We start from the raw sequence: 114,649 nt of genomic DNA, 5'->3' as shown, positions 1-114,649 counted from the left end.
ATTCGGTAATTTATCAAAAATGTAATTCAAACAACCCGACAATGTCTAAAGGTTTGATAAACTAACTCATAAATTTATCAAAGAGTATTTGAAAAAAAAACAAAATAAAAATTAATCGTAAAATTATTTTCAAATAAATAAGAAATTAATAAATATTCATACGCTATTTCTTAATACATTTAACTCCTTACTCTTACTGCATGGATTTTTTTCGCTGCGAGAAATATGTATTTTGTAAAGCATTGATATAATATTAACATGTCCCAAAAAAATCATCGATATGCTTACATTGTTTTAAAAGATACACACATTTAGGTAAGAAATGTTTAATTCGCGCATATTTGCGAAAAAGTTCATGTATTTGGCATACAAAATATACATTAAAATATGTTTAATTCTGGGTATAATTTTTGTATTTTTTTATTTTGTACTTTGAATGGTCGTCTGTGTCGATTCAACGAAAGCTTTCCTAATATTTAAATTGCACGTGTTTAGATCGATTACCATATTTTTTAAATAATAATTATCACAACTACATATGAGAGAATTAAATATACATACAATAAATAAAATTGAGCAACACTGGGCGCGGTTGTTCTTTGAAACAGGGTGTTATTAGAAAATATCATGTCGCTGGTCAGATAACAAGATCTTACATTGATAATGTCTCGGGGCTATCATAAATGTTATATAAAATAAAAATATTATGAGTTGCGTCCGATCCATACATATGTACATACAAAACATATGTAATACGTACTATATTTATGACGTACTGATATTTTCTCAAAACATGTGGAAAGTTTTAACTCTAAATTATATCTTAACAATTAAAATTGCATTAATCAATGTCTCTATTTATCAGAATGGTTAATATGCATATAATCTAATCAATCTATCTGTGACCAAATTATAGTCAAGGCACAAGTGTGAAATTTCAAATGCATTGTTGAGAAACAATGAAAATTTTGAATTAAAAAATCGACTGTTTATAGACGTTGATATAATAACATCAAAATAAGTATAACGAAATTTTCTGTTATTGTTTCGTGAGAAAAATTTCCACGTCTGCGATCGGACGCGAATTGGAATTTTGCTACAATTATGTAACTTTTGTATAGATTTTACACTATTGTTGAATTAAATGGATCGACAATTCACTACAAATTTGATGTTAATCACATCATTAAAATTGTTTCTGAAATAGTTTATAATTTATGATGATTCATTAAATTCTACATACCTATTGAATCATTGTACAAGGTTAATCATACTGTCGACTACTATATAATTCTGTTAATCGATTTAGGAATATAATATAATTTCATTTTAATCAAAATATAATCTCATTTTAATTAGACCAAGCTATTGTATACGTTAGTGCTACCCATTTTATATATGTATAATATGTGAATCTTTGCATTATTTTAATTACTCTCCGATGCATTGAAAGAATATTTCTTTATTGCGAAACGGGCACGAAAACAATATACCAGCTGACGACAAAAATCACAGTAAAGTCACATTATTCCTGTTGCACCATTCGATCTCGGAAGGATGTCCTCAAGCAAATGTGTTTCTAGAGGCGTGGGCATACTTCGTCGGTCGAAGAAAAGAGTGCAACAATTGGCTGAATGGTCGCTGCATGGTTTTGATTTGTCAACGAACCTTGATAATTAAAGGTGGTCTGAAACGAACCTATTACACCGTCGCTATCACAACTACAAGACTTCTGAGGACCATCTACTGGATATCATCCCTCCACCAGCTTTTCCACCACTGCTTGGATGAGAACGATACTCGCCCACTATAATTTTTCACATTATATGTAATATGAATAAATAAATTATTACTAGTTTCCATCAGCTTCTTCCTGGCTGCGTAGTCACGCCCCTTAGAGTTAGAAACCTTAAATAGTATTAATAATAAATATTTTAGCTTAACTTTTTTTCTAAAAATGTGTATTTTATTATACAATTATTTTTTTAATTGTTTAAAATATATTTATGGATATTTGGAGAAAAATAATAAACAGAAAAAAAAATGGGATTGTTAACAGATAATTTTGAATAACTTCTCTAATAATAATTATACATAAAATAAAGTTTGGATTAGTTTTAAAAAATATTTTAATAAGTAATTTAGAGTAAATTAAGTATATGTACACTAGTTTTATTTGTAATGCGGCTAATTATTATTTGTAAAGCTTTTCAGCAAAATAATAATTAAAAAAATTAAATAGAACTTTCTTTACAGCTGAGATTTAGGCGTGTAAAAGAAAGTTTTCAAGCGTCTGCCTTGATTTTTATGCGAAAAAACCGCTATCATTCATTGTTTTTTATGACCAAGCCAAAACTACTGAATTTTCTATTTATTTGATTAATTCAGAGATGTGTTTTGCGAATCAATTCAGCTATATATTATGAAACGTGCATCACCAAAACCTTATTTCTAAAGAACAATAAAATCTTAGCTCTCGTTAATGAGGCTAATCAGATTTCACGTCTAAACCCGCTAATTTTCCACACAAAGTATTCTTGTTACATAAATAATTGCTATTTAATAGTATGCTCGTTTCATTTTTTAGGTCGAGAAAGTGATGTTTGGCAACTGACTGGCAAAGATCCGCGGAGCAAAAAACAACACATAATGGCTCTTCTACAGGTAGCGATTTTTTCCTCTCGTGACGAAACGGTATAATATCGTAGGTATCACATAGAGTTTCGTCATTGATGTGATTCACGGTATCGGAAGAATTTACGATCTTGAAATACTCACCGAGTGTAAACACGCAGTTTCGCCACTAACCATGACTACTATATGTAGCATTGGGAAATCGATCCTTTTGGGCAAAAATCCGGCTTGAGTAATAATTAACGAGAAAATGCGACACATAGTATGGTGTATGTAGAACGAAAGCTCTTATGAATATTCATTACATTTACAACTTTGTATTTATCTATAGAAAATACTTACTATAGGTAATATATCAAAATTTAAACGGCTGGACCAAAAGGAAATGTCTTATGACACATAAAAAAACTATCAAGGAAAATTCGTATTTTTATAGATTAATTGTTAAAATATTCATAACTATGGGAATGAGCTGTTTTAAAATATTCTACTTATAATACATCTCTTGAATCGCTATGATGAAAATGTTGTTGGTGTATCTAAAAAAATTCACAAGAAGAGAATATTTTCGAAGTACAAGAATATTAACCATAATATTATTCTTGAAGAATTTTTATTTTATTATTAATTATAAAACATCTTTAAATAATTTTATATTGTTTTATAGCATACTAGTTTATTTTAAGAATTTCGTAAAACGCATTAAAATCTCTAAGAAAGTGTAATTAAAATAACAACTGCCACAACTAACATCAGTATTTACAATAACGTATTTTTTTTTAATCTTTCGCTATAACCTGAAAGCGTTATCGTGGTACAAAATCTAATAGTTATTTTTCCACAGACATATTCTTCAGATTTTCATCCGCAAATGGTGTGAAATTAAAAGGTAGTCATTCTTAAAAAAAACCTCCTAATGATAAAAATTCGTAATAGACTTTACTGTTTATTTAAAGATACGTCAGGAGAACCTTGACATTCGACCAAACTTGACGTGCTTGCTTGGTCTTGACTTTACAGGGCGCTTACCAATCCATTCATGAACTTCTTCAGCAATCTCTTTATTATTGATCCAGTGATTAACAAGTGCAATGTTATATTTTTTAATAGTTGTATCGATGGTTTAGAACGCCCAACTCTCTTATCATGTTTGAAAACGCTTGTACCACGTTATCCCATCTTAAAAAATTAGACTTATTTCTTCGAAATACGAAATTCAATAATTAGAGTGATAATCTAAATGCCTTTGACAACTTTACAACCTCTTAATAATAAGATTTTCATAAAGGAGGAATAATAGATAACATCTGATTTTTAAATATATGTAAAGGTCGAAATGGCGTAATCTTGAATCAATCGAATCAAATCTCGTTTAATTCACGCTGTAAAATTATGCTTACAGTAAATCGATTGTAACTGAAACTTTGAATTTACACAGACCAAACATTAAATAAGCCTCACCTTCATTTTGAATATGTTTTGTTAAAAGAGGATAGGACAGTCTAAATTAGAGTTTATTCTTACTAATTAATACTAATTTATGTTCATCTGTGTACGTAAGATATTACAACGATAAATTTATCTAAATGAGGTCTCTCGATAGTTTTCATAAATTTAACCGAAATGAACATTAATCTTTAGGAAAATCAGATCGCTATAACGAGAAACTATTCAGCTAGTCATTTCAGGTCACTATATTCATTCTCAATTCATAGATGTTAATGGATAGAGAAAGAACGAGAACACTTTATATTATACGATGTTAAATTACAAATCGATTAGAATACTGCTATGAAGAGAAAATATGGGAACTTTTGATCTCTAAGTATTAATTTTACTCGTGAAAGCTCTCTTTGGCTTGATTTTTCAAATTCTAAATATCCATATAGGCCTTGGATTTTTATCAAGTTTTTAGATTTGGAGAGCCTTTTTTTATTAAGCCCAAGCAATTATTTTTTTATCCAAATGTATGTGGATATTGTAATTAAGCAATGCACGTCTATTTTTAAGCTTATAATTTTAAAGTTGAAGAAATATTTTTATTTTATTAAAATTTACTAAGGCCGGAATAGCATAGTCAGTAAGATCTAGACTGGTAACCCAGAGGTCTCGGGTTCCATCCACGGCAACAAATGCGCCTACCTGCGCATTTTATTCTTTCTGCATTGAGACATCACAATGGTGAATCGGTTTGAAATAATTAAAATAATACTTTACTGCTTTCCGTCAAAATATATTTTTTTTCTATTAAATTAATAAGCCAGTAATACAAATTTATACAATATTTATTGCTTAAAATATGATATATTAACAATTTGAGCGAAACCTGGCGGTGCACGCGTTTATTTTTATAAGTTGAAAGTTTTAAATTATAAATTATAGAAATAAAAATAGTTCAAATTATATTTATATAAAGTTTTAAACCATATTCACAATATTTTTTTAATTCGCCAAACAATTTATGTAAAAATTATTATTTGTGTATGTTATTGTAGAAGTCTGCTTCACGTAATTTCCAAATTGTATCGAAGACTAAGTCGAATTCATATGACTGCTTAGCCTGGATAGACGATTTAAATTAAGCTAATAATTTTTCAGGCCTCTAAATGCAAGTGTGGCTAAATTCTCGTTTATTTTCATTCGGAAATGAAGTGGTAGTTCTAGATAAAGTTTTTAGCAAAAATATCTGAAGGAAGTCAGTGCGATAATGCTCTTTCTTACATATAGTTGCCCCTTTAGAATTGGGGAAGTACAACGCCCCTTTTAGTTCTCGGTGGTCTATCTAATGCGATGATTCAGCGCAGAACCATACTATTTGTTATTGTTTAATAAATATATTATTAGACTGCAAGTGTTCCCTAAAATGAGTAAATACAGCAACGTTTCGATTATTCAAAAAACATCTTAGGTTTGGTACCTATTTAAGGCACTTGTTCAGAGGAGATATTTACCGACTGTTGCAGTATACACCAACCCTCTTTATTCGTTGTGCATTGAAACTTAATAATGAATACCGTTTAATGGATGTCTGCTCAGATATGCAACCGTTCATTTTACGCTGTGGTAGCAAAACTTCAATGGATACAAATTAATCAATTAGTTATATGAAAATTTTAAGCAAGTCTTGGCGTATATTTTCGTCGCAACGATTACAGATAGTCCTGACAAAATGAATAAATATCAATATCACTTAAAATTAAATTAAAGTAATGTCAGTGCTAATGATATAGGCCAGCCAGATGCTGTTTCGCGCTATGCCCTAAAAATTTAACTCTTAACGCTCACAATTTCGCATTTTGTGCTCAAAAGATAAATAAAATATTGAATAAAATTTACACCAATTTCATACAGTTTAGTAATTTTATTATTATTTCATTTTTGTTAGTGTAATCTTTCAAAATTCTGATTCTGATCTGATTAACGTGACTTAACAGTTTTCCTTAATTCCTCATCACCTATGTATTGTATATGAAAAATATTTTTAACATTTGAAGGAATATTGCTCTTCATTTTTTCTATATACTATGTAAATCTTGACTAGTAAATAAATCTACAGCTGCTTACCGGTCTCACTGCCAAATCATCCCCACATTCGTCAAAATACAATATGTTTTTTAAAGAAATCACAATGTCCTTACACAAGTTTATTATTAACCGCTTTTAACACATCAAACAATAAAAAACCAATGGATTTAAGAAACATAAAACAACCATTTAATTTTATAATTCTATTAACATTCACTATTTTAATATTAACACATGCACTTAAGATAAATGAATTGAAAATATTTATCGAATGCTCCATTAAGAAATATAACCCAACTTCTCGGTAAAAAAAAAAGAAAAAATAATTCGTAGACGAAAAAATTAACATGTTGATTAAATATTTATGAATATAACCAAAGTAACTGTCAATAATTATTAAATTTTTTTTAATAAATTATACATTAAAAAAATATTTTTAATAATGGATTGTATGAATATTGTTTTATTTTCAATAATATAAATGTTAAACTAAACATGAACTAGATTTCAGCATAATGTAAAATTCACACGAAACATAAAATTCTTTGTAACATATAATTATGTGTAACATAAAATTCACGAAAAATAAAAAAAAATATACATAATATTATATAATATATGTTTTAACATATATATACATACATAAATAAAAGTAAAATCAATTATAACCTAAGTATAATTTGTGAGTTAAAATAACAATAAAAGGTTAGTTTTTATAAACATTATTATCAATAGAACAATCAATTGAATCATTTGGAAGCAATTCTAATGGCCAATCTATCGTTGGTAAAAGCCGTCTTTCGATAAGAAGCCACTCGTGAATATTGTCTGCTTTCCATTTTCCCAAGGACTCCATTACCCACTCGATATTTACTGGAATAACTTTAAATTTCACGCTCAACTCTGAAAAACAAACTTTGAATAAATACATACACTTTGAAATGTATGAAAAATCAGTAAGCACTTACGGTAAAATCTTTGTTCCTGTGTTTCCTGAGACTCTCCCACCAAAATCATTATGTCTTTGGGATTTTTAATCTCAACATCGCTTATGTTATCAGCGATCTTTCCACCTGCCTTTGCAAGGATATTCTAAATAATATACAATATTTTTATTAACATAAACATAATTTTTAAGAAAAAATCCAAGAACTTTTCAAACAATTTTATAAGTTAACTTACATTCAATTCTAAATCAGTAAGACCTAAAAATGGAGGTAAACAGAAGAAGGTCATTCCAGAGAATATTTTTAAGTTGCTCACTCTTGATAGATGTGGACCATTTTCTCCGGAGCTATCCAAGGCCTCATAAGCATCCTATTACAAATCAAGCACATAATATAACAAGAAAATATTGATAATGATGAGTAATATACAGTAGAAACAATTTTTAACCTCTTTCACATGGCTGTTTGTTTTGATACACTCTTTAATCCAATCCATTGATACGATCCAGCACCCCGAAGCGACTGCTTGAACGTATTTTAATGATCTAAAATAAAATAAATATTATAATGTACTAAAATTAAGATGAAGAATAAAAGGAAAAGGAATGCATTTTGATAAGGATTGTTATAATTCATATTCACACTGTCTTTATTAATAAATAGGATTTTGATTTTTTGACAGCATTCTTCGAATATTGCTTGAAGTAGATAGAAGTATTATAGATAATTACATTATATCATTCATTGCTGATAAATGACACAGTTTTTTTTTATTAAATTAGAATTACAATACACCGACACCGAAAATTGAGTATTTATCTACGTTGACTTTTAAAAAGAATCTATTATTAACCCTTTCCGGTCCTATGTCGAATGTCATTCGACATCGACTTTATTCCAGTGAGTCCTATGTCGAATGTCATTCGACATTTTTTCTTCATCAGTTTATTGTCAAAATACAAGCAAACATATTTTTTTCTCACTTGTATTTAGTGTAGCGGTATACTGGGATGAGGATTCAATGGTTTTTATGAGCATTTGAATGTATAACTTTCTACCTGAGAAGGATACAAAAGGTTTGTTTTAGTGGCTAGATCGGTACGCGTCACTCGGATCAGTTACGTTCGACCCATGCACGTGAAAACAATTTGATAATTATTATTACCGATACTTATAATTGTATTATTATTTTAATAATTCGAACCCCTCAAAAATGACTAGAATTCCAAAAAATAACGCGATAACATTGAAAGAAGTGAAGAATATATGAATGAAGTGAACAGTGACTGAACTATTTGTTGAAAGTGAAAATGAAGACGTTTATAAGGTAATAAAACAAACAAAACCGAAGAAGAAGATTATCTATAACTGATCCTGGACCATCTGTTTCCCCCGAGTGCTTGGAGTTCTAATTCTAGTAAAGAAATAAATAGTCGTACAACACCACGAGTCTACAGAGTCTTGAGCAGCAGTGATAACGATTCCGAATTTCGATCAATATTATTAGTTCCTGATTTTATATTTAGGCGATAGGGAGCAAAGACTGGACAAAAAGGGTCATTTCTTATACCTCAACCTTCAAGGGAAGCATAAAGATTGCCTGGTATGCTGCAACAAAAAAAATCCTGGGAGTAGGAAAGAAACGCGACACATTTGTGTAACTTGCGAGAGAAAGCCCGCCCTTTGCATCGGTGAATGTTTTCACCGATATCATACTTTGAATGTGTATAAAATGTAATAATTAGATCATTATCCTTACCTTCAAAAAAAAAATTGTAAACATAAATATAGTTTTATTAAAAAAAAAAAATGAGATGTATTGTGTTTTACCCTGTAATTCTCTAAATCTTTTGTGGACCTGGTAGAAAATTTTTTTTTTTTTTTGTGGACCGGAAAGGGTTAAAGGCTAATAATTCAAAAGGAATGTGGTAAGAAAATGCAAGATTATTAGCGCTTCCTGTAATATTTAGTATATTGAGGGTGCAACTTGTGTTGTTAATATATTCGCAAATATGTATTCAAAAAACCAAAAATTAAATCATTTACATTCTTATTTCATATTTTTAGTAACAAAATGATATATTTTTTTATTGCAAAATATAAAAAACACTTTCTTTATCTTGCAAAGGTTGTTAAGACTTATTCTTTTTTTATGCACATGGTTAAAATTAACAATATATACATCGTGACCCAAAAAATCAAACGAATTTTTAAACGAAATCCAGTTATTGCATGAAGCGGTAATGGTAATAATATTGAGTATTAGCTACGATAATAATTTTAAGTCGTAGTACAATTAATTGGCACAAGCTGTTTGAAAAATATGAATGATGAGATTGTTCAAGAACTTTTATTAGTAGATAAATAAAGGGTCTTTCATTCATAAATCATACATTAAGCCAAAACTCATTTTGAAATAAGCTTTCATGTAATTTTGCTTTTCTTATGTAACATTAAATTATCATTAATTATTTCAAAAGACCAGCTTTTTTCAAAGGGATGCTGCTGTACTTATTATAATGATGCTATGATTTAAAATTATACATCTATAAAAAATAATTGAATTATGATTTTTAAAATTAAATTTCATGAGACATCTGTTTGGTTTTTAGGGCCACTGTGTATTAATTTTGTTTATATAAATTAACAATAAATATATAAAAAAATCAATTAATCTTACTAAATGCTTCTACTTATACACTTATTTTTATTTAACATTAAAAATGTCAATCAGAACTTTTGCTATATATCAAACTCGCCTTTAAAACAATAATAATCAAATTAAAACTTTCTTTAAAGCTAAAGGATCACAATGAAAAATGACAATCCGTTATCAAAGATTTTTTTAATAAAATAATGTCATATAAAGGTAAATTTTATTTACCAAAAAATAAGAAAGTCATTTTTTAAATACTTGTAATACTTCTGCAAAAATAAATCTTGAGCACTATAATAACTAAAAAAATACATGTACATTTATATTTAAAGGCAAGTAATTTAAAATATCCAACAAATATACCTTAAATAAATATTAGTATAGCATTAAAAAACTTCAATATCCTACCTCTGACAACGATTAGCCACATCGACGTTTATAACAAGATGAGTTACATCATCGTTATATTTATCGACGAATTTCCATCCTTTTCTTTTTATCAGAAAATTGATACTATCCTTCTCCGTTGCTGACAAACATGAGCAAATCAGAGAGACATCTTTTGTATGTTTCTCGCTTCCCTTGACTTCGGTGCTTGCTTCCATCGCTTGCTCCATGAACTGTCTCTCCAAGCAGTTTTTGGTGTTAACCGGAGTGTTAGTAATCGAAACAATTTGACCCGTTTCAATATCGGTGAATGAAATTTCCGCTTCTTCGATCTTGTTGCAACTGTTTCCGTAAGTCAATGATCGTTTAGCCGAACTTTGGAGTGGAGTTGAATGCCGCTTTACGTTATTGATGAATTTGTTAATATCACTTGGAGTGTCCATCGTTTTGGGCGTTTCGTTTTTTTTTAGATTAGACAACGCTTTCTTTTTATTGTTTGAACGAGTTACTTTTACATTTTCACTACTAGTATTTTGATCGACATCTTTCGAGGAGGACTTTATTAATGAATCTTGTATTGGAGTGTCAGGAATGAATATTTCTTCAGCCAACGAAGCACTGGAAATTCTCGATCTTTTGACGACTTTCACATTGCTACAAAATAAATATTTTTAAATTTAAACTTGAATAAAAACTTTTCGGTATTTTCCCGTTATTGGTTAAGGGGGCCAAATTTATTCTAAGAAAATATTCATTTAACAAACTGCCCTGTACCTAAGCAGAAGCCGTACAATTTCTGCAAGAACCTGGTTTGTATTGTTCGTGGGGTGCTGTACTGACTGTACTGACTAACGCTCAATTGCTGCCGCTCATTCGCACCTAACCTGTTTAAATTTTAAAACGTATTTATGTAGCAAAACGTTTTGTTTTTTGATCAAAACAGTGAGCACCCTATGAATAAATATGCAACGAATTTTCTTAAAAAATGCTATTCATAATTGTATATAAATAAATAAAATGCATAAACAAATGAATACATATATTTTTAGAATAAATTTGATCCCTGATAACAGAAACATACCGAAAATCAACTTAATAATAATTTTATTTAAACCAAATTTTGGTACTTGTTGATTATCACAGTGCCATGCTTAAATTTGACAGTTGCAAAACGTCCACTTGTTGTTCAAACCCAAACCTAACCTAAACAAATTAACCATTATACCATTATTATATTCGTTCAGGATTTGGATTTGAACAGCAAATGAACGTTTCGCAACTGTTAAATTTGAGCGTGGCGCCGTGATAATAAACAAGTGCAAAACAAAATTGATGCATTTCGTCAACTAGTCTGCAAAATCAGCATTTTTTTTTAAAATTTATTTATATCAAAATATTCAGTTCGTTTGTAACTAGAAATAAAACAAAGAATGCAACACACAGATTGAAAACCACTGATAAAATAATTTTAACATATGTACAAATACAAGTCAAAACATTTGATAATTTGTTTTTTAATTTAAAAGTTAACATATTTTTTTTGTTATAACTGTGTTGCACAAAGTTTCCGCGAAATAACCTTTTTCACACATCACAAAATGAATAAACGACCCGTCGGTTAGCTCATATACGTGTACAAGCGCAGTGGTGGCCAGTATAAAATCAACCAGTACCATATATTTTCTATGTTATAATTATCAGTATATCTTGTTTATCTATCCCAATAAAAACTCGCGAATGGAACTCATTTCTAACTATTTTCTTTGATATGTTTTACGGAAGCTAATTTAAATATTTATTTAAGTATCTAAAACAGAACAATGAACTCAAAACAAACAATAAAAATAAATATACCTCAACTTTTGTGGTGTGTCCTCGACTACATCAGTAAAATCCATTTCATCGTCTTCAATCCCAGCCGCAGTAACTTTTGGAGTGTTACTTTTAAATACTTCATTGAAATCGATTCCCATTAACTCATCGGCAACTCTGACAGGATCTTGTGCATCTTCAGCTTGGGTCTGGTCGACGATAGGTTTACCGTACAGCGTAGTTATGCTATTTCTTCCGACATAAAGATCGACAGACTTCTTCAACTGCTTATACCGATCATCATCCTCAAAGTCAATAATATTAGTCTTTATACTTTTGTCTTGCACTGTCGGAATCTGAGATTCAATAACACAAATACTGCCTATTACACCATCATCATTTTCATTTGGAATCTCCGGCTGACGTTCAGTCGGAGTCTGTGATTCAAATTGAACGCAAATATTATCGTCGAAAACCACATTATCGACCATTTTCATCCTCTTTGAAATACAATGATCGTCATCAAGAATATTCTCAATTTCATCATTTTTTCTTTTCTGAATGTTCGGTGAGGGAATAGCATTATCAATAAATGAATTTGATCGATTACAAGGAGGTACATTACATAAAGTGTCTTCCATAGTTTGTATTTCATTTTCTACGCGTTTGTTAACAACGTTAACAGATTTAGATGAAACATTATTTTTATTGTTTAGTTTTAAAGAAATATTTAATTTGTCAATCGATTCTTCAGATTGGAACAAAGAAGAAATATTGATCTCCAAGTTTAAACCCTCTGATGTCTTATTCCATTTGTAAAGCCCTTGATTTTTTTCATTCTGATTTGGCAGTGAATTAAGTCTCTCTTTACCATAGCAAAAAACCTTATGTTCCATTTCCGTATATAATTTGCCTTTATAAATGAACGGAACTTTGGATTTTAAATTTTTACTTTTATCTAATGTTTGGAGCGTTGCTTTGATTGCCTCAAAATGTCCGGTAGATGTATTATCACTGAAATGAGTAAAGTTATCAGGACTTAAAATGTCAGGCGAGTTGTGTCTCATATTAGATTGTTTAGGGACTTCTTGTAACGCCAGGAAGTCCTTGTCGATGACTGTATTTGTGGTATTTATCTCAATTTGAGGTATTGATGTCTCTGAGGTTGTCGACTGACATTCTAAAACACATTCCGGTGTTTGCATAGTATCGATATTCATGCTTTTATTGCTAGAAACTATGGCATTTTTCTTAACAGGTGTTCGTTTAACTGATACATTTAGCTTCCTTTTTCCTTTACCTAAGACTCTCTTCATTCTTTTGACACGTTTCCAAGCATTTTCACTGTTTTCTTTCTGGTTTGGTCTGGCTTTAATGAGTGATCTAGCATCGTCCTTTTTTGGTAAAACGTTCACAAAAAACGTTTGCAAAACTTCATCTTTCTTAGCGTTCTGTGATTTTTCAGCAGGCACACTTAACGAATCATCGAAAAGGTTTTCCGGCGATGCCAACCATCCCTTAACTTTATTATCTTTTTGACTTTCGACTGACCTTTCATGATTGTCCACGATCAGTTCACCGGTGAATCTGATCGGCGATTCAAACTGACTAATCGATTGTAGTTTCGAGCCTGGTGACGAACTTTTCTTTTTCTTGTATGTCACCGTATTTAAATACTTTCTATCCTTTTCTATAAAACATTCTCCAGAATCTTTATCGCTTTCATTAGCTGGACTATCGTTAGACAATCTCGGCAAAACTGCAAAAAAAAATTTAAGCTGTAGTTTAAAGTAATAATTTGTCAAACATATGTACATATTTAGCATCTATCTGAAAAGTACTAATATTTTTATTAATATTTTTTTTGTGAATAGAGCTACTGGAAATGATCATTATTTTATATGTTGAAGACAGAAACGTGATTGGAGGGGGGGGGGGCAGGTTGAATTTGGCCAGAAGATGCATTTCATTTAATGAAATACAGTGAAATCTCATTGTAACGAATACCGAAATAACGAGATTCCCACTATAACCAGATCGCTCGTTATCAAAAAAATTCAGAAAGTATTTGCTTAGACTAATAATAAACTGAAAACATTTATTTTATAAAAATATAATAAAAATAAACTCACTTTAGGCGACCCATTCTCAATAATTTCGACGCGAAAAAAACATCACAACTTCAACAAATAGACAAACAACACCAAGACAACAAAATACCGGATTTGATTGTTTAGGATTATGAGTTCATTCACGTTTGACTTATGTTAAAAGTAATAAAAACGTTACAATCATAAATAAAAAAAAAGTGGCAGGAGTTTAGTGACCTACCCATGACAGTGGGCATATCTGGGTTCTAATAGGAATGCCAGACAACCAAGCGTTTTCACTGCGACTGTATGATTTTATTGCTTTTGACGAGGATTATTAACAGGGACTCTTTGAATTTAGTCAGAAAAAAGCAGTCGTTTAATGAAATACTAAAAATCTTAATAAAAACGAAACTTTAAAAAAATAACCACTAACTGGCAAGCTTTTGCCTCCCCTTGAAAACATCCCTGGTTGGAGAGAGATGTATATGATAATTTAATAGATAACATTTATGTCTGTGTCGCCAGCCATTTCACACATTTACTGTACCTTTAAAAAGTATCAATGTGATATTATTTATCTTGCATTTGTAAATAAAATAAAATAAATATTTAGCTGCAGGATAAACATGACAATCAGCTAAAATAAAAAGCTTTCACACATTGAGAAAAAGAAGGATAAAGCTTAAAATATATTAGTATTTTTAAATTAAAGAAAAGGAAAAAGAAGAGGGAATAAAATTAGTTCTTAAGTTTAGTATTATCTTATGAGTTTAAACCATAATGATATATGTGTTCTTCTACAATTAATAATGTTTCTTTTTTTAAATTTCAAATACAAATGCGTAATATAGTCAATGAATCAAACAATAGTATAAAAAATTATGAAGCAGGCAATCTAAGCAATTGATAAAGAAGGATTTTTAAAACAATTATAATATATGAAGTGTAATAAATACTATTTGGGATTTGTGGATTAAAATAAAAGTCAACGATGAAAGCTGATGACTGATTTTGTGGACTTAAAAATCTTTTGAAATTATCACAACTGTATTATTTAATATAAAGAACGTAAGGTTTAGTTTTTAAGTTTTTTTAAAGTTAAGGTTTCACCCAAAATCTTAAATGAAAAAAAGAAGCTTTAATGTCTTTAAAAAGTGTGATTTCAATGGAGACATATATTTAAATATATAAAGAGTATAATTGAAAATAAATTCCTGTATATACTACAATAATATGCATCATTGTACAATAAATATTTTCGAGTGTTCTACAAATTGTATGAACCAATTAAGTAAGTATAATGAATAATGCTGATAACGATCAAATACGTTTTGGAAAATTGTACTGATTTCTCCGAAGACAATGAATTAAAAACATATTAATTTATTTATTTATTAAAAATGTGACCATCGTGAGTTGACTATAGAGTATCTTGATAGCCATCATACATAATACGCACATATTATACAAATATTTAATGCACCATTTAACACTTAACAGGGTGCTGAAAAAGTGTTAAATTGTGCATTAAATCAAGATTTTTTGCAATGAACATTAAAATATGTTGTGTTTCAATTTTTTTTAATAATTACTATTTATCATTGTGTAGTATTAAAATAATGCTAAACATTACTCATTTGTATACTTATTATTATGAGAACATATAATTGTAATACCTTCTATTCCAGTGACGCTTTTAAAACATTCTATGAACGCTAACGTATCTTGGACAGCTTTAGCAAGTCCAGTGTCTGGTAATAAACGTCCTCCAGCTATTTTACCGCAGATTTTGCAAACTTTCCCCGAAGCACCCCAACATTTTGCACACGCGCTGTGGTTACATCTGCCTTTTTGCGGCTCCAATATTATTTTTAAACTGAAAAAATATAAATTGAAATTATCTTCAATATACATATATTAGTTCAATGAGTCATTGCTACATAAATGTGTATTAACATTCCACTCGTCATATATAAACAGACTTGACAATATAATCAAACAATTACAAAATTTCATATTTAATAAGTAGAGATTTAACGTTTATCATATTGTATACAAATATAATCCAAATAGGTTAAATAGTTAAACCTTTAGTATATGAAAACATCCTTCATTAGCGAAATAATTGAACAAACTTACCACACAGGACACATCAATAAACGTAAAAGTATTTGTTTCAATATTATTGCATGATTTACTTCGTTTCCACGATTCATAGTGGCGACGTTGACACAAATACCGGCCTCCCGCCGTTGTGCCACTTTGGCCGAAACAACTTCAATTCGCATCATTGACCAGTTTTGATATTGTCTATGGATTTTAGCTACCTAACTGGTTAATTTAAATAATATTATTTTTTAAATATAATAATATAAGCTTAAAACTAAGAATAAGCGAAGAAGCACAATTAACCATTATTCAATATATATATATATATATATATATATATATATATATATATATATATATATATATATATATATATATATACATATATATTTAATAAAATATTTTTTATGAAAAATAAGTTATTTTTATTCTAATACCACTACTAAAAACTAAAATATATTTAAGGCAACAAATTAAATGGTCTAAATTTAAATCAACTTTGTTTCTCAACAAAAATCAAATATCGGCCAGAATTTTATTAACAGCCTGGTCATAATTAAAATAGCATATGGTCTAAATAAAAAAATAATTAAAATCATGACTAGTTATAATTATATTATTTGGGCCAGAATAAATATTAAAAATTGCAAATGGTCAGAATAAAAGTATAAGACGATCATGTAAGTCAATAAAAATGTTATAAAATTTATAAATATGTGTGGGGCCCATTAAAATATAGATATATTTAGGTTTTATTATAACCAACACTTGGCAGCACTCTGGTAACACTGACGTGACGTGGATATTCTTTTAGAAAACTTTAGCAGTCTCGCAACGGCCGGTGTTGCTTTGTGCACCAGCCACCTATTTATTGTAATAACTATGTAAACCTTATACTTACCTTATAAAATATTACTGCAGTGGCTCAATTTGTGTCTTAATTTCCTCCCGTCACTATCGGTCGCCAAATAGGCAATAAATTATTTATTTTAGAAATATCTTAAAAATTTAAATATCTCACCCGCAACTAAACCATTAGACAACTTAGGTGCGTTGGACTCTACATTGAACGCCCTATGAATAACTCTAAACTAATCTGCAACTAATTTATTTAATTGTATGTGAAAACGCAACGATAGCCAGAGCAACAAACGAAGCTGGAATAATGACAGAGAGCATGCTTGGCTCGTTGTATTGATATCTGACAATGTTGCAAACAATTTGGCCCTAAAACATCTTGATAAGGATAACTGCCATAGAACCGTTCAAGTTGTTTCTTGATAACACTTTGACGAACAAATGGTAACGGGTAAAAATTAGATACAGATTGAGCCGCTGCAATATTATTTATTTTAAGAATATTAGCTTGCATGTTATTTGAAATATATGCCTTTGAATGGTGAACGAGAAAACATTGGCCGTTGTTTATCCGGCGAAGTCTACCAAAATAATGTGCCATCGTCACTTCAGTATTACCATAGTTCCACTAAGTTTTGGCTATAATAAAATAAATACATATATAATAGGCCCCCAGAACACTATTGCTAGCTGAAAAAAAAATTTTTTAACTATCTGTCTAACTAATTCTTACCGTTTATTATAAATTCTGACCTGTTCAGTTTAAATTCTAACCATTTATTATAAATTTCGACCATCTAATATTTATTCTGGCCGCTAATATTCTTACCGATGTATTCTGACATTTTAATATAGGTCCGCGCAAATTACAGTTTTTATTGTCCACTCACAGGTGTTTGCAAACACACGTAAATTTACTGTGGAATAAGAAAATTGCCGATGCTTAAAATTATGAATATTAAAACACTAATATTGCTGTTTCCAAAAATCATTCAAGATTTTACCAACCCAAGTTTTAGTAATGCGTTAATTTTTTACTAATAATATCATTATATATGACTTAGCAGCTGATTTAATAAACAAATAAATTAAATTTAGAACAGACATGGAATATAAGAATTAATTAAAATTGTCTATGGCCATATTTCCTGACATTTCATATTTGTCTATGGTATGCAGCTGTCATTGCTGACGTGAATTTTGTACTGTTAGTTTGGTTATTTTATTCTCCATTATGGAAACTATTCCTAAAGATCTCAAAAATTTAAGAGCTTGTTTAGTTTGCTCTTTAATTAAGGTACAAATTTGTATTATTTTATATTATTTTTACTACATACAAATATTTGTAAACTCGATTGATTCACATTTTCTCTCTAGGCATTCGATCAATTCGAACGCAACGGATGCGAAAATTGCGAAGAATTCCTTAGAATGAAAAGTAATAAGGATAACGTCTACGATTGCACAAGTAGTAATTTCGATGGGTAAATAGTCAATTTTTACATTAATATTTTTGTTATATTACTATATTGCTTGAATTTTAATACAGTATGATATCTGTAATGAGCCCTGAAGACAGTTGGGTGTGTAAATGGCAGAGAATTAGTAAGAACTTGTCTTATATTGCATTATATTTATTTATATCTAGTTCTATAGCTTTAAATGTTTGAAATATGATAATAATATGTACTATATATTACATTACAGATAGATTTCAAAAAGGAGTATATGCGATATCTGTATCTGGACGTTTACCTAATGGAATCATACGAGATATGAAGAGTCGTGGACTTGTTTATAGACCGCGTGATACTAGTCAACGTTAACTATTTATATAATTTATTGATAATTTTCATATGTTTTTGTTTCTTTAATCGTTATCGAATAATTTATAGTAATTGTAAAATCTTGGGTCATCCCGGAAGTTTTGGTTGTCATATTGGATTGCAAAATAAAACTATTTAACATTTTGTAACTAGTACAATAAAAACAACGAGAAATTTGGAATAATGGTTAAATAATAAAATATTAGGAAAATATAATTTTTTATATTGTACGTATATCAAAATGTGTATTAAAATGTTATAATTATTTAAATATCTAATTTTTATATATTGACAATATTATATAATATAATACATATAATATGAAGAAATTTTGTTTAATTCCTCACAAAATATTTCATTCTGCATATGAAAAAAATATTTTTTTTTACTTGTAATATAAAACATACGTTAAAATAAAAAAGAACCCGTAAAATCCATCTTCCACGCTAAATAAGTTGCACCATCTTAAATATGCAAAAGACCTGAAATCTCCATCGTGTCTAGACAATTATAAAAATAATTTAAAACTCTTATTTATTTCATAATGGCAAAATTTCAATACCTTGGAATTGTTCATAAAATATCATCGGCAATAACTACAAGTTATGAAGTTTCATCGATTTCTGATACTATATGACCCTAGCAAACCACTAACGTGCATTGTAACAATCCACTTGAAATACTTTTTAACGTTTCATTTAAACTCCGTTTTTTAAAGAATATGTGGCAATTATAGAAATAAAAGCGTTTTTTAGTCATTGATTAATATGGAGTTGATTACTTATCTGACATAAAATATTATTTTTCAAATACTTTTGATGTAAAAATTCTACTAACTTAGTAACTTATCAAATATGTACTATTCCCATTTAGTAGATTCTTACATTATGAAAAACAATGAGGAGATTTTTTAAGACATGATCGAAAATCATATTTTCATTTGGAAGATTGGTTTGAGAAATATACGATTGACAAATATAAACAAACATCAAGTATGTAAATAGGTAAGTAATTGTAATGTACATACATAACATAAATATATTTAGTGTTTCATATATCAAAGTAATAATAAAAACAATACATTCCGTGTCATTAAAAATGTGTTAATAGCCATTGGTGTAAGACTGTGAAATACAATAGTAAACAAATAACTAAATACAACTTACAAGCCATAGAGCGAAACATTCTTCGATATTTTTTTACCATGTAGTAGCCCCAACATCAGAAACGAGTAGAGTATTCACAAAATAAGTAATACATAAATAATAGGTGTAATTTAAAATTGGAAAAACTTTCTGATGAGGCACATTTCCACCTCTCTGGGTATATTAATAAGCAAAATTGCCGCATTTGGGGCGAGGAAAAGGCTCATTCGATCTACGAGACCACTACATGCCTAAAAAGTGACTATTTGGTACACATTTTATTCAGGCGACGTCATTATGCCTAGCTCTTTTGAAAACTAGAAAACTGAGAGAAGCTCGTTAATAAATAAAGATACATCAATATATGTATGTATATAGGATTGCCAAAACATATCTTTTAAAGAGAATCAGTCAAACCTGCATTTACCCAAAATTTTAGCTAGCGACGTTTTTTCTGTTTACAAGTGAAAATCTATCTTACAATTTATCCACAGGAATAGTATTAAATGGCCTTATACCGATGTAATATACAAAAATAATATTTTTATATAAAAATGAATACCTTAAAGGTGCGATAAAAATAAGAACACAACTTCATTCTTTTTTAAGTTGGCAGCAGTTTAGAATGACTGTGGCACTCGCAAAACATTACAATAATTATTGAAGCTAAACACGTGAATGGTTAAACGATATACTTTATTTTTAGACCACAGAGAAAGGGGGTTCATGTCAAAAAAAGAAAAGGTGTAACAAGCAGTGCATGAGTGGTTGCGAACTTAGACAAAATATTATTTATCATAGGTGTTCAGGTACTTTATAAATAATAAAACATTTTTATTGAACGCCATGGATAATACAAAGAATAATTATTATTACGTTTTACTTTGTACATCGGTTATTGACGATGTGGGGATATATTTATTTATTCATTATGGCCAAAACTTAGTGACATATGAGGGCACCACATATTTTTGGTGAATCTCGAAGGGAAGACAATGGCCGGTGGTGCCTCGTTTACCGTTCACTCGCATATATTTCATATTCCAACACGTAACTAAATTATATTTAAATAAATAATAATAATGCAGCGGCTCAATCTGTCTGTTATTGCCATCCGTCACCATCCGTCCATCAAAACGAGATAAAAATATTTATGATTTCAATTTTCTCCACCGCTTAACTTCTCCCCACGAGGAGAAGTCGCGATTTTTTTTTGACTTGTCACTAAGACTCGCAGGAAAGCCGTTTCATCGAGCTGCGTTTCAACCAGCAAAGACACTTTAGTTTGTTTTTAGTCTCTTTATTTTCGTATCACTAATTGCTTGACCACAAATAGGCTTACATTACGTACGTACATTTCGAACGCCAGCGGTTTATTTTACTCTGAAGCTTGTGTTTTTCAAGTGCGTATGGGGTTTTGTGACTTAATCATTATTATTACATTATATATTACATTATTATTTTATCTCTAAAAATAGATAAATATTATGCTTTATTTTTCAACAAATAAAATTGTCACGTAGTATTATATACTATTTCTTATAAAGTTTCAAACCGTATAAGATAATATATTTAGAGACATCTTTCTAAAAAGTATATTACTATATATTTATATTGAAACATATTTATAAATATGCATAGATCAAAACAATTCGTCATATTCGCCAAAAGTGACGTTCGAGAGCACGCACGATCAAAATGGCGGATTATGTCATGGAAACTAAGTTGGTCCTAATCGCTTAAATATCAAGCAATTGTTTTAAATAAAATTATTTATAAAATAAATATTTAGTCAAAAGAAAATATTATCTTTATTATATTTTCTCGAAGATTCTATTTCCATAAAAGCGGGATGGTAAAGGCGGTCGAAATGGGGATCAGAAAGGGGGGAGGGGGAAGTTAATCTATGGGAGGATTTTCCATGGAAATGACACGATGCGAGATGCGACTCATTTCACCATAGCAACGCTCGACGGGTTTTCAGTGCGTGCGTTTCAGTGAGCATGTCCTGCGCCATTGGCCCGACGCCCGACGCCCGAGAGCCTTTGCCGGTTTTCCGATATTCGCCCAGTGGCAACCGCTCGCTCGGGGAAGGCGCTCGCACCCTCACACCATACTCGTTTCGACACGAAAACACACAATAAATATAATACACGTCGCGTCGGTCGGCCGGCACGAACGAGACGAGTGACACTAAGAGCATTCCGTGAAGTGTAAATAAAATTAATTACGTAACGGCCGCGGTGCATTTTCCCCCTGCTTTTTTGGGGCACATCTGCACCGGTTTTGTCTTAATGACAGCTCTCTGTGTGGTATAAAATTTTTTTGTGATTTTTTGTGAAAAATTATATAAATATTTATTTTCTTTATTTAGAAGAAATCAAATAATACACAAATACCTATATAATTTTTTAAATAAAATATTTTAAGCATTGAAACAAAGCAATGGTAATGTTTTTTTTCACAAGAAAAGCATATTTTAAAATTTTATAAAAGTCTAATTTTATATGATTTGAATACATATATATTTTTAATTATTTCATACATATATATTTATAAATAATAACGTAAGGTATAAAATGCAAAAATATTAATTTTACATTTGAATTAAGCATCTGCAATTAATTAGGGTAAAATATAATTTTTTTAATCTTTCGTTGTAACCTGACAGGCGTACGCCTAGTGCGTTACAACGGGGTAAATCAGTACTAACCGGTGAATCTGTATATATAATTAAAAATATATAATACAATAAATTAACTTACAATAGATGTCACATATGTGAAAAAATGGGAAAGGGAGGTTATTATTTAAAATTCTATGAAACTAAATATTGCCTCATATGCTTTAAGATTTTTTTTATATGTACATAAATACTTACATACATACGATATACAATATGTTGAGGAAAAACACTTTTTTTTTCATAAAAATAAATACATTTATGTTGTTATTATTAAAAAAAAATACACTTTTCTAACTAAACTTTTAACATGATATATAAATTACTTGAAAATTCATTGAATGCTTTGATATATAGATGTATGTTGATCATATATTATTGTATATAGATTGCAATCGTTTATTCTTTGGATGTAATTTAAATGCCTGATCAAGACAATGAAATTCTAAAACATTCTGTATCTACGAAGCTCGTTAAGATCTTGTTTCTTGCTTATCGCTCGCAATTATCCCAGTTTAATATTATGCCCCTGTATATGTATGTATATGTGAAATACACAAAGGAATCCAGATTATCTTTAAAGGCATTTAATTAAATTTCAGCCATGATTAATTTGTTAATTTATAAGTTAACGCTCTATACTTCATATTATCAGAGTTCTACTGTATCTACATTATTAATTCTGCAGCCACAGAATACATAAACGTGTTCAATAAGACACTGCGAGTCGAATATTAAATCATAACCTGTTTTACATTTCATATTGTATTATATAATAATATATGAGGTATACAGTGTTTATACGCATATAGGATATCAATCATTAAAGTGTAAGTCGGCCACGTCCGCTTTTATCAAACGCATAATTAAGAAAAACGCTACAAGATAAGAATACTTTATTATAAACTGTGTTTTTTCTTTATTTTCAAAGATGTTTTACCTCCTTTTGTGGACATGACTCATATTTATTCATGAAAATTTTAATACATATTTTCTTTCACCGTACGTAGACAAAATGAAGCTTTGCTGGAAACACTCCTTTTTATACCGTTTTCCGTTTCATTCTAACTTCCATTTTAATTAACTAGTCTCAATATTTGGCATTCGCATATATTGAATTATATTTGCATAGTATTAAAATAATTTTAATATAATATAATAAAATATAAGGCAAAGGTATTTATATTATAAATTATTGATAAATCATTTATAATGCGCTCATAGCCTTGTCTGCGCTTTCTCCGAAAATCGGGTTGAATTCTGAATTTCAGTCTTGGTAGTTGGTAGTCTTGAACCAGGTTGAAGTGGGAAGCGGCTGCTTTCTAGCTCAGTGTAGTTTCGCTTGGTACAAATTTAGATGAACTTTAGTGTGTTTTATGTTGGTATTTAGTGAAAATGTTATATGTAGTATCTAGCGAAAATTTCTTGGTAAGGTTCCTGATGGTGTATTCCAAATGGAAATGTCTGAAGTACATCGTGAACGCGCTTATATAAGCTAGTCGAGACTGAGGAGGTTCTTTTGATCTGTCTAATCTCAACGCCAATCGCGAAAATTTGAACGAAAATAACTTTTAAATACGATAGCATTTGTGAAGCAATAAACGGATTTTTTATGGCCCATTTGTGGGTGCATTTACCCAAACCGTCCGAATCTCTGAGCGTCACGTACGTCATAAAGATTAATAAATAAATATTTGAATCATTACGCTTTTAACACGTATTTGCGATAAATATTTTTTCTCAATTGGGTGGACCTTATATTTCATAACTTACTTTACTTTAAAATTTTATGATATATGTCCACGTGTTTATTTTTATATGAGCAAAGTTTTATATTGTAAATTATTTTGTAAATTCGCAACAGTGTACAATTTATGCAATTATTAGTTAATACACATGTTAAATCTCGTAAAATTTCGTCAAGTGATTCAAGTTGTTTAAAAGTTCTGGTTAAACCATTGAATTTTGATGGCTTCGTAGCAGAGCTGGACCAAATGTAACAAAAAATGGAAAACAGCTGCTTTATCGGTTATCTTGGTCATTTCTCGGCGTAGCTCAGCTTGGTGCGAGTTCAGCTGAACTCTCGTTTGGTCCAAATCGGTAGCGAACCGTTGCAAGTGTCTGGCGAAAGTTTTTGATGAATGTGAGTTCGCTCTTGTATTTTTTACTTGAAGTAAGGGGATGTCTTTGCCTTTCTTATTATCGATCGTATAGCCAATGTGATGATTTTGAGCAAAAACATACTATTTATTATTGTATATGGTTTAAAAAACAGTAAATTTGGTAATTACAGGTATGTGCGGTTTTGTAACTGTACATTCCACCTACTCTTTGACTTTGTATTGGTACCGAAATCCTTTGTTTATATCCCTTTTGGCAAAGTACATTTAATCCGCCTCAATATTCTATTAGCACGCGCACATGTGATTTTTTTTATAAAATTTTAAATATAAATATTTATTCTCTAATATTAATATTGTAGTTCTTATCAGATATAATACACTTGTACAAAACATTGGGCAATCGTAGACAGTTTGTAACCTATCGACATGTCTAAAGAGTATTTCATCCGTTTAGGGGTTCCTCAAGGGTCCAACTTGCGCCCTCTGCTCTTCGCGTTATTTATTAATGACATAAATACGACAGTCGATAATCAAACTATTCTTGAAGAATTCCAGTTTTGGGTTTTGATTTCCGTTAGGGCTAAAACGTTCGCACTTTCCGAATCGCCTATGGCTGTTAACCATCCATCTCCTTAATACGCTGGCATTACAAATTCATCTGTCTAATGTCAGCTACGAGGAGTTGTTTATGATTTTATGGCTTTATTTAATTGTTTTTTTTATATGTATTATTTTTTTTTCGAGAATTAATTTTATTATATATTTTTGTGCAATTAAATAATAGGTACTATGTATTATTTTTTGACCATCGTGACGTATTCAGGTAATCTGTTAAGTTACGAAGATATGAATTTAATTTAAATAAAAAACAGTAGTTGCGGCATCATGACGGTGTCATTTTTGCCTAAAAATTTCCAAATTAATAGTAGAGCGTAAACTGGTGTGTTATGGGTGTGCAAAATCCAACCGTTATTTGTTCGAATTTTGGATTATTTTCTTCTGTTTGTCTTACACAAGGATCATAAAACTGCTGGGTAATATTCATTATTGACTGTTGTTTCTATTATTATTAAATCTTTCGTTGTAACCTGATAGGCGGAGTAAAGCTTTACGAACTGGGTAAGTCAATCAGACATAATGAATACCTACAAGTAAGTACTAACCATCAGATTGAAAGTCTGAAAATAGATATCCAGATTAATAATTATAAATTATATCATTTATTTTATTTTCCAGTTTGCAGCTGGTGTCAGTTTAAATTATAGCGCGTTTTTAAAAATACAAATTCTAGTCTGCTGTCACCAGGACTTAGCAACCTTAGTATTTCTAGTCTAAGACGTTATGAATTACGTTATCCCAACTTTATTTTTTTGTTTTGACTAAAACACCAGTGAAGCGAAATTTTATCTTAATGTATATTTTTCTGCTAACTGCATTTAAAATTATATAAAACTTATTTTTTATATATTTGATTCAATATATTTTTAAATTAAAATAGTATATCTTATCAACAGCTGTAGGATATTTGACACACAGCCCATAGCAGTGAAGTCAGCAGTATGTGTAGAGCTACCTATTTGCAGCATTATTTAACTGAAGATTTTATAATATATGTTTCATCTGACTATTGTTCGAACTGCTTTTACACCCTGACAGATGTTGTGACGCTCATAATTTCACGCAGATGGAATTCGTACGTCGTCGTTGGTGTTTAATCAAGGCTCATATTTAATTTGAATCAACAATCTCTCAATTTGTATACAAAGTCTATTATTTCGCATTATGTCTCTTGTGCTTAATATGGAAATACACGTCAATTTGTAACGTACTTATAAATTAGATATAAATATGTCATCTTTCTATCAAATTACATAAGACGTTATAAGAAAATTGTCAGATGGTATTTATTCGACCGTGAAAAAGTAATATCGTATACTATATTTACAATCATAAGAAAGTATACATAATTATTTCGACATTGGCTTATTTCTCAAATTGAACCGAGTAATGTTCGTCCTTCGTTACGCTCCTCTTCTCCATTACGAAAATTACACCCACCGTTTTTGCCCTGTTGCCCTTTACTACTGTTATCGACGTTCTTACGAACATTTCTTTTCTTCAGACCTTTTTTTATTATATCCGATTTATCAGACCTATCGATACATGCCAAACTACCGATCTATGTCTCAATTTCATTTATGGCCCCTTATTTAATACATTCAAGATAATTTATTATTAAAAAAATGTACTTTGAGATTGTGGATGTGGGCGTATTGTAAACGTTTTCTTTGTGTTAGCTAAAATGAGTAAGCGGCGATACTGAGAAATTTAGCAACCCCTGTAATTAAATATGCACATGATTATATACGCATGAATAATTTTTTAGGCAAGGGCGTTTATTTTAATTTTAACCTTAAGGTAGAATTTATTACATATTTTTATATTAGTCTTGATTAACATATTTTTAATAATGTTATTAGTATATCTCATTTTCAAGAAAATTATACAAAACGAAGTTAAGCTTTTCATATCTTGTCTATCTACAATTAACTAGGGAATTAATATTATTTTTTATGCGTCTTTCTCTTGTATATTTCATTGAGAAATAGCAGGGTAAATTTGGTTCGAGTTTAAACAAACACAGTGGGTCAATATTGTCGGGAGCAAGTCACGAGCAAAAGTTTTTTATTTAGGGGGTTTATATTCGTTTTAAGCACATAGTCAGCTAGAGGGAGATTTAGTGCTCGCACGTTTTTTGTGCCACGGTCAATTATAACGATGTAACGACCGGTTGCTACCTATCATCTGGACAGGTTTGAAACGGTCGTTCAAATTCATACAGTGGCAATCCTTTAACTTGAATACTTTGATTTGTGACGGGGTCGCACTGGGCGGCAAAAAAGGCACACAATCTATATAAGCTCTTTAATTTATTATAAAAATTTTAATGTGCATCACACCTACACGTGTCATAGAATATCTAAGTCGTCTCGAAGCTCGAGTTAATTCCTGTTAACTTAAAGGCGATGGCTGTGCTGGACAATGCTACTTTATTGTCTTAGTGTAGGCCTGAATGTCTAAGCTCGTGTCGGTTCATCTATGTCAAATTATTGCGAGCTCCGCTGGTGGCGATCACAAGGTCTAAACTGAAGCGTAGTATCAAATAGGAAGCGACCTCTGTGGCTGCATTCTGGCGTATAAATCATCGTAGAAGAAAAATTCAAATCTTTTCATTAAAGTGTGTTCAGTATAATAATTATTAGCAAGAATAATAAAATAGTCGATGCATTTTATCCCCATTTACGATCAAACCCGTAAATCCCAACGGCGCCTGAGCAGGGTAATTTATCCGTTAGAAATAACGGCGGCCGTTGCTCCCTATATACAGCCCGCCTCGTCCGGTTTTCCGCGTGACATGTGAAAATTAAACAAGTTTTCCGTATACCTGTGGATTTCCCAGAATTCATCTAATTGAAACTTGAAAAAAGCGAATTAAAATGTAAATTTAACCCTTCCGGCTATTTTTAAGCCCCATGTGATATATTTATATTTAATAAAATCGCAGACATACAGACAGAAAATATTTTTTATACACATAAATTTAGAGAGATATTACCATTTTAATATAATTAGTCCTAAGTAAATAAATTGATATTGAACATTTATTAGATAATAATACATTTAATGTTTCTAAAGTATATACCATTATATCCAATTACGTGTAATGTATTGTGATATTTTGTATACGAGGAAAGCCGTTCGGTTAAAATGATAAAAATACTCGATAAAAGAAGCATGAAAGCTTTGAAAGCATATAATTACACAAATATCATTCCAATCTATTTTTAAAGCAAAAAATATATATTATTTACGGGTTAATAAAATTGTTGAATATCTCTGAAGCACCCAGTTGCAATATCACTTTCCCCTTATGATAATCGTATAAAAATGCGTATTATTATGATAAAACCACGAAGGAATCCTACTATCACATTAATCATCGTTTATATATTTTATAAACGACAGCCCTTTCCGTGTATTATTATATCATATAAAGCTTGAGAGATTTTTGGAATAAAAAGGGTAGATAATCTATACTTGCTTCCTTTTATATTCAACAATAATGATTTTGCGTATATGTACCTTTCCATGCAATAATATATACGGTTAGCTTATTTATCGCTACATTTTCTTTATTACTTTACATCCAAATGCTTGATATAATATCTACGACTAATCATATTTCTAATAATAGTACTAATAATAGTAAACGCAGGTCTTGAAATAATATGGACCAATCTTTTTTCAGCCTTAATTATATATAGTTCTCAAGAGCTCAAATTTAACAGCCCTTGATTTTAATATGTTTGGATTTATAGTGAATGTGAGTTTTAATATATTATTATTATTGTAAGTAGCAATCGTAGATTTTACAGAGATTTAAAAAAAATCTTATTGAATCCAATTGTATAAAAAATGTCACGACCTGACATTTATTAATGCTAGTAGCAATTAATAGTTCATAATTAATAAATATATGTCACTGTTTTAGAAACGATGTTTTTAATCTGGTGTCTCGTTACTTACTTAGTAGTTGTTGATTGTGTTTACATCGTTGTAACGCGTTGGACCAACGCCTGTCACGTTGCAACGGAAGTTTTATAATATATAACAAACACTCTAAATGTACATATAATTACTGGCTTATATTGACTGTGAGCAAAAAAAAATAGCATTGCACATTGTGAAAATATATTTAAAATCCTTATATATATATATATATATATACACACAAACATATATATATATACAACATAATTTAAGTAGAATAAGCTAAGTATTTATCTCGTTCTGGGTGTATCGCTGGTATCAAATTTGGTTCTGAGAGGTGTGTCGAAAATCTGTCAATTTATGGCTATTTTCAACTGCTGGCTGTATAGTGCCATAAAGAGACGCGATTGCGTCCCTTAGTATTATGTCCCTTATGAGCCATTCAGCTTCTCGACGAGCATGTTATATACAAAATAAGAAAGTAAACATATTTAATCTGAGGAATGACGTTTATGTGTATGAAATGCTTGAAATATTTTGTATTAAGGCCAGCATTATTAGGAAACCTATCAAGTCATAATGGTCCGATTTGTAAGAAATAAATATAGGGTCTTATTTAACACCTTTTTTATGCATCGTTTTATTTATAGTTATAGTCACTTAACGCATAAGTAAAAACGATAAGCGGATTCTAGACGCCAAATAAGATAGACGACTTTAGGGACCAAAGATTTCAATTGCCACATATAAAAAAATACAGTGCTAGCAAATGTTTTATTTCGCCTATAAATATAACTCAGCAGAAAGTAATTATTATAACCACTATTAACTAATAAGAACTCGACGATATAATGCTCGAATAAATGGTTGATCTAAGTTGTATTTTAAATAAGGTTTATATTATTTGTTTTCCTAATTGCTAGAGAAAAAATATCAGTATAAAGTGTGTTCTATTATTCATAAATAGGTTTTGCTTATGTGATTTTTAAATATGATTTATTTTAAAATTATGGATGGACGAGCTAAATAATATTGCATTTGTATTTTATTCTCCAATCCTATTTTATTTGATTGAGCTCTTTTTATTAATTTCCTCGGTGCTCTGCTCCTTTTTGCCGTTTACGTTAATTTTAATATTAATGCTATACCGTGCATTATTTAAGCTTAATACTTAAGGATTTAAAAAACTTTTATGCTACTAATTTGAATTACCATATCCTTCGTTGTGTTGCTTAACTTAACTTTGGCGTAAATTGTTTCAGATTAAGATCACTGTATAACATTATGTTAATTTTGAAAGCGCTTCCGTTATACATAGTTCAACATATTCTGACACATTTAAATATAATTAAAGCCGCCCTTCTAGACTTATCAATAAGGGAGTCTATGTTATCATTCTATGTGGTCCTAAGGGCGAAGCCCCGGTGGTGCTCTCGATATGGCGTTGGCCCTTAATGTGATGCGACCTTAAACCCGTTTTAAAGAGTAATTCAACTGTTTTTTGCAATCATTATTTTAGTATATCTAATAATGAGTCATTCCTTATACCGCCGTGGCTATGAAATTTCCCCTGTGTGAGCTACATGGCCGTCATATCAGTAACGCTGAGGTTGTAACTGTAGATAAAAACTAATAAACGTAGCATATAGCTATGGATGTTTATTTTCAGTATTTAGTTATTTATTCTTTTTTTTTCTTTTGTACTTGAATAAAACTAGATTTTTTGGCCATTGTCTTGTTGCCCAACTCTAGTAAATCCTAAAAATGCATCTTAATTTACCTGTAACGAAATCTTAAGTTGATTTTTTTCAATTTTTTAACAAAAAATTTAAGACCCCTTCGACTGTAAATAATAAGCGTGAGACAACAGCTGTTGCTACTTTACAAAAACAATATAAAAAAACCTTTTTAGATTATATAAAAAGAAAAATATTCCTAAATCGTTTTGCATTTATTTATTTTTTATCGGAGCGGGTTCTTAGATCACCAAAACTAAGATAAATCCGCCGGCCGGTTAGAGAAATAGAAAATCGCAAAAAATTCATTCGAATACTTTCGATCGTCTGAGAAACATCTGCCACGTACACCTACGGAAAGGTTTCTGGTCTAAGTATCTTGTTTTATTATTTAGGCAAAAATAAGGCGAGTTCGAGTGTTAAAAAATGTAAATATTTTGTTCATTCTTAAACCCCTATTAAAACTAGCTTGTACTTATGCAGCGTTATAAAAAGGGTAATAGTCGTAAACTTTTTAAAAATATTATATAATAAAACATTCTCTAAAATTTCTCAAGAAATAAAAATTCTCGATTTAACATTTTTTCGAGAAATTACCAAAAAATAATTCTCGAGAAGAAACACTAGTCACGTGATACATTTTTCTTTACTTGGTTTAAAAATACGTTATATATATTCGTTTGTTTGAAATGGTCGTTATAGTGGCCTCTAATTTAAATAAAAAACTGTACACGTGATTGAAACTCGCACGTTTTTCTGATTAATCTGCGACAAAATGGTATAGTATAGTTATTTTTAGATGTTCTGTACTTACGGTCATTGATATGTTATTAGCTAAAACTGTAAATTTTGATCTGTGACGCACTTAGCCGACGTGCGATGTATTTAACACAAATATTTCTATTATATATTGACACAACTTGATTTCCGATATGAATTGCAAATCACGAGTTAAACATCGATACCGTTTTTGTTTCAAACGCTGTTCATTGATAGTAAATACGACACGTATTATGATAGATGACAGGTGCGATTGAGTCCGCAGATAAACCATAACATATAGTCGCCATCGAGATCGTTAACCAGCTTCGTTATATATACATATCATGTTTATATTGTGCAAACTTTGTTAAACAAAGCCTTACTAAACGAGGTTGTAAATTTTCACAGCGGCCGCGTTAAATGATGTAATCGATCGCCATGTCGTCCGACGGCGAATAGTGCTTCCATAACTAACTGTAGTGTCACAAGTGAATCAAATGTCTGGCTACAACACGGATATTATGGGTGATGGATTACCTTATATGGAAGGGGAGAGGACACCTTCGCCAAGATGCAGTCGCTGATGTTGCAAGATGTCGACGAAGAAGGGATCGCCGATTTTTGGTAAGTACAAAAATATATTTATTTTCTATCACTCTTGTTTGATATACTTTAACAATATAAATATTACCCATATCTATGCCAGTTTATGATACATACGAATCCTGCGATTAGTAATATAATCCCAGATTATTTTAAAATATTTATTATTGTTTAAGTAGTAATAAAAAATATTTACTCTTTACTTTTGCAAATATAAAAAGAGCAAATTCTGCATGTAGAATTAGGTGATACATAAATAGAAGATTATAAATTTTTCATTCAAAATTTTATGATGCTTTCAAGTTTATAATCCATAAGAGTTGACAATGGTCGACACTTCATATGTTTCTGTTAATCCTTTGACTCATAGTAGAAACACATTTTTTTTGTCAACAATATAATAGAACGGGTGAGCCATTTAACGTGTTTTTACTATAAGAAAATTCATATAGTAAAATTGTTGACAAAAGGCAAAACAAGAGTGGTTCTAAAACATTTGTCAGGTGAAGGGTTTTTCCTTCTCTTGAATTTGACTAAAAAACTCTTAATATGAACGCTATATAATCGAGTGTTTCCACTGGCGATGGCACTGTTTTATTGCTTTTGACGTGAATTCTAAACAGGGATCTTCTTGAATTTGTCCAGAAAAATGCATATCATTTAATGAAATACTATGAATATTGGTGAAATGAAAATATTAAAAAAAAACCAAGCATTGACTGTCCAGCTTTTGCCCCCCCCCCTCCCTTCCTGAAAAAATTGAAATAACGTCCCTGTGTGTGTACATTATTATTTCGATTCCATAAAATAATAACAACTATACACCTGTTTTAATTTTCCATCCAAACATTTTTCCATTTTTTTAACTACTCGTCGATCGTCCAATTGTGCAATATTTTGAATTTTGGTTTACATATTAATTATTTCGGCATTAAATAAAATCTCAGAGAATTATTCAATGGCGTTTGATCAGTGGTAACCATAGTTTATTATGTATGTAGGATTGACTGTTCAGCCATCACACCTTTCCTTTTTTGCAATCTTATATAATTTAAAATTTATTTCAAGGATGTATATTTACTATTTTATCCACATAATATATAATATGTGCTAGTGAACATATGTATACATATATAAAAACATTTTTAGTTTACATTAAATGTATGTCATTTTTAATTTTGGATGAAATACTATCGCCCATTTTTTCCAAATCACCACATCTATTACTCATCCTTTCCAAACAAAAAGTAGTTTTATGAGTCTCGAGACGGATGTGCTATTAGGCGGTACGTGAATTATTAACGCAATTTTTTGGTCACGAGATCTCTTTTCTATTACTGTGAAAATGCTGTGCGTTATAGGAATTTTCATCTTTCTTTTTGTTTGTTTAAATGGTGATTAGAATAACATCTAAATTATAAAAAAAAAATTGTACATGTGGTTGAAACCCCAAATTAAAAAATCCATTAGTGTTTATGACCTGTTGTATTTCATTACAACGCAGCGATTCTTATTGGTCTATACCAGGGGTCGGCAAAGTGCGGCTCTGGAGCCGCATGCGGCTCTTTGGCTCCTTGATTGCGGCTCTGGCACAAATATCCACGGGCCCGGGCGCTAATTCTGGTGTGAGTCTGAGTGTTCTTTCCATGCAACGTTGAATGTGTACGTGAGCGTTGACGTGGTACCTGTTTCGTCCGATAGGGGCGCAGCGCAGCGTAGTAGTATGACAGCTGTTAATCTGCGTACTTGGCGGTTACAGACGGGGCCAAAAGTATGACTGGCGTCAGAAAAGGGTTTGTTGCCATTTTGAAAGAAAAAAAGAATTACGAGATATTGGTTTATCATTGCATTATTCACCAAGAAGCGCTTTGTGCGCAGATATTTCCGGAAGAAATTAGTAAAGTTATGGGATTAGTGATCACGATCTTCAACTCCATTGTAGCTAAAGCTCTTAATCATCATCAATTCAGAGAATTTTTAGTTGAAATGAAGAGTGAGTACGCTGATCTTCTGCTTCATAACAAGGTTGGATGGTTATCAAGAGGGAACGTTTTAAAACGCTTTTGCTCAATATTTTGAAAGGGAAACATTGTTCCACTTTCCGAGCCTGCTGAAGCATCGCCAAGAAAATAATTCCTCTATTGACAAACACCATTTCAAAACAACAATTTTAAATATGAGGAAAGCATTTCTCAGCAGGTTTCAAAGCGACCTTAGCATTCGTCAAAAATCTTCATAATGCTACAATAAACTGAGTTGAAATTTTTTCCTTTTGGCATTGACATTGGTAACTTTGAAATATAATTGCAGGATTTAAAAAACAAGAAAATATGGAGCTCCAAATTTCAACGTCTTGGTATTGATTTGGAAATATCGGAGAAGAACGAATGTGATCTTAGTTCACAACACAACTGGTCTGCTTTGAAAGACCTGGAGAATGAAGTCATGATCATTTTCAACGTCTGGAATAGTATTCCTGACTCTTAAGATCCGCTGAAAAAACTTGCGTTTGCTGTTCTTTCCCTTTTTGGTTCTACATATTCATGCGAACACTCCTTTTCAAGCATGAACTTTATCAAGAGTAAACTGAGAAGTTGTCTTATTGATGAGAACCTGGAATCATGCCTAAAATTAAAAACAACAACATATAAACCTGACTTACTGAAACTTTCCAAGGAGATGCAAGGACATTGTTTGCATTAAGTGTTTGTCAGACATTGTCATGATTTAAATTTATGGATACCTTACTTTCATATTATTGTTTATCAACGAATAAATCTTTATTAAGTGTGAAATCAAGTTTTATTATTCAGTGTACCTGTAATTTAATGAAGGTTTAAAATTATAATAAAGGTTTACTAAATTAAAAAACAGATTTGACTCTCAGAACTATTTTGAATCGTTGAAATGTACATATTTGGCTCTTCGGCCAATAAGTTTGCCGACCACTGGTCTATACAATATCATTAAATAGCTTTTTGATTATTTTTAGTGCATTTAACTACACATTTTTTTATTAAAATCTTAGTTATAAAAACAAATGTATCTGTTAATTAAAATAATTTGACTAAAATATTTTATTAAGAAAAAACCCAAATAAAAGTTCGCGATAACAATCTATTGTGTCATAAATAACAAAACACAGAATAATGAGAGGTCACGTGAAAAAACATTGGCTTATGACTGATGATTTTTCTAAATATTTATATATTATAACGCACAAGATGAATCTGATATTTAAAACTGGGACTCACTCTTTTTACTTTTCCGTATAAATAAACTATCAAAAAACTCGTCTTATACATTTATATTCTTCGCGTTTTAACATAAAAGAATTTATTTATTTTAATATTCAAGGGCTGATGAAAAATCAAGTTGTATTTTATGTTACATGGGTGATTACTTAAGATTTATTCAACCCTGTTTCGTAGTTTCTACTTTATAATCTTGATAGGCGTTTTTTTAGATTGCGTGTAATAATTGACGATGTAACACGAATATTCGTGCTTTATAATACATATTTTAGTTTTAAACATTATTAAGTGTGCGAATACAGTTTAGGCAAATAGGCGACATATAGTTTTTTGCAAAAAAAAAATGAACGCGGTGTCGTGGTGATGAAACCTTAAACTGGTACTTTACACTTTTTGCACGTTTAAACACTGATTTACTATATGGTGTAATGACAAGAATGTTTTTCCGTAAGCTCAAAGTAGTGAAAATGAATATTAAACTGATAATCCACAGTTGGTTATGATGATTAAAGTCTTTCGCGGTCATTATTTATGGCTGTTATAATATGACAATTTCGCTTGAGGATTTGTTTGTAATTAAGCTTTGTTCAGTTGACGCTTTTTACTAAGCAATTATATTTAAAAATTAAATTAAGACCATCGTAACCTAACCTTCTCTTAATGTGTCACGATGGTCAAAATAAAATACATAGTATTTATTATTACAATACACAAAAAATATAATACAAAATAAAAAATAAAAAAATTATTAGTGGCATACAACTCTCTGCAATCGTATCCAGATGGTCCTAAAAAAAAGCGCTGGGATACAAGAATGAATAATATCGAAATACGACATTACAAAGGTCAATAAAGAACTCTTATAAATTGTTAATATTATAAATAGTTAGTCTTTGGAACTTTCTGAAACCATTTTTCCTACATTCTAATTTGCTTCCGCAGTTTAATTAAATTAATGTACTCTCCCTGAAGATCTACATATATATGAGTAAATATAACTAAGTATATATTTATTTGCATTAAATCTTAATCTAGCGCCAAAAAATAATGAAACGAATAAATGAATTCCAATATGTGTATATTTGTATTAGGTAAGATATATAAATTACGAATCTAATGAACTAAGTACATAATATGATCAAACATACACTTATTTTATAAAATGAAAGGTTGATTTATTACACAAAGTCGATTTTATGTCTCAATGCGAAATATACAAGTTTCTATTTGCGTCAGTTAAAAACGTTCATGACTGAGCAAATCGTTTCAACGTCAATTTGTCAAATTATATCTATGTAAATCAAATAAAGCAGTTAAATTAAAAACATTGTGTGCCGATTTAGTTGATATAATAATACTTTTCTTTGTATAATATCATTTTACTATTGAATCACGGTAATTATTATATTATATTAAAACTTCAAAGCTTCTTATTATCCTTTATATAAAATTAACGCTTTTGAGTTTCTACAAAATTGCTCTTGTTATGTAGCTGTTATCTCGAGAACAAGCGGCTTTAATTTTCCTTTTAAAATTATTATTTTTATATAATACGTTTATTTTTAGTATTTGTCTACCTTTGGGGCGTTTTAACTTTAAGACCTTTTCGCTTGTTCTTAAAATTTATTTGGTAACATTTCTTATTTTAAAGTTTTTATTTTATTCGAGTTTACATTAAATTTTACGATTCTAATGTACATATTTAAACACGCTAAGGCAAGAACGTGTCTTGACATTTTTGTTGAAATTAAGGCAAATATATAATTTAGAATACGTATGTATATATTCGAGATTACGCCAGAAATACGCTTCATAAAAATTAGCTATTTCTAACGAATCGTCCTAATGTTATTAAAGGGTTTTTATTTATTAATAATTTTAAATATATATATATATATATATAATAGTAGTGTGTCAAAGGAAAAGCTTTTACACAAATTAATTATTTAAATTATTAACAACGTCTTTCTTTATAAATTATTGCCTGACATAAAAAGAGTTAAATGCTATTTTAAACACTGATTTTTTCATATATAATTGACGATCGAATAAATACTGTATGAAATATTTTTTATTATTATATAAAAGAATATAAATATATTTCATGTCTACAACCATAAATCGCATACAAACCGCATTTGGCTTTGTTACTAGATTTTTTTTCATTAAAACGTTGGAATTTTACCAACGAATAAAAAAAGTGGACAACTCTGTATTTATATACAACGATACACTTAAAGTCTAGCTACTCTAGCTATTTAACTGACATGGTTTCAGCTTGATATCGATTTTTACAGGCACAGTATAACTTTATTTACCCATAAAAATATCAGAGTTTGTTATTAATGTGATTGTTAATGAAAGTATTTTTTTATACGTATAAAACAAATAGCAAACGGAAAAAGGAAAATATTTCTTATAATCTCTCACTGCTTGTTTAAGTGCTGATGCTAATTGTGGAGAAAGGAAGATAAAAACTGTGTTATGATTTATTACGAAGCGATTGTAAGGACTTTTCTTTGTTAAAAATATGCGGTCTCCTTTTTTATTTTACATTAAAAATATTTTTGCAATGATATACATTACCATTTTAATTTATGTATTATTAAAGTTCTTCAGTATTATCGTCAGAGGTTTGGTTGATCTGTAATATTGTATTAACCTGTCCGTTTGTTGTATGTATATTGATATTCCATTTTGTGTAAAATAGAGTTCTATTCATCCGCTAATTAAATTTGAGTTGAAAAAAACTTTTGCATGAAACACTGTCTAAATTTTGAAAGCTTTTGCATTTATTTTAATTTTAAAGGCATAAGCCGAAGCATAGCTGTGGAGTTATATATAGAATAGATAATAAAGCGTTACATGTTTATATCAGCGCGATAGAATAGACAATGGTGAAAGTCCTGTTTCTAAAGTTAAATGGCATATGTACGAATCCCACATGGATCCACAGCTTTTCTAATTTCTATCGTTCGTGCGAGATCGAAATTAGTGATTATTATAATTACATTTCCGGTCAATTGATTTTCCTGAATTTCACAAAATTAACATTCTAAGGATGAAGAGATTTATATAAAAATCGATTAAAATAAATTCGACTATGATTTTAGATTTAATGCAATTATAAAAAAAGAATACAATAATATTGTATTTATAGTTGTCCACCATATTTTAATATAAAAATATAGTAGTTATTTTATGCTGTTATCTTTATTCGAATCAAACCAAATTTAGTCGATTCCGTGAAACACTTAGTTATTATAATATTGTAACTAAGCCAGACTTAACAAGGTGCTATTATTATATTTAATTATATTAAAATAGTCCTTAAGCTTCGAAGAGTAACAAAATAAAAAGTCTATTGAGATTACATCACTGAAAGCTTGTAAATAAGTCAAACAATGATATAAATATTTTTAGCTCTGATGTTGGACTAGCTAAATTTCCGAACTTTTATTTCAAAAGTTAGGACTATTGATTTTATAATATATCAACCCTTGTTTAACTACGCCAAATTATTATCGAAATTTTACAAATATTAAATACAAGCTTAACACATGACGCAAATCTCTCCTTCTGATGCCACTCAATAACAGGACATGACGGTTACCAGACCCGTGCATAGTTAACCATTAATCTCCAACCCTTAATGGACTTTATAGTCGATTATCTCACAACCTGCATTCGTTAAAATGTCACGTTCATATCATTAAACTCAAACACACCCACATAATGTTAAAAAATACATGTGCCATTTATTTTTTCAAGCTTTACTTTTCACTGATGAAAACATTTATTAAATTCTGCCTCGTGTTAATCTCTCTTCCAACAGGTACGATACTAGCGTATTTAATTTTAAATTTATTAATTTAAAAATTAAGCATTTTTTATAATAAAAAAAACAACCCTCATCACCGAAGCTTCACGCACATCTGAACCCTGCGAAAAATCCCTTCTGACAACTTTACCGATAAAATTATCTATTTTAGGGTAAATTATTTCATCCTTGCTTCCCAAATCACCGGGCGTAAATCTTTAACAGCTCGAGCGGCTTTAACTGAATTGTTCTCGCGATAAACACAAATTGGAGAATTTGTACGAAAATAGGACCAGAGAATGACGTAAAACTTTCGATCGTAATACTGACCCGAATGTGTTGTGTACAACTACTGGGGAAACCTTGCAATTTTCACTCCACCCGAACGCATTCGGGTGCAAGGGATAACTTAGCCCTATTAGGGAGTCCGAAAATGGCGCAAAGTTAATTATATTATGACGGTCCACTAAATAGACTCATTTGTGATTCATCATTTTGCTCTAAAGTTTTGATGAAAGCTCGACCCTAGACGCTTTGAGGCCCTTAATGGACAAACTGAATTAAATCATTCCTGTGGGTGAAATTGTATTATGTAATAATATAATTAACCCTACTTTATGATACGCCTCCTAATAGCAGAGATGAAGTGAGTAATAATAGATGATATAATCAAACTACATGAAGTATAAAATAAAATATTTTTCCATTTCATTATCATAAATAGAGTTGTTCAACGGACCGAACCAATATTTTGTCCTAGTTTCTCGTAGATGTTTACTGTGTCAACAATATTAACACACAAGTGGTTAATGGTCCTTTCATCACGACTAAAATTTCAATTAACAGTAATCGTGCGAATATCTTTGAGATAAATATTGTATTAGTTATTATATTCAATATTACTCTATATTAATAATTTATGTAGCATATTCTTTACATATTTATATACTATTTTAACTGTTTCTATTGAATTTAATATTTATTCAAGAAGGTAGATACAAAATATAATAAAATTGTTTTTTTGTAAAACATATATTTGCTTCCATACGAGCGAGTATTGTGAGTTAATGGGAAAAGCTGATAGATGTTTTTATACAATATATACAATCGAATGACAAAAAAAAAGACTTAAAGATTCAGGATAACTGCTTGGCTGGACCAGATCGATCGGTCAAAGCTGAAGCGAATAATTCCAGCTATTCAATGAAATGTACTCAAACTATCACTAAATATATATCTTAATATAACTTCAATTCATTTTGGAAAGAAAATGCAATGCTTGTAATAAAAACTAAAAGCCGATCTAATTCAGAGTAAATTCAAGCGACACAAATCAATAAGTCTTGATGGTTCTTGTACAGCTAATTTTAATGCGACAATTATAGATTGTCTCAAAACTTCATAATAATATAACAGTAAGAGTTTTAATTTTATAATTATAGAATAGTGGTTTGTTTTTAAAGTTTTTTAGGATTAATACAGGTTAATACATAGTTTTATACATAATAGTTGCATCAATTTATGCTATTTTTAAAAGCAACTTTAAGTTTAACTTAAAAAAAATATTTTATTTTAAACTGTAATTTTGATAATAATATTTTATCATTCATGCAACATTAATATTTAATATACTGATATTTCAGTACAATTCATGTGTAAAAACTGAAAATAAAAAAATATTTTTTAAAACATGTTCCACCCTCATAAAAATATTTAAAACTATAAAAGGAAAAAACACTCTCCCTTGACTGCATACGTGTCATAAAGCCAACCAGGAAAGGGTTGTCATTTCAGTGTTTAAAGTCAACACACACACGCGCCTTTTATATGCAAAGAACACGCTCATTTCAATACCGCACCCACAGTTTTCCACCCCTGCGTTTATTAACACGCGATATCATTAAAAGGACCATAGCCCTCGAAACTAGCGCATACCCACGCGACTTTCCCAATCTGTTGCTATTATCCAAATTTAGCATCGTGTTTACACTTTGAGAAGCTTTCATATCTACACTATATTATATTTTGCGAGATGAGCTTTCACTTTGATCAGCACACGAAATGTAAATATAATAATAATATGTAATACCCATCTTATAATATGTATAACATAACATTATAGATGTGAGACATTATATTAGTTTGCTTGCTGATATTTTATGTATTTTTATATTACGGTTTAGTACTTTTACGTTAATCAAGTATAGTGCACTTTGCTAATCAAATGTACTCAGACTGACATTAATTGAGAAAATTTGTTACGTTACAAATAAACAACTTTATAAGATAAATGAAAGTGTTATGTTGTCCCATTAGTTTTTGTGGTTTTTTGTTGACCTGTGGAACAACCTAATATATGTATACTTATATATGTTATTGATAATATATTCTAACGTGACTTTTAACCAAATATCCAATATTGTAGTTAAAATTATTCTGAGCTGATTTAACTCAAAGCTCTTCTAAGCATTTATATTTTTCTTAATGCAATAGAATCTGACGAGAGTGTAAATTGAATTTGTACAAAATTTCATTTATCATTAAAATGCTAAGAAACTTGTAATGAACTGCGTAAAAATACGGTATTTATGTCTCTCGGTGATAATCATTTCAATATACACTCAACTCACATGGATCTGGTACTTTCTACCTAGTGTTTGAGAATTTTGTCTAAAATTGTATTACGTCACAGGCGGCGGTATTTTTTGTTATCATTGCAAAAAATTTTAGGTCGTTTCAATTCCGTTAGTGATATTTTTTTATGTTGCAGCTGCGCTTCGAAATTTCTATATTTAAAATTTGTAATTTTAAACTTTTTCAAGTTTTAACTATATGTATTAATAATACAGTTAAAAAAATATATTGCTAAAATAATCTAATCATCAGTCTTTAGTTTGACTGAAAAATTAAATTTACCTTTAAAACTAATTTGCACTTTAAGTTTGCTTCTTTTGGAACTGCGTGTAAGTTTACAATTAAAGCGAAGGAACTTTAATGATGCTACAGATTCTCAGCTCTGTGACTAACCCTCGGTGACTAGGCATGATTCTGGGTTTGTGTTTCGATAGCGATGAAGTTAGAAGTAATCACGTGATTTCTGAATAGCATTTTAAAACGTTTTTATTTCTTATCCTCATCCCATCCTATGATTCACTGAAGAAAAAACACTCACACTAGCAAATATTATATTTGCTAAAATATTTACACATTAACGCTTTAAATAAATGATATCAAAGTAGAGTGTACATTTTGTAATCATAAATTGTGATTTGTATAAATAACTAAAATAATTTCTAAAAATTATCTAGCGTGTAATTATCGACTAGTAAATTAAAATATCTATAATAATAAAAACATATTTTAAAGCACGGTAATCAAATTGATCAAATTTTAATTCTTTCCATTTGTTCAATCATTTTATTTACAAAAATACTTCGAATGAAAATCTAGTCAGATACATTCATTCATGACACACAATGGTATCACAAAGGTCGTTGCTTTAGTAAAACTCTTAAAAATACTATCTTGGGAAAAGGTCGTACGAGCTTCGAATAAATTATTGAAACCAGTAGTATAATATATTCAAAGATTTTAGGATTTCTATAGAGCGTGAAAAAGGCTTAAATATTTTTGTCACATTTTCACATAACCCATCTCAACAAATAATCCACTACTTGTAAAGACGTTAAATCAAGACTGTTTTAAATATTAAAATTAAAACAAAGCAACGATTCTAAATGTAGTATAACGTATTTACAATATATCCAATGTAAACAGAAAAAACGGAAATGGACCAACAAATAGACCCTTGCGGCACTTTAGAACACATTTGTTGATTATAAGCAAAAAACACACTCAAAAGTAAAAAGGTTTTTATCATTTATTTTTTATCTTATATGGTCTCTTCCTAATGGAAGGAACAAAGACACACTTATAGTTATATTACGCTTAAAAATATTAAATTGTGTTGTTAAGCAGTAAATTGTAAACAGGATTGTGCAAAGATATTTTAACTATTTATTATAATAACTACGCCTATATGCTCTTTACTTAATTTTGGATATTGATTTATACTTTTTATTTAAAGGAAATGTATTAGGTATTGATTTTGAAAGGCTCTTTATCATAATATTATCTTTGACTTTGATTAAAAATAAATATGTCACTTGTTTAATTTGTATTAGCTTTACAGTAATTTATTTATTTTTGTGCAGATTATAAATTTATCAAGTTTTATCACAATGTTTGACATATTCTGTTTATTCCAGATATTTAAAAATATATATTCCAATCATATTATGTCGCGTTATTGCAGAATAAACATGCTACATCACCGTACATTGTTCTAAAAATATGCCGAAGGGGTGTGATTTTGCAGCCGAAAAGCTGGTATCAGTTTATTTTATAAACTGTAATATCTATACATATAAAGAAAAATTTATATGACTCTTTTAAACGGTAGAGTTGAAATGGAAGCTCATAGAAGTCGGAGAGTCTTCGCTGAAGTGTTAAGTTGTATTATTGTCAGTTGTGATTTCATTGAGTTGAGTAGTATAAGCAGGGTAGAATGAATTATTTAGCGCGCATTCTCTTCAAACAATGAGTAGTATTTTTAAAACATAAATTATTGGTGATGAAAGTTTTGAGACAGATGTGCTATTAGGTGATCCGTATAATATTTCCAATTACACAGTATTTTTTTCACTGTTGTAGAAAATATTTTATAAACGTGTTTTCGTTTGTTAGAAATGGTCGTTAAAATGATTTATATATTATAACAAATTGTGCAAGTGGTTGAAACTCTACACATATAGCAGCTTCTTCCACTAAAAATGAGTAGCAAAATGATCTGATGTTATATATGGTATCAAATCAGCTATATTTTTAGTTGTGGCGTTATTATAGCTGACATATAGTGTATAGCATTGATAATGAAACGCTGGCGATGAATAAATATGATGTAAATTCTACGTTAATATATATTAAACCTAATCCAATAAGAAAACGAACACGTCTCTACGAATCTCATTTCTCTACGCATAAATTCCCACAAGTAAACACACCTTTCGTAGATTTTTGTTTGCGTAGCAAATTTTAGAAGCGTACCTTTGAGATTTCGGATTACAAATGAGTTTGTACTTTATTAAATAAACATTTTTGTGGCCTCCGCACCACACTCTGAGAGCAAAATTGTTTTTATTATTATAACAAGAGTGCCAGATAGCGTCTGTGTCAAATTTCTTTCGCCGGAGAAGCCATGCGAGAATTTCTCAGAGGCAAGATCGTTGAAAAGCTAGCTATTAATAATTTATCTGGCTCTCCCTCTAGAAAACGAATTGTGTAATAACATAAAATAATACTCTTTATACAATTGAATTTATAAATAAATTAAATGAATCAAAATTGTTTTGATTAGTAATAAATATATCAAAGTTATTACCCAAAGCGACGAATGATTAATTACGACAGGCCAGGGCAGTATATTATATTTTTTAATTAATAATTTTGACACTTTTATGAAAACGCAGAACATGAGTTTTCGAAAATATATAAAATATAAACATTTTTTTTCTCTAAGTGCAATTTTAATTTTAGGGAAAGATCAAATTATTTCATATAAATATTTTATGTTTTTAAAAAAATATAATTTTATTATTCGATTTCACTTTTGTAAATTTTTTCTATTTAATTTATAGATTTATTTAACTATTTGTTTTGATTTGATATTCGGATATAGGCGTAGTTTAATCAATCTGCCGCAGACATGAAGAGCTTGTAGTAGAATATCTAGCGAAGTTGCAGCTTTGTTTTGATGTCGATGCTTTAAGCTTTGAGTTCCACATTCATGCTCGTACATCTGTATATAATTATAGCTTTACTATATGTTATTGTGAGATCTGCAGTCGATTTTAGTAAATCAGTAATGCTCAAAAATGCTACTTTTATGACAAATATGACTCGAAGGCGTGCTGCAAACTTTTCGATTAACCTCGACTTTTCTGCATTCGACATCGCCACCCAATACTTACACCTGATTTACATCAGTATATTAGTATACACAATAACTTGTGTGATAAAATCATATAAGCTGGTAAAGTCATACCACTGTTTCATAAAACCAAAATATTATTATTATTAAATATAATTATTAAGTAACATTTTGTTGTCAGTGTCTCAACAACTTTTGCACTTACTTAATTATGACATACATAAAACAAATTTTAAAACAAATTATTTATTATTGAAACAAATTAACAATTAAAATAAATTATAATTATTACACATGCTTTACTATAAATTATTTATTTATTTATATATCCCGTTTTGTCTTATCCAGCAAATAGTATTAAAAATAGAACCTTTAAATAAAAATTTACATGAAAAAGCAATATCGTTACAATGGCAACTAAAACATTTAATAAAAATATGTTTTATAAATTTCAATATATTTATTTGATTAACCAAGATTTAGGTTATTTTTTGATAAATGGTAAAGTGAAACTGGGTCTTCATGAGACATATAAATCATACATGTCGGATGAGCTTTTGCAATCCAACTAAGTTATTGCTAACAAATAACTTGCTTATGAAAATTAGCTGAATTGATATTAAGAAAACAGATAATATGCAAAACTATTAATATTGTCATTCATCACATTTTTTATTAATTCGTTTTTTTCTACGTGTATGACGAAACGTATATCTAAATAAAACTTGTGAATTAAATAATCCTGTTATTAATTATCTCAAATCCACGTACACATTGGAATTGTCCGAAACATAATCCGTACATCTATTCAGAAGTTTTATCTCGTATAATTCCAATAGATTACATTTTCGCAGTTATTTATATGTCTGCATGTATTATACATATGTATGTTTCAACACAAGTTTATCACTAAATGTATTATACATTTCAATAAACCAGAGGTGACCTATACCTATTTTTTTAGCAGTTTGGAATAGCATATTATAAAAGTTTTTTTCATAATATGCTATTCCAATTTTTAAATATTGTGGGTTTTATTTAAGCAATTTTGCTTTAAAAAAATAATAAAAAATCATTTCTATAGATGATTATGTTGGTATATATATATATAATAATATACATTACGTAATAATTTAATTAGCCCTTTAACATCTTAGAATCAAAGCTTTTGATACATTTAAATGCCTTATTAAAATATTATCTAATAGATAGATGTGGTAAAATGTAATACCAGTAATATTGTATAATAACATGCTGTCACCGGTCTTGTTATAGTATCAATATAATAAGAGTTCAATTGGCAGCAAATTGCGCCCTGTCGAGACCATTTCGTTAGATAGGACTGTCAGGAATGTGACATGTGTGCATACGGTTCTACGTTTACGTATTCGCATAACAAACATGGTATTCCACCCCTCGGGGGTAGAATACCAAACGATAAACTGCAGACAACGCCTGCTGGAAACGCAAAACAATAAAAAGGAAAAATTTCTACTTCACTATTATGAAAATCGTGATCAAAATTATGAAAAGCGATCTATCAATACCAGTCTACGCATTTAACGCTACTAATTTTAACTCGACCCTTTGGTCTAAATTTGCAAGGGTTGAATTTCTCAGTTTGTATCGGCACCTTTAAAATATACGTGTAGACGCAAATTGCTCGATGTAAATCGATTTTGAATTCATTACGCAATGTTTCATAATAACAGACCATTCACAAATTGAATGCTATGAGCTATATAGGGTTTCAAGATTATGACGGCCTAGTCGATATAAGCAGGGGTGGCCAGTCGTACAACACAATGAGAATTTGTTAACAAGTTTCCATTTTTCACTTCAAATATAAAGCTCTTTCGTGTAACCACTTTGCGCCTTAATGATGATAAATGTTTTGCAAATTGATATTCTACGAAATTTATCATTCTTGTTATTTACCCTATACTACAATAAAAAGAAATATAATATCTAACTTTAGAATTGTGCTTTGAATTAAAATTCAAATATCACGTTGAAAATTAATTTACAAAAATGACCAATGTTAAGCTACAGAGAAAGTTTACTATTAATATGTAACCACTTTCACTAAATATATTTTATTATGTTTAAATCATTACTAAATATATTTCTCTTCCATAATTAGTTGTAAATATTCATATGCCGATTGACAACTAATTTATTGTTTTTAAACCTAAAATAGACACCCTCTCTCTCTATCTTATAGGCCAGTCTCCTTTTGTCTTTGGTCGTGTTTACCTTACATTAAAAATGATCAATGGCCGATAATAAAATAAATTAACTAGCAAAAGTAGTCTCAGACTAATAATTCTGAGTTTTCAGGTTCGAGCCCTGCCTACGACACTCGAATTTTTATTTATAAAAAATACGTTATTATTAAAAATTGGCCCCAACTGCAGTGACATCTATTGATTATAAATTAGATTACACATAATTTATATTTATGATTGACTTACACAGTTCGCACAGATTTACCCCGTTGTAAGGCATTGGGCTTATACCTCTAAGGTTACAACGGAAGATTAAATAAAAATGAATAAATTTTCAACTATACGAATATTTAAATAATAAAATATGCTATCTCAAATTAAATTTAAAAAATCTTAATATAAAATAATTTGTATACTTGAGCAACACATGAGTCGTTTTTTCTTTCAATATACACGAGTAACTAGTGCCGCTTTAAAATCATTATCCTTTATGCGTCTATATTTTGTTTTAAAATAGTAGACAATAAGACGATAATTTTTAACAAAAAAATGCTTTTAAATGCTCTCGAAGTACATTTGTGAATATAATGTTTTCGGCAGTGTTTACTAAGACTGAATTCGCAGAATTCATTCATTGAAAAAACAAAATGTTAGAAAAGCCCACCCTTTATTATTGTTTAACACTTATCTCAACAGATATGCGTCGCAATTTTTCGTGAAGTTATGAGTTATTTTTATTTATTGTTTCAAGACGCAACGACTTTATTTCAGTCAATGCATTTAATTTATTTCTAGCTATTTAATTTATATACAAACCCGCACAAAACAAACGCCGATACGGATTCGATCTTTATTTACATAAATCAAATTCGTTCTAAACATTATTAGCTATTGTATATACAATAAGTTCCAGCAATTTCTCTGCATTAATTCAATTGCAGCTGATCTTAATTTTAGTTATTTAATTTACATGCAATTCCGCACAAAGCAAACGATTAAACGAATCTGATCTTAAAATACATTAAATACGAATTTGTTCCAAAAATTATATATAACAAGATGGTAGGTTATTGAACATAAATTCGAATAAAATTATGAATTTAAGATTATTTTGTTTTTCACAAACTTTATTTAATTGGAAAATAAATGTGTTTTTTTTCACATCATGAAATGAAAACATGGAGAATAAAAACGACCGAAATTTAATATGACTTCGTAGAATTACCCATTAGCGAAAGTGTATTATATTCTCTCAAATTTCGTGTTTATTAGTTTTGAGACACTAGGGTGAATTTGCTTACCCTAAATTTTAACATAAACATGTGTGTTATTTGTTAAAATAATGAGACAATTCTCAAAAAAAAATGTATTTCAGTTAAAATAAAATTATTTTATGTAAACAACATAAATTGAAAATCTTTGAAAAATTTAAGTCAGAGAATTATTTGTCAAAAATCTAACATTTAAATTAAAACATATTTGATTTTCTGAAAAAATTCGTCTGTTATGCATTTTTTTAAATGAGTCTGCTATGCATTTTTTTAAACATTGAGAATATAGAACATAGGGAATAAAAACATGGACGATTTTAACACGAAGAGGGGTTGTGATTTAATATATAAATTTACAAACCGGCTAAGTTTTTCTCCACCCCGAAAATGTTGAAATGACGTTCCTGTTAAAAAAGTATGTAAAATAATAAATTAGGCATTTTCTTTTTGACAAGAAAATTTTGTGGCTTTTACTATTAAATTAGGAGATGTTTAAATCGAGATTGAAATATGATTTATTTTAGAATAATATTTCATGGCTTATTATATAATTTAATACAATTGGATTAAAGAGTAAAAATACTTATTACTCGACAATGTATTGTCTGATATTAATACTAGAAGTTACAACATAAGTTTTAATGCAAGCTACTTAATTTAAAATTGAACAGTTTAACTGGTAACTTATTTTTATAACTTTTAAAAGTTTCCCCGAGTTGCTCTTAAGTTGTAACTTTGTCAAGCAACAACTTGGTAAAGCTTAGAAATATAAGGTTTATTGTATTACAATTGTATGTACAAGAAGTTAATCTTCGCACCGAAAATAAAATTATACATAAAATTTAATATTACGTCATTAAAAATGAATTATTATTTCTGAATCTACTTATAAAGGCATAAAAGTTAAAAATCTATATAAACTAACTATACAACACATCTCATAAAAATATAATTTATTTAGTACATATTAAAATCTTGAGTAACACCGGTAAACGCGCTTGGTGCGTGCCCGGGCGTAATAAAATAAAACGTACATAACGTGGGCATTGACAGTAATATATGTTTAATTATGTGTATTTTTATTTTTTTCACACACATTTGGACAAGTATAGTATATACAGCATTTTCAAACTAACCTAAGCGAGTTGAATTTTCTCGAAAAAGTAATCTAAAATACGTTCAGTCGTAAACAAATCCCATGTCGCTTCTTTTACAAACTTTTGGACTAAATATAAATGAAAATATATTAATTCAGCTATCTATATAAATTAATATCAGTAACGCTATTTTAGTATCAATATTATCAGTTAGGTTAGGTTATTTTTTTTATGTAGTAATGATATAAACTGTTTAAAATTAAAAAATAAATTAAATACAAATGTGAGCCAAATTAAAATCTTAAATATTTTACCTCATAATTAAACATAGATCACTCTTGTGCTTAAGTTATTGAACGAACAAAGTACAAAAGACGTCATTTTTCTATGTAGTATTCATGTTGTTGAATACAAATTCTCCAACGCTTTGAAAGTTTGAATATCTTTAGAAAAAAAATCATTTGCCTGAGTGCGCAGCCTCTCGAGCACCGCCTGCTTCACTTATTTGCGAAACACTTTCCTTGCTTTGAACGGTCCATATATGTGAAAATCACTGTAGGAAAGATATTAAGGGTGCAGAAGTTGTATCGTTAATATATGTACACTTTTTTGATGCGATTGCAGTGCAAAGATAATTTTTATTAGATTTTCCTATGACATACCAGTATAATTATGTAATGCTTCAAAACTATCGCTTGTTTATCTCAAAGGAAAGTCAGCATATTTCTGCTTTCTCTCTTAGTAAGCATATATCTAGTAATGATTATTTATAGGAAGTCACTTTTTTTAAGGCATCAATGTGTTCTTTCAATTATGAAATAAAGTAGTACTGTACCTATCTTGCAGACACGATATAGAACTACAAATCATCATGGATGATGTGTAATAAATATTATATTATTCATTGTTACTCGGTGAGTTTTTTTTATAAGTCCACCGTATAACTCATATCGTTTTTAGGCTTTCTAAGGAAAGACGATTTCACAAAGAGAAAAGAGTTTTAAAAATAGCAATGCTATGTTCTAGGGCTTTAGGGGAAAATTTCCGAGGTCCTTTTTTCTTGCGGGGCCCAACTCTGGAAAAATTTATAACATGAATATATTTACAAAAAAAGTAAAAACAGACCTCAAATAATGAATCTGAACTTAACTACAGTTGCTTGAGATGATGTATTTCTGGTATAAGCTCCCTTAGCTCTTTTTTATACATATTATACAATAAATAAAAGGAGCGGAACATTGCCTTCAAACGCACCCACTTTATAGGTAGTACTTTCACAATAAACATTATTATTCAAAGGGACAGATTGTAGTTTTTTGTCGCGGTTCCGTTTGTGCTCAAAATATTGCTGACTTTATTGCTTTTTGAACGTTATAAAACATTAGACATGAGAGAAAATATTCAACAAATGTAAATTAGTAGCAGTAAATTTAGGTATTCGATCTAAAAATTCAGATCGAATACCTAAGGAAGCAAAGATATAACGAAAAATCAACAACAGCACCAGCTAATTTATATTAATTTAATGTTTTATGGATTGTATTATCGGTAATTTTAAAATTAAACTTAATTCATCAAAATAAATAAATAATATATTTAGTTTCATAAGCTTATTTATGAAAGAAAATGTAGAAAAAAAAGTCTCGAATCTATCCCGAAAATATTTTTTAATATATGTCATTTCAGAAAAATCATATCGAAATGCATTTCACCAGTAGATATTTATTTTTATTAGTGAAAATATAAATTATCTGGCAGATGCTAGTAAAATTATATGATTATAACTTTTCTATATGTAGTAATATATATATTTACATACTTATCATTATTTATTTACATCCGATGTATAAAATTTATATTTTCACTAGTTAAGTCCAAATATATTTTCACCAGCAGATACATATTTCTACTAGCGAATATATAATTTAACTGATAGACGCTTATATGCTGCTCCAAAATGTCTATGAAACTTAATTTGACAGTTGCGAAACGTCCATTAGCTGTTCAAATCCAATCATAACCTAATGAAAATTCTAAAACTAATTATAGTTTTAGAACTATCATTAGGTCAAGTCCAAAATACAAACTAAGCCAATTCATCTCTCAGGGGAAAATAAGAGAGAGAATAAGTGTTCTAGAACTAAATTCTATATTCGGACAAGTGTCGAAAGACGAAGCGCAAAGTCTCTTATTATCTTTTGAATTTTCTTTGTACTGGGATTTTATACTATTGACCTATATTTTACTACAATAAGCACCAATGTGTCTCATAAAATAAATTAAAGTACATTATTGTGGTGCTTTTAATCAACTGTCTTATTATCTATCCAAAAAGCCTTTCACAAGTGCTGTTATATTTTTTGTAGCTGGTTCAATTCACTTAGCTACATTAAAAAATAAACACATGTGGATCCAAACTATTGTTACATAACATTTACTAACCGTTTGGTTGGCGAAAGATACATGAATATTATCCATATGTGCTACCTTACATTTAGTTACTTAAATTTTATCTCTATTAACACTCTTAATCCTTAATGTCATTTAGCGCAGTTCATTTCATCTCAGGATTCAACTCATGGCAGCAGACACGAATTTTTATTTATAAAAACGTGTTTTTATTATATCCGTATCTTGCTACAAAGTCACATTTATTGATTATCAATTATTTTACACATAATGATTTATAATTATTTATATGAATGTCACCGATTCCAAGACTTTTAGTCTAGTGGTTAATACTTACTTATATTCATTTTGTCTGATTGACAGTAAATACAGAGTAAACCCGTTGTAATATATTGGGCTTACGTCTGTCAATTTACAACGGAAGATTAGTTAATAATGGTGTTCTTTCACAATTTAATTTTTTTTGAATATTTTTTGGTATGGCTTTTATTTTTAAATAATCAAAAAATTGTGAATGAAAAGAGTACGTTTTACGAAAAACAGCCATAAATCGATTTGCGCGGTAGATTGCTTCCGCAAAATTTCTCATAAATCGAATTCGCATAAATCAAGATATAGAACATACACAAAAATGAAAGATAGGTTATAAAAAAATTAAATTCTCGTAAATCGAGACAGAACTTCATACAAAATTGAAAGATAGGTTACAAAAAATTCGCATAAAGCGAATATATACAATTATAGTATTTGTACATTATCATATATCAATACAAAAAATAGCATTGTGGTAAAAATATTATTTATTATTACTTTACGATAACAATATGTACTTGAAAATATTATTTAACAATTTTTTATATGTACATAACTTAAAACGAGATAATGATTTTATTATTTTTCCTCGTCCTTAGAATTGGTTCAAAATCATTATTATTAGTCATATCTAGCAGCAGATTATTAAGAATTTACCCTTATTAAATAATCTGTTACCAATTTTTGCGTTTTAATTTTTTTCAAATCCTTAAATTTCTTGATGCTGCCACAAATGATTTTTAAATCTCACTGAAATTGACCAGCACTTTCGATATTTAAAACCATATTTTCTAATTTACTTCAGCAATATTTTACGAAGAGTTGAAACCATCAATAACACTGATTTTATCTTCAAAATACGATTTATTGGTTTCAGTTATTTATTTATTATTATTTTATTTTATTAATTTATTTAGCTTAATAGCTAATCTTTACATCTAACAAATTTAGTAAACATATATAAAAATATATAAAAAATACATAACAGAAAGAAAAAATAAAAATATACAATAATAAAGTCTTAATATTATAATTTATTTCTATATGTACGAAGGTGTTTTTTTATTCTATTTATGAAACCCGTTATATTTTTGCTGTTTCGGATTTCTCTTGGAAGACTATTATATAAATCAAAACCTCCGTACATAATTCCCCTAGCCGTACTCGTTTTCTTATACTTAATTATCTTTAAATTTTCTTTATTTCTAGTATTATATTTATGTACATCTTTATTTCTTATTAAATACTTATTAAAATATTTTGGTAACATATTATTTTCTAACTTATATATAAATACTAAAACATTCATACTCAATATTTCTTGAACATTCAACCATTCTAATCTATCAATCATACTTTTACAATTAGTTAATCTATTTTTATTTAAGATTACTCTCATTGCCCTATTTTGTAATTTTTGCAACATTTGTTTATCTAATTTATTTAACATATTTAATAGTGTTGCACAATAATTAAAATGGGGCAATATTATACTATTGTTAATTATTTTTTTTGTATTTATACTTAATATATTTCTTAATCTAGATAATAAACCTATTTTTCTACTAATTTTTTTTAATATGTAATCTCAATGTTCTTTAAATTTTTAATTTTGTATCAACAATTACTCCTAAATATTTTATATTATCCACTATTTCTATACTAGAGTTATTTATTACTATTTTGGTACTATTATCTAACACATTTTTATAATTAATAAACATACATTTAGTTACAATAGTAATTAATTATTCTTCGTCTATTTCTTGCTCAACTAATAACTTTTCAATGTCGGCGAATTATAAATTTTTAAATCCTTCTCTCAATACAGTTGTTATATTAAAAATATTATTATATTCTTCATCCATTGTTAGAATTAAATTGTCACGTTAAACTACTTCTAGCCATATTTCTCTCCAGCAGACATTTAAAATTGACGGTTTAATTTCGTTGAATGCTGTTCCAATGTGATTTACACAATTTAAAATTGTCAAGTTTTTCCAAATTTTCATTACTGTGAGTGATTCATTGTCATCGAGTTTATTTAATGTATGTCCGCTTTATATAGTGTAATTGTAACTGCAGCTCGCATAGTTAAACGTCGAATACATATAATACATTAAAAAAAATATTTTTAACCGAGAAAATCGAGCTATGGGTGTATTTATATTGTTGAAATTAATAAAGCGCTATGTAAAATATGTAAAAATAATAGTATCTACTTTGGAATAGCAATATGTACTTAATTTAAATAATGATGCAAGAAATGTGTCGTGAAAAATACATTAGAACTGAAAACAAATATTACGTCAACAACAACCATTCTTAGACTGATTCATTAGTAGGAAATTACATTATTATCAACATCAAAGTAAATTATTTATTAAAGAATGCCTTGAAAGCGTGGCAAACGTAATTTGTCTTGAAAAATTCTTATTTTTGTAAAATAATTGTTGAGAATCTCATTGTGCTACATTTAAATTGTATTCCATAGCATTGTAAAAAACTACATGTGAGGTATTAAAAACAATTTTTATTTTACTTAAATTTTGAAATACTCAAACATGTTTTATTGTGGGGCCAATCGCTATACAATATCTATCCAGCGGGCCAAGTGTAAAGCTATAATTTTAAACATGAAACAGAAATTTGTATTATGCGTTAAAAGCGCCATAAACTTTACAACACGGCGGCCAATTGCTACGCCTTGTGCGTACCATGTTTATCAAACAGAATTAGCGTGAAGTATACTCTACATATCACAACAACCGTTCAAAGGCAAGTGCTATTGTATTGTTCTGACAAATATCAAGTTTCTAAGTTACCAGATAGTTAACCTGTTAAAACTTTAATGGTCACGCAATATAGGAACATATTTCGGTAAGAAAAATATCTATATTGAACTTTTATAAGTTGTACATGCCTAAAAAAATATTTCGAACATATTTTCTGTGGAGTACATACATTTTCTATGTACTTTTCCCACATAAAGCACACAAAAAGTAAAATTAGAACAAAAGTTTCAGACGAGCGTCTTCGCATCGCTACACCTTTATCGAAGCAGTCTGTGTTTACATTAAAAGTGTTTATATTTCTCATAAATAAATCTTAAATTCTATATTTATATTAAACATGCAGTACTGACTCGATAGTTTATATAATTTAACTAATTGACTTGACCGATAACCGAAAACTGGTGTCAAAGCAAAATTCGATTAGTCTCGATAGCGCAACGACGCTGTTAAATATTTAATCGGCCATATCTGTGGTTATGCGTTCACGATCAAGGTTTGCCACCACTGATGAATACGTAATAAGCGACATGCCAACCCCTGACCACGCGGTGGTGTTAGAGCCTCATAAATATATAATATGTACAGTCGTACCATGTGTGAGAAATGGTCACGCGAACGTCGAAATGGCAAGCCATTGTTTCGCCATTGTTTCGCCATCGTGCAACGATAAGCCATTATCGGTTATGACAAGACCTACATAGACTTGATAGGGGGGATCTTTTGATATTTTTGGTGGTTTTGAAGGGCATATTTAATGTATCTATTAAGCACTATATTATAAATAACAATTTATTTTAAAGAAACATTATTTACAACACTGTGAAAATAAAATAAAAATATAATTTAAAAAAAAAATTTAACTTTTTACTAATTTAAAAAAGAAGGAAACTAACGATTCAATTCAATTAACCTGTGATTTTACATATAAATTGAGTGTCAACATTAAGTATGCAAAGCTAATTTGTCTAGAATTTCTAAGACAGCGCAACTATTAACAGCTCACAAATGCATTTACATAATTAGTTATGTAGCTTTAGAATATCCACTTGACTATCAAAAAGTAACAAAGTGAAAGAATTAAATCTAATGCTATCCAAATCTCTCTAGTAAATTAGTAATTTTTTTATTAAGTATCTTCTTTTGCATGTCGAAATGCTGCTAGAATTTTTTTGTATTTAAACCTCAATTCTTCATTTAACGTTAGAGATTATTTTGCGATTGTACTCGAAATGGGTTCAGAACCCAATTAGAGACGTTGATTTTAGGAATATCTTTAAATCGATTTTTAAAGTCAGAACTAGAACCTCCAAATGCTGACAATAAGTAAGCAAATCTTATGTTTTTCTGCTATTAATTAGTTAAGAAATTCGTTAAATTCCCCTAATCCAAAATTTAATTTGTACAAAATAAGTTTTGCAATGAACGCAGAAATAATTCTTTGTTTCGATTCAATTTAATTCATCGACATGGATTGAGCATTAAATTTATTAAGCAATATTATTTTTTAAATCAATCAAGTTGGCTCGTAATGCATCATCTTTGTTTTTTAAGACTCAAACACTTATAAAAATGATCCAAGCTTTTAATAACTAACGAACTTCTGTATATATAATAGCAACAATGGACTGAATTCTTCACGGCAAAAATCCTCAGAATTCTTTCGGTTGACCGAGGAAAACCAATACAAAACCGTTCCGCACTTAACAAACAAACTAAGTTTTGAAAGCAAAGTAAAAGTTTCTTTATAAACCCTTTGCAATTATATATGATCGTCTCTATTTTAAATAAATAACTTGTGTCTATTGAGTTCTACAATAAATTGCAAAGACATTGTAGGTTTTATTAAAAATTATATGTTACTCAATAAGGCAATGATAATACAGAAACTTAATGTAAATTAAATACATATATATTTAATTAAAATATATATAATCAACTTCGAACTTTAAATCAATCGTAATAATGAATTGATTACTATTCATGTAAAAACACGCGATATTAAACATATGGTAGCAAAATCCTACATATATTTCTGATCATTAAAAAGCAATATTTTACAAATTAAACACAAAAACCTTGATAAAATCAATAAAAGCATGTTTTATGAGTTGATAACTTAAGTTTAATTTATATGATAATTAATAAATCTAATAGCACTTGTAGACAAATTTAATACTATGCGAAAATTGCACGGGAATTAAACAAATAGTCTGCTATAGTTATATTCGTGCCACTATGACATTGCTATGTTTGTTAAAATTTATTATAATATTAATTTCATTAAAAATCTTATGTCACTAGGATGGATGAATTTTTGATATAAATTAAACATTATGCGAGATTCAATGTTTGTTTGAAATTGATATTCAATATTAACTGATTTTAAGTTTAATATTTATTAATGTTCACAGATGTATTTATCAACATCATAATATAATTGAATTTTATATTATTAGTTGATATATCATATATAATAACACAATGTATCAAAAACTATTAGGAAAAATTATGGATAATTTATATTAGACACTTTTATGGAGCTTAACATATACTATTCTAAAAATGATAATTTAAATTAAATTATATTATTATATAACAATAGCTTATATCCAGTACTAAAAATAAAGCTTCGAAGCGGAGATAGAACAAACTTTACGGTAACTGTTTGACTTTGCTCTACATCCAAGGAGAGAATAAACTTTTGATGAATTTCAACCATATGCTAAAGCCTGCTAATATACGTACATATATACAACTATGTTTAGTTAAAATAAAACTATATAAGCTTTCGTGCATGCATTATTTTACATTGTAAAGTTTCATAAATAATTTATGAAGTTAAAAATACTATGATCTAAAAGTTCTTAGAGAATTGCCTTGAAACACATTGTATAAAAACATTTTTAATATGTAATATACTGTTTTTTTTTTAATTCGTAGAAAGTCCTTGTGGACTGTTTTTAAAAATAACATTTCAATTACTGTATTTAACTAAATGCAGATTAATTATAAAAAAATTTGTATTTTGTGATTTGTGGGACTTTTGTCGGGTGAATACAGAAATTTAATTGCCACACCTTCCATTTACAAAACATTTTATAACGAATTAAAAATATTACCATTTCATATAAAGATCAAAATAATTACGTTAACACATGTACATTTAACCCTTAATAATAAATAACAAGCGTATTCAAGAGAATTCTCTCTCTGTTTATTTTTAAGCTCTGTTTCTATATTTAGATTAATTAATTCTAAAGGATGAAACATTTTGACCACATTAATTTTAAACGAAAGTGTTTCAGGAAAATATTTTCAGGCACATTTTCAACACAACTCAAAACAAAATATGTTCATAGTCATTAAAAAGAATTGATCTTTATTAATCAAAAACACTAGTTGTTAAAATGTGCAAAATTAAATGCATTAGTCGTCTAAACGTCATCCATCGCAGGAATGAAATTATCGGTGATTTATAAAAACTTATACATTTTTGCAGATGTATGAAAAAAAACTAATGGGACAACCTGATATACAGAGGCTTTTGTGTAATGAACTAGATTAAATTAATATTTATATTTTTTATTTTTGCAGGTCGGCCAAAGGCGACTGATGGGGCACAACTAGGTAGATTGAGTCGCTCAGCTTCCGAGCTGTCGAGTGCTGGGGCAGGTGGGTCCATCGTAGGTCCGGGACCTTCGTCTGGACCTCCCCGAGCCCGATCAGCTCAAGCCCCATCCAGACGCTCAGGGGCTCCACTCTCCGTCCTCAACAAAACACACTCTTTCTTCAACACACTTAGGGTAAGTAGTTAATTCCAACTACTATTAGTTTAATAATAACATCAGTATCTATCTAAGTAAGTACAATTTCTAAAAACATACAATTACTCCTTGATATCATGCGCGTACGGCGAGATACATTTTCTTTCGCTCGCTCGCGTATTAATTGATGAGAATGAGTGAGAAATAAAGGGGTGCGCTACATGCGTTCCGCACGCGTACTTCTTCTCACTCACTCTCGTCACTTAACACGTCAGCGAGCGAAAGGGAATATATCTGCTTGATATTTATATATCTAATGTATAATACATTAAGTTTGTCTATAATATTTTTGTTTTTGATCAATACAAAGGACAATTACTCACATATGGTAGCTTCTTTATATGTAGCTTAATCTAAAAAATGTGTCTTATCCTGAACAGAGCCGATGGCATCGTAGCAGAAGCAAAGAAAGACCCACTCGCGATGGATCGGCAGGTAGCAGCACAGAATATGCAGCAGACCAAAGTTCAGAGCACAGCAGTTCTGCTACACCGAGCACCCAATCACCAAGGCACCGCATCACCAACAACATACAAGGTGGGTGTTTTCGTCATAGAACATATTGAGTTTTCCTATCCCATACAATGTATACATTGTATAGCTAAACGGGTGTAGGTCAAAGGAACAGATGGTAGTAAACCGTGCGTTCAGAGATATTACATATAGCCACTACATCATTGCGGTGTATCGATCCTGCTTGGAATCTCGATTCGGAAACGCACCTGTAATTTCGCGTCGGTAATGTAAAGCCTGTTTCGGCGTGGGATGGCCTTTAATTAAAGTTGTGAGGTGGAACGGGTTTCAAGTTCAATTGTAATTTGTTTTGTGAAAAACAATATCTGTTCATTATTGTTGAATTTGGGAAATGTTTGATCAAGAGTGATACAAAATTGTGATATTTGATATTTTGTATGTTTGCTCATTATTATAGAATCAGGCATTGAAGATGAAAAAAAAAATTGTCAACGAATTTAAATTAATGGCTTCGCCTTGAGTCAACTTGAAATAAACATATTTCAAACACAACCATAAGGAAAAGATACAAAGTCAAAACAAATTATTATATAGTTGATTCACAAGGATTCATTTATAAATATAGGCGTGATGCAATTCAATGCATTTGGTGAAACTAGAAACACTGTCATAAAAATCTCGTACCTGCTTTTTTTAGCTCCCATCGCATACAAATAGTTCGAATTGTGCAACAGTAATATTGTGGCCTTACGGTACTTTTTGTCATTCGGTGATATATTGTTTCCCGTGATCGTGTTATTTATTTAACCCTTTTTTCTAGTCGACTTTGTGTGGTCTCACCCTTTCCACTATATTGTCTTGTTTATCCTTATTTCTGAATGATTATTTTAGGTCATATTTATTAACGCGGGTTTCAATAATGAGATATCCATATATTTATTACAAGTAACAGCAACATAACAATTAAAATCCGATCAACAAAATAATATTAAAAAACTTTTTAAAATTGCCGAAATTTCCGAAAGTACTCATATTTCCAAGTGAATATAGTGCAGCTATGGATTTTCCCAATGGCTTTCCCAAGTATTAAAAATATAAAATTTTGCAACATCTAATGCTCTATTAAAAATATAAAATTTAAGAACATCTAATGTTAATAATTTTTAAAATTGAAATATATATTCTTGATACTTTTTATTTTTTTTTATTTATAATATTCCATTCCTCATAAATCTACAAATATATTCGAATATTTCATCGGTTATTATCCCATATTCGAATAATTGAAAATATAATTTATTTATAAGTTGCAATTAATATAAATTTTACATAAAGTAGGGACTTATGAGAATAACAATATTAGCATTGGCCTATTAGTTTTCTTAGATCTTGTGAGATTACTTTCTAAACTGATTATTTTCCCAGAATATTTATTAAAAACTACTAATATCCACATATATGATGAGCTGGTAATATAATTTTATTTCATATTAAAAATAGATAACACATGATACTTATGATACTGTTTCACACGTCATAATCAATTAGACAATCTGTGTTAATAATATTCAAAAATACAATATCAGTTAGTATATATAATATTTAGAGTATGATAACACCTGCAAAATTTTATCATTTACCTTCAATAATTTACATCTTTAATGGGTAATAAATATATAAAATATGATTCTACTTATGCGCATTCTTCATTGATTATTCAACGGGTACAACACCGTACCAATAAAAAAACGTATTTTTAGTTATTGATTATTTATTATTATTTTTCAATTAGTTACATTTTTAATCTAGATTTAATTTAATACTAAAATATTAAACCACTAAAATATTTTTTTTGTACGGAAAATTGTACACTTAATTTTTTTTTAACATTACGTAATATATCAAATTGTCACCGACAAATGCTTCTGTCAACATTTATGTGAGATGTATTTAATAATTAACCATTTGTTTTTAATTAACCCAAGTAGATAAAATTCCCACGTAGCCATAGTAATCCTTTTTATGTAGGTACATATTGTACATTCATTATACTTGAAAAATACTCTTTTGATGCAAAAGAGAAATAACAATGATAAATTGTCACACCTTAATGTATCTTTGTAGCTGTAACTTGGTACAATATGCTACATGATATTTTTAAAGCTTAGGAGTGATATATGTTTACAATATAAAAAATAGACGCTCTAAAATATATTATATTGTACACATATGCGCATATATTTTATATGTGAATTTTTATTCATATTTATATTTTTAAAAAAAAGTAAAATAACATATATATTTATTTTCATAATATTGGCACATGTTTGTGTATTTTATTTCCAAGAATTTATGTAAATTGCAAAGTCAGTATAAACAGGGGAGTGCGAGGAAAGCGCTTTATTATGACACTCGTCATTTTACGTTGCATACATTAAGTTTAAAATATTTAAATAATGTCCTTATAGCACGCCTTCGTTGTTTTTATCCGAGCCTTGCCATTATAAATTGACAAAACTCTCATATTTCTCACACATTAATAATATATTATCATTAATCAACGTCGAGCACGTGGGAGGTAAACAAAATGAAAGTAAAAAATACATATGTAGCTACATGTATTTTGTATTTAGGTTTTTACTGATTAATAGGGCGGCCAATTTCTGCTTGTTTTATAAATAAGTGAGATTTTTTACCGCACAAATCCATCGATGTCCGTCAGAATTTTTTTGTTGATAAGCGTAATGTGTCTCTTGAGATAGATACGTCTATCAAAAAAGCCAGAGTAAATAATAAATGTGAAATGGCTAAATAATAAATGTAAACCGTTGAAAGTTTTAGAATCTGTTTACCAAGAACATCCCTTGACAATGTTTAAAACTTCATGAATAATTTATATTCAATTATTTTTACCTGAAAAGATGGGAGTGGGAGTATAATGATTTTTTTATATTTATCAATCAATCGGATTAATGATAAGTATATCGAACGTATATCCATATCGTGTGCTTTAGAGTTAATAGTAAGGGCGTAAATCCAAACTTGCCATCTCTTTTTTAATTATGAATAATGATGAAATGGATAGCTCTCGAACTGAATGTGTTAATTATATGTAAAATATACCTTTGTTTCAAGACCTGTCGTTGCTTATCTTGTTTCCGATTTACGCTTATGAATTATATGTGGGCCGATTGATGAATTGATTGGTGATCCATTGCTGAACACGACACAAAAAGTTTTATTAAAACCAGCACGATATATCAGTGGTAAAGATCCGTGTTTAGCATCTGAAAGGACTGGGTTCATATACACCCATACCTCGCTATACGGTCGCTCTTTATACGGCCTTTCGCTATAACGGCCCTCTTCAATTAAGGCACGTTTTCGATTTACGGCCTAAAATGTTTCGCTATAACGGCAAAAAAACTTTTTTTCGATGTCGATTTTTTAAAAACTTTAAAAATAGATTTAATTTGCATAATTTTAAAATGAAAGGTGAAGCAGCTAGCGCCGATGAGGCCGCATCTAAGGAATATCCCAACATTTTAAAGGGAATTATTGAAAGAGGTGGTCATAAATCTGAACAAGTGCTTAACGTAGACGAAACAGGGCTTTATTGGAAGCGAATGCCTGATTGCATGTACATTTCAAAAACCGAAAAATCTGCGCCTGGTTATAAGGTGTCTAAAGAACGATTAACTTTGCTACTTGGTTCAAATGCCGCGGGTGATTTTAAGCTAAAACCACTTTTAATGTATTTGTCCGAAAATCCAAGGCCTCTTAAAGGACTAAATAAAAACCAATTACCCGTCATATGGAGATCCAACAAGAAAGCTTGGATGACTAAAGCTATTTTAGAGGATTGGTTCAAAAATTACTTTTGCACAGAAGTGAAAAAATATTTGCGAGACAATAACTTAAGCAACAAGGCTTTGCTAATTTTGGATAATGCACCAGGGCTTCCTACTAATTAATCCGAACTATCTGAAGATGTCATGATTGAGTACCTTCCGAAAAATAAAACAGCTCTGATCCAATCAATGGATCAGGGTGCAATAGCCACTTTTAAGGCATATTGCCTACGCCGAACTTTCCGACAACTTATAAGGGAAACCGATGGTAAATCTTCAATTAAAACATTTTGGAAAAATTTTAACATCAAGGATGCTGTTGACAGCATCAGTGAATCATGGAAGAAATTAAAATTAACAACAATGAACCATGTTTGGAAAAAACTATGGCCAGAATGTGTAAAAAGTACTGATGAAGAAGTTAATTGCCTTGCTGAAATTAGGCAAAACATTTTGGATCTAGCACATGATCTCGGCTTTGAAGGTTCGAACGAACGTGATGTGCTTGATCTACTTGAAGCTGATAGGGAACCCCTTTCATATAAGGAACTCATTCAGATGCAAGCAGAACCGGCACTTGATGAAGAGAGCCTGTTGTATTCAAACAGCTAAGATCAAAAAAATTGTCAAAAGCTTTTTCCTATTTCGAACAAGGAATAAACATCTTCCTTGAAAACGATCCTGACGTCGAACGTAGCGCTAAAGTTTCTCGATGAATTAACTCAGCCATTAGCTGTTATTAATCACTAAAGAACGAAAGAGACAAAAAGGCAAGACAAACAACGTTGGACAATTTTTTTAAGCCAGGCCCATCCTTACCAGCGAAAAATGAGAACGACAGTGATCTGCAGGTTACCATTTCTTCATCGTCTTCAGATTAAAGCCATTTTAAAAAAAATTATGTTTGTATTCATACACATATTTTATGTAACATGAAGTTGTTTCATTTTTGTTTATGGATTATTTTTGGTTTTTGGAGTCTGTTATTATTTTATGTACAAATGTATGTCTTGTTATGTATGTATTTTTGATTTAAATGAAATAAAAAGATAAAATGCATTTTAAATGATTAACCATGTTACATATTTAACAAATTTGGAACCGATCCCATTGAATTTGTATGAATTTGTATTATAATAATTGATTCGTTATACGGCTTTTCGCTTTGCGGCCAAGTTTCGTGGAACGTATCTAGGCCGTAAAGCGAGGTATAGGTGTATTATACCATATGAACCCTAGTGTTAATTAATTTCTATCGTGCCTGTAAGTTTATTATTAGTGTTTGCTATAATAATCATTGTGATCAATTATAAAATATTTTAAGTTTTTATAAGTTATTATAAGTTTTCCTAACTAATCCTAATCTTACAAATAAATATATTATGATTAATTAAAATTGTGATATGTCACGAGTGCATGAAATAAAAATTTTCTAATAAAGAGAATAAATCATATGCATATAAAAATAATTGCTATTTAAACACTTTAAATGTCAAACGATAATAATTACATTATGGAACATTCTTATGCGTCATTCTCAGAACAGAAAGCAATTGCACAACCATGAAAGGCGGTACATCTTTTCAGATACATATTTCATAGAAAAAGTACATTCCTGCTAATTGTCTTTAAGAAACAGTTTTTATCTAATTTCTCAAACAAGAAACGGATAAACTCGGAACTTGAGTCCATTCCAGCTTTTTGAAACGAGCAGTTCATTGCTTTTGATATAACTAAATCTTTAGACAATTTTTACTAGTTAACTTAATATACGCAATTTACGCCATCGAGACGATTGCAAAAAAATAGTATATAACATCGACACCGCATTTTACTCAAGAAATCGAGTAAATATAATTCAAATAGATGTGTAATGTAAGCTTTGTCCAGAAAATATACAGAGCTGTTAAATCATATATATATACTGAACGCTTATATACCGCCGTAAATATTGAATTATTGAAAGCTGTATAATTTTCTCAAACATGAAATTGCTATTTGTGTTTTTACAATCGCATTGTCCTACAAAAATATTGAAAAATATTTATGAAACACATTTGGTTATCAATTATAGACACGCAAATGGATATAATGAATATTTATTGGACATCTATCGAAGTCTAGATTATAAGCCTCGCGCGTGACAAAATGGTTTAGTATTATATTTTATTTGTGTGAGTTTGATTGATTAAAATTACCACAAAAACCTACATACAATGTGAGTATTTCAAAGCACTATCTACTAGTATACCGTTTTGAAAGGTTGTGGCTCGAACTCGGGTGAAACGCTTTCTTGTGGGCGAATATTTGACGATCCCTACATTCCTGTGACCTTTCGGTTGATAGCTCAGCTGGCGTCTTTGTCTCCTCTCATTCTACCCTAAATGACGTATTATTCATTTTTCGTCGTCAAATTTTTGTTCACTATTGTCAAATTAATTTGTGTAGGTTTGTAACATTACCACTAAATATTGAGATCATCGCTTTAATTAAATTCTTGGGTTAATAATAATAATTTAATATAAAAAGTGTAAAAAATAGATAAAATCCTGTTATAAATGAGACTTTATTAGCTATGAAATTATGTTATACGTATTATTTTTGAGTATAGGTGTGAGATATTTTTGTTGCATCTGTGCTCTCAAGATTTTCACTATGACTATGAGTGTGAAGCGCTATCTTTTGAGAAATACTTCTTAAAGAAACGGCTTACAAAATATTTGATTGTAGAAAAAGAAAGCAGAAACAAGACAATCTATGTTATTTGATTAAAAACTCATTCTAAAGTTCACCAAATTAATTTTAAGTAAGTAGGTCCATGGTGACTATATATATTTAAATAAAAGTAAAATATTTTATAAAGAAATATAAATTTATTCAGCCGTATTTTCTGGATTAACTCAGCAAATATTTATCGTAGTACTATTAAATTAATTTAAAACGTTCAATCTATGCTTAAAATTTGTTATTTCAAATTCGATCATCATGAATTGACAAGTTAGTTCAATACGTCGTTATGGATTTTCTACAAATAAGTTTTATTTAACATTTTATATACGTATGTACATACACCATACATATACCATACATAAACTCAAACATGCACCTGTATACATACGTATACATAAAAAAATTCACTGTTCGTTGAAAATATTATTGTATTTACCAAATGCTTATAATTTCCAGCTGTGAGCTTTAAAGTCGCAATATCGTCTCTTATTCTTGAACATATCGAACATGACATGAGTTATCCAGCTTCTAAACGAGCTTGCCCGACGATAGCTTAGAGGAGCTGGTATGGTACACATATTTTTTATATAATAGACAGTGTCTTAAAAAACTAGTTATCTAATCTTTGGGTAAAAAAAATTGTTGTTCAGTAATATTCAAAGTAATATCTGTTGAGATTTTAGCTGGTATACACTTGTATTGATGTAATCTATGAAAGTGGTCATCCAATACGAGAACCAATCAATTGGAATTACAAACACTTAACTTTGGTTGATAGATTAATAGTTTGGTCTCAATCGTTTCCCCGCTATTATAGTGGCTCAGAGCAAATACTCAGTTAATCCCACAAATCTGATCAGACACCGCAAATTAACCCATCACTTTCATTCGATGAAATTGTAATCTTCTATATGATTAACAAAGTTATTGAACGTAGTAAATTAAACACACTTCGTATATGAATTTATAATAATATCAAAATTAGCTTTTAGATTGCAGTTTTAACACACCTGGTTCGATAACATGCCTAATCAACAATTCGTGTATCGTGACACGGTTGACTTGTTTAAGCTTCCGTTTTAGCGATTTTTATATTGGAATTATATCTACTGTAACATATTCGTCAAGATTAATTAAAAGTGTTTTTTTTTAGTATTGCGTTTCAGCGTACACGGGGACATGTAAAAGTGAGGCTTCTTTATTGAATTTTTTGTTCGGATAATCTGATTATGTACTCCCATTGAGCTTCAAATGACGAAGCACATTAAAAAGGCAATAAACTCTTCATAATGGATTATCGAATTTTAAATTGTGTCTATAAATAATATTTTTTACCGTTTATTTGGAAGTATTAAATTTATTAACTTAAGATCTTAGTTAATAATATTGTAATGTGTACAATATTATTGACTGGAATAATTAATAGAAAATATATATATAACACACATTGCCAAATACTGGCATAAGGAATGCAACTAAGATAAGATTTGTCGTGACCTTTGTCTCAGCGGGCTTATTTTGTTATTGATTATTATTTATTTAATTTGTTATACTATAATTGCAATTTTTTTGTGGGCACTTCCGTAGTCTTCTGGCGTTTCAGATGTCAAGCTGAACCAGGTGATGTGAAGAGAGAAGCGGTGGCTTTTGCGATTTTTGCTGGTCTAAGGTTTAGTTGCCCTCCCCTTGATTGTAGTGTGTGAAAGTCCCAGAGGAGTTTTCAAACAAAGTGATTGAAAGGAAATCCTCAGCCAATGTGTCTGAGGGGGAAATGATTATTGGTTACTCTTATTCCCATATCCATATAGCCTCCTCCATAGGATATTTTGTTTTCGCCAAACGATGTTTACGACCAAATATATGTATAAGGGTGGAGAGTTTTTTAAACAGATTAGTAACCAGTGTTTCGAGTAAAACGAGAATGCACTCATTATCTTTTCTCAAGGCAAATATTTTTATCATTTCTGGGTTATAGCGCATACTTTTTAACTTAAGCTGCTAAAAAGTTTTCCATTGTGGTATCCCATTTCAACAAAGAAACTAATTTTTTTCGTAAACTTCTAAATATCTATATTACAAATCGAATTGGCTTTTTTGTGATTTATTAGCTTTAGCTTTGTTCTATAGATGAACTTGAAAGAATCAATGTAATTCTATTGATTTCCAAACTATTTTTTGTGGGTTTTTTCGATAATGATTATCATCGATTTTCGGCAGATTATTCATTTTTGCTTCGATAATGCACTTTAAAAACATTTGTATTACGTGACAATTTACATATTGCATTAATCTAAAGTTTTAAACTTTTCAGTATAATTATGAATTTAAAAAAATTTAATCATATTGGTCGATTTTAGCGCAGCGAAAGCGAAATGGTAAGAAAAACAATTTTTGACTTGTAGAAGTTCCAGATATGATTTTCTGTTGGAAGTGTATTCCGAAAAGTAGTGTCGATAATATGCTTGTTTGCACTTATATACTTGTTTGGAGATATTAAAGGTGCTTTCCTGATCTTAACTCTCGGTCCAATGCAATGATTATAGACTGAAACATGCGGTTGTCGTCTGTTACTTTTTATATAAGAATGGCCTTTTAACGGTCATAATTTACATAGAGATTTGACAACAATGTCATTGACTACTTTTAATTTGTGTACTTGCTAGTCACATTTCAATAGCTTGACAGCAATTGTATTGGTATTTTATTATGTATAAAGACACCAACTGTTCTTTGTTTGAGTGCATTCTCAAGTGACCTTCTCTCCGATCGTCACGTGCGCTTGTTAATCATTGCCGTTTTTACAAATATAATATGTTTGTTCCTGTACGATGTAGAATAAAATATTTATTACTGAAAAAATTCTGCGGTCAATAAAATAAAGTAAATTGCGCTCAAAATTAATTTAAAAAAAGCAAACCTCTTTTAATAAATGTTCTTCATCCTACCCACATTTTCAATTAATATATCTCATGAAAACTTATTTGATTTGGTATTCAAGTTATACATATTTTAAATATGTTATAGTCAATTTTACTTTAGTTAAAGACTATATGTAATATTTCGCTGGAATTACCATACGATTAAGGAAGTTTAAAATAAAAATATGCATTGATTTATATTTTGTTATTCATAAAAAACAGATTTTTAATAAAAATAGCATTGTGAAGTTCTTATGAATTTTTGTAAAATTTATCATAAAAGTAGATCGTTATATTATAGCAAAAAATTGTCGACCCAATAAAACACGTAATATTCATTATAAAAAAATATTATTTTTATTATGAAAAACTAAAATAACTTATTTAATAGTTTGATTAATTTTACATATATAATATGTAGACATTTACGATCAAGAAATGTATGTAATAATATATAGTAGATATATAATTACAAACACGATAGATGAGTGGTATAAGTAGGCGACTATAACCTGCATAACTTGGGTTCGAATCTATAGTGTTTTTTGTATTTTTTATCGAATCTGGAAGATCAAATTTAGTAATTATTATATAAATATAATTTCAACCGATCATTGCAGATTTTTTATTCTTACTGATGAATATCTTTATTAATTTTTGTTGAACTATGTCCTACTTATTAGGTATCAAAAATTCTCAAATAATGAGCTACTTCAATTTAACAATTTAAACAATTTAAGACTATTCAGTTTTAAGAAATGAAGACAGGTCTAAAAGCTTTCAGCCAAATATACAGGCATGAGAATTGTAATATTATGCTAATAAATCACAAAACCTGCTGACAAATCAAGTTTTGGTACGTGATATGCAGAGACAAAGTTTAAACGTCTAAGATCAAAAAGGGGCTTCCTAAATAAAATAGGACTCCACCATGAGAAAATCTTTGTGCATATTAAATTAAAATTAAAGGTATTCGTCTCAAATACTATGAGAAACGTTAAGATGTGCATTTGGGATTGGAATCTGATCTAGCGTTAAATATAATAATCAAGCATTTTCTGAAGACTACCAGATGACTCAAATAAAATAAATATTTTCTTTAAATAACCATATGGTTTCTAACAAGAGAAAAAGCAAATAATTTACAATTCTTTTGCCAAGATATATTAAATATTATTATACATCGACTTACAAAAAATAAATAAAAATTAAATCATTTCTCCAGATAGTGACTGCGGATAAAAATACAAAATACGCTTTGCGGAGGGTCACTCAAAAGACAACAACACTGGTAGTTTAAATACTTTCCCATTGAAAATAAGATGGTACTTGGGCAAGAACAAGCCAATAAAAATAAGAACTTCGTGTAAATCATTTAGAAAAAATGCTTTAAATCACTTTCAAGCCAGCTAATGAAAATATGACTGTAATAAATAACAGAGTTAATAGTCCTATGACTAAAGTTACAACAGAAATAGAAGATAAGTGGCTGGATATTATTTTATTATATATACTATCATGGAACTTACCCGTATGTTATTTTGACTGAAATATGTTCCTAAAAAAACAAGGCTTGTTAAAGTGATTATATGATAGAAAAATCAGATTCCATTTCATTCCGGCTGAAATTGCTTAATAAAAGTTATCGGAGAAGCTGCTATTAGACTAAAACTAAAAGATAAGCAGCTAATTGCGATTTATTATTTTGATTTACATGAAGAGCACTTGATCTTAGTGCTTAATTAATATAAAAAGAAAAAATAAATATTATAACATAATGATATTATACTTTCACTACAAATCTATAAGTTATTGTTCATGTCTAATATATTAGACAAATATAAATTCATTGTCAATAAAGAATATATTCTTACATATGTGTGCCTGAGACCAGTACTGACGATAGGAATCTAGTAATGAACCGCAATTGGTTATTTGCAAAATCAACAAGTGGATAAATACATATATATTAAATTAAATAAGAATAAATCTTAATATGTAGAAGTATTGATCCGATACCGATAACGATCTAAACGTAAAGCACTAAATTGTCGCTTTGGTAAATTCTACTATAATTACTAACCAACATGCCAACAAGTTTTAATCAATTAATATGCTATCCAGTCGTATGTATGTTCAAAAAAGATATAACTATCTATCTATAAAATTCAGAACAAAGTGATGCGTTCTACGAATAAGGCGCTACGATACTATTTGGCATAAGCTGCGTCTGCTTCAGCATAGAAATACTAATGCAGCAATATTACTAAATGTTGCTGACAAAACGAGACGACTGCGTAGTGCATGTGATTATGGGTCATCTGTAGATGACGTTTTCATAACTCAAATCTGCTGCAGTCTACTCTACCACCCCATATCTGATCTGTCAACATCACAAAATAATTATGGTAATGGGCAATTATAGTATTCCACTATCCAGTATAACATATGTATAATGACGCATTTCCCGCAACGCCGATAGTGTTTTAACGATAAGGAACAACTGCGTTAATAATGGGATTCGAATTGACCTTGAAACTCCACGCGCTTTTCACGCACGGCCACATTTTCTGTGTCATGGCATGCCGGCATGGAAAATACGCGTGCACAGCAAAAGGGCATATCGATTATTCGCCCGCTTCGGAGGGTTAGCCTACTGAGTTTGGCCTCACGATTTCAGGTTAAAAAAAGGACAAAGGCAATTCGCGAATCACCTACCGTCACGTCAATGTCATAATGTAAATAATCCATTTTATGCGAAAAGTTTTTTTGGATATGATGGTAATTTTTAAAAGCGCATCACTGATGATTTACTGGAATGTAATATAATTATGGAATTATGCATAAACATTAGATAAAATTAAATGCATCTGTAACAGGTACACAGACACATGATTCAAAATGAACAAGGCCCTAAAATGAAACTTATAAAAAAAAACATGTAAAATATAAATATTTTTAATAATATATTTTTAGTAAGGGCACATGTTTTGAAAATTAATAATTTGCCCCTATTTGTATATTGCACAGTTCATAAGCTAAATTTAGCAGATGATTTATTTTTTCGTTTCAATAACACAAAAGTTTAATTGAAAACATGATTCTGATATTAATATTCAAAACCTTATTATATAGAATCATTATTTTTACCACTATACTAAGTGAAGTACGGATTGGAAATGATTACATAAACCTTTGGTATATCCAGGTTGATTATTTTTACATCAGAGTTAGTAATATTATTTTTAAGATTTATAAAATGTTTTTATTTTCTGTATTTTTTACAGAGGATGTGGACAGGTAATAAAACAGCAATAAATTTTGACCTTGTTATGAGATAGAACTTGAAATTTATACAAATAATCGATATTATATTATTAATGTTAAACCATCACTATTTATCGTTTTTTGAAACGATTATTCAGGAAGTCGGGATTATAAAAATTAAAAAAATCTTGGGATTTCTCTCTCGGAAAATCCCGGGAAGAACCCACTGGTTGTGAGCAACTGATGACTATGTGAGACGGTTTTTGATCCCCTATGGCACGTATTTAGATCATAATCGGCTGGAGATATCGCTATTATCAAATATTTATTTATGTAGGAGCCTAAACGGGAAATTCGAAGCTTTAAATCTAAAGCTTCGACACTAATACGAAATACTAAAGCAACAAACCCACTAGATAGAATATTTGCGGCTTTGCATTAATTGCATCATATCTGATTAAAATATCTATATATAAATGTATACACGTATTTATTATTATTAATTTAATACAAAATAATTTCATTCATAAATTATTTACATCGGAATCACTAATAGCTCAATAAAATCTGCTTCTTTTCGTGGAACTTTAACTAGGAATCTATATAACGACACTTGTTTCCTTTTAAGAATTTTGCAAAAATGTGACATTCCTTAACAGCATTATCACAGTTTGCATCGCATTTGAAGTGAGGGATTTCTCCGTATTTTTATCCTCCTCCTTTATAGCCTCGTGATGTATCTTGCGATGCAGATCTAATAGTTATTCGGTGGTCAACTTCTGGCCATGTTCCTCCACCAACTTTTGATTATCGTCCTCATTTAATCCAGTCCCGTGATCTTTTCTTTTATAAGCAAACCAGTCAACGCAATTTAACTATTTTTTTTAAAGTATAATATAATTGAGGGTACTCTTGGTAACCTCACCCATGATCTTAAGGCTGTTTACGATATGGAAATCATTTTCCAAAAATCTCTCAGGGTAAGATTTGTTCCTGTAGTCACTTTGATGCATTGCTGAAATATTAATTTGGTATAAAGCTTTTTGATATTCATATTGCAAAACACTCATAAACCAAGCTACTTGCAATCTGAGGTTCTACTGTATGTTGAATGTTAATTATAATACATAGCTGTTTATAATTAATTATATAAATGCCAATGATTCCCGCATTTTCAGTCTGGTGTTTTAAATCAATACTTACTTGTAGGCAGAGCTTATTTTTAAACAACAAAGGTACCGGAACTCGCTTCTTGTCAAGCTTTTTACAAAAGAAATATCATTTAAATTAAATTTAAAGCAGCTATTCCTATGCCACGAAGTGCATAAAAAATTAAGTAAAATATATCATATTTTTTTCTTTATTTTAGACATGTCAAATCTAAAGGTAAATAAACAAATAAATACAAATATACAACTAAAGACTAAATATAAAATAAAATTGTAAAACATATATTTCAATAAATGTATATAGTGATTTCCAAAGTATTGTCAAATTCTCGTCTGATAAATCGTCTTGATTCACTTTTTTAGTGTTGGTGTCTATGACTGAAACCATAGATTAACGTATTTTGAAGGATCAAAATGTGGCAAAGGTGGTCCGACAAGTTTGATGAACAGAAGTGTCGAAACTGTATTGGTATTGAACGAAGCTCTTTTGAGGTAATAATTAAATTCATTCACGAAAACCTGTGTTCATATTCACTTGAATAAATAGGAATAGAACTTATAGCATATATCAAACCCAATATTTTTTCAGAATGTCTTTTCGAGAATGTGTTAGCAAAATCCATTAATCATTTCTTTCGTTTAGTGGCAGTCTGACTAAAATGTTTCTAATTCTCATCTTTCCAAATGTCAACTGAACATTAATATCTAATATATAATACACAAGCCCAAAGGGCGAACTCAACATTTTTGCTTTCTATCATCCTTTTTTAAATTGACTCTTTCAATATGGAATAATATGTTTACAATTCAATAGGATAATTTTTTATTCATATGAAAAGTACAACAGCTGCAGCACATCCACGGTTCACAATCAGAGACGTCATTTGGAAAAGCAATTGGGACATTTGCACTCCCTTGGATTAAGCCAGAAAAATGCATGTCATTTAATGAAATCGAAATATTTAAAAAAAACGATCACTGAGATCACATCTTAAATGTCGTCCCAAATTCCAAACCAGAAATTCTCGGCTTATCCTTAAAGAAAATCCAAAAATACAGTCTTGAATCTATCCCAATAATATTTTTTTAAATATGTAATTTTGGTGAAATCATATTGGAATACATTTTCACCGGTAGATATATATTATATATGTTTACTAGTAAAAATATAATTTATCTGACAGGTGCTAGTAAAATTATATGATTTAAACTTTTCCATACGTAGTATTATATACATTTACACACTTGTCATTATTTATAATTATAAATAAATAATGATAAGTGTATTACATAGTCACATTTTTGTAAAAATAAAAAATAAAATATTCCGCAGATTGTCAATCGCTACGCACGTGTATTCACTAACAATTGCTTTTGAAACATTTAAAATACCGTAAAAAAGGTGTTCCAACGCAAAAGAAGCCCTGCTTGTAGATATTGTTTGATTGAATTACACAGTTGGTACTGATTTACATCGTTGTAACGCATTGAGCTTATGCTTGTCAGGTTGCAACGAAAGATTAAAAAATATACGTTTCATCTAATTATAATCTGATATGATACATACATCTTTAAAATGCACAATTTTTGTAAAAAATTATAGTTCTATTTTAATTATTAAATTAGTTAATTTAAATCTGTGCTTTATTTAAATTATTTAAGGAAAAGTCACTTATGTTCTCGGTAAATAGAAAAGCCGGAAACCCCAAACAAGAACTGACTATTGAACGGGTTTACCGGCCCAATAGCTATTCATAATGAAAGGATAATTGGGAAAATATTGTTAAGGTCGATCCTTATACTAAATCCAGCAAGTAACCCAACACGAAGGAAATAAACATTTGTTAATTAGTGTTACTTGAAGCAATTCTATCAAGCTTAGGGTATAATTGGACTATACAAAACAAAGTGTATTGAATTGATTTTATTTTCACAGCTGTATGAAATATTTATATAAATTATACAAAGCATACACTTTCATGCAATTTTAATTGAATGTCAAACTTAAAACTTACGCACTAAAACAAAGTTTAGCGGTTAACCACACAATGTTCTCATTACTAAAAACACGAGACACAAACAAAGTTTAATTAGTCTTGTTTTAATTTTTCCCTTTGGAAGTTTATTATAACAAATTGGCTCAGTATGTTATCATTACTTTAGGAAAATAAACAGTTAAGGTGTTGTAATAATATATAAAATAAATACAACATATGTTAATTTATTTATTCTTTCTAGTCTAATAAAGGATGCTTTGTACTCGTAAAATTGATTGGCAATCCAAACAATGCGTGAAGAAGAGCAGAATAAGGAAATTCACATTGCGCAAGACTTTCTACTCTTAAGGTCAACCCCAACTACTGTTTTACCGGCCGGGGTTGTAAAACTTTTTATCTCGTTAAAAAAATACATTAGAAAGATGAATATTTTTCTATACACATCATAATTTAAGATATTAAAATGCTCTTATATTAATTTAAGGTATAAAATACTCTTTTGAATTCATAACAATGAATATTGAATGAATAGCGTCGAAACATGTTTGGTTGGCCGTAACTGATAATAAACGTTTGAAGCCTTTTATGTTTGAAATACAGTGATTCTAAACCATATTTTTTTATAATATTATATACTTCAAATAATATTTTAATTTATTATTAAAACCAAGTAAAAATAATCGCAAAATTAATACCTTTAATCAGTATTTAACCACAGTTTCCGTACTATTAACCGTAATAAAATAATATTGCATTTCTGTTAATGATTTTATTTTTTAGTCTTGCTATTACCACAGCGTCATAAACATTGCTAAAGTATATCCAAATACACAAAACATTCCAATTATATATAATAGAAATGCCTGAATTCTATGTCGATATTGCTGATTGCTATATGCGAGACTTATTATATTCAGAAACACAAAATTTGTCTCTATATACACAGTGTGTTCAACAAGATGATGAATTTGGACTACAAATGCTGTTTTTTGAAAATATCCCAAAAAATTCTGGTAAATCCAAAATACACTAATTTTATGATTTACTAAAATATTTATTATTAACTAATTAATATAGCTCTATATTTATATAACATGCTATAAAGAGTAAATATTTAGATATTTTTTATTATATTATTTATATGCTAAAAATATATAGGATAAAATCAAAATATAATCACAATACTTTTCATTATCATCGTCGATATACTGCCGTCGAAGAACAACAAAGCACGTCATAAATAAGTAATCTGACAGTTACTTTTGTGATGTCAACTTTATCCACTTATGACGTCACAGATGAAGTGCTTGGTTATTTTCGACATTATTTCAAATCCAATCGTATCAAAGTTTTTAATACCGAATACATATGATTAATTTTAAGCATTGCCACAATTATATAAACTCTTAACAAGAAATTTACTATTATTACCATCCACTTAAAAATATACTCATATATAAGCTTATTTTAATATCTCTTCTTGCTAATTAAATACTCATGTTTTAAAAATAAGCTTTTAATTCCTACTTAACAATTATTCTAAAAAGATAATATAGAACAAGTAATAAGGATATACAGAAAAATGTTCGCTACAAACGCAATACATTGAATTATTATTTTCTGTTTATATACGTTTTTAACCCTTTACGTGCCATGGTAAAATTTGTAGCACACGATCACAGTGCCAGCTATTCTTAGAATTAAAAATAAAATATATTTTAAGTATCAAAGATGCTTATAACCGAAAAGGTGCCGTTTTTTGTGCATTTTGCCACTATTTGCAGCTGTTAAAACCGTAGTACTAGGATTGTAACAACAAAACAATATTAAATTAATTTTTGTTTTATTATCAAACTAACATTTTTACAAGAAATAAAAAAAATACATATTTTTTTATAAAATATAATTCATCAATATATCAAAAATAATAAATTTTTGAGGCATTTTTTGCATTTCACCCCATCATCTGAGCGTGAAATTTGGCGAGAAGTAGCATATTACAAAGAGTGAACCGGAGGACATCCCTTATTGGCTATACTACGTTTTAGCCTTGAGAAGCATAAATGATATTAGTTTAATTGTCAATTGTTATTAAAAATTACAAAGGCGAAAATGGTTTGTGACAGCCCTGGTGACGTTTAAAAGTTAAACGTGTAATTTTAGCCATTTTATTAATGCTATATAAGTGGTAATATTTTTAAACATTTCTCCATAGATGGCTCTATATATCTAAACAGTAGAGAGCTACGTATGAAGGCCGTGTCAATATGGTCATGACTTGACAGAGCTTCTTATGGCGTCTGTGGCACATAAAGGGTTAAAAATAGTAATTCATCGTTCTTCATATTAAAATATATGTTCAATTACAGTTATAGATTATGATACATCTTATACATTTAAATTATTTATTTTTAGAATTATAAATGAGAAAACTTAAGTAATATTTAATATAGCCAACTCAAAATAACAAAGCTATAGTTGCCAGGTTGTAGTTATTTTTTTATATTGTTTGGTTTTTGACGTATATTGATCGCAATAGACAAATACGATAACTCAATGGCAACGCTCAAATTCAACAAATCGATCTGTCATACATTTTATAAATATATGTAATATGCAAATTATATTGCTCACGTCTCAAAAGCTTGGCTACCCCTGTCGGCGCCAAGGGCTAAAATTCTGCACTATCCGTTTCTCTCGCGAAGCATCAGTTTCTCGTCGGCTTTTGCGAAACTCGCTCGTATCATACGGATCGATCGCGGTTCAACTAACGCGATTAGTTACCGATGACATTCGACTTGATCCAGTTTATGAATAAATAACCGTTCAATATGTTAATCGGTTCGTTATATAATTAACCTTATTAAAAATTTACTTTCCCGCCTCTTCAAGCTTAAATAATTTACGAAAAGTTCGATAAAGTTTATCCGCGCGTGAAGCGATTGTGATAACGACATGTTTACATCCATACGGATTTGAATACGATTTATTGTTATTGCATACTCGTTATCTTGTATTACGTTATGGCTTTCGAATTCTGACATTTCGGGAAGGAAATTATGCAAATGTGATAAAGAGCGTCGCTTAAATTCGCACTCACCATTCATCAGAGTTTGAATAATTATATTTAACTCATATTACAATTAATTTATGGTAAAATATAAAGTTAAACCACCGTTTGACCTTTATGTAATTTAAAAACCGTAGTAATATTATTATTTATTTAGGTATAAAGTGCTACACGTGTAAGTCATAATTTATTCTCAGCAAATTTAATGAATCATTAATTTTAATTTCAATGATTATATAAATGCTGCTACAGCTTCATAAAATAATATAAATATTGAGTAAAATTTCATTTTTATATATTACAATTCCGGATATATGTTTGCCTTGTATTTTTTTCATTCAAGAATAAATTCAATATTTATTAGTTAAATTTTCATTAGGGAAGTTTTCATTTTTTAAACAATTGTAAACATAATTTTTCCACAACGATAATAAAACAGTACGCATGTTTCTGAGTTGAGATAAAATATAAATATATTTGCGAATAGATGTGTTGCGTAATTTATATAAAATTATTATTCCTATAAATATATTAACACAAAAATAAAAAAGATTTAATTTTTAATCATTGCATAATTTAACATATAAAACATTTTATTAAATACGTATATTAAATATTTTTTTATTAACTATCTTAATCCTATCGAAAATATGAAAAAAGCTACGAGTCATAAACAATCGAAAAAAAATTCTATACATTTTATGACATTATTAACATGATTCAGCAACATTAGTATATGGTATAAAATATTTTCCTAATTACGAAAGTATTTATTTTTAGTGTAAACCATCCGTATTTAGTATGAGCAATAGTTGACAAATCTATAAATAAGTACAGAAATATAATAAAAATAGTGATACTTTCGTTACAAAAAATATATTTAACGATTTTTATGATCTTCTTTAGAAATCAATAATTGTAATCTAAAACTTAAATCTGAGCTATAAATAAATTTAAATATATTAAAAATAATACGAAAAAAAATTAGTTGCGCTGGCAGTTTGATTGTAATATGAATAAAAAATAAATAAACTATCATAATTATTATTTAAATCTATACTTAAAATAACTATTTAATATTATTAATACAACAGAGTTGTAGCAAAAATCTTAAGATATCAAAAAAACAAAATTAAAACTCGCATGTTAATTTACATATGTAATGTGTTATCTTATCTTTGTAGCAAAAATCAAAAAGTCATACAGTGTCCTATATTTAAAATTATATATTATATATAAACATATAAAATTATATAATATGTTTGCATTCCAAATAAATATTAATTATCTACCTAATTTATATTCTCAACTCAAGTTTTTTGCTTCAGAACACGCTAGCAAATTGTGATCTTGCTCACTGTTTCAACCTAAATTTACGTAATACAAGTAACTTGTTTATTTGCTTATAAAAAGATCAAATCGACTCTCGAAAGAAATGTCTGCTAATAGCAATATCTTCTTATAAGAGAACTTTACTATCAAGAATCAGTTTAATTTTTTAGTGTATAAATAATAATTAATATAAAGTTACCTAGAAATAAATGTCGTTTATTTAATGAAACTAAAAAATAACTTTTAAATGTGTTTTCAAAATATAATTTTCTTTAAAAGAATCTCATACCTCTCAGTTAATTTTTAATTCAATTATCATAAAATCTTGGAGGCTTTGATTCAAAATTTCCCGATAGCCACTTTTTTTTAAGTATTACATCGATCGAAATAAATAGTAGTCGGAAAAAGTCTGTATAATAAGGTGCATGAAATAAAACCTTTCAGATAAATTCCTTGAATTTATCAAGAGTCAATTTCACCACATGGATACATATTTGCCATGTTGACAAGGTCAGACCTTTTCTAGTTCACTTTAAGCTTACTGTTATTATTTGGCCAGATATAAGAGTTTCGTAATGCACAGTCCGTTTGCAAGCAACCGTACACACAAAAAAAAAATTTTCATTGAGCCAGGGTTTCAAGGCATATTTTTTTACTTGACCTTTAGATAACCACTGTCTTCTACGAGCATTATTGTCGTACAACACTTATTTCCCAACACCGGTTATAAAATAATCGAGAAAATGCGATTCAGCTGCAATATCTAGAAACTCTTTGGATATGCGGATACACGCCGAATTATTTTCTTCGCTCAATTCTTTTGGAATTAATACACTTTGTTTCCAAGCCTTCCCAATCTTTTAAATGTGTTTATGTACTATTGATTTGTAGGATTTGCTTCCATTTTTGCAGCTAGCACAACATTGCCTATCTTTGCTGGTCTCCCACATTTAGAAATATTATTAATATCGTAATTTCCCGTTCGAAGTTTTTTCAACTATCTGTGACATTTATGAATCAAATTATATTTATGAATCACTTCGTCGAAATTCGTTTTAAATGTAAGATAGTTACAATATTATTTTCTTATTAATTTATTTTTAAAATATTTGACCTTGTCTTTCATGATTTGATATAAACGTCAATCAGGTGGTAACATACTTTTAGTCAATATTATTTTCATATAACTTTTTTCACAAGATCATTTCGTTCTATATTATAAGATTTTATTTTAAAAATTGCATTACAACTTTTAATTTCTTTCACTTAATGTCCTTGTTCTATTTTCTCAGTACAACTTTCAAAATGTGTTATACTGGAAAAATCCGCCAATTCCCGAGTTGTTATAGCCAATTTAATTTCATGTGTATGTAAGTAGAGTAAAATTGTGTCATATAGATGGTTCAAGATAAACACTAAAGTTTAATGAAGTTGTGAAAGTTTTCAAGTTCTCGTTTCAAACCGGGTTTTCCAATAAACTAAATTTTAAGATGTAATTTGATCTGAACGTTGGATTGGTTCTAAAAATAATTAATGTAAATAATATTTTTATTGTTAATTTCTCGGTTTATGGAAAAACGTTCAATAGATTCATATCAAGTTTTATATATGACATACATATGTCGCTTCATCCTTTAGAAGTCTAGAGTGATAGAATAATATTCATCAAACGGTCTAATGTTTTTTTATTGCCACATTGAGGGGAAAACGTTTCATTTCTTGTTACTAATACAACCAACAAAGAACTTTCCGGACCCTTTTCGTTCTATATTTAGCCGGCTATAAATTCACGAACACCAAATATTTCAGGACCTAAGGCGGACCCTGAAAATTATGAATTCCTTTTATGGCTAATGTATAAAATATTTACTAACGTATTTATGTATGAATTATTTTGGCAGATTCACCCTTGGCCAGATCCGGCCCTGAGCAGATGGAACGACCTCCAACCCCCATACCAGCGCCAGCACACTTTGACATATTACCAGTAAGTATTTTTATCGGTTAAAAGATAAATAATATATTACGTAAACATGTGCACGTCTATTTTGTTATGTAATGGATCAAAAAACAATCAAAAGTTACGTAATTGAAACACAATCAAAAGTATTTACAGAGCATGTTAAACTTTGATACAGTGGGAAGAGAATAGCGATGAAAGTACTTAATACAAATTTCGCTTTTGTATTTTTTTTTTGTACAACCTTTTATTTTTTCTCAAACATTACGATTTCTTATTGTATAAGCAGCCACCGTTTTTAATAATGGCCAATTAACAACGTCATTTATTAAAGAATTTCTATCGAAATCTGAAGAACTACGAGAGTCATCGTCTCAAATAAACGTTCAATATGCATTGAAAGTATTAGGCAATATTTAAATCAAAATGTTCCTGAAAATAATGATCAATTTTGGCGTTTCTGAATTTAATCTAGTCACGGAACCCATTTTTTATTTTTTACATCATGAAACCTGATTTGTTTACCTTTTATATTATTTATTTATTGAAATGTTTGTCAAGCCTTTATTTAAAGTTTCAATGAGATTAAATAAAGCTTTTTGACATACTTCTATCGTATGGTGTACGTTAACCATAAAGAACAGGCCAATGTTTTCTATACTTTTCCGAATATGTAATCCAATTTCCAGGCGCTTAATCAGTTGAACAAAGGGGACGTGTTTGTAATAAATTCTAATCGCAAGTCTGTCAAAACTTCTCGTGTTAAACAAGAGTATGCGGGCTTGCATTATCATGTTACAGTATGGATCGAACGTGTAGCATTTCTGGTCAACTTACATCGTAGTGGTTCATTTAGCAGATCATAATATTATTTGGCATTTATCGAAGACTCTTTAGACATTTGAACTAAAATATCATAATCTTCTTAATATGAGACAGATTTTTAAAATACATCATTTTTATATTGGTTCTGCCCTAAGTTATGAACTAAAAATTATTAAAAAATAACTCTTTTAATAATATTTCTTGACGTCCGAACAGCGACGGCGTGCGCTGGTGCAGGAGCGCATAAATATTAACGCTATCTCTATTGTTGTTCCTCTAGTTATATAGTTGTTCTTACCTAAAAGAGTTATTTTGTCTTATTAGAATCTGTAAAATACAGTTTTTCCGTCGTTATTGTTTGCAAAATACTGTTAAATTGCAAAACTCAAGCTCAAGGCCAAGTTCAAGGCTCGGTGGATACTTTACATTAATTTATTTTTAAAGCTCTAAACACTATATACTATACTACAATCAAATCAAATTTAATAGTTTATTAATTACCAGCTGTGTTCACATAAGTAAAACCACTTCCCCTTTTAGTAATAATACGTTTTCATAATGAAAAGTTTTATTTTTCATCATCCATCTGTATATAAATATGCAATTATGCATGCATATTGATTCATATAAAGTTTATACTACACCAGTGGTCGGCAACCTACTACCCGCGGGTAATTGAATTACCACTACAGCATTTTTAGTTACTCGCCAAGAAAATATGATAATTTTTTTATCAAATATGTATTTTAGTGAAAATAGCAGTAACTCATTTTTTGCCTTGTTATCATCAAGCATTATGTGACATCACTTAGAATACTCCCACTGACACTTACTGGTCGATCGTATAGCGCCTGTCAAATAATTATTTATTTCTCATAAACTATTATTTACCCATAACCATGCCGAAGAATAAAACGAGAAACATTGAATCCTTTTGGGAAGAAAAAAATTTAATATGGTGAACGTGTTGTGTGCATTATTTGTTCGGATAATTTAACTGCATGAACTTATAATGTTAAACGACATATTCATTCAAATATAACACTTCACTTCAATAAAAAAATGGATTTATTAAAATGTGCGTGACAAAATAATAAAATCAAAAAGAGATTACCCATAACTTTATAAATCAGCAGCACCTATCTACAGTCGGAAGTTTTGTTGTTTCATTGTAAATAATGATGTATGACGGAACTTAATTAAAGCAATTCAAATAATTTTAAATTTAATTAAAGAAAACTTTTCTCAATTGGAATAGAAATCTTGATTAAATATATTTAAAATTTTAACTGATATTACAAACCACTTTAATAGTTTAAATTTACAGTTTCAGGGTAAAAAACACACTGTTCTAAAATCATTAATTTATAATTTTAACAATTGAATACTAAAAATATATTTGAAAAAATCAGAACGAATCAAAAAAAAAATTAAAACCCAAAAAGTTGAGGGTTCTGTATTTACACACTCACTAGCTGCGGTACCTCACGATAGTGAGTGGCGGACATCCAGTAATAATAGATTCACACATGCAAATATATATGTATGTATATAATATGTCTTTAAATATTTAACTTTCATTACATTCTTAGCTTTAACTCTTAAAATAACTGTATATTTTCAATTGTTTGTGCTAAAATACGATTTTATAGCATTTGACTTAATAAAATCTCGATTGCATCATAAAATATTAAATTTTCAGCTCCCTTTAAAACATTAAATATTAAACGTGAGATTTGTTTCATTCTACGAGAAAACTCTTGATTAAATTTAATCCTGTAAATATAACATGTCCATCGTTATTTGTTAAATTATAAATTTGACTTGAAAGCTTCGTAGACCGCTCCGTTAAATTTAACCGCGCGTCTCTACTATTAACCAGAAGAGGGTCGAGAGTTTAACTGCCACATTTTCTTTAGTTTAAAAGGTTACTAAGGTTGCTGCTAAATTTTATATTATATTTATCATAGCTTTCGCTTGCCCTTTGAACCTGAAGTTACTACAACAAGTGATTAAATACTTTTCCAATAATACATTTTTAATATGTCATGTAACATTTTGTTAAATATCTGCGTCTAACTATTATATAATAATAATCTGTAAAATCGGATTACAATATTACGTATTTTCAAGTTCTTTTGATTTCTTGCATTTCGTTTATGGTTATGACTCAATAAAAATAAAGCTATCGTAGCTAAATAAAATCATTGCTCAAAAAATTATTTTCAATCCAATTTATTTTATTTTTATGTGTGTGTTTTATGTGTAGTGCAAAAAATTGGGGAAAATTCAATGTTAGCAGAATATGACTCTTTCTTACTGTCCAATACATATTTTGTCAGAATCAGTGGCGTGAATCTATTCGGCAATGGTAGATTGTAAGAATTGTAAAAATTAGCAACGCCGTATTTTTGTGGAATATGTAATACAGGGCTTCAGTAGTACCTGTTTGCACCACATTCGCCTTTATTCATGCAAGGATATAATATAATATTTGAGCAAGGATACGCAATATCGTTTGTTTACGCGACTAAAATTACTTCCTTTCTTAGAAAATCCAAGACATAATTTTTAGTAAGTCTCCTGCATCTAAATTTATTGCAACGATTTTGGTTGGTCCCAATAAAATATTAAATAATATGGCTAATTTATATTCTATTTCGAATGACATTAATCTCGTCCTATACTGTCGCAGAAAATAATCACGATTTTTAAAAAGTAATAATTTTTTTAAGTGAATTCCCATTTTATTTTATTTTTTACACATATAACCAAAATGACTTGATAACTTTCTCCAATGAGTAATGGTATTCATTATTAAAAAATAAGTAGCACATACATATACTATATAAACTCCACTAGCTTATATAAAATACATAGTATTAATACACACACTCTTTAATATACATTATATTAAAACTTCACACGAGATCTTAAATTATAGCACCAAATATTAATTCATTATATTATAGTATAAGCATAATTTTTAATCGTATTAAAAACTTTCTAAATGATATTATTGGATAAGAGTTTTATTACGCTTTATTGAATTATATTTAAAGCAAACTATAATACTTATATACACAACGTTTTCAACCATATTGAAAGATATAGACTAAAAAAACATGTTATTATTGAGCGTTCTATTTGAGATGCTATATGAAATATAACTTATAAATTTTAAACTGAACTAAACTATTATTTGTATATTAAAAATCAATTTTACATATGAATCAGGTTATTATCTATTGATAGCAAAATAAGTTATGCAGTATAATTATGAAATATTAGCATATTTTATAGTTTACCATATCAAACTTTCTTAATGTATGCAAAAGTTATCAAGCTATAAAATTCAAATCAATGTCTCCTTTATTTATAAACTTTTGAATTATGTAGCAAAGGCATAGTTTTTCAACAATGTCATTACTTACAAAATAAAAACCCTGACAGCAGCATGTGCATATTTATACTGTTTATTCATCATAGATGATTTTTATTATCTTTTTTTTTATCAATTTAGTTAATTTTTAACTTTAACCTTTTCGTTGCGACATAATTTTAGCGCGGCTAGTAATCTCATGACTCTGATATCTACAGCCTTATCTTTTTGGATACTCATTACAACTAAAATACACCATTTAACTGTAAAAACTATACAGATTTACGTAAAATCTCTTTTTTCCCTTCAAGCCACCGTAGTTTTAATCATATTGCGATAAAACTTTTATTTAAAATATACCTTGTAATTATATGTACTCGTCCATTAAGCTTCAAGTCTGCTACCAACTTAATTCATTATATTGTTTTAAAATGACGACTATAGTAAATAGCGTAAAATCGTAAACTATAGTAAAAAATCCTAGATTTGTTTGCTTAATACACCAGATTAAAAATTAAATATTTAAAAGTTTTTACATGTATTTGTAAATTCTTTAACTGAAACGTTCGTTAAGCATTCGTCAGATACCTATAGGGTTTGGAACGCTCTAACAAAAATATTAAGCTCAAATATTATACAATGTTACTTTATATTTTATTTATTTTTCATTCTTACATAAATACTGCAATCACCCTGTGCTAATACGAGCCAACGCCTAGGGGCGTTTAAGCTGAACTCGTCAAGTCAAACAAAAATTATAATACAGGTATAATAATGTTACTTCATTTACAAAAAAAATATGTAAATGTTTCTTTCGCGATCTCTCATTATTTTCTAGGGGAAAAAACAAGTATCAAACACGTTTTTATGCTTCAAAATTAGTAAAATATCCAACAAAGACATTCTCTTGACAATATTACTTCACGCCAAATTGGGCGTGATTTATAATGATGACTTAATGGCATCGTTTATCTGGGTACAAAGTAGAAAACACGCTTATTGTCTTTTAACATGAATGATACACTTATAACGATAGTAAATGAAACATATTTATGCATATTTAATTTTTTTATTATTGTTATAATAAACACAAAAATAACTGTTAAATAATCAATAATAATACAGCATTTTACAAAATTCTATTTCAAAACATGTTATTAGATTACTCTTTTTATTTATTAGATACGAGCCACAAAATTAAATTTACTGTTTTTTAATGTAACATAAAGTACGACAATGACTGAAATAAAACATTACAATTTTAATCAATATTACTAACCTCTATTGTAATCAAAACCAACTTTATAAAATAATTATTAAAATATATAGCATTTCAACAGCTAGCGATTTCGTTTGATTCCTTATATAAATATCTATTATATGTATATATAATATACATATACAGTATACTTTACATATCTACAAACCCACTTCAAAGCTTAATGCTATTGAAAGCATTTTAGAACAAAATTCAACATTGACAATTTTAATCATGAATTAAATAAAAAATTATAATTTTTTTATCACTTCTACGGTATTTTTTCGTCATTATTATGACATAAAGGCGTCAACGAAAGCTCTTCTAGTATGCATAAAAAGTAGGTTGTTTGAATTAAGTATAGGCAGGTTTGACACAAAAAATGCTCACTACAAAAATAATGAGACACTCGTTCACTTCCTTGTGTATACAATTTCTTTTGTATACAATCTTTTGACAAAATTGATTTACATATTTCTATATAATTTTGTAAATTATATAAAAATATCACAATGATTTTAAAATTAAAATAATTATATACATTCAAAAGAATATAATTGAATTGCTAATTGGTTAAATTGTTCAAAGCATAATTAATATAATTTCAGCTACTTATAATTTTTAATAAATACATTAATTGTTTATTTGCTTTGCAAAATATATATACAGTACATTAAATAACATAAAGAACCAATAGTTTTAAATATAAATATACCCATCAAAAAAATTTTTTTTATATAATTTAACTTAAATAGCATTTATCTATTTTAAGAATTTATAAAACGCTCGCCAGGTAGCTTTTTTAAACAAAACCATTGTGGTTTTGTTTAAAAAAGCTACAAAGATGCGATAATAGGATAAATACCACCGTGATCCATTAAGGATATATTAATATTGATATAATACATATATCACTAGCATTAAATACTCGGATCAGATTTCTAAAATATTTTAATCAATTACTTATTTATAGTCTATTGAATTTTAACTTTAAAAAATGCAGTTTAAGAGAGATATTTGCACTAAAAATATAAATATAATACTTTTTTATGTCTATAATAAAAATCTTAACTTATTTTTTTATACACTTTGGATCACACTGTGTGCTGGTATTTTTCCTGTTAACAAAACACGCACGCTCCATATCACCAAGAAGAACGAAACACATCACAACCATTATTCGCTCGATAACAATCTCAAATGGTTAAAAGTATAGTTTAAACGTTAAACTAAAAAATATACTTTTTTTCAATAAGTATTTTGAACAAAGGCTTCATTTAAAGTCAAGTATCAAATGGCGATCGTTATTTTTAGGGCGTGAGTGGTTATTGGTTAAAATATGGCATTATCGATTTTGGTCGATGTTTTGCCTTTTTCGTGTTACCATATAAAACTGAGATTTTTCCATGAAATTAAAGGGCATCAGGGATCTTTTAATAATATTCTTAGTACGATGTAATTTATTTTGTTGGCTTTGTGTATTTATGTGATGATTTTTAGCGAAAACGAAATTGCCTATTACTTATGTACATAATATACTTAAATAATCAGGATATTGTTTTGTAAGGATGAATTTTTGAACGCTTATACATTTTATTTTAAAAATCCAGCTATGAAGAAATATAGATTTATTAGAAAAAATAATTGTAAATCAGCCGTTATTTTATTTTATATATTATGGCGGGATTGGTTAAAACATATTAACGATTCATCTTAATTAAATTTAATTATATTCTGTTTTATATTGAATAATATTGTATTTTGATGTTATTTCAAACAATAGTGAAATTGTTCAAAGATTCAAGAAATATCCTGGAGGCTTACATTGAAAGTCCATAAAATAATAAATACTGTATAGTATTACGAATAAGTAATTCTGTTATTGTATAATTATATTAAAATAACATTCAATGGTATAATATAATTTACATATATCATATTAAAGTCATTATATATATATATATATATATATATATATATATATATATATATATATATATATATATATATATATATATATATATATATATATATATATATATACATATATATATTATTTCTTTATATATTCTGAAGGGATCATAGTAAGTAGGGCATTTGACATTTCCCAAATTATGTATTGTACATATTCAAAGTATGGGATTAATATTGTATGAATTCTATGAATAACTTCAATCGCATGTTTTCTCTACATAACTTTAACATAAAGAGCTTTCTATTTGAGATAAAATACATTTTTTTAAAGCGTTTTAGAAAAGCACATAAAACATTACTTTTAATAACTAAAATAAAAAAAATATATATTATTATACTGTAGTTTATATAATAACACTCCACGGGTGTGAAAAAAGTTAATTTTCTGAGTGGGTTAGAAAGACAATCTGTACGAGAGTAATGCGTAGTATACACGTTAATTAAAGTTAAAATACCAAAGTAATAACATGTTATTCCGGCTGTTTAAATCTTGTGCGCTAATGTATAAATATAAATTCGTAGATGAAAAATGAACTTCGATGGAGTTTGGATAAGATGCTTATTTTTTGTGAGCTCCACTGGTAGCAAGCTTATGATCTGAATTGAAGCGTAATCCGAGTCGAATATAAAAACGAAAGTGAATGCTCTAAGACGGTGTTATAGGAGAAGATGCAAAATCCCCGTTTGCTGTTTATTCCTCGTTTAAACAATCTTTCATTCTTTATTAAAGGTAATATTTGCGTAAATATTCATACATGTGTGTTTCACTACCCGAAAACACCAAATAATAAGCCTCAGCCTAAGGCGGAATATTTTTCTATTGATAAACAATGTAAGTTGTTTATGTATATATACATATACATATATATATATATATATATATATATATATATATATATATATATATATATATATATATATATATATATATATATATATATACGTTTATTTCGATAATATAAATAATTTTACAAGCATACTAATTATGTTAATTAAAATTATATATACTTTACATATTACTGATTTATTTTTTTTCATGTTTTCATAAAAAAAAACACAATAAATTAAGTGATAATTTGAGTATATTTCATTGAAGATCTGGAACATTGATATGCCTCTAAAGCAGTATATGCTTTGGCATTTTGTGCTTGTATTCAAATTTAAAGTTGTTTTTATCTTAATCACCGATACAATTGATTAATGGGTTAGTGTGGTTTCGCGAATTATTTTTATAATATTTTCAATATAAAATTGTGTATCATATATTATTTTAAAACTCTATTTTTAATGACTTGTAGTTTAGAAAAAAAATAATAAAATCATTTCCATTTACTTACTTAAGGGTATTATTGACAATTTGCTTCGTATGATTTAAAAAGCATTTTTTTTCTCCATTATTTCCCCGCTACTTAAATGCATGCGAAAAGAATATGCGCATAGCTTTGCATAATTGTATATGTGTGTATATTGTGAATAATTATAATTTGACAATTTATAATGGTTGCCACAACTAAATTATTTTATTCTAATATCTGTTTTAACCGTTTGTATTTTTGTCCAATCTGTACATGTAATTTCAAAAAATAACATTGTTAATCGCTTTGAATTGATCCATTTTCTCATCTTAATTGTTGCAGATCATGGACGACATGGTCCAGAAGCGGGAACAGCAACTCAGGCAATATTCTTTCTTCCAACTGCGCATCCATCTGAAGAGAGGCCAAAATCTGGTGGCCATGGACAAGAACGGTCAGTGGCTGACCGCCGATGGCTCCATGACCACTTTCATAGCAACAGCTGACACACAAAAAACACCGAAAACACACCAAACGCACCCCCATGATATTCGTAACCGCGCCACACACGAGCCAGTAGTGCGCAACCTTTTTAACGACCGACAGCACGCGTATAGCACAAAACAATAGCCTCAACTATGTAGGATTATGGAGGTTAACAGAGCAAACATGACCCGGTTTTATACTTTGATGCACGATAGTGCTACAAGGCGTACTCTAACAAGTTAATTAACCGTCCAAGTGACATTGTAGAGGTTGCTTGTATGTTGAAAATTGTTTTTCACGTATGTATTGCTATATCTGACTATAAATTACAATAAACTACACATTAGATGATTGGATCAGGTATTTTCACATTAAGTGGCCGAAATTTATGGTTAAAAGTAATAATAACAATAACCTCGAAAATTATCTTTATATTACCTTTTTGATTACACTGCATAAAAACAGTTTTGCCATAATGATAAGAAAACTCAATTGACATATAAAGTATATGCTGATTTTATTGTACGAGGTGAGTCAAATAGGAACCTTGAATATTTAATTTATTAAACAATAAAACAAATACGAGACTTTCACGGTGAATATAAGTTTTCTAGTACTTAAAAAGGGCATAAATACCTCTTTAAAAACAACGTGTGGGTGCCGATTTATTTGGTTGGCCACAAGTCACACTGGCAACGCTGGCGTAGCAGCAGTGAGAGAAAATATTCGTTTGGCGATAACGACGGTAGTACGGTGGCCAGCGGGGCCTCATCCATATAACGTCTACTTAATAACAACAATATATCTATAAACTTAAAGCGGCCAAGCTGTGTCTCATTGCCACCCGTAACCATCTGTCCACTTAATTAGTGATCACTAAAAAAGTGCTCTCGCCACCGTACACCAAACTGGTTTCAGTATTTGCCTGTATATCTTTATTTTGTTGTATATTAATAGTTTGGAGTTTCGTTCCATAAGCCAATATAGCTTTCTCTGTTTTATTTAAAATTCTTATTTTTTATTTTTTATGTGTTCTTTCCATCTCAGTTTGGTGTTCAATGTTATGCCAAGGTATTTAGCTGTGTTTTCAAATGGGATGGTGCTGTCGTTTATGAAAATTTTCAATCGATTAGTTATATTTTTTATTGGTGATATGCACCTGTACTAGTATTCGCTATTTCTTTTACCTTCGCCAGGATTTGTGTATCATCCTCAATTGTGACATTCTCTCTTTGTGGCAAATCATACGTGTACAAAAAAATAATATCGACCCTAGGATACTTCCTTGCGGGACTCCAGCTCTTGTTTCTTTTAATTCAGAATATTTGTTTTGTTTAATTCTAAATTATCTGTTAGACATGTATGATTCAAGTAACTCTACATATTGCTTCGGTAGTATACTGTTTAGTTTTTGAATTAAGCATGTGTGCCATACTTTATCAAAAGCTTGAACAATATCTAAGAACATAGCCAAACAAATATATTTTTTTCTAGTGCTTTTTCTACTAAATCAGTGATGCAATGCACCTGATTGATTGTAGAATGTAAATTTCTGAACCCAAGCTGATGGTCAGGAAGTGTATTTTATTTCTCAATTATGGGTTTCATTCTTTTCAACAGGATTTTTTTGAATACTCAAGATATTATTGGTAGCTATGCTATAAATCTTTACGATTTTACTTCGTTTAATAAACTCTACGTTAATTAAATATATAAGTTATTATTTCTATAGCTACTTCTGTTAGTGTTATATATTTTATTTCTTCAATTTCTTGTTCTCTGTATCGTTGTCCTATATTTAAATTTCATTATGCTTAAAGACTTCCTCAAGATAGTTAGCAAAAGCTTTGGCTTTTTGTTTGTTATCTTTCGCCCATACTCTTTAAAGTCATACCGAAACGATACATAAAGTCGGTGCAATTACAATATGATTTTGCCAACATAGGCCGCTGAAAATTTTCAGCTGTGGAGGTGTTCCAGAAGTAATATCGCGTTTCAGAATCATTGTAACTGCATTAATATACAAATAAAACAATGTAGATGTCAGTAATAAAAGTGGAATTCATTATTAATGTAATTTTAACCAACAGGTCTTTTGGTATGCATTGACACTTTAAAAGCACCTTTATATCTAGAAGAACAAAAACGTATATATATATATACATATGAATCTTAATTGCAAATACAGTACGAGTCGTATCATGAGCCCGACGTCATCAAGTATATTAAAATTCAACGTATCCGGAGAGCCGGACTGTTCCTCATGAACGGCTCAAAACCTGCAAAGCGACAGACCTTTTTTTATAAGCCTGAGGGTAAGAGAAGTTCAGATAGTTCAGACCACGATCGGTTAAATGGAATAGTAAAGGATCTCTAACCACTTAGAATCAGGGACTGATAGAACGAGGTGGAAGATAATCTTGAACGAGACTAAGGCTCATTCGTTCAAATTATAAATATAATAGAAAAGTAAACCATATAAGACACACAGTTGCAGAACTTTCTAGCCCACTTAGGCATCACTATTCGATGGGACACGGTCAATTGGGCGACGGCGATTGGGCGACGGTCAAATGGGCGATTCAAAATGGGCGACGGACAAATGGGCGATGGTCTTTTGGGCGACGGTCTTTTGGGCGATACAATAATAATGCATTACAAATAAATGTGTTGCAAATCATGATCTTATAATTAATTAAATAATTTACATAATTTAATACATATTAAAATATATATATACATATACGTACATACGAAAATATAAGTAATATTTTTTAGAATAGAATTAAAAGATGAAAACATTATTCGGTCTAAACAAAATATAATATACCTACCTATTTGTGCTTATTTAATCATAAAATATCACTTAAACAGTTTGATTTTTTTATTCAAGAATTTGAGAGAGTTACCCGATATCATAAAACACTTAAAGCACACGGCTTAAGTCGGTAATTTTATTATAAATACCTACCTGATAAATGTTCTTAGTGGGCCCTTACGCGAATTTTTTTTATGTTTTGAGCCTTGGAAACTACTGTGAGAACAAACTTTTGGAATTTCCGAAAATCGCATATTTTACAGTTATCTATTTTAAATTAGATAGGATAGTTATATATAAATATAATAACACAGAACTAGCGCTGATAAGTGTTTATCGTGGATTTTGCCCTTTACGCGATTTTTTATGTTTTGAGACTTGTAAATTACTGTGAGAACAATCTTTTGTAATTTCCAAAAATCGCATATTTTACCGTTATCTATTTTAAACTGGATAGGGTGGTTATATATAAATATAATAACCTAGAACTAGCGCTGATAAATGTTTATCGTGGATTTTGCCCTTTCCGCGAATTTTTTTTATGTTTTGCGCCTTGGAAATTAGTGAGAGAATAAGCTTTGGGAATTCACAAAAATCGCATATTTTACAATTATCTATTTAAAATTAGATAGGGTAGCTATATATAAATATAAAAACCAATAACTAGCGCTCAGTATACTTTTGAATTTTTACTGAAAACATTCGCAAAAAGTTTCGTTGCGTCTTTGAAAATTATTTTTGTCGTGGTTTTAAAACACTTTGTCACAGTGTCATTGTGTTTTTGGTAAAAAATTCAGTACAGCAAGAAAATAAGTATGTTTCTTTATATTCACATGTGGGTTATATTTTATGTGTTATTTATAGATAATTTTTTTTATAGATCATTGTTGAGAGCGACTAATTTGAGTTACCACAGTTAATATTCTTCATAAATGGATAATTCAGACATATTAAGTCAAAAAGACAAGGAAAAATATTTTTGTAATGGATATATTTATGAAAAGAATAGACCAAAGAATTTTTATAAAAGTTTTGAGGTACAATAGAAAAATATCATAGAATATTTACGTGGTTATTGCATATAATTATAATATGAGTTAATAATTTGCAAATAAAACTGTTTTTCATTTAATATACATTTTCGTTTTAATGTATATTTTATTAATATTCACAATAAAGCAAAGCGTGCAAGTTTTTTTTAATTTCTGTCGCCCATATGACCGTCGCCCAAATAACCATCGCCCAATTGACCGTCGCCCAATTGACCAGAATCGCCCATTTGTCCGTCGCCCAATTGTCGCGTACCGCTATTCGATGGTTAATATCAATTAGTTTAACTTATCACGCTCTGCTTGCAAGTTGCTATTTTAACAACTGCTGTACCTGTATGCCTGATCTTCACTGTAAAACTATAACCGAGCTACTAATTAATATATTTTTTTTTATTGCACGTTTAATGTTTTCCTTGATCCTCGTACCATTAGCGTTTTTTCTAATTGTCTCTGCAAAACTTCTATTTGTATAAAATAACTAATGATACAGTCGTTATTAGTTTATAATTTTACATGGAGCTAGCTTATTTTTATGGCAAAATATACTTATTTATTAGTTAAATCAATGGAATATTAAGGAATATGTAAATTTTCTGTCGAGACCTCCAATTGGTGCAGTTTATTACTTTTTTACTCTAACATTAACACCCACACGTCATGGACGAGGAAAATTAGGATTTAGGCAAAGTATTTTTTATTTTTTTAATTCCAAGAACTTTTAACTTGCACCTCATATTATCAATCGTGCCGTATATCAAACTGTCTTTATTACTGCTCTAATAGGCTAGGACATTCTTCTCATTTACGATATGATATATGTCTTTAATAGGTGTATAGAAGGTGATCCAATTTATGTAGATGTTATACATATGTACATATATACATAAAACATATTTTTGTATACATAAATTATCCGATACTAATTCGAAAATAAGTATTTGATTATTCAAGTTGAATTTAACTCTTTTAGAAATATCACAATTAGTTAAAAATGGACTAAAATATTATGACTTTCGGTGGTATTATGGTATTCAGTCGTTTTTAATACTAATTGAAGCGAAATCGTTAGTATGCCTTCGCTCGCAAGCAGTAAAACTTTTTTACGACATAAGTTTGGAAAATTAATCAAAAGTTTTCTTTCGTAGTTTTTCGTCGCTGAGCGTGTGATAGGTACACAAAATATTTTTTGAGGATTAGGCGTCGTTCACCTTACGTCGGACTCCCATGTTTGTCTCTTTAAAGTGGTAGTGGAATAACATGTTATTTAATTAACAGTATTGATTTTCCATTTTCAACATAGATTTTCAGTTGCGGTGAGTAATAACGCTGTAAGTTTCAGTAGTCGCATATATTAAAATATATGTAAGATAAATAATTATGGAAGTTTAACTAACCAATCAATGCACTAAATTAGCGAAATGGCCTATTATATAAAATAGGCAAAATATCTACTGGCTGCGTGAATCAGGCATCTTATTTTTAAAAAAAAATAGTTTTATATGCAATATATGTATGACTTAACATGAAATTATAATAAAATACATCAGAAAAATATTTAATGACCAATAGCATAAAAGTATCATGTCCCAAATTGGTTTTTGATATCACATTAATAATTAATAAGTATTCATATGAATAATTTGTATAATGTTTAATATGCCATTATATATTATTTTATGGTTCAGCAAATTTTAATAATATTTTCAAGATCAGCGTGTGGTAAATATGGATCGATTTTTAATATGTTATGGCCACAGTTGTCAAAATTGAGTTTGACAGATTAATATGTTAAACTCACGCGTCGTATTTATATAGGGAAATATATAAATCCCTACTGAATTTATAAGTCTAATAGAAATAAACATGTATGTTGTTCTATTTTATTTACATACAGACTAGTGGATCGCTATGAACCTGTTTCACGTATTTGACAAATACTTTGCTTATTATATATTATAATCATTTTGGCGCTTATAAAATAACGGTGAAATAATATAGTACATTACAAATAAAGCAGCCCTAAGGAACGTTTCTAAAAATAGAATAATGTCTATTCACGGTATTAAATAAATACATCTTGAAAAGGAGAGAACGAGAAATAGCCAAGAGCTATGCAAGAATAAATAAATCAAATAATATAGAATATTCAATATCGACCTAATTTCTATTTCTAAAATCTATTAACCTATAATATCGATCCTATTGAATCTCTTCTTTCAATTTTCCTTCTATTGTGTGTCTATACTTATTACTATAACAGTGTTTTTCATTATTTTAATACAACATAAAAGAGAAATTCGATTACACGATATTTTATAACTAATTAATTAATAATTGCATTAAAAAGGATAAAGCAATAAATTCAATACGGTATTTTGTATGTGTTTTCTTCGTAATTAAACTAAAAAGCTCCTTAAATTTATTCTATAAAAAATGTAGATTGAGAAACACTGTTGTATCAAACAATAACTATGTATGTATCACGTGGTTTCGCTTAATTTATATTTAATTTAAAGCTTTCGCATTGTTATACATAATATAATACACAGAAATATATTTTATTAAAACGTTGCTCACTCACCTACAATATAAATACACCTTTCAATTAGTATAATTAGCATTTCAGTCACACCTATGTTTATCTACCTGTAAACTTATTTCATTGCATGAATATGACACAACTATCACACAATAACCACACCCAAATAAATCCATAATATGTATAATATTCTAGTAAATAAATGTGTGCTTTTGCAATTATCATGTCAATTTGTTCTCGTGTAGTTCCTAATAAATATATTTAATTGTTCTATAAATTAACGCTGATCTTCTTATGATTTGCTATAATCTTTCACTTATCTAGTTTCACTTTGTAATGGTCGATTTAAATAAATATCAATTAAAAGAACGAGATATCAAAGCATCCATAAGACATTTTTCTATTAATTGCCTTATTGTGTGCGCTACGTTGCAATGTATGTTGCAATGTTAGGAATGTTGGCAGGCACCAGTGATCCCTACGTCAAATTCAAAGTTGGAGGTCGTCTGCTGCACAAGTCCAGGACCATATATCGAGACTTGAACCCGGTGTGGGACGAAGTGTTCACAGTGCCTATAGAAGATCCCTTTCAGCCCGTCCATATTAAGGTGAGATTGTATTTTTATTTGTTGTATATCACTAAATCATACCTTTTAATCAAAATATTATATGAAATGATACAGTACAACGTCAAGGTCACCTTTTATTAAAATTGTATTAAAGTTAAGTCTCTTTTGTACACATTATCCAACTAGTTCAATGCCTAACTTTCTAACAATTATTTTACATTTATTACACAAATATACTTATACCATCTATCAATTGAAAGCTGTAATAATAGTTTATAATTAATAAAATAATTGTCACTAACTTACAGACACTGTGGTGTCTCACTACAACTTGTAGGTGTTGATAGTATTTACCCCGTTGTAATGAATGGTCCTACTGCCTTTTGTTTTTCAACGGAATATTTACAATAAATAAATAAAAAATAGGTCAATGAAATGTATTGGTGCAAATTTAAAAAAAAATAGGTATTTCCCCTATGAAGGGTTAATTGCCACAATCAGAGTTTACCTGTTTTTTTTATAGTTACTAATCGTTAATGAAAAAATAAATATGAACTGACCATACAAAATGTACGAAAAACAATGATTTTTATCTGTTTCTTGCTTATCACGCTTATCTAATAAATAATTTTCTTTTCTCAAAACTTTTACTAATAAGATTTAAATAAATAAAAATGAATTACTTTAATAAATATTTTTAAGCTACGCTAGCAAAAAAGTACGGTTTTGGAAAGCACAAAGTTAGAGTTGCAGATGTTATATGAAAAAGAGGCAATGTCCATTAAATAATCAATTGAAAAGTTTTTCTCATATTTCGTATAAAAAAATTAATATTCCTTGTTTTGTTGAATGCGATTTGCTCACAGACATAAGAGTGGAATTAAGAAAAAAAATGTGACGATATATGTATGTATAATTATAGAAATTGTTCCCTTTTAGCGACCTTTTTTACACATAAGGATAGAGCAGCTTATATTACAAAAACGCCGCAAAAACACAAGAGCAAGAGCTACACGTACATACACAGAACATATATAGTCTGAGCGTGCATATTATGTTTTTTATAAAAAATCAAAAATTAAATTTTTTAAATATTTAGGGGAAACTAATTTATTACATTACTCAAAAAATGTGCAACATGTTAAATAATCTGACCAATTGCATTTTAAATTTGAAAAATACACCAGTTGCAGATCATCATTTGAGTGATTTTACTGTTATTTTTAATGCCTTATATTTTATAATGGATAGCTCTAAAATGAATATAACTAATAAACAAAAAATCGCATTTTAAATAAAAGTAAACGAGAGTTTATTAGAACAATAAGGGTGAAAGGTAATTCTCATATTAATCATTTGGGTTTATTTCCGCAAAAAAATGTTGGAAATGATATTTAAGTAATGTTTTTTTAGGTTAAACCATTGTTAACTAAACTATTATATAAAAAGTTAAGATATAATTTCAAACAATTTTAGCATTTCTTTATCGGAAAAATTATTTTATTTCCAATAAAAAAATATTATGTTTTAATATTTAATGCTTATATTTATAATGTATTAAATAAAATATTTCTTTGCAATCAAAAAGGAAATAAGTTTTTACTTTCCAATCAAAAGATATTTTTGTAACAATGGTTGTTCTTCAGATAAGGTCTTTAATTGCGAAGCTCAAGATTATGAGCGCAAAATGCGAATTAATAAACGCGAAGTATGAAACGGCTGCTTTCAGGCTAAATATGGTCAGATATTTCTTAACAGAAGTAATGCTTAATACTAATTCTTAATAACTTAATACTAATTCGAAATAACCATCACGTATACATTCAAAAGAAATAAATTAAATTGATAAATATGTTTGAAATGTGGTTATGAGATTATTCAAAAAATAAAAATACACAGTTGGCAAAACTTCCGTTTACGATAAAAGCCGTGTGACGTAACAGATTTTTCCAAACCTTACTCACAACAGTGTTGTTCTTAAAGTTTAATTCAATGATATGATTCTGTGCGAGTGGTAAAAAACTATTGCTGAAATGCAACGCCCATTATTTTTTGTTTATGGCAATAAAATCATAAACAAGTGAAATAGTGATATAAATGTAAATCAGAAAAAAGTAGAAGTTTCCTTAATTGTGTATGTAACGGTTTGCGAAAGATTAAGCTATTAATGATTACTGTAAAATTTTGCGCGCGTTGGGTTCTGAAAAAAACAGACTCGAGTCCTCTATGATGAATCAATATACTATCTTCCGTGCACTGAGTTTCATAGTGATCATTTTTTTTAAATAATTAAAGAGGTATTCTAATTAAATAAATGAGCAATACACAAATAAAATACTTACAGTTATTAATATTTTGCATCTTTACTATCTGAATATAATTTCTGTACACGATAAATTCACCGCTAATATAATAATAAATGTAAATTTTAATAAATATTTTTATTTTTTATAATATATTATGATATTGTATAAATTCACATTTATGTTCTATATTAATCTTTAAAGATATACATAGGTTTACTATTTATATACTTATCTAATATTTGTATGTGATAATTATAAGTGACGCGACCTTTAGGAAATAAAACGTAAGTGTATGTACATACATATATAATATAATCGTATATCAAAATGAATTTTGATTTAATACTTATTTATATGTGAGTTCCACTAATAATCATAGTAATGATAATTATAATTAATTTTAATAATTATGTTTGTACAGTTAAATTATTTTATTATATTTATAAAAAAACATTGCATTACCAATAAGTACACATTCTTATATGAAAAATATCATAATTTCTTTCACTTTTAAATTTTAAATTTTTTTCACTTTTAAATTTTATGTATAAAGGTTTTCGACTACGACTGGGGCCTGCAAGACGACTTCATGGGTTCTTGCTACTTAGACCTTACGGCTTTGGAGCTTGGAAGATCCCAAGATTTAGTGCTATGTCTGCAAGACACCAACAAGTCCGGAACGATCGACATGGGAGAAGTCGTCTTAAACGCTACCCTATGGCCCAGATCTCAAGAAGACAAAGAACAAGTGAGTTTAATAAATTAAAATAATTAAAACGACATATATATAATATATGTTAATAATACACATATCATACAAACACAATCCACTTTAATCCTCTACATATAATTCAATGGTGAACGTTTCTGTTTGAAATGAATCACATTTTTATACAACTGTGTGGGCTCAAAGCGTGTGATGTAATTTGGCATTCGTAAAAACCCACAATGAAAACTTTCATCTGTGGAAAAACAAATTGGCCTTTGATACATAAAAAAAACTGTATGTACAAAAACACGTATTTGGTTTAGTCAATCTTTGCTCATTTTGTGAAACAAAATTAGCAAATTGTTTTAATAAAATTAAAAACATAATATGTTTTCATGATTAGTTTTTACGAGTAATTATATTTATGAAAGAAGAGCGAACAAAAACGCATGTTTTTTTACTTTTATTTTTGCAAAAATGATATTCAATTATAATTTTATTAAATGTAATCGTATTAAAATATATTTAAATTTACAGTTGTTATTTATGGTATTTGATTTTATTTATTAAGACTAAGTCGAGCATGACCGATTTTCAATTCGTTCAGTTCAAAATGGCGGAAAATACGATATTGATTACATTTTGCTTCCGCTTGTGGCGCTGTAGTCATCCAACATGATATATCGTTCTTAGGCCAAAAATCTAAAACATTTTATTTTAAAAATTCTTCTCCATTTATCTTTAAAAATAATTTACAACTTCATTATTAAATTATATAAAAAAAACACATACTAAAAATAAACATATATTATACTCTGGTTAATAACAGAATGTATCATTTGAGTCATAAAAGTCAATCAACCTCTGATAAGTCACGATTCTTATGGTAGTGGTATATATAATATTTCGGGATCTTCTGTGTGACGCCGAAGGAGATGCATGTTTAGCTTTAATTAATGGAGCCACTGGGGGCGCTCCAGAATCTTTGATCTTCTATAAAACATCGTGACAGAGGCTCCGTATGCGTGCAAGCCCTCTGTGGGAACCTAGTCGAAAAATGGAGGTACCTCTCTGGAGATGCTTGTGGTGCGCCCGACCGACTAAGGACAAAGCCCCTTAGTAGCATGCTTAAAGACGGCTCTCTGTGGTTTTCGTGTTACGTTTGTTCTCATCTACACCGTGGCTCTAATCCATTATGTCTGAATATTCAAAGAACAACTTCTAATAACATCAAAATGTTCATCGATGAGTCACATATTATCTCACCTCTCCTGGAGACGGTTTTTATTTCATTTTCGTTTGATACAGAACAAGTGATCACCACTAAAATATTTATGTTTCACGAAAAACAAAATCAAGTTTCGAATGAGGATCGTCATAAAGACCTATTTCATAATACTTTTAATGACTGAAGGGACGAAAATGATGGTGAACGTAATAGGAAAATACATTTTTTCGTATAACAATAACATAATAGAAAGTCACTTAAGAAACAACTGAATAATCAATACCAATCAATTCTTTTTGTATAAGTATACAATTTGTTTCAAAACTTTTTTTGTTAATAGCAATAAAAAAAAATAGCTAAAAAACGCGCGATTGCCTTTCCAAAAAGCATTTATACCTTATCTTCTGTAATAAGAATTTTTCACCCTAGCTGCATTCTACTATTTTCTTCACTGGGAGAAATGACCCCCACAACATAATTTTTATAATGAAAGCTAATTTAACTTCTTATAGTATTATGTCATTTTATTTGAAGCAATTGTGTTATTTAGTACAAAAATTAGCTATAATAAATTAAATTTGTGATGCATTATTATACCAACGTTATAATTAAAAATATCAAATATTTTCTAGAATGTGTATTATTACCATTAGGCTTATATTTAATTGATAACACGTTTTTCTAATTTCAACTATTTAAGCATGTTTTAGTCGTATCATAACAAAACGTAATTTAAAATTACGTTTTCTTCGCTTTTGTAAATTGAGCAGCATAGCGAGAAATTCAATAGTTTTGTTAAGACAACAAAAGTTGATAAAACCCACAATAGAATGAGTCATTATAAATGTAAATTTTTCCATTCAGCTTAAATGTAATTTTTCCCGAAAAATTCCCAAGCGAATCATTAAAAATTTCCAATAAAAATAACGTTAAAGTATACTAAAATTATGCGTTTAATATGAAGTGCCGTTGTGGTGAAGGTTTTTTGTTGAGGTGAGAATTTTAAGATATTTTCCATGAAATTTAATTATATACATATAATAATGAATCATATATTTGCGTTTTCTATTACATACCCAACTAGGGTTGCCAAAAGTGAAATATCACAAGATATTTTTTTAATGAGAGATTTTAAAACATAAATGTATAAATATTAAGTTGGAAAACTTAAATAGCGTTTAATAAATATTTAAATAAAAAAAGACATAATATTATCTCTATTTGAATGAGATAATCTGGCAACCCTCAATTAAATGATTTATTCAATGCTACACAATTGCACATCTATATAAACACTCTTATTACTCTAATAACCATTGCATGTGAGTTTTAATAACCTTTTTGAAAAAACGAGACGTCGTTCAAGGTCACCCATTTTTACTAAATTCTAGTAACACAAGTTTCCGCAATCTAAAACAAAATCAGGTTGTATTTGACAACACAGAGATCGAGATCTAGACAAAGATAATCTTTCGTGTTGAATATCTGAGTCATCAAAGTCAGCCGAGTGCGACGTTTGACGTTTCAAAGAGTTCCGTCAGTAGCGTCTCGGTCGCCGACGAGTCGTGTCGTGTTATGGCCCGTGAGGTTACCGTTTCGGCAAACCGGTTCGAGTGTTTTTAAATTTTTAACGGAAGCGCAGCGCGGCCGAAGGGCGATGACGTTTCGGCCATGACCCATTTTCGAAATTGTAAAACTAATGTAAAATTTGACAATAAATATTAATTTAAAGGTCATGTAAGCTCGTCGATGACAATCGAAGCGGGTTTGTTGTGTAAAGTGCGTTGTCTGGGAACGATTTTCAATTAACGCCAATTTTTTTTAAATATTTTTAATTTAATTTATAAAAATGAAATAAATTAATTTATAATTTAAAACATAAATTTAACAATCATTGTAATAGTACTAAAAACTTTTATGAATATTTTCCAACGTATGGTATTTAATGTATCATTTCCCCCCCTCTTTTACCTAAATATTTTTTATTATTACTATTTTTATATTTGCCTAAATTTAGCATGTCAAGGCTGCTAGACTAGTGTCATTGAATAATTGAAAATGGCCCATTTTTGCGTTCGCCGTTGAATAACCTTCATATCGATTTTGTTCTATACCTATATTATAGTAGAACCATAATAAATTTTATTTTATTTACTTAATCCATTGTGTTAATAATCAACATACCGATGCTTTTCAAACTCACATATAGTTGACATTTAAAAGTTTCGAAGTTCAGCGCGGTTATTATTCGTTCGATACTATTTTAGAACTTTTCGTGCGTTTCATTTACATTTAGCTCCGGAGGTGTGTTCTGATTGCTGTGATTTTAAACGTAAATAACTGAGCTACGCGTCGATCACAGACCACAGTCGAAATTTTTGATGTGTATGTCACATTTCTTCGTTTTTGCGATATTTTATTAACTAGACGGTTTTACAAATGTTTTTAATTTAATGTGATTTTTGAATACTGAAACGATGGTATTCTGCTAAAACTTAGTTTAAACTTTTGGTAGATTATTATTGTTTTGCAACAACACGACAATAATATTGTTAGTTAAGTTTAACACCGAAAATATAATATGATAATTCTGTCGTATAACTTTTAATTATAGAGATGTTTTTTATTTATATGCTCCTTGTTCGGTGGTCGTAGTTCTCACAAAACAATTTAGGGTTGTATGCCGTCCTGAACTACATTACGCATTTCCACTCCACTACACTACTGATTCAAAATACGATACAGTTGACAACACTGCAGTTTCCACTAGGGTCTGCATGGCTAATTAGAGCTTACCAAACTTCAGTTGCAGCAACGTTTTGTTACCGCCAAACGAGTGCAAAATTCATTTAATGCTTCGCTTTTTATGGCGAATGGATAATCTACTGCTAAAATGAATCGCTATTTTATTTCTGTTTGTGGCAATAACTTAATGAACATAAGTAGAGAGCTATTCATTGTCACAGATGAACTCATTTTATAGTCGTTTAACTAAATTAACCATTCTTTATGCAACAATCGCGAGACTTTTATGCCGCTAGAATAAAAAAACTCGTTATAAGGCTTGATAATAATTAAATAGAAGCGTATCCTAAATGTATTGTTAGTGAATCTCAAAATATAATGCTAAAAATCTGCAATTTCAACCTTTACTTTTTTATTATCCTTAGTATATGGAACATTCATTTTATATACATTTGATAGAGATAGCGTATTTCCTGGTTGCAAAAATAATCACGAAAATAACATTGTTTGCTTTCTACTCGACAATGGATCTTCTGAGATTACATTTTTCCGCTTCTGATGTTTGATCCTATGCCAAAAAATTATAATACTTGCGTCAAATTTTGACGACTTTTGCGATATTCTTCAAGAGGTATTATGTTTAAATTGTGCTAATATACGGTAAAAAAATCATGATTGATTGATCATATTTGTTTTCTTTCCATTCATCGAGTAATCGAGATCGGTTTATAAATATTTTTTCCGTTTATATAAACAAAGCAAATGCATCGAACGGCTCATATAACATGTTTTATAATGATTAATGTTATATCATGTGGTTCGTGCTACGTGCTACGATGAGAGCATTTTCACTTTCAATCAACGACGGAATCATCGCGTGTATTACCTGAATTTCCTGAAATAAATTGTTGACATAAGTTGTCAATATTTTTTTAATATAATTAACTGGCACATTAATATATTATTTACCATTAACTGATTAAAAATACATTATTAAGATTATAATGTTTTTTTCTGCATCGGTATAAAGCAAATCATTCTTTTATACAAGGCCAAACAACTCGCGCGTGACGTCAAGTTCGAGAGGGATTTCCATCGCGTCAAGTACATAAACGAATCTATCATACCTTTATATGTACATGAACTTTGTATTTTTATTTTTAGTTAACTATTTTTTAATTACTCATGACGTCAAAATTCTGTTTGTCATTTATACATTATTGCAACAATGATAGACGTTAAAAGTTTGCGTGACTTTTTTGATGACATAATAATTTGTATTCTTCTTGATTACTTTTTATTTTGAACAAAATATGTTTAAATCAATTAAAATTGCATTATCTACTTATTAATAATTATATTTTTAATTATTTATCCACAACGGCGTATCGATTGAAATAAATTGCCGTTTTGTAATGGATTTTCGGTATGCGCGTAACTCGGGCTCAGTGCCAATAACAACTTTAAATAGAAAGATAAAAAAATCAACGTCTCTTTGCTAGGTATTAAATTAGAGTGTGCTTAGTTGTTTATAAACATTTCGATGGATATAAAAGAGAAACAATAATTATTCAATACAACGTAGTTTAAAATGAAACAACATTTCATATCTACACAATTCGCGTTCTAGTTATCTTAACTATCTTAACTATGTGAAATGTTTGCTTAACAAATGATGCAATGATACAAAGTATTTTTTTTTATTCTCATACTTTGTAATAAGCATTTTTTTACTAATTTTATTTATTCAATTATACATGAAGTATTTAAATAATAAAGTATAATTAATAACAACCTACGTACGTATAATATAATATCGAAAATTTATTAAATTAATTTAATATCAGTATTTTAAATAATAATTACAAAATAACAAAATGTATGGTATAACTTCTCGCATATGTATATTAGAGCAGTGGTACTTAATCTTGGTCCGTGAATTACCGAGTAAATTTAAAGAATTAAATTCACGACTGTGTGACTTGGCTGTTAATCAAAAGTTAAAAATATTTTGAAATATAACTTCGTTTGGTTCTTCTTGAATTAAGTGAAACATAATTCTTGGAGCTACAAATTTTGCTTTAAGTTATTTTTATCTGATTGTTTTCTTCACAATAAACCATTTACTTATATTAAATATGCAATATATTTTATAAAGAATAAGTCAAAAGTTACTATACTTTTTAAAAAGTAAATAACTTTTTGCATTTTCATTATTTTCAATTTGTATAATTTACATGGATTTTTTTATTTATGAATAATTAATAATATATTATGTATTACCTCCGTTTTAATCTTTACAAAAGAGAGCTCTTTCGTTGACGTTTTACAAAACTATGTGCAAATTACTTGACTTTGTCGCTCGCATTTCTCATATCAAGAAGAGATCGAGTCTTTCAGACAATAACTCACTTTTTTAAATATATTTACAAAAAGATGAGGTGAATGCGCTAACCAATGGTTGTTGCAATTTCTGGATATTATACTTTTTTCTAAAAGTTGTGTCACGTGATATATTATGAATGCCAATTTAGGAGCAGTACATTCCTTTGTAAAAGCTGAACTTCCAGGTGGGCATTTGTGGACGACCATCCGATGCTGAAAATTATACGTACAACAATACTGCTCGATGCAAGGTCGTGTGTATTGTTTCTGGTCAAATGTCCCAAAGCTTACCTATAAATGGAGAGTTTTTATATTGTGGCAATTGATAGTTTTTGAAAGAATGCGTGACTGACTTTTGTTCCTACATGATGATTTCACTCATGTTTTATTTGGCCAAACCTTTATTGTTTTAGCTTTCTAGATAGCCATGAGTGAACCTCTATAAATGTTTCATAGTTTTTATTAAATTAAATTCAAGTGGGAGATAAATATTTAATGTGTATAAATCATGATTTATATATATATAAAAATACTTAAATAAAAAATGTAATCACGTTGTTTTTTTGCCTTCTTTAGTTGTTTGACGATTGTCGCAAGACATAAAAAATGCTGAAAGTTTTTTGTGTGAAAGAAAAATAGTGGGGTTTTTTCAATTATAAATCTAAAGACAATCCGTCAAAATGAATGAGTGCGACAGTAGAATGCAGCGAGTCAAACAGAAGATTCACAAGCTTCAAGACAAGATCCAAGCCAAAGTGGAAGACATATACGACGACATACAAGAAACCGTACACACCCAGTGCGAAAAATTAGTCATACATCATACCGGCAAGAACGAACATAAGTTTTTATCTCACCTGAGCGCCAGCAAGGAAGACATATCGACAAAACTTTCCGACAATCTGGGTCAACTGGAACCGACCGCTATGAGGAAGACTACCTCTCTGGAAAATCTGAGCTCGGAACGAATAATAGAAGAAAAGTCCAACTTCACCAAGAAAATCCACGTAATCAGAAAGTTGCTTACCGTGAAACACGCTAAGGATGAAGGTGGCAATTTGAAGCTGTCTAAGAGTGAAATCAACTTACTGGAGAATGAGCTGATGCAGGGTAATGAATCTTCTCCGGTCATAAAGATCGACGAACCAGATGAGAACGGCGATGTGTTGATTGTGCCGGTGTTGAACATCCAACAGGAAGATTCTAAGATTGTGGAAGACGATAGACTTAGTGAAAGTGGAGCTTCTTGCGCTTCTGATTACAGTCAAAGGTATTTTGGTTAAGGATGAATGTTGCATTCAGATTAATATGTTTACCATTATTACTTATTCAGATCTGCTTTGATGTAAATGTCATTGAACAATTGAGTTATATTGGATTAACAAGATTGAATCGAATCAGTGTAATGCTCTCTGTAATGGAGAAAGAGTATATTTGATTGTGAAATCAACCTACTTATCATTTGTATATATTATGAATTTAAATGAATAATGCGTATGTGCACATGACAGTAACACAGTAAAAATTAAGACCCTATTGAAAAAAAGAATGAGCCAAAATCACTGCATAATTTTATGATATATATCAAAATTATATCTTTGTGCAAAAAAATGTAGTGTAAGCATTTAATAATATTATTTTTAACGTTCCAACGTTTTTACATTGTATGTAAAAACAAACAAACTTTATAAAACATTTCGCTCGATACGCCTCTACGGCCGTGCACATATATATTTCTTTTAAATGAAATCCAATTATTAAAAAAAACGACCACCGACTGGCCAACTTTTGCCCTCTTCTGGAAAAGCAAAAATGATATCCCTGATCTTAAACAAAAAAATTCTCGGGATATCCCTCAAAGAAATCATAAAAGAACAGTCTCGAATCTCTTAGCTTCGAAATATCCAATTCTACAATATCCATTTTTATGTTGGTGTAAAAAGCAACGGTTTTAGGTGCCCATTCTTTCGTTATTTGCGTTAGCACGATTGATCCCGTTAATTTCTCTCATTAAGTCGAATACATCCCCGTTTCTTAGTGAATTAAAAGATATAAACCCATTACTTTTATGAACTTTTTAATAGGTGAAATGGTTTCATATATATTTTTCTTTTACCTTATTTTCTCAATATTAGTTATAAAACAACATGAATGCAAATTCATGACAACAACGACAAACACTAAGCTGTGAAATAATAACATTAAACGATTGCTGTTTTTTTTATTAATTCCTCCTACCAGATTTTGGTAGTATTGAACTCTAGTACATACTATCTATTATACATTCGTTTCCATTTATTCATACAGTGTAGTCGTTAAGGAAATGCTTTTCGTCACAAATAGATATTTTTACGCTTCTTTTTACCTTTCGGAGTATCTCCAAGTAATACTTAATAATAATATTCTAAGAACTGAGCGATGGGAAATCTAAAAACAAGGTTATTATATTAATATAATTATTCTCTTGCGGTTGCAAAACCATAAATCAAGGATATTATATTATTAGATAGTACTTTCCCTAAAAAAGTACAATAATCACAACATTAATATAGTGTGAATTATGTATTCTAATTGTGCAATATGTAATATTATCATGAAATTAAAAAATATTATAGTTTATAGTGACATATGTATACTTTATTAAATATTATATTTATTTTATAATTGGTAAACATATTAATCTGAAAATCTGAATGAATCTACACATCACTGCAGATATTTCTAAAGTAATGAATATAATTAAATTACCATTTTTATTTACGTGTTCATATAAATTATTCAATTTCTATCAAGTAATTTTTAATCATAAATATTTAACTAATAAAAAAAATCTTGAGGAAAAACTATTGAATAACAATGATATGAAAAATATACAGAAGGTGGTGATGTAAACAGCAAGCAAGAAGATGAATGAATCATGAATTCATAATAAGTTATATAGATTTAAGAATCGTTGTTACTTAGATCATGCCGAAAGGAATCAAATGCTTCCATGAATTCGCCGGTATCCGGAAGGAGATTCAACTCGTGTGATGTGATGCTGGAGAAAATAGGCCATCACTTTCCAAAGCTGAAAGAGAAGGGCGATATTGTTCACAGGGTAAAAGATCGCTAGACTAAAACAATGCATTAATGTTTACATTCTCGTTGCCAACTATTTCATACAACATATGTTAACTAACATAACAGAAGTATGGGGATACATCATAATTATACATTACATATCACAAAATAAAATAATGTACTTCACTTTGAATGTTATTAATAGTATACATTTATATTTGCAGTATTTCCAAAGAAACACTCGGTTGTACGACGTGAACAAAAAGCTAAAATGTCAAATTTGGAGCTCCGTTGTAACAATTGTGCTCGTCGAAGCTAAAGGTCTCACAGCAATGGACCAAGATACTAGCTCCAGTGACCCTTATGTCAAGTTTAGGTATTCTTAATCGACCTACTTCTAACCTTTTCTATCTTTATTTAAAATTTTCAATACCATATAGTAGGTATATTTAAGAGGTTATTAAATGATGTTTCTTTCTTGTTTACCAACACTAAGACCCATTAATATTGTTATCATGCCTTTTTGGTTTTTCATTCTAGAAATAATTAAGTATGTTATTTACTTTGATAATAATATTGACAAACTGATAATTTTGAATATTATAAAATAATATTAAGCTATAAATGACCTATATTTGGGTGTGATTTAATAAGCAAGTACTGCTAATTAAAAATATATTTTTAAAATCCAAAAAATTCGCAGCGAATGATATTTTACAGAATATTTCCTTCCTATACATATAACACTAACAAAATAATATTTCATATATATTTCAGGTTAGGTAGTGAAAAATATAAAAGTAAAGTGATATGGAGATCACTGAATCCTTGTTGGTTAGAGCAATTTGACTTACATCTTTACGATGATCAAGAACAACTATTAGAATTGACCGTATGGGATAGAGATAAACAATCAAAAGACGATTTCTTGGGAAGGTAAGTTTACCAATATCTAATAATAATACAATTAGCAATCTAATATGATAAATAATGTTATACTTTCAGATGCTTGATAGATTTATCCATGTTAGAAAGAGAAAAAACTCACAATATATGGAAAGACTTGGAAGAAGGAAACGGACAAATTTTCTTACTGCTTACCATAAGTGGCACAACGTCTTCTGAAACGATAACGGACCTCACAAATTACCAAGATAATCCCAAAGAAAGGCAAACCATTGAGAACAGATTTGTATGTTCATATTTAATATGAACAATATATTAACTAATTACCGAACTACATTATGGCTATAACTCAATTTAGGTATGGCATCGATTAGGTATATGGAATGAAGCTGGCTCTGGTGGCGTTGGATGGTTGTGTGTTAAAGTATTTGGTGCTAAGGGTTTAGCCGCTGCTGATCTCGGTGGAAAATCAGATCCATTTTGTGTCATAGAATTAGTTAACGCCAGATTACAAACGCATACAGAATACAAAACATTAAGTCCAAATTGGATGAAAATATTTACATTGTAAGATAATATTGTGACGTCGAGAATCAATATCCAACTCTTATTTGAAGTAACGTACAACTTACCTGATTTTAAGGATATTGGTTCTAGGTTTAAATATGCTATGATATAAATATTTTATATAATATTTTGTGTTGCAGTAATGTTAAAGATATCTCATCTGTTCTCGAAATAACTGTATATGACGAAGATCACGATCATAAAGTGGAGTTTTTGGGTAAACTTTCTTTGCCATTGCTCAATATCAAGAACGGTGATAAAAGATGGTTTGCGTTGAAAGATAAGAAAATGCGAGCGAGGGCAAAGGGAAACAGTCCACAAATCCTTCTAGAAATGACTGTTATATGGAACCCTGTAAGTGAAATATTAATTAATTATTATATTATATTTCATGTACCTAATATTACTAATTCCAAAACATATGTTTGTAGATCAAAGCTTCTATACGCGCTATAAACCCAAAAGAAGAGAAATATATGCAAACTGAAGTGAAGTTTAAAAGACAAGTATTTTTGAGAAACGTTATGAGATTGAAATCAATTATAATGTGGTTCATAGAAATGGGAAAAATTTTACAGTTAGTATACATTTATATTAAAATTTTATGAATAAAAATATTTCTTTAATATCACTTTCCCTTACAGAGCTTGTTTTGAATGGGAATCCAGATTAAGATCATTCATTGCCTTACTTGGATGGATTGTAGCTTGTTATTACTTCGAGCCTTGGATGGCTCCATTCAGTCTTTTATTGCTGTTTGGAAGAAATTGGTTAATTTCCTGGCTTACTGGTTAGTTCTTACCCAACATATTTTTAATAATATGAACACTAAAACATTGTAAAATAATAATTGAAACTATTCTTCAGGTGGAAGTCATTTACATCAGCCAGTTGACGATGAAGAACTATTAGCTGAGGAAGATGAAGATGATCCCGATCAAGATAAAGTATTTTATTATTATGAAGTATAAATAAACGGTGACGGGAAAATATCATATGTTCATTATTAATTCATAACTAACCTTCCATATTATCATAATTCGTTACACTTATTAGCAAGACTTATAAAAAATTGAAATATTACAGGAAGAAAAGAAATCACTGAAGGAAAGGCTTCAAGCTATTCAAGAAGTAACTCAAAGCGTACAAAATTCAATAGGATATATGGCATCTTTAGGAGAAGAAGTCAAAAAGTATTTTTATATTTATATATTTTTTTATAGATTTTTAATAATGTATACTAAAAATTGTTCATCTTTACAGTTTATTCAATTTCACTGTTCCGTATCTAAGTTTGTTGGCTGTAATTCTTCTATTAGCTGCTAGTCTTGTTCTATTTCTGATTCCTGTTCGATATCTTCTCATGTTATGGGGTAAGCATTTTTTTGTGTTCGTCGCTTTTATTTTATATAATAATATTAATATGATTGTGTTTTTAGGTATTAATAAATTTGCTAGAAAAATATTAAGACCTCATACTATACCAAATAATGAAGTTTTAGATCTATTATCACGAGTACCTAATGATGAAGAATTAGTGAGTGATCTATATATTGTTTTTGTAACTTATAAATTGATGTTGTTATTACATATTAAAATTTTGCAGCTTGACTTTAGAGAGTTAAAAACACATCCTACAACTGAGGCCCGGAGAGATGCAAGAAAAAAACACAAAGCATCATAACCACATCGAGACGGAGTTTCTCTACAAACTCGGATCGTCACAAAACTAAATACCAAATCAACGGTTTATGTAAAGAATGTCAAGTCGAAACTGAAAAACTTGAAATGTTCATTAGAAAAATATAACTATTGACTATCCGATGATGACCATCCAATCAGTGCTTACATTTCTAAACTCGTGTATGTTTTGATTTAACAAAATCTCTCATTAATGTTTATATAAAAATATGGTTAATCTTAATGTTGCTGTACAGATTTATCATAACTCATATCCTTTCTCTTTCCTTAAACTATTAACAGCCATCTTAGATATTCCTTATAATAAAATACAATTAGATAGAATGTTTTGTACCCATTTTTACCCCAGTTTGTTAGATAAATATATATTATAAAATTTGCTAAGTGAATTTTACTACAGATACTAAATATTTACATACATTATAATGAATATAAATGAATTTTATGAGATAAGGAGAATGAGTAAATTATATACAAGCATTAACGTTGAGAGTTCTATGCATCTAAAACTGTACTTTGGCAATTATCTTCGAATCAACTTCATTGTTAATATTTCATCAAATATAATCTCGCACAACAGTGATCGCATTATTATCTTTCGTGATCATTTTACTGATATATTCT

General features: G+C 29.1%; 3 protein-coding genes across 14 annotated transcripts; 2 read left to right on the top strand and 1 right to left on the bottom strand.

The window, feature by feature from the left end:
- Positions 1-6,592: 6,592 nt before the first annotated feature.
- Positions 6,593-16,332, bottom strand: LOC148233886 (uncharacterized). 2 transcript variants are annotated; one of them, XM_088188900.1, is made up of 9 exons: positions 16,194-16,321; positions 15,731-15,930; positions 13,513-13,720; positions 12,004-12,975; positions 10,171-10,803; positions 7,555-7,651; positions 7,342-7,476; positions 7,128-7,251; positions 6,593-7,062 (listed from the first exon to the last, which is right to left on the bottom strand). In XM_088188900.1, exons 1-9 carry the CDS (start codon positions 16,268-16,270, stop codon positions 6,866-6,868), a joined length of 2,643 nt encoding a protein of 880 aa, XP_088045026.1. In that variant the 5' UTR covers positions 16,271-16,321; the 3' UTR covers positions 6,593-6,865. The 2 variants fall into 2 exon arrangements, with proteins under 2 accessions (XP_088045026.1, XP_088045025.1); XM_088188899.1 differs by having other exon boundaries at positions 6,594-7,062; positions 12,004-13,720; positions 16,194-16,332.
- Positions 16,333-18,181: 1,849 nt separating this feature from the next.
- LOC148233885 (transcription elongation factor SPT4-like) lies at positions 18,182-19,176 on the top strand. Its single transcript, XM_088188644.1, has 4 exons — positions 18,182-18,318; positions 18,399-18,505; positions 18,571-18,626; positions 18,729-19,176. Exons 1-4 carry the CDS (start codon positions 18,256-18,258, stop codon positions 18,845-18,847), a joined length of 345 nt encoding a protein of 114 aa, XP_088044770.1. The 5' UTR covers positions 18,182-18,255; the 3' UTR covers positions 18,848-19,176.
- A 2,885-nt stretch (positions 19,177-22,061) lies between these two features.
- On the top strand, positions 22,062-114,406 carry Mctp (multiple C2 domain and transmembrane region protein). Of its 11 annotated transcripts, none has more exons than XM_088188684.1 (20): positions 22,062-22,304; positions 32,256-32,471; positions 59,220-59,428; positions 59,830-59,986; positions 82,159-82,244; positions 91,294-91,405; positions 98,300-98,454; positions 101,275-101,469; positions 111,076-111,227; positions 111,629-111,787; positions 111,857-112,043; positions 112,116-112,324; positions 112,465-112,678; positions 112,756-112,901; positions 112,969-113,114; positions 113,192-113,271; positions 113,411-113,517; positions 113,588-113,697; positions 113,764-113,861; positions 113,931-114,406. In XM_088188684.1, the coding sequence occupies exons 2-20, from the start codon at positions 32,441-32,443 to the stop codon at positions 114,006-114,008; spliced, it is 2,631 nt and encodes an 876-aa protein (XP_088044810.1). In that variant the 5' UTR covers positions 22,062-22,304; positions 32,256-32,440; the 3' UTR covers positions 114,009-114,406. The 11 variants fall into 11 exon arrangements, with proteins under 11 accessions (XP_088044810.1, XP_088044811.1, XP_088044812.1 ...); XM_088188685.1 differs by having other exon boundaries at positions 113,192-113,267; positions 113,410-113,517; positions 113,931-114,244; XM_088188686.1 differs by lacking the exon at positions 22,062-22,304 and having other exon boundaries at positions 32,317-32,471; positions 98,312-98,454.
- Positions 114,407-114,649: the final 243 nt, after the last annotated feature.

This window comes from Plectrocnemia conspersa, unplaced genomic scaffold (genome assembly GCF_051122295.1).
Source record: "Plectrocnemia conspersa isolate PC_06_02 unplaced genomic scaffold, ASM5112229v1 ptg000007l, whole genome shotgun sequence".
In the NCBI taxonomy this organism is placed as follows: Eukaryota; Metazoa; Arthropoda; class Insecta; order Trichoptera; family Polycentropodidae; genus Plectrocnemia; species Plectrocnemia conspersa.
This window is presented reverse-complemented; position numbering and strand designations above follow the sequence as displayed.

Excerpts from the sequence above, each read along its gene's own strand:
- LOC148233886 (XM_088188899.1), bottom strand. The coding sequence starts at position 16,270 with ATGAATCGTGGAAACGAAGTAAATCATGCAATAATATTGAAACAAATA. Across the intron at positions 15,931-16,193 it reads TTATTGATGTGTCCTGTGTG|TTTAAAAATAATATTGGAGC; the intron begins GTAAGTTTGTTC and ends ATATTTTTTCAG. Across the intron at positions 7,652-10,170 it reads GTGGCTAATCGTTGTCAGAG|ATCATTAAAATACGTTCAAG; the intron begins GTAGGATATTGA and ends ATTTTATTTTAG.
- LOC148233885 (XM_088188644.1), top strand. The coding sequence starts at position 18,256 with ATGGAAACTATTCCTAAAGATCTCAAAAATTTAAGAGCTTGTTTAGTT. Across the intron at positions 18,319-18,398 it reads TAGTTTGCTCTTTAATTAAG|GCATTCGATCAATTCGAACG; the intron begins GTACAAATTTGT and ends TTTTCTCTCTAG. Across the intron at positions 18,627-18,728 it reads GTGTAAATGGCAGAGAATTA|ATAGATTTCAAAAAGGAGTA; the intron begins GTAAGAACTTGT and ends ATTACATTACAG.
- Mctp (XM_088188684.1), top strand. The coding sequence starts at position 32,441 with ATGTCGACGAAGAAGGGATCGCCGATTTTTG. Across the intron at positions 101,470-111,075 it reads CTCAAGAAGACAAAGAACAA|TATTTCCAAAGAAACACTCG; the intron begins GTGAGTTTAATA and ends TTATATTTGCAG. Across the intron at positions 112,902-112,968 it reads GAAATGGGAAAAATTTTACA|AGCTTGTTTTGAATGGGAAT; the intron begins GTTAGTATACAT and ends TTTCCCTTACAG.